This window comes from Phyllobates terribilis, unplaced genomic scaffold (assembly GCF_046119375.1).
Source record: "Phyllobates terribilis strain yellow unplaced genomic scaffold, ASM4611937v1 Scaffold_2__4_contigs__length_985480577, whole genome shotgun sequence".
Classification (NCBI taxonomy): Eukaryota; Metazoa; Chordata; class Amphibia; order Anura; family Dendrobatidae; genus Phyllobates; species Phyllobates terribilis.
The window spans coordinates 380,056,531-380,200,709 of NW_027362762.1; the positions used below are offsets into that span (position 1 = coordinate 380,056,531).

A 144,179-nucleotide genomic window follows, 5' to 3' on the forward strand; every position below is an offset into this window, starting at 1 on the left:
GGATTGCACCAAGATGTGGTAACAACCTCCGGTCTTTGGCTGAGGAATTTGTTGCCTCCACCAATTTGGGTTCCGGTACCCTGCTCTGCCAACCCTTCACCCTGTATCTCCTGGGCATATGGGGTTCCTTCTTTACTCGCATCTCTGGGCCTTGCTTCCTTTCTCCTCTGTTCCAGTTCCTTTCTTACTTTCCTTTCCGTTCTTTCTCCTCTCTCTTTTTGCTGTTTCTGGCCTCCACTCCAGGCCTGCCTCTGGAGCTGGGCCCAGACTGAGCCACAGCTCCCTGTCAGCCCTCTCTGGCTGAACTCCTGACTGAACTCAACTCTCCTCTGAACTGGACTCTGTCCTAAGATGGTGCCCACCTTATATACCTCCCTCTATGTGTGAGCCCAGGTGACTAGCAACCAATGGGCTCCTACCTATGCCCAGAGACCCACCCCTATCTGCTCCTACACCACTGGGTGTGCCTCCCCCTCCCCACTCCAGACAGGGACAGATGCTGTCGTGACTGCACTCTTGTCTCGTGGGAGCACCGTTGACCTGTCCCTCGGAAATGGGGTGTGTGTGGTGCATGCAGCTAACGAGTCCTGGTCCACACTCCATCCTTACCCGGGAGTGGAATATCACACCTCTGGTTTGAGGTGCAATACCCCTGTAGCAGCCGAGCCCACGGGGTGCTACATTCCCCCCTGGTAAATCACAGCACGTCCTCGGGCTGGAAAAGAGCAAAACAGTTTAAAACATACAAATTTTAAAGTGCACTCACATATAAGATATTAACCAAAAACTCATCCCTTTATGGGAGGTACTCTTTTTCCTTTTAACGTTACTGGTATCATTTTCATAAAACATCTTGCTAATGCCACTGGAACTCTTTTATAAAACACTATGTAAAACTTTGGCATCACTATTTTAGCAGCATATTAAACTTTCCAATATAAGACATTTTCAAATAAAACATTTTCTTCAAAAACACATTCTGGAGCTCTGGCCGCTGTGCAACTTGTTACCAGGTAAAGGTGCAACAGTCCAGTTAGTCTTGAGGTAGACGTTGCAGTAATTGTATAGAACCAGTAGGGGGCGCTTTAGGAAGCGCAACTATTTACAAGGGTGGCCGCTCTCAGTCCTCGGCCAGTGGGGATAAGGGAGTGGCTGCTCACAGTCCTCAGCCTGGTTAGGGATTAGGGGCACACTATTAACAGTTTCACAACAGTTCTTGTACCCTGACGGGTAACTATTTACAGTTAATTTTACCGTTTATTCAATAACGGTGTCCTCCTGATGCTCCTTCCTCATAGCCTTCAGATCCGTCCGGACCCTCAGGGTAGTCCATGTCTGGGCGGTACCGCAGTTCTTCCTCTGTTAGACGGTGGACATGGAGGGCATACAGTCCCTTTGCGCCCTTGTGCCTGGTGTAGGTGACCACGTCACCGGGGTACAGGTCAAGGCCGTGATGTCCCTCCGGCAGGTGGCTCTCTACGTCCCTTCTGGTGACAAAGACGTGGGTGTCAGCTTCCGGGTCTCGGATGAAGCCCCAGCCATGCTCTAGCTGGAACTTTACTACGGTCCCGGTGGCTCTGGGACCGCGGATGGCGTGGGCGTCTTGTCGGGCCCTCCTCTTCTGTTCCGTGCTCCTGGCCTGGAGTCGCTCCTCCCTGATGCGCCTCTGCACCCGCTCCCTTTCAAAGGTGGCCAGCTGCTGACGGCAGCAATCCAGGCGCTGGGCTGCTTCCGCCCGGGTCTCCTGGGTGAACCCCATGAGAGTCTCGCCGGTGGGGTCCCATGCAAACTGGGCATCCTCCGGCGGGGGTGGAGCGATGTTGGCAGGCTCCGGGGCCGGGATCAGAGGCTTGCTCAGGGGTTGTCCTCTTCGGAGACGGGGGTTGTCGAACTCCGGTGGCCACTCAAAGGGCAGCCCGTCCGGGCTGGTATGTTGGGCGTACAGGTCCGCACCCAGGGGTGGCACCGCGGGCTTCGGACGGGTGGCAGCGCCCGGGGGCACTCGGCCTTGCGACCAAGCCAGAGGTCGCTGGTTGGTCGCGCCCGGGGGTGGCACCGCCAAGGTAGGGGGCGCTGGTGAGGCAGCGGCGCCCGGGTGTGCTGGGCCTTGCGTCCCAGCCTGTGACGTCTCCCGCTTTACGGCGCCCGGGTTCAGAGGGCACAGCGCGGGGCGTGTCAGCGACGCTTGCAGCCTGAGGCCTAGCTGGCGGCGGTGGAGGCATGATGTCAGGTACGGTCCCCGGGGCTTCGGGTCCCGCAGCGGAGGGTGAGGGCAGGCTGGTGTTCCCAGGGCTTGGGGTGGTGGCGTCCCCATTACCTGCCTCGGTCTCCGTGGCCTCCTCCGCGGCGTCGTCTGCAGCTGCCGGTCCCTCTTCTCCGCACCCAGCGGTAAGCGCGCTGCCGGGTCCCGGCGGGGTCCTCCGCTGGCTGCCTTCGTGCTGCCGGGCCATCTCCTCTCTCCACCCGGCAAACACATCCCGCTGCGCCCGGACCATCCATCTGTTCAGGTCTTCCAGCGCTGCGCGCGCACTGTCCGGGTCCCTGGGCAGCTGAGCTAGCAACTCTGTCAGGCTGCAGGGTGGCTCAGCTTGCAGCAGGCTGCGGGCCAAGGTGCTGGTGGAGTTCTCTGCTCCCTCCATCTCCGGGTGCAGCAGGTCCAGACTGATCCAGGCGGCGCCCGGCCCCACAGTTTTCTTTCCTATCCGCCCCCATGGGGGTTGGTCCTGGGGGCATCTGCTGACAATCACCCTTAGGGGCAGCCCCCCCACGTTGATGGACATCTCCACTGCTGCATTCATGGCTGGTGGGGGCGGGCTCCTTCTTTGGCGCCATTCTGGGACCTGGCCCACGATGGAAGGTGGCTTTCTGCTGTCCTTTGGTGCGCACATAATGGCGTCCGCTCTGCCAGGGCGGGAAAAACGGATGAAGATGGCGGGAATCGGCTCCGGATGGCGGGAAACGACTCCGGACGGCGGGAAACTTCTGGAAATGGCGGGAGACTTCTTTTCAAGGTACATGTACAATCTTCTTCAGGCACGCAATACCCGCTTGTGGCGGGTTGGTACTGATCCTGCCGACTACGCCAAAAATTGACGCGCCCCCTGGGCCTGTGCTGTGCAGGGGATACCCGGAGCCGGATCGCTGGTGGGATGCTGGGGGTTGTAGTCTCCGAGTGACCCGGTCCGTGCCCAGGGCGGTCAAACCAGTGGCAGTCTATTTGTATTGTAATTGTCCGACTAAGCCACCCGTGGTTTGCGGTCAGTGGGGACCGCCGCTGCGCTGCAGACCGCTGAGGCTGATGTTGTTTGCGCAGCCGAGTATGGGATAACTCCCCACGGGAGAAGTATTGCCTCAGGGCAGCTAATGTGGATGATGGGAGTGATGGTGTGAGCGTCCCAGTACTGATGGTGCTGGTGCGGCGATGAAACACAGAGACGTGTGGTGCAGTTTCCAATGCTTTACTCACAGTTCTCATCCAGGTCACTTGTGCACATGAAGGACCGCCTGAGCCGTGCTGCGTTCACCAGGCAAGGGGCTCGACCAACTCCCAGGCAACTCCAGAGCGTGGCACAGGGCTCCCTTCCTTTCCTTTCTCTGGCCGTCCCCACCAGTGACCCACCTTTGTCCAGCTTCCTCGGGCCTTCTGTTGGCGAAACCTATCTCCGGTCTCCCTGACCCTATACGGTATGCCTTCCTGGTGGATGTAGTGAGGGGTTGCACCAAGATGTGGTAACAACCTCCGGTCTTTGGCTGAGGAATTTGTTGCCTCCACCAATTTGGGTTCCGGTACCCTGCTTATCCAACCCTTCACCCTGTATCTCCTGGGCATATGGGGTTCCTTCTTTACTCGCGTCTCTGGGCCTTTCTCTGTGTTCCTTGCTTCCTTTCTCCTCTGTTCCAGTTCCTTTCTTACTTTCCTTTCCGTTCTTTCTCCTCTATCTTTCTGCTGTTTCTGGCCTCCACTCCAGGCCTGCCTATGGAGCTGGGCCCAGACTGAGCCACAGGTCCCTGTCAGCCCTCTCTGGCTGAACTCCTGACTGAACTCAACTCTCCTCTGAACTGGACTCTGTCCTAAGATGGTGCCCACCTTATATACCTCCCTCTATGTGTGAGCCCAGGTGACTAGCAAACAATGGGCTCCTACCTATGCCCAGAGACCCACCCCTATCTGCTCCTACACCACTGGGTGTGCTTCCCCCTGCCCACTCCAGACAGGGACAGATGCTGTCGTGCCTGCACTCTTGTCTCGTGGGAGCACCGTTGACCTGTCCCTCGGAAATGGGGTGTCCTGGTCCACACTCCATCCTTACCCGGGAGTGGAATATCACACCTCTGGTTTGAGGTGCAATACCCCTGTAGCAGCCGAGCCCTCTGGGTGCTACAGAAGCATTTAAGGCTGCTCACAATAGCACGAGTAACATGCGGCCTGATGTCGTCATGTTGAAAAATAGCTCCTGGGATACTTTGGAAAAGCGTCCATGCTACTGGCTCCACGATTGATCCATTCTATACAGCAAGTGAAATTGGACATCACACAGAAAACTTAAGGGATCAACAGTGTCTACTCAAACCAACAGACGGTATTTGCATGACATTGGGCTATGAGACAGACGTCCAATCCAACTGCAGAGGTTCCATTGACATCATGTCCCTTTCTCAAAGGCTATCAAGATGCAGAGCAAGGTGGCAATGTTGGCTGCAATGGAGGTATATCCGCTTCAGCAATGAGTCCCACTTTTGTCTTGGACTAAATGATTGTTGGAGTTTTGTCTGGAGACCACATGGGCAACTCACAAAAGGTTTTCACAAAGAAATATCAGACTGCTTCTATTCTCAGGAATATGATGTGAGGATACATAATGCATGGTAGCCAGATCCCTCTTGTCTTCATTCCAGGTATACTAACAGCTCGGTGTCACATTTATTTGGTCTTGGAACCAGTGGAACAGGCATTTCTCTGAAACTTTCAACACGACAATGCCACATGTTACTTGTGTTAGTGTAAGCAGTCATCATGATCTAATGTGCTGCGATGGTCTTCAGTGTCTTCAGACTTGTCTCCCATCGAGCACATCTGGAAATGTCATTGGTTGGCAATTGCAAAGGGGGATGTCTGCAACGGATTTGGTTGATTTGCATGCCCAAGTGCATTCAGCATGACAGAAGATTCCTGAGACAATCATTAATAGCATCATTGATAGCATGTCAATGTCACGTGGGCACTGTTTAGTCACCTGGCAGCTCCAAAATGTCTACCATGAACACACTTAGTGGAAGTTATTCTGTTTTCCAGACCCCAGGGGTTTCCCTGACCTTCACCCTTTAACTCCTGTACAGAGATCTGGACTTACACAGGGGTCAGTTGGCAAGGGCCACAGAGTCAGCTGCTGTTTGGTAGCGCAAGCTGGCAAGAAGGGTCATCAAGCAGGGTCAAAACCAAGGAGTCACTTCAGGCACAAAATCGTAAAGCAAGTGGGTAGTCAAGAATCAAGCCGAGGTCAAAGAACAAGAGTAATCAGAACAACAAACAAGTTCATTGCTCAGAAGTATTCAGAAGGACAGCAATACTATTGACTGGCAGTGGAGACTGGCTCCCAGGGGTTTATATAGAACAGCTCCACCCAGTGCTGACAGCAGATACAAACCAATTAACAAGATTAACCCTGTAGCTTCGTGGCTGACCATCAAGATGTTTTGAAAATTTTGTTTCCATTCTCTCCATCTGCATATCACTAACATGTTTATTGATCCTTTGATTTTAATAATTTTCACGACTTTTCCTTCTTGGTGTTGCCATTTCAATTTTGACATGTATAGATACAGACTCCACCAGACCCCCTAAATACATGCAGATCCCAAATAAGACCCAGTAAAAAAAATAGACCTCAGACTAAATCCCCCTAATTTGCCAATGAGACTAGAAGCCACAGACCCTACTTTTTACATATCCCAAACCACAATACATCAATATAGATCCCAAGCCAAATACCTTTTAATACAAATCCTTGTCCGACCTTATTAAGAACAGAACCTCCTAATATAGACCTCAGACTGTCACCACTAATTAACTTTTCTGACCTCTAACTTGAGGCCAAGACAGACCCCTTGACTTATTTTAGACATCCCGAGAAAAACATGTCAATTTATTCTTCTGGACCTACTAAGCCACCTTTAACCCCTAAAACCACCGTTCAAGGTGCCTTGTACTGTATATAAACTATGCATCTCATTCTGACGAGCAGGCCATGAAGTCGTATTGAAGACAGGGAATTAGCGATGCAAAAAAGTTTCATAGATGTTGGTCCTGCCTCTGTAATCTGTTGCTACAGCAGTAGAGAACAGGTGACCACAGATCCATTTGGTTATATGAAAATGCTTCAATTGCAATTAACATACAGGACGCATTAGAATACAGGAAGTTAGGCATGCATTAATATCTAATAGATGTGGGCTCCACCACTAGTACCAACACCAACCCTCAAGAAATGCATGGAAGGGGGCTGTTCTCTGTCTGACTTCAATTGGGGAGAATGCAGATTAATATGGTGAGGTGCTAGTGCTTAGAATCTGTGCAGTAATTAGGCAGGGAGCTGGTTTCCTGTCATGAGCCATGGACGGTTGTCTTGAATCCCTACTGGCGGTTCCATAAGGAACTCATTCTTTTTACATTATCCACTGCTTGAATGCGCCCTTGACCATCAAAGTCTATAATATTAAAAATGTGTGTTATTTATTTATTTTTTTATAAACTTATAATACATTTCTAGACTGTACATAAAGGTTGCGCAATGATATATTAAAAATGAGAGCAAATAACATATGCAAATGGATTGTTATAAGGAGGTCAATGTGTAATAATTCTACCAAAAAAAACCCCATTAAATAATATATATGGAAAAAAATAAGAGACCACTGAACAGTTTTCTATTCAAAGGCATGGAAAGACTGGTGGAAAGCATGCCGAGACAAAATGAAAGCTAAGTTAAAACATGAGTAATTTGAGGTCTGAGAGCACTGTTTCTTTTTTAGTATTGTGACGCTTCATCATTTGCTGCAAATAAATACAAAATTTTTAGTTTAGAACTTCGGATACATGTTGTCAGTAGTTTATAGAATAAAACAACAATGTACATTTTACTCAAAAATATACCTATAAAGAGAAAAATCAGAGAAACTGAAAATTTTGCAGTGGTCTCTGCCAGAGCTGTGTAATAATATATATATATATATATATATATATATATATATATATATATATATATATATATACACTGCTCAAAAAAATAAAGGGAACACTTAAACAACAGAATATAACTCCAAGTAAATCAAACTTCTGTGAAATCAAACTGTCCACTCAGGAAGCAACACTGATTGACAATCAATTTCACATGCTGGTGTGCAAATGGAATATACAATAGATGGAAATTATTGGCAATTATCAAGACAAACTCAATAAAGGAGTGGTTCTGCAGGTGGGGACCACAGACCACATCTCAGTACCAATGCTTTCTGGCTGATGTTTTGGTCACTTTTGAATGTTGGTTGTGCTTTCACACTCATGGTAGCATGAGACGGACTCTACAACCCACAGAAGTTGCTCAGGTAGTGCAGCTCATCCAGGATGGCACATCAATGCGAGCTGTGGCAAGAAGGTTTGCTGTGTCTGTCAGCGTAGTGTCCAGAAGTTGGAAGCGCTACCAGGAGACAGGCCAGTACACCAGGAGACGTGGAGGAGGTTGTAGGAGGGCAGCAACCCAGCAGCAGGACCGCTACCTCCGCCTTTGTGCAAGGAGGAACAGGAGGAGCACTGCCAGGGCCCTGCAAAATGACCTCCAGCAGGCCACAAATGTGCATATATCTGCACAAACGGTTAGAAACCGACTCCATGAGGGTGGTATGAGGGCCCGACGTTCACAAATGGGGGTTGTGCTCACAGCCCAACACCGTGCAGGACGCTTGGCATTTGCCACAGAACACCAGGATTGGCAAAGTCGCCACTGGTGCCCTGTGCTCTTCACAGATGAAAGCAGGTTCACACTAAGCACATGTGACAGACGTCACAGAGTTTGGAGACGCCGTGGAGAGCGATCTGCTGCCTGCAACATCCTTCAGCATGACCGGTTGGCAGTGGATCAGTAATGGTGTGGGGTGGCATTTCTTTGGAGGGCCCCCCAGCCCTCCATGTGCTCGCCAGAGGTAGACTGACTGCCATTAGGTACAGAGATGAGATCTTCAGACCCCTTGTGAGACCATATGCTGGAGCGGTTGGGCCTGGGTTCCTGTTAATGCAGGACAATGCCAGACCTCATGTGGCTGGAATGTGTCAGCAGTTCCTGCAAGATGAAGGCATTGAAGCTATGGACTGGCCCGCTCGTTCCCCAGACCTGAATCCGAATGAGCACATCTTGGACATCATGTCTCCCTCCATCCACCAACGTCACGTTGCACCACAGACTGTCCAGGAGTTGGTGGATGCTTTAGTCCAGGTCTGGGAGGAGATCCCACAGGAGACCATCCGCAACCTCATCAGGAGCATATCCAGGCGTTGTAGGGAGGTCATACAGGCACCTGGAGGCCACACACACAATACTGAGCCTCATTTTGACTTGTTTTAAGGACATTACATCAAAGTTGGATCAGCCTGTAGTGTGTTTTTCCACTTTAATATTGGGGGTGACTCTAAATCCAGGCCTCCATTGGTTAATAAATTTAATTTCCATTGGTGATTTTTGTGTGATTTTGTTGTAAGCACATTCAACATTGTACAGAACAAAGTATTCAATATTTCATTCATTCAGATCTAGCATGTGTTATTCGGGTGTTCCCTTTATTTTTTTGAGCAGTGTATATACGGTATACATGTATATATTCACCATAAGAAAGAGACTGGGCAAAAAATTGCATGCATGACAGAGGACCACGAAAACTACTGCAGAGCAAAAAGAACATAAAGGCTTGTCTCAGTTTTGCCAGAAAACATCTTGATGATCACCAAGACTTTTGGGAGAATACTCTGTTACTCTGAATCAGTGTTGCTTCCTAAGTGGACAGTTTGATTTCACAGAAGTTTGATTTACTTGGAGTTATATTCTGTTGTTTAAGTGTTCCCTTTATTTTTTTGAGCAGTGTATATCATAAGGCTCAACCAGTTGGACTGCCATCTATAGCCTGAGCATTATCTTATCAAAGCCACTGAAAAAGTGACTGCACAATATTGGGAAGTAATGTAACCACTACTTTTAATGTAGAATGTGTCTTCCCATATGGCGATGCCTCTACTTGTTCTCAAACTAATGACGCTCGGTATCATTTTATGTCCCTGTGTTTTACATCTTCACGACATTGTATCTGTTGTACCTTGTTACCAGGCATATACTGTAAATCTTTCTACATTAATGTTTAAAAGTGTATATGGACCATTGATCTGGGAAAATTAATGCTGACTGGGAACAGTCTGTAATGTGCTTTTACTATAAATAAATCTTCTGATGGCCAAATAATTAACTTGAACTTTAGTAATGTTAATAAAGCTTTTGAATCGATTCAACTAAAAAGTAGGGCAAACTGTTTAACATATGCAAAACCTACTTCTAAAACAATATTCTGTATGGTACACACATGGAAAACATTATTGGTACCTTTCTGTTAAAGTAAGAAAACCCCACAACGGTCACTGAAATAACTTGAAAGTGACAAAAGTAATTTTCACTTTAAATTTACTGAATATCAACTAATGAAAATCAGACATTGCTTTTGAACTGTGGTTCAAAAAAATAATTTAAAAAAATAAACTTATGAAAATAGCCTTCACATAAATGATGGTACCAGTAGAAAAGATGGAAAATAAATAGACCATATTGACATGTTAAACTAAGGTGTGTTTCTGTAATTAGCATCACTGGTGTCTAAAAACTTGTAATCAGTCAGTCTGACTATATTGAGGGTGAAAAGTAATCAATATACTGTTTGGTATCATGGTCTATACCACCCTGGGCATGGACCTAAAAAAAGCTAAGGAGAGAGATGTCTCAGGAGATTAGAAAGGAAATTATAGGCAAACTTGTTAAAGGTAAAGGCTGTAAAACAATCTCCAAAGAGCTTGTTTTTCCTGTTACTCCAGTTAAACATTTTTCTGAAGCTTAAGGTCTATGGCACTATAGCCAACCTCCCTGGACATGGTGACAAAGAGAAAATTGATACCAAATTGAAGAAAGTAAAAAAAGAGAGATGAAAAAACAGGACAAGCAAAAAAGTTATTCCAGGTGCAAAACCCCTAAATACGTACCAGTCCTATGATATAATCCAAGAAGTATGGAGGCAGCACACAAATAGAGTGAAAAAATATCCAGATTTTAATAGCCCATGTGGCGATGTTTCAGTCCCATAATGAGGACCTTATTCAAGCAGTTAAAAGGTGCATGTGCAGAAGATTTAAGGCAACCAGATTATACAAATAATCAGCAGTAATTATGAAAAAAATCCATAAATCATACCATTTAGGTCAGAATCATTATAAAAGTGCCTATACAGTGTATAGTGATAAAGTGCATGAAATATCATAAATATGAATATACAGGAATATAATCCATAAAAACACATAATCACTTGGACTGATGTTTTTTGAGGACCTATATCAGTCCAGAGTTCACTGACAGGGAAACGTAGAACCGGATGTTTGAATTGCATTAACTGCCCCAATATGTTGAAAGGTAATGTGTTTCAACATCCAGATAGCAGAGAGGTGTTCTAGATAAGCCATTATCTTACATACTCATCAGAATATATTATCTATCTCCTACAATGCCCACATAACCTTTTATATGTTGATGAGATGAGAGTAAATCACCGCAGGTATACAATCAGGAAGAAGAGACTAGACTTACCTGTTTCAAAACATCTATAAAGAGTGGACACTCTGAAAAGCATCTTAGATTTAGGATTATCGATCACGTACCCCCATTGAGAAGAGGTGGTGATAGAGTACGTTGGAATAAGGAGTTGGAATGAATTAGGAGGCTGAATTGAATGTTGATTTTAAACTGAACATTACGCTTTGAAATTGTGGGGGGCCTGAGGTTTTCGCTTGGATTTTTTACTTACATCCTTGGTGTAGTTATTAGGTACCAATAACTTCTCTTTTTCTCGGTTCTTCTTTTAGAGATTGTGTATTTGCTGATGAGAACTTCGGACAACATGATTCATCCCTATTTAATTATTACTTTAGTAGTTTTATGCGTTGCTATATGTATGAAAGAATTTCTATTTTTTATGGATTATATTCCTGTATATTCATATTTATGATATTTCATGCACTTTATCACTATACACTGTATATGCACTTTTATAATGATTCTGACCCAAATGGTATGATTTATGGATTTTTTTCATAATTGGTCCTGATTATTTGTATAATGTGGTTGCCTTAAATATTCTGCACATGCACCTTGTAACTGCTTGAGAAAGGTCCTCATTATGGGACTGAAACGTCGCCACATAGGCTATTAAAATCGGAATATTTTTTCACTCTATTTGTATGCTGGCTCCTTACTTTTTGGATTATACAAATTAAAGAGACAGATAATTCAAATGGTAACCAAAGGGCCCAGAGCAACATCCAAAGAGATTTTAGAGATGAACTCCAAGGTCAAGTTAAATCGATGTCAGATTGCACCGTACGTTGCTGTCTTGGCCAAAGTGTACTTATTGTAAGATAACCGAGGAGGAAACCACTGATGAAATCATAAAAAGTGGAATTTGCCAAAATGCATATTGACAAGCCTCAAAGTTTATGCTTTGGACAGATGAGACAAAACTGGAGATCTTTGGCAAGTCACGTCGGCTCTATGTTCACAGATATAAAAATTAAGCATGTAAAAAAACATTGTACCTATCGTAGACATGGATGAGGCTCGGTTAAGTTTTGGGGCTGATTTTCTGAATCTGGAGGCACAAGGTGTCTTGAATCTGTGCAAGGTACAATGAAATTTCAGAACTATCGCTTTCAAGTTCTCTTTTTCTCTGAAGAAGCAATTTGCATACTAAATTTCCCAGAGGAGCATTGCACGACGAATAAGCCTCCTTACCTTGACGTCCCAGAGCCGGTATGTTACTCTCCACAAGGAGAAACGTTACCCCTTAGACCTCAGTCCAGAGACTCTCATTTAGCCAAATCAGTTCTCATACTTTGCACTGACGAGGGCCAACAGCGCGAAACACCGTGTCTGCAAATTGAGATTCTGATTTGGCTTTAATCCTAAGTCATATTGCACGACTCGTTACAGGGTTGATTGTGACTTGTAGGATTGCTGCTTCCAATAGGTGGCGCTATAGAGTACAAGTCCTCTTTTTCTCTGAAGAGGCAATTTGCATACAGAACTATCAAGGCATTCTGGAGTGAAATGTGCTGCCCAGTGTCAGAAAGCTTGGTCTGAGTTGAAGGTCATGAGTCCTCCCACAGGATAATGATCCAAAACACACAGCTAAAAACATCCAAGAATGGCTAAAAGCAAAGCATTGGACTATTCTGAAGTGTCCTTCTGAGTCCTAATCTAAATCCTATTGAACATCTGTGGAAGGAGCTGAAATCTGCAGTCTAGAGAAGACACCCCTCACACCTGAGACAGCTGGAGCAGTTTACTCGCGAGGAGTGGGCCAAAATAACTGTGGACAGGTGCAGAAGCCTCATAGAAAGTTACAGAAATTGCTTGTTTGCAGTGATTACCTGAAAAGGTTATGCAACAAAATATTAAGTTAAGGATATCATCATTTTTTCCAGGCCATTTTCATTATTATTTTTTTTATTTTTCTGTTGAACCATAATTCAAAAGCAAAGTCTGATTTTCATTAGCTAATTTTGTCAGTTTCCAGTTATTTCAGTGACCATTGTGGTGTTTTCTTCCCTTAACAGAAGAATGTCCATGTGGGATTAGGTTATGTTCACATTTGCATTGAGATTTCTGTTTTTTTTCTGGTAAAGGTTTTTGTCCCATGAATAAAGTATATTTTAATCAATAGATTTTGGAATAAAAATAAATTCCACAATTAGATGTATTAAAAAATGTTCCTGTGCTGAGATAATCTTATAAATGTGCCCCTGCTGTGTACTGTGTAATGTCTGACCGTACAGGAACATAGTCTGATCATACCACAGCTCCTGGTCAGGGGAGGAAGCAAAAGAGTATACAGACAGGACAGCACGGGATCACAGCTGATTCTTTCTGTGAGGGGAAAACATTGCCCTGCCAGTTTAAAAAAAATGTTTTACCCCACAGAAAGAATCAGCTGCGATCCCGTGCTATCCAGTCTGTATACTCTTTTGTTTCCTCCCCTGAAGCGACAACCCCTTTCAACTGACAAAATCTGGGCAAGAAATTCTGATTCCATGCATGTATAATTTACTGGGCTGCTTGTAGTTTTCATAGAATATCTGTTTTGTCTAAAGTAGATATACCGTGGCTTGCATAAGTATTCACCCCCTTGTCATATTCATGTTTTGCTACCTCACAACCTGGAATTTCATTTATTTTGAGGGTTGCATCAGTTCATGTAAAGAACATGCCTACAACTGTATATATTTCAATTACTTTTTTTTGTGAAGCAAACAACAAATAGGACAAAATAACTGAAAACTTCAGTGTGGATAACTAATCACCCCCTAAAGTCAGTACTTTATAGAGCCTCCTTTTGTGGCCATTACAGCTACAAGTCGCTTTGGATAAGTCTATATGAGCTTTCCACATCTTGCCACTGGAATTTTAGTCCATTTCTCAAGACAAAACTGCTCCAGCTCCTTCAAGTTATATGGTTACCTCTTGTGAACAGCAATCTTCAAGTCTGACCACAGATTCTCAATTGGATTAAGGTCTAGGCTTTGACTAGGCCACTCCAAAACATTTACACATTTCCCCTTAAACCACTTGAGTGTTGATTTAACAGTATGCTTTGGGTCATTGTCTTGTTGGAAGGAGAATCTCTGTCCCAGTCTCAAAACACTGACAGAATGAAACAGGTTTTGCTCAAGAATATCTCAGTATTTTGTAACATCCATCTTCCCCTCGACTTGGACCATGCTTCCTTTCCCTGCTGCCAAAAAACATCCCCACAGCGTGATGCTACCACCACCATGTTTCACTGTGGGGATGGTGTTCTTGGGGTGATGACCTGTGTTAGTTTGGCACTAGACATAGTGTTTACCTTGGTGGCCAAAAAGTTCAGTTTTGGTCTCATCTGACCACAGACCTTCCTCCTCCGGCCCCGTTTGGAATTGCGATCCACCCGCGGCTGTTAGCCATTTAAATGAAGCTGTCATCTCTTACAGTGGCATTTAACTCGCGCTTCCGGGAAGCGCGTCACTAACTCCGCCCATCGGTGACCCCGTCACGTGATTGCGGGTCACCGATGGGTCGAAATGACAACCCGGGGTCTGGAGCAGACCCCTGTGGTTGTCATGTCTAGACTGCTATGAGCGCCACCCAGTGGTCGGCGCTCATAGCAAGTGAGCATTTCTGCTACATACAGGCGATCTGCTCATCACCTCTATGTAGCAGAGGCGATCAGATAACCGCTGCTTCTTGTCTCCCATAGAGACTATTAAAGCAAGCAGAAAGTGTAAAAAAAAATGTTTTTAAAAATATTAAAAAAAATAAAAAAATATAAAAGTTGAAATCACCCCCTTTTATCCCCCATTCAAAATAAAACAATAAAAAAAAAACACATACACATATTTGGTATCGCCGCATTCAGAATATCTATCAATATAAAAAAAAAATTAATCCAATTGGTAAACAGCATAACGAAAAAAAAAATCTAAACGCCAGAATTACGTTTTTTTGTCACTGCAACATTGCAATAAAATGCAATAACGGCCGATCAAAACATCGGATCTACCCCAAAATGGTATCAATAAAAACTTCAGCTCGGCGCGCAAAAAATAAGCCCTCACCAAGCCCCAGATCCCTGAAAAATGGAGACACTACAGGTCTCGGGAAATGGCAATTTTTTTTTTTGTTACCAAAGTTTGGATTTTTTTTCACCACTTAAATAAAAAAGAACCTTTACATGTTTGATGTCTACGAACTCGTAATGACCTGGAGAATAAGAATGGCAGGTCAGTTTTAGCATTCAGTGAATGTGGTAAAAAAAAAAAAAAAAAAAAAAAAGAACCGTGGTATTGCATTTTTTTTGCAATTTCACCGCATTTTGGAATTTTTTCCCCATTTTCCAATACACGATGTGGTAAAATCAGTGATGTCGTTCAAATGTACAACTCATCCCGCAAAAAATAAGCCCTCATACGGCCATATTGAGGGAAAAATAAAAAAGTTATGGCTATGGGAACAAGGGGAGCAAAAAACGAAAACGCAAAAACTGAAAATGCTCCGGTCATTAAGGGGTTAAAAAAGAGAATATTGGTGTCCCAATATTGTTGTCCATATGGTGTAGTTACTATATTACTGTACTGCAGATTACAAACATTGGTATACTGTAATATACTGATACATTACAATAAATAAGAGCTAGAACATTTCTGTACTCCCCTTCAAATTCTGCTACAATTCTTTTAGTTTATTTTTATTAGTCCAGGACACTTTATCTGAACTGTGGAATTTAAAGGAAAGGAAAGAGTTAATGACTTTAGGGAAACTATTGGCAGCAGCACAGACTACAAGAGCTGAAGCTGCTGGGAAATCACTGTACAAACTCGTTTTGGGATGTCGAAATCTTCAATGTCTCCTCCTCCCCTGCAGGAAGGAAAGGATCTCTGCCTACCGGACATGTAGACAGCGTGCTGGATGGGAGAAGGAGCATTGGGACACCCTGGCAGGACTGCTAGCAGTGCCAGGGACCCACACTGCAGGGCACATACTCAGGTACCTTTCTACTTCTTTCCATAGCTGTCATAACACCAGTGTCTGCCTGTGGTTGTGCAATGCTGCCTCTCACTGTGAGCAGGACACAGGCTCAGGTCTAAGATCACAAGTGACTTTTCTAGTCTTTCCTGTGTAGGGCATAATGGACACTATGCCTGGCACACTGAGCTTTGTGATCACCATAGCTGGTAACTTTAGGATGTGACACATTGTACAGCGACCGATACCTGGGAAGTGTTTGGAGCCATGCAGCTGCCCCTGGAAAGAGATGGGATATATATATATTACACACTATATACTGTGTTTACAACTTTGTGCTTTATTCTATCTATAGAAGGCACTCAGCTAATGTGACTGTATGTATTCTGTAGTTCTTCATGGTACATGCTTTATCCCATACATGGATAGATCAAAAGAAAACAGATCTTTATAAATTTGGCAAATTTGAGTATTTCTTGCAGAACATGGTGAGCACAAGATGCAGGTGGGTGAACTGTTCAAAGGACAACAGTGATGAGTATGCCCAGAGGGCCAGTTTACGTTTATTATTTAAGTCACTTTTTTTTTACTAATTTTTTCTGTAATATTCGTTGATTTATTTTTTTTTTGGTGCCAAATTCAAAATAGGGCACACGGTGCATACATTTTGTGCAAAATCAAAAATTCTTATTGTTTTGACTTCCACTCTTTTTGCGCCTTTTTAAAGAAAAAATTTGCAATTTCCACTAACAATGTAACAAAATTTGGGCAAAATTTCCAGGCGTGCATAAACTCTTTCCGGAGATGGATGTCGTGGAAAGTGGAGTACATGTGTACAAAAAGTTAGCGGATTGTTAAAAGTCATAATTGATGAATCAGATGAAAACATCTGGATATCCTAAACCCTGCTCACAATGGCAAACATTACAAAAAAAATCACAAGCAAACACAAATAAGATAGACTCTAAAAAGGTGCAAATTAAAAGAATTAAGTGCAAATGAAAAGCAGGCAAAAAATACCAAAAACTGCACAAAAAAAACGCTGCAAATGCAATAATGAGTTTGGCCCATAGTTCTGTGTCCACATACAGTACCTTGTCTGCAAAGATATACATATATATGTATACATATACATATATATTTTTTATATTGCACTTATATTATTACTGCCCATCCTACAGTCACGATTTGCTGGCTTTTTGGTTTTAGGATACTGTATGTTCCCACACTGCAAATACACAGTGGATTTTCCCCTGCAGATTTGCGTGTGGAATATCTGCTGCATAGTACGGAGAAAGGCACATATTTATCAAGACTGGTATTTTGCAGGCACTGGAGTGAGATGTGTCAAATACATTAAAAGGACCCTTTCAGCTGCTCAGGCCCCCAAAGCAAAGCTATGTATTTATTGAGCACTTTTTGCACTTTCTTATGGTTCATAGATTCTTGAATCTGCATAAAATCAGTGTTATAACTGGATTTATGATATGCTGATGGGTGGGTGATTTGTCATGGGGACATTTTAACCCTGCAGTAATGTTCCCACTCAGAATGTCCCTGTTGGTGTGAGTGACATGATTTGCAAGAGGGGCTTCACCGCCGGCTCTTTGCAAATCTCTGAATCCCTGTGTATGCACTCTGACTTCATCAGCGCACTGCAGATGCCTAGGATAATACCAGCGGTAATGTGCAGCCAACCGCGAGATATGGAGAACCAGTGGTAATGGCTAAGTCCTGTGTGACCGCTGCCTCCATGCGCGGTGCAGCGGTGAAGCTGAGGAGCGTACACTTGGTGTACTGCGCATAGTCAGGGAGGCAGAGATTTGCAAACAGCCATTGGTGGAAAACAACACCTCCACAAGTAGTCACCCACAAATGATCATATTGTGAGCTCAGGTATAAAATTGATTTTACTTAGATTTAAAAATAAATATAAACCACAAAAAGGGTTTATTAGGAAATATATAAAAGGTTTAAGAAAGATGTGAAGCTTTGTGAGGCTTGGGAAAGCTGACCCGTTCCCTTTAAGAGGTGGGTGCCTCTTAATGACTTTGGCGCATCTTTCAGCTCCTGCACACCAGAGTAAGAAATCAATACATTTCTGTGGTAATGTACATGCTGATTAATAGGAGAGGCCACACTTACTCCACCACTTTAAAAAAAAACAAAAAAAAACGTGAAATGTTTGTGCAAAATTTCAATCAGAATTGTGATGAAAAATTTTTGAATTGGGGCCAAAATCTGTGGCGTACATCAACCATTTCTGTGGATTTGAAATCCACAGCATGTCATTTAAAGGGGTTTTCTGATTTTGGAATACCTTTTTAACCTCAGCTACAGTTTATTTAAAAAAACAAACTGGCCTCACTCACCTTCCCCGGGTCCAGTTCCAAGTCTCCTCCATTGCTCCTCCGTTGCTCCTGGTGTCTGTTATTGTTTGCAGCGCTGACGTCACCTCCATAGCGCTGCAGCAATTACTGAGCTCAGTGGCTTTCGCCGTCATCTCAAGCACAGCCGCTGAGCTCCGTTATTGGCTGGAGCTTTATCAACGTGACGTCACTGCTGCAGAAAATAACAGACACTAGGAGCAGTGGTGGAGACTCAGCGTTGGATGCGGGAAGATGAGTGAAACAGCTTGTTTTTTTTTAACAAACTGCAGTCGGGGGAAAGAAGTTTTCCGAAACTGAAAAACCCCTTTTAATACTGTGGATGTTTTGGCGTATTGCCATTGCAAAAGGAATATGTGGAAAATCCACACCTTTGCGAACTGAAATCCGCAAAGGTATTTACAGACTTACTGAGGTCCAGTAACTAAAGCTAAGCTGGACTAAACAGAATGTGAGACTTCAGTCAGACCTCCTTTTTTCATGTATATGAAAAATCTGGATCATATTTTCAATGTTTGATCAATGTGTCAGTTTTTACAATCAGTTACTTTCTCATATACCAAAATAAATAAAAATGTCCAAGCTTCTTTTACCCATTAAAGGGAACCTGTCATCAGAAAAAAACGCTATTAACCTGCAGATTAATAGCATTATTAAACTTCCCGGCGCCTGCACGTAGCCGAACGCTGTGGGGAGAAAATTTATTCTCCCTGGCAACATTCGGTTTCAGTCACAGCGGGCCCTACTGTCGCTGTATTCTCAGAGCGGTGACTGAACCAGCATCGGCACCGCCCCGTGACCTGACACCGAATGCTGCCAGAGTTCATTTTCTCCCCACACCGTTAGGCTTTGTGCAGACACCGGGCAGGTTAGTAACGCTGTTGACCTGCAGATTAACCCAATTATGGTCCAAAATTAATATTTATTTTAATCCAAAATGTCTGTCTATTTAATGTAATAATTTTTTCTCGCCTTACAATGCACACTGACAGTGCGCTCTCTTGCCGGCTTGTCACTTCTCATCAGAGCCAATGAGAGAATGCACTGTCACTGTGCATTAGGCCGGGGTCACACAGCCGTCAATTCTCTCATGCAACAGTGACTCGCCCAGGGAGAATATGGGGGGAGACTCGGTACCCGGGCCTTCACCTTCTTGGGATGTCACGGCAGTCGGCTCCCGGGTCCGTATTCTGGGGTCACTCTTTAAAAAGGGGTTTATTAACAGTTTTGTCTCGTGACGCCACCTGTGGTTCCCGTTAATGAGTACCGGCGCTGCTGCAGACCTCCGGGGGTGATGGGATGGCAGCTGGGATGTTTCTGCTCCCCACAGGCGGAGCGGGCCCCCGGGGCAGGGTTGATGAAAGGGATGCAGGTGAGAGGTGACCCGGTCGGGTCAGGGGGAATGACGGACACACACAGAGGGGATTCGCTTCAGTATCTTTACTTGTGTAACGGCAGGTAGGGTCCAGGGTACTTAATAGGAAGGGTGCACTTCAGAACTCTCCCCAGTGAGCGGGTTGTAGGCCTCCTGGTCCGTGTCTTCCTCTCTCTAAGCTTCTGGCCAGCCTGGAACTTGGCCTAGCTTCTATATTGTTTTGCTCTCCCACCTGACTGCTTGGTAGTAGGATTTTTCTCTGGCAACCACTATCCCTGGACGCCGGGGCCTTCGTGGTTCCTAGTCCTGTAATTGATAGCAGCTTCAGGATGACCAGGGGTCTGGAAGCCTCCTGGTATGCTGGTTGTCCCTACTGGGTGTAGAGGACCCTGTAGGCGCGGACCCGGTGTCCGGCTTGTGTTTTGGGGTGAGCTTCAGACGCTCCTCTGCCCCCTTAACTCCTCTCTTCTCTCTCCTTGCCTCGGCCACACTCGGGGCCCTCAGTACAGCAGCAGACGTCCTGCTTCTTCACTGCTCTCAGTGTCAGCACACTGACTCAAAAGACTCACTGCCTAACTCCACCCTCCATTTTATATATCCCTAACAGGGCTCCCTCTGGTGGTCTGAGGTGGAAGGGTGGAGGTGTCTGTTTGTAGCGAGGGCCTCTTGTGGAGAAGTCCATCCATGCACCCTTTTAGGTCCTGTGGTATCTGTGGTAGCAGGGTGCTGCAACAGAATCGGGACAGATTATGCAAATACTCTCGAATCAAACTCTATCAGAGCTTGATCTGAGCGTCAATGCTTTGTGCTCCAATCCTCTCGCATGCCCCTATTCGGCCGTGTTATACGCCAATGTGAGCGAGCCGTTAAAAAGAATATTGCACAGTGACAAGACCCTACTGAGCATACGTCAGCATTGACAAAAGACGCATTCTCCGTAAAGCAGAGACTAGCCTAGCCCTGAAAAAATAGAATGGATGACAAAACACATAAGTCAAAATTGGAATGTTTTTCAGTTGATACAATTGTGCAAAAAAGTAGCAACTTGCTCGGAATGGTCCCAAGATATGTCTTAGGGCCCTTTCACACTCCGTTCTTCGTCACGTTCGTGAGTCCCGTCGGGACTTATGTCTGAATCTCCTGCAAAACAGGATTCCGACATATGAGCCGAAGGGGACATTGACTATAATGGTGCCAATGGAGTCAACGTGTGCTCTGTCGTGCATCATTTACTGGAGGTGGACAGTCTGACATAGGACAAAGCGCAGTGTGAAAGCACCCTTACATGTGTGTTAAGTGGAGGCCTTAAACATGATGTAAACAGAGCCCAAGTTGAAGTTTGTGCTTCAGAGGTAGACCTCAGTAAGGGGTTTAGTTAGACACATTCATGGGTATAATAAAGATGCTATTGATAAAACCTAGGATGCCACGTAAATTACATACATTTTTCTACATCTTTACTGTAAAACTTACAGCATATTTTGATTCCCAGAAACAACCCCACCTCCCTCCCAAAAATAAGTGCAGTCTCATCTTTAAAAATAGCAAACTCTGCACTGCAGCATCACAGATCTCATTTGAGGTGAATCATGGAAGAAATAAAAGCTGCTGCTTTTGTGTTTCTTAGCAGTAGAGAAGATTAATCACCCATAATTAGGATGTTTCAGTTGAGGAAAGCTCCCCTAGATGGAAGGGACATTCATGTGATAGGTGAATGACATTTTCTTTTTCTTGGACTTGTCATGTCATGAGGTTTAACAGTTTGGTATTTATTTTGTAATTTGTTTCCATTTTTTTTCTTATTATCCTTTCCCGTCTTTTGTTAGACAGTGGAGCATTATTAGTCCTTCTCTACATAGGTGCCACCCAGGGACACACACTTCTCCCATCTCTTTAAGCAACTGTAAATACCTCACTTGTAGAAGTCGACTGGTTGCTCCAAAAGCCACGTTGTGACTTCGGAAATCAGAGTCTCATCATCTGTAAAATGGTTTCCCTTCTAAAAACTTCATTTTTGGAAAGAGGTGGAAGTCCGATGGTGTGAGGTCGGGTGAATAAGGGGGATGCAGTAGCATTTCAATGCCACAGGAGCATGCTTCCATTTGGGCAACATGTGAGTTGTGAACTGGTGCATTGACTTGCAGAAGGTGGACACCTTTGGTGAGCATGCCACGTCTCTTGGTTTTGATGGCCTCCCGAACTTTCCGCAGCAGTGAAGCATAGCATGCCCCATACTATGATCATACTATGATTTTATGATCATGGTACCCTTTGCTAGGAAATCCATCAAAACTACTCCGCACTGGTCCCAAAATACTGTGAGCATGACCTTGCCTGCTGAGGGTTGGGCACTTGCCTTCTTTGGAGGCGGTGAGTCATGATGATTCCATTGCATCGACTGGACTTTAGTCTCAGGCTCATAGCGATGAACTCAGCTTTCATCCTGTGTGATCAGTCTGTTGAAAAAGTTCTCCTACTTTCCATGACACATCGTCAATAGAGCCTGAGAGCATTAGACTCGTTCCTGCTTCTGGAAAGGTGTGAGCAGCCAGGGAACCCAGAGAGCGGATACCTTATGCATGTGAAGATGGTCTTGGATGATTTTTTCCACGGACCCCACACTAATCTTGATATTTTGGGCTAGGTGGCAAATGAATGTGCAGCGATTTTCCAAAATGGCGACCTCCGCTTGCTGGATGGTGTGTTCATCAATAGCAGAGTGGGGTCGCCCTGGAATTGGAGCTGTTTGCACCGAAGTCTGCCCACATCTCAATTGACGATGCCATCATATGATGGGGAATCATCACCATAAACCTCTTTCATCTCATCGAACGTCTCCTTTGGTGTGCGGCCTTTCAAGTAAAGGAACGTGATGACTGCTCTGTATTCCACTAGGTCCATTATCAAACCTCACACCACTTCAGCACCTGTAAAATCAAAACCATTATCAGTTCTGAGTTGCAAATTGGCCAGCAGCACAACAATGCCACTGGACCAAACTGTCAATCAATTCCCTGCTCAACCCCACCCCCCACATACACAGTGATGACAGCCACTGTTCCTGGTGGTGACATGACATTGTGTCATTTGCCAGATGCAGATAACAAGCGACTGCTATTTGACAAAAGACTGCCGCTGATAGGCGGCCGCTCATTGGCTGCAGCCAGTTTGTGACATATGTGACACAATATTGTCACGTCACAGCCAGGAACAGCGGCACATACATTGCTGGAGCTATGCTAATGCAGGAGGTGAGTACTTTATATATTACTATTGTGAGTCCTGAATTGAATAAGATAAGGTTGTTCAATAGAGGATAACCCCTTTAATTATCCAAATAAGTGGGTATTCCAGAAGTCAGACCCCACTGTTTATAAAGTACTTACATATCCTATTGATATGGGATGGGAAAACCCCTTAAAGATAAAAGCATTATCTATTACAAAAACAGGGAAGAGGATACAGATTGCTGAAACTATCCTAAATTCAGCACTTTTTAAAAGGGTTGAATGGTTTCGATAACTCGTATATCAGATTTTGAGTACGCCAGAGTAAGGCTGGGTGCACACAACGTTTTGCCACATTTTTCTTTTCCTTTTTTTTCCCCGTTAAACTGTTTGTTAAGTGGTAACATATTATAGGGTTTATCCACTATTCAGACAAACCCTTCTCAATCAATATGTTTCCACCAAATAAAATAATGACACCTATACTCACTGCCAGTGCTGCTCCAGTGGTGTCAGCACTGGCTCTCCTGGGACTTATGCGACATTGTTATGTCATGCGATCCCTGCAGCCAATCAAAAGCCACTTCACTTTCCCATTCTTCAAACATAGCTGAATACGGAGAAGAGCTGCGGCTGTTCTCTCACTTCCTCTGAATGCCTGATTTGTCCAAAGATGAGGATAGTCAACAGGCCGCTGATTGGCTGCAGGGCTCGCATGACATTGTTACTTTGGAGATCCAGTGCCGACACCGCTGGAACGGCACTATCTCCATCGGTGAGTATAGGTGTTTTATTTTACTTGGGGGAAACATAGTGATTGGAACGGGTTGTCTGAGTAGTGGTCAACCCCTTTAATGACCTTTCTATAGGATAGTAATCAATATCATATTGTTCGTGGTCTGACATCTAACAGCTGTTATTTGCTCAAAATAGGGGTCTTTCTGCAATACTCAGGTGATATAACAGCTAATACGTAAAGTGGGTGCCATCAATATGTTGTAATCAGAAAAGTCCTTTAAATACACTATAAATAAAAAGTAACGCTTAATCCATAAAGCAAACAAAGCATTTGGATAAACTTAGGGATGTCACAGAATGTAGTCATTGTGAAATCAGTTGTGACACACATGCACAATAGCAAAATCATTGCTCTAAATTGTGTGTACCATTGTGAAGTAATAAGGCGTTTTGAATGTTAGCCAATATTCTGCTTATTTTAAATAAGTAGAAAATAGTTGTATCAGTTACCTTACTGATGGTGCATTGTATGTATGGTAGACCCAAGTCAATCCCAATAGATTCTGGAGAAGCAACGACCAGGATAATAATGGTGGGAATAAAGATCAGAGCCTTTGAATGGTGATAGGTGCGGAAGGACAGGAAGAGAGCGTGGCGGTTGAAGAGAGGTGGAGAAGTAGTGTGTGCCTAAACCCAAAAGTAGCATAAAAATATGCCTGTTTTCTACTTGGCAATAGACATTCATCCTCATTTTGACTGATGGGTTCTTGTATGACACTTCACTTTCTTACCTAAAGGGTGAAGAGAAAGAGTGGAGAAGCAATTTCCTCTGCATCATTACACATGAAAAAGGAAATTGCTACCCACTAATTCTTCTCACTTTTGACTGTAGTACCAAACACAATTACTTAAAGGGGTATTCCCATCTCCAAGATCCTATCCCAATATGTAGTAGGTGTAATAAAAATAATATTAGCAAATACCTCCAATTAGAAATGTAGTATAGTATTTTTGATTCGCTATGTCTATTTCCTCATGTGCAGGCATTGCAGGACCTTAGGTACCCATGGTTACATCCACCGATAAAGTGTCAGATAGTTAGCTAGATGCTAGTGGTCGTAACCATGGATACCTAAGGTCCTGCGATGCCTGCACATGAGGAAATAGAAATAGCGAATCAAAAATACTATACTACATTTCTAATTGGAGATATTTGCTAATATTATTTTTATTACACCTACTACATATTGGGATAGGATCTTGGAGATGGGACTACCCCTTTAAATTCCTGATCAAAACACATTGCAAATTTGAGTACGATGTGCCAAGCTGGGCTATTCCTAATCTGCTACATTTTTATATGGCATACTTACCAATATTTGAATGAGTGACATTGGGCTCCACCTCTCTTCCTTCCAGTAATACTTTAACCCCTTTAAAGCCCATGACGTACTAATACGCGTCTGTGCCCTGGGACTTAAGAGCCTTACCCGTATTAGTACGTCAACGCGATCGCGCGCGCACACAGTCCTGCACCGCTCCCGGCACATTAACCCCCGCAATGCTGCGATCGAAGTCGATCGCAGCATTGAGGTGGCTAAGGGGAGGTGATCGGGATACTCACCTCCTCTTCCGGCCTCCAGCGCTGTCTGCCGTGGCTTCCCGGGTGTTGCCATGACGACCCGATGTCGTCATGACAACATCCGGGTCACCAGACAGCAGGAAGATTGTTTGGTCATGCGCATGATACATGGTGCATACCTGAGTACCCGATGCAAACTCAAGTAGTGAGCACTTGCGCTCAAGACTAATGACAACTTATTCAATATGATGACCTAATGTCATCAAATTCTGTGTCGTACCTCTGGGTTCAAAATGTTCACTATACCCCTTGATAAAATCCTTGAGGGGTGTAGTTTCCAAAATGGGGTCACTTGTTGGGGGTTTCTACTATTTAGGCACATCAGGGGCTCTCCAAACGCGACATGGCGTCCGCTCTCGATTCCAGACGATTTTGCGTTCAAAAAGTCACACAGTGCTCCTTCCCATCTGAACTCTGCCGTGCGCCCAAACACTGTATTTTCCCCACATATGAGGTATTGGCGTACTCAGGAGAAATTGCACAAAAGTTTTTGGGGTCCATTTTCTCCTCTTACCCTTGTGAAAATAAAAAAAATGTGGCTAAAACATCATTTTTGTGGAAAAAGTTAGATTTTTTTATTTTCACGGCTCCATGTTATAAACTTCTGTAAAGGACTTGGGGGTTCAAGGTGCTCACCACACATCTAGATAAGTTCCCTGAGGGGTCTAGTTTCCAAAATGGTGTCACTTGTGGGGGGTTTCCACTGTTTAAGGCACATCAGGGGCACATCCGCTAATCATTCAAGCAAATTTTACAATCAAAAAGTCAAATGGCGCTCCTTCCCTTCCAAACCCTGCCGCGCGCCCAAACAGTGGTTTTCCCCCACATATGGGGTATCTGCTTACTCAGGAGAAATTGCACAACAAACTGCATGGTGCAATTTCTCCTGTTACCCTTATGAAAATGCAAAACTGGGGGCTGAAAAACATTTTTGTGGGAAAAATGTGAAAATTTTATTTTTATGGCTCAATATTATAAACTTCTGTGAAGCACCTGGGAGTTCAAGGTGCTCACCACACATCTAGATAAGTTCCCTGAGGGGTCTAGTTTCCAAAATGGTGTCACTTGTGGGGGGTTTCCACTGTTTAGGCACATCAGGGGCTCCCCAAATGCCACATGGCGTCTGCTAATTATTCAAGCAAATTTTACATTCAAAAAGTCAAATGGCACTCCTTCCCTTCCGAACCCTGCAGTGCGCCCAAACAGTGGTTTTCCCCCACATATGGGGTATCAGCTTACTCAGGAGAAACTGCACAACAAATTTTGTGGTCCATTTTTCCTGTTACCCCTGCGAAAATAAAAAAAAATGGGTCTAAAGTAACATTTTTGTGAAAAAAGTTAAATGTTAATTTTTTTCTTCCATATTCCAAAAAATTCCTGTGAAGCACCTGAAGGGTTAATAAAGTTCTTGAATGTGGTTTTGAGCACCTTGAGGGGTGCAGTTTTTAGAATGGTGTCACTTTTGGGTATTTTCTGTCATAAAGACCGCTCAAAGTGACTTTAAATATGATGTGGTCCCTAAAAAAATGGTTTTGTAAATTTTGTTGGAAAAATGAGAAATCGCTGGTCAACTTTTAACCCTTATAGCTCCCCAATAAAAAAAAATGTTGGTTCCAAAATTGTGCTGATGTAAAGTAGACATGTGGGAAATGTTATTTATTAACTATTTTGTGTGACATATCTCTCTGATTTAAGGGCATAAAAATTAAAATTTAGAAAATTGCAAAATTTTCAAAATTTTCGCCAAATTTCTGTTTTTTTCACAAATAAACTCAAGTGATATCGAAGAAATTTTACCACTATCATGAAGTACAATATGTCACGAAAAAACAGTCTCAGAATCAGGGGGATCCGTTGAAGCGTTCCAGAGTAATTACCTCATAAAGTGACAGTGGTCAGAATTGTAAAAATTGGCCTGGTCATTAACGTGCAAACCACCTTGGGTTGTAAAGGGGTTAAAAACAATACTTTTGTAGTCCAGTTAAAGGGGTTCTCTGGGAATAGAAAATAAATAACTAAGTCAAATGTCATTATGAATTCCTAAATATTTTCTTTATCTAATCACAATCATTTTGTCTAGGGAGGTAATCATGTTAGAATTAAAATGGCTGCCAGCTTGTTACACAGACAAAAACCTGTCCTAGAATGTAAAAAGGACAGGTGCCAGTGAGCATGTGCAACAGGAGGCTCCACTATAGTAAATACCTATGCCACTATCAGACACAGACAGAAGAGGGCCCCTTTACAAGAACAGTACATGAGCTCTTTCCAGTCCAATAGCTCATCATAATGCATAATTCCAACTTCTTTGTAGGTTAAAATGGAGTCCCTTATCTCTTGGGCCCTTGTGCCGCTACACATATTGCACCAATGATATGTCTGCCGCTGCCTATACTATGTACTGTCATTCAGAAAGACAAGATGGACAGCAATATGAGCAGGCTTTTCTTACCTCAGCACACCTGGTATCTCCAGTATTAGATCAAAAATACAAGGCAGGCAGCAGTGTGAGCAGCCTCTTTTTACCTCAGCACCCCTGGTATCTCCGGTATTAGATCAGAAATACAAAGCGGGCAGCAGTGTGAGCAGCCTCTTCTTACCTCAGCACACTTAGAATCTCCAGTATTAGATCAGAAATACCGGGTTGATAGCAGTGTGAGCAGCCTCTTCTTACCTCAGCACCCCTGGTATTTCCAGTATTATATCAGAAATACAAGGCGGACAGCAGTGTGAGCAGCCTCTTCTTACCTCGGCACCCCTGGTATCTCCGGTATTAGAGTAGAATATTCAATGGCAGCTCATCTTTCTATGCATGAAGGGAGGGGGCCGGGCTCACTACTGCACATGCTCACAGGCATTTGCCCTAACATTTTAGGACACGTTTTATATTACAGTCATGGCCAAAAGTATTGAGAATGAGACAAATAGTAATTTTTCCAAAGTTTACTGCTTCATTTTTTGTAATGGCAATTTGCATATATGCCTGAATGTCAAAGAGTGATCAGCTTAACAGCAATTACTGTACTTGCAAAGTCAATATTTGCCCAGAAAATGAACTTTAACCCCCAAAACACATTTCAACATCATTGCAGTCCTGCCTTAAAAGGAGCAGCTAACATCGTTTTAGTGATTGATCCATTAACACAGGTGTGGGTGTTGATGAGGACAGGGCTGGCGATCAATCAGTCATGATTAAGTAAGAATGACATCACTGGACACTTTAAAAGGAGGCTGGTTCTTGGTATCATTGTTTCTCTTCAGTTAACCATGGTTATCTCTAAAGAAACACGTGCAGCCATCATTGCACTGCACAAAAATGGCCTAACAGGGAAGAGTATCGCAGCTACAAAGATTGCACCTCAGTCAACAATCTATCGCATCATCAAGAACTTCAAGGAGAGAGCTTCCATTGTTGTCAAAAAGGCTCCAGGGCGCCCAAGAAAGACCAGCAAGCGCCAGGACCGTATCTTAAAACTGTTTCAGCTGCGGGATCAGACTACCAGCAGTGCCGAGCTTGCTCAGGAATGGCAGCAGGCTGGTGTCAGTGCTTCTGCACGCACTGTGAGGCGGAGACTCTTTGAGCAAGGGCTGGTTTCAAGGAGGGCAGCAAAGAAGCCACTTCTCTCCAGAAAAAACATCAGGGACTGACTGATATTGTGGATTCTGGATCTCCTGGACAATTGCTGAGTAAATGGAGACTGTGTATCACATGCAACAATTTTTTTTTCTTTGATAATTTCACATCCTGTGAAGATTACTAATTTCTAAAAAATTTACACTATTCCAGGCATGGTCATTACTAAAGCAACAATTTTGGAAAATACGATAAGAACCAGACGGTTAATCATAATTGCAGCTTCACTGTATATTTTATTGTTCCTCGTACTGATTGTAGACATAGACGTGTATGAACTTATTGATATGAGTTACAAATCACATTAAAAAGAATCTGTCATTGGGATCAAGAGAAAGATTCAGAGAATCTTTTAACATATAAATGAGCTGTTAAGATCTATGGGCCGGACATAGATCTCTCCAAAAATCTGCCTCCAGGACTTATATTTAATCAAGGGAGGCGTTACCAGTGTGACATGTAAAGACTGACAGCCTGCTCTCCTGATCTACATACTTCACACTGGTAACACCCCCTTTCATAAAAAATAAACTCTGGAGGCGGATTCTCAGAGAGATCTGTGTCCGGCCCAAAGATCTTAAAGGGGTTTTCTGGTCTAAAATGAAAAGTCTGCAGTCACTCTGTGTGGCTGCAGACTTATGAAACCTCCCAGCACACGCACTGAATTGAGCGAGGCTGTGCCTACTAGATGGGTTCTCCCGGGAATATGCATATCACATACTTGACCGTCGTTCCCGGCAGGGTTGTGGAGTCGGTAAGCCAAACCTCTGACTCCTCAATTTCCATGACTCCGACTCCCTCATACATGGCTCATGTTTAAGTGATAAATTTACTGTAGCACAGATTCATCTCAGCTAAAAGTCTAGACCCTTAGATCAGGAATAGGACAGACATTTATAGGACATGTCATAACTTTCCCAAATTCTTATGAGAAAATATTCCCCACAAACTGCATTGAACTACTGTACCCAATTTATTATATATTTTAGGAGTCGGAGTCGTCCATTTTATACCAACTCCACGACTCCGACTCCACAGCCCTGGTTCCCGGAGCTGACAACAGCGAATCCTCGCAGTGCACAGTGTGTGTGCTGGTAGGATTCACAAGTCTGCAGCCACACAGAGTGACTGCAGACTTTTTATTTTGGACCAGACAACCCCTTTTTAGTAAACTTTCTATGACCTGTATGCCCATGTATACGGTTTAGGAGGATCGAACCTACTTACACATTCCTCTTAATAAAGCTCTTCCATGAACATTTTTTTTTTCTAATTTGTGTATATGGGCATGTAGTGTAGCGCGTGTGTTAATATACTCACCTAATGCCGTCTTCTCCGGGATGCAACGCTGTGACGTCACCGCACTTCAGACTAGCCGGCCCACACTATGTTCTATGCATGAGCCGGAAGTCTCTTTTACAATGTAAGCCTATGGAACCTCGTTCTGACGCTTACATGGCAAAAGCCACTTCTGGTTTGTAAACCTGCCTGAAGAAGGAGTCTCTCTGCTCTGAAATCTTGCAAATATATATTTTTTCTGGTTAGACAATAAAGGTATAACTCCAAGAATACTGTTTGTCATTTTTGGGCATAAAAGTATTAACATAGATCTTAGTCATGATTCACTTGAGAAAGGTTGCTGATGTTTCAGTATCATTTTCATTGGAAACCATGTAATTTCTGAGGGTAATCCCTTTCTTTTTATTCTAAATGACTGGTATTTGTATTACAGGTATCATACAGGGCTTCTCAGTGCTTTAGAGCTAAAGATGAAGAGCTATTGAACACTTCCTTCCCACGGTGAGTCCAAAAACTGTGCATTGCGGCAACTGGAAAATAGCAGGGCTTTCAGTTTATTCTAGGGTAAGAATGGTGTATTCTTGATTTATAGGGGTTGATCGGTGAAAAAAAGTTATAGTTGGTTTGTTGGATCTGTAAACTGGCACAAAGTATTTGTGAAACATTTCTCTGTTAGTTTACCTGAAATAACAGAAATGGACTATGGAGACAAAAATAGTGAGGTCATTTATTTGCATGATCCTTGGTAAGTGGGTGCAGTGTCCACATAAAATACGGGTACTTTAGGGGTTTTGGTAACACCCTTAGGATTCTGAAAGGTGTAATTAAAAATGTGTAATCCCAGCCTAATAGAAATATGTTTTCTGGCTTTTCACTATTAGCTTTGGTCAGTGTATACATATAGTTATAGTATAGTGTATATTTAATATATATAATGCTGGAAGGACACATGCCCTGTAAGTCAAATTGGTTTTGTTCTTGGGTTGAAGGCGCCTATTCGGGACTCTTCTCTCCAGATAAACTGAATTCTTAGCAAACAAGAGGGTAAGAATGTGGTCCGGAAGTATGAAAACTGTGGAGAAGGAGCTTATTTTTCTACCATCCGGATGAAATCTTTAGTAAAATACACCAATATCACTTAATCTGAGGATAGTAAATTTTTTAAGGGGTTGTCCACTACTCAGACCACCACTTCGCAATCACTATTTCCCCCCCCTTATAAAATTACAGCCGCTATACTCGCCTCTGATGCAGGTGCCGTTCCAGTGTTGTTGGCACTGACTCTCCTGGGCTTGCATGATATAACCCTGCCCATACCACTGATTGATAGCTTCCTGTGAACACTAATTGGCAGCTTTTTGTAGACAGGAAGCTGTCAGTGGTTGAGCGGGGCTATACAGAGCTCATGAATATGGAGGACTACTTGGCAGCAGGTTTACTAGTCCTTAAGTGTTAATCTGCTGCTGGCAAAAGAGTGACTTTATAAAGTCTACACTAAGCAGCCCAGTATGTGACACATTTCTGGAATCAGGGTCTCTGTCTCTGCATTATGCTGCTCTCAGATTAGGTGGCATAAACCTCGTGACATATTCCCTTTAAAATTCAAGTTAGTCAGACATATAATAATGGTTAACACTATTCATTTTCAATAGAATGAATGAGACTTACAGACACTTGTAAATTTCTTTAAAAATCTGCTATAGAATCAGATCCTGGACTTTCTCGTTCTTGGGAATGAGAAGTTGTCCTCATAGGCGTCTTGCCACAAATCTAACAGTCTTAAAATTTATGAATGGCTGACTAACATGCAATAGACTTATTTTTCTCTCTTTATGGAAAAAAAATCTTTTTCGATGTGATATTATTGTTATAGTATATGATACTCAGAAGTGTTTATGAAAAAAACCCTCTAGAAGCTAACTTGTATTGTGGAGGAGTGACTCATTAAAGTTTCAGTATGACTTATTAGACAGAGTAGAGTTTTTGGAGAAAGTTTTTCTCTTTATCCTGCAGCTCTATCAGAAACAATACTTAGTAATTCTGAAACTAATGTACATTTGAATAGCATTTCCTTTCTAAAGAGATTTAGTCCCAGTGATCTCGTAAATATTAATACAAGTCTACACCACATTTTTACAAGCGTTTCTGTTATTGAATTGGTAATATATATTGATACTCTTCATTGTGTCATATACTCTTCAGTACCTGAGCCGGTGGCTCTTAGCATATGGACACATTACAACTCTTCTCATCTTATTGAAGTCATCTCCCATCAGTTGCATGCTTCTCTGGCCAGACATTTACCCTCTTAAAGATCTCTTCTCTTATGACGTCCATATGCTCTATCAGGGATTGTCTTCATGAGCTAACATCTTTAGGTTAGGGATACATGGTGACATGTGACATTGAAATCAGAGTCTTATTGCAACATTAGATGTAACGACCACCTATTGTGTCATAAGATGACCTGACCTTCTGCGACGGTAACACAGGTTCTTGTTTCCAAATGCATTGGATTTTCAGTTGCTGTTCGCACGTTTCATGTGACTCACTTGCCATAGACTTCAATGCAAGTCACATGTGACTACAACTTGTGTGTGACTTTTCTGCGACTTGGCCATTTTTTATTTTTATTTTTTACAGTAAAATCACAGTTCTAAAATAGTAGAGAGTGTGGACACGGCACTCCTGTGATCGGTGCTCAAGTAGGATCCTATCCCCTAAATAATCGTATATAAAACTGGGCACTGAAAACTCTGTATTGATGTAATTTATTAAGTGCAAGCATTCCAAGAAGACCTAAATGTAGACATTTCAGTCAATACATGACCTTCATCAGTAATGTGGATTGCAGCAGTGAAAGATAAAGAGAGTAGCGATGCTGTGGATTGGCAGCACGTGCTGCAGCAGAGAGTAGCGATGCTGTGGATTGGCAGCACGTGCTGCAGCAGAGAGCAGCGATGCTGTGGATTGGCAGCACGTGCTGCAGCAGAGAGTAGCGATGCTGTGGATTGGCAGCACGTGCTGCAGCAGAGAGTAGTGATGCTGTGGATTGGCAGCACGTGCTGCAGCAGAGAGTAGCGATGCTGTGGATTGGCAGCACGTGCTGCAGCAGAGAGTAGCGATGCTGTGGATTGGCAGCACGTGCTGCAGCAGAGAGTAGCGATGCTGTGGATTGGCAGCACATTCTGCAGCAGAGAGTAGCGATGCTGTGGATTGGCAGCACTTGCTGCAGCAGAGAGTAGCGATGCTGTGGATTGGCAGCACGTGCTGCAGCAGAGAGTAGCGATGCTGTGGATTGGCAGCACGTGCTGCAGCAGAGAGTAGCGATGCTGTGGATTGGCAGCACTTGCTGCAGCAGAGAGTAGCCATGCTGTGGATTGGCAGCACGTGCTGCAGCAGAGAGCAGCGATGCTGTGGATTGGCAGCACGTGCTGCAGCAGAGAGTAGCGATGCTGTGGATTGGCAGCACGTGCTGCAGCAGAGAGTAGCGATGCTGTGGATTGGCAGCACGTGCTGCAGCAGAGAGTAGCGATGCTGTGGATTGGCAGCACGTGCTGCAGCAGAGAGTAGCGATGCTGTGGATTGGCAGCACGTGCTGCAGCAGAGAGTAGCGATGCTGTGGATTGGCAGCACATTCTGCAGCAGAGAGTAGCGATGCTGTGGATTGGCAGCACGTGCTGCAGCAGAGAGTAGCGATGCTGTGGATTGGCAGCACGTGCTGCAGCAGAGAGCAGCGATGCTGTGGATTGGCAGCACGTGCTGCAGCAGAGAGTAGCGATGCTGTGGATTGGCAGCACGTGCTGCAGCAGAGAGTAGCGATGCTGTGGATTGGCAGCACGTGCTGCAGCAGAGAGTAGCGATGCTGTGGATTGGCAGCACGTGCTGCAGCAGAGAGTAGCATCACTACTCTCTTTATCTTTCACTGCTGCAATCCACATTACTGATGAAGGTCATGTATTGACTGAAATGTCTACATTTATGTTTTGGATTGCTTGCACTTATTTACATCAATATCGAGTTTTGACAGGCCACAAATGATTTTGTTGCCCAACTTTGTCTGAGAATTGCTGTCGAGTGGCACATATTGTTGTATATTCTTAGCGTTAACCTCTTAGCTTAAAGCTGCGGCGTTTCATTGAAAAACATACTTTTAATATTCGCTGAGTACCAAGCTGCTCTATTGACTAGTCATACAGGCGGGTCCCCGGCGGCTTCTCCCCACCTGCTGCCAGTGACTGACAAGTCTCTGCCTATATGCGCATGCAGGGAGAGGCTTACCAGTCACTGTCAATGGAAGAAGAAGCCGCCGGGGACCCGCCTGTACGACTAGTCAATAGAGCTGCTCGATACCCGCCAGTGGCTATTAAACGTAGATTTTTCTCTGAAATGCTGCAGTGTTTCATAGACAGTGTTTCATAGGGCTGATACATGCTGCCCATATTCTGTATGCCATAAATGCTTAATATGGGAATTCGCCTATTGATGCAGCATATAATTTAACTCTTACTCTGCTACGCCCTCCCCTTGATTCTCTATAGACTTAAAGCAGTTGTAATCTGATCCCTCAGTGAGTTGCCACTCTGTCTTGGATTTTAGCAGCTTCTTCAGTAAGGCGTTCAGATGTGAGTGGAGGAGGTGAAGTGGTTCTTAAGTGGAGAAAAAGTTAGCTTTCTTTTGAAGATATATTATGTTTCTTGTAACATTGCAAATATTGTTGAAACGTCAGTGACAGTTTCAAAAAAATTCAACAATAAAAAATCTATTATCTATATTGTTTAAATAGCATTTGCAGATGGACTTCAGCTTTCAATGTCATTCTAGACTTTAAGAAACCATGTACCATAGACTCATATGATCCTAATTTCTGGCAGGCAGTATAGAATTTCATAGGAATTTAAATCCCTTTACTAGCCCGGTAGTTTCACATTTTGTTATTAACCCTAAGATGTCCACCTCTATGTACAGCGTAGGCCATTTATCCTGATTTGGAAAGCAGCCAGCATTGAAAAGCTCAGCAAAACAGATTTTTATCCCTCACGTTAGGTTGGTTCCCACAGTGAGTAATCATTTTTTTTGATGCTGCTTATTTTCACTGCTCAAAATTAACTTACAGTCAAAGCAAACTAGATGGGATTAATAGAAATCTTATGCCCACCATCTTTTTATTTTTTGTTAACTCTGTGCAATCCGCAATATCAAACATCACAACTCTCCAAGGTGCAAAATAGGGGCAGGTCATGAAGCGCGCACGGCACACCATGGCAAATATTTTGGCCACGCCCTTAACCGAACCCCGGCCACACTCATTTTCAATTTCATTCTTCCCTGGCCACACAGTGAATGTTAGAAAGTGATGAATGAATTCTGTAAGAACAAAACAAAAAAACATGGTGAATGTAAAATTAAAAAACTAATGGGGAGGGAAAAATGCAAACCATAAAAATGAAAATTGGCTGTGGAAGCGACAGGTTAAAGGGGTTGTCCATTCTTGAGATAAAAGTCTGTAGGCCCTCTGTGACTGCAGACTGCTGAATCTTGGCATGCGGTGTGCACGCTGTCACAGTTCCCCAATATTGCCGATATGAGTAGACAGTTATGTGACTACATATATGTGATTTGCATACTAGTGGTCAGAAGCTGACTAGACCCATCCAGCTTCTGTAAATGAACTTCTAGGGAGAGAAGCCAAACTCGTCTAGACAGCACGTGACCACAAGTATGCAAAGCAAGAGAATCGTGACATAGGGTATGTGATATATTTTTTGTCTTTTGTATGTTTTGTAGACTTTTGTCCCAAGCCTGGACAACACCTTTAATCAATGATAAAGTGTATTTCTAAAAAAACAAAGTCTTATTTTTCTCGAGGTAGGAGCACTATACAGACATACGTGTGTGTATATATATATATATATATATATATATACATATATATATATATATATATATATATATATATATATATATATATATATACATATATATTTACATTAATCTTAGTTGTGAGCCAAAGACTGTATTGCCAAGGAGATGAGAATTTTCTGTGGCTACATCTCTTTACTATGTCCTTCTTTATAAGCAAGTTGTACTGGGACTTAGTGATACAGCTCTATATACCAGTACGCCACTATGTAATAAATACATACAGCCTGAGGCTCACAGCTAAGGCTGCTGCCTACCATGCTGGAGACTGTGAGTTCCAATCCTGGGGAGGACCAGACTTCAAGGAAAGCTGAGAATTCATTTATGAACATTTGTAGGGAGCAGAGACAGATGCCGGACCTTCCTCCAAGGAGAAACTGAACAAGAGACATTGTTGTGCAGGATTGACTGATGCTGCACAACAACGTCTCCTTTCCTGAGGACATAGCTGAAGACGGGACTTTACTCTTATGAATACACTGATTTTTAGGTGCGGATTTCCCCATACAGTTGCATTGGATGCGGAAAATTCACAAGTTAAAAAAAATAAGCGACTCCAGTATGGAAATGCATTACAAATTCATGTAGTTAACGCATGACTATTTAAATAAAGTTTTGGCAAAGCCAAATACCAGGAAGCATAAAAACATAGCAGCTTTATTTTAAAAACATGATTTTCTAAAAAGAGATAAAAATGTATGTAAACAAAGCGAACTGAAGAAACACAATGAAAAAAACTCAAGCAACAGAAAACCTCACCAAATACTCATCCTGGGAGCAGGGCCTTACTATGTAGAGTGCTGACAATGTTTTTGAACTTCCAATGAAACAGAGGGAACTAGAAAGAAGGTACCGTAGTTATTTTTTTCTTCCCTGTGGTTTCTAAAGCACAGAGTATTGAGCTACACAAAGTAAAACAGGAAGGCAAAGGTCCTGGAGATGACATTTTTTGTGTATAGACATTGCACTGTGTGTATAAACACAACATAGAAAAACTTTTATTGTCCACTGTACAAAAAAAGTTTTTTACAATTTAATTTCCTGGCAAAAAGAACAGGAACTCATCCATTTTCAACTTATGAGAGTCCAAAGTTGGAACAGTATTTTAAAGAAAAAGTGCTACTATTGTAATTTCTTGTACTTTACCGCTGTTACATTAGGCTATGATATCTACTGTATTCTTTTGTATTTTGTACAGGTCCATAAAATGCCCGGATACCTGCTTGAGGTCACACTTTGCATTCTGACTTTGACACATCTGCCTTTTGGTAAAGCTGGTAAGTGAATAACACAGAATAAAAGTCTGAACTGGATTGTTGTTTTCCGACATGCAGGGGTAGTAGGGCTGGACCATAGGGTGCAGCATAGCTGAGTTTGCCACATTTAACAGCTCACATTTTTTTTTTCATTTTTTTGTCCTTACTATTATCTCAACTTAGTAACCCCGAAATACCAAAAAGCAAAAATATAAATCTGTTACACAGATGCAAGTTTATGCTCTTCAAAGAAATGTGTATTTAGAAAAAAAAGTCTTATGAAAGTTCACACTTTTGAGAAAAAAAAATCATCCATCCATTATAAAAGTCAGATGTGAAGAGAGAGAAAAGTAGCAGTCAGCACCTCAGAATCCTTGCAAAATCAATTTGCATCATAAGTTAAACTGCAAACAATGCAGATCAAAGGTAAAGGGCAACACTGTAGACTAAACAGTAGAAATAAAATTGCAGCTGTTACGAAAGGAGTGGACCTAACCTAATCTCTTGGCTGAAGTACTTTAAAGAGGTTGTCCATTACTTTATCATTGATGACCTATCCTTAGGATAGGTCATCAATGTCTGATCGGTCGGGGTTTGGCACCCGGCACCACCGCCGATCAGCTGTTCTCCTCCGTCAGCCTGAACTGCTCAAATGCGGAGCTGCTCCATCTTCTGGTAGTGGCCGCGGCAGGGTACTGCACATCCACCTCCTATTGATTTGAATCAGGCATTCATGAGCTATCCTAAGAATAAGTCATCAATGAGTAGTGGACAACCTCTCTAAAGGTAAAAAATAGGCTTAGGAGGAATGTGCCCAACACGCTTACAGAGAATTGTAACAAAATGCCACATGTGCCATTATAAATTTGTCTCGTTCATTCATGATCACTTCAACACTATTGACAAATATCCTACTATGTGTCAATCTTCTGATTTCAACTGTACATTATAACGTATATAATTTTTATAACATATTATATTACTAAAAATTCATCTCCGACCCATCAAAACTTTTCCTAATGATCTGTTCTCTCTTAAAGGGAACATGTTACCTAGAGAAATGCTATTGGCATAATTATAGGGTTAATGTGCAAGTAAATTAGCATTAAAACCCTGATTAGCCTGCTGACTGAAAGACTGGTGACAAGCACAAAATGAAGTTGTTGCCTCTTGTACCGCCCCAATGACTGGAAGTGAGCGGCTGCAGGGAGCGGTTACAGTCACCAGTCACTATACATTTAGCACAGCTATAATCACTCCCCGGCACTTTGACAGCCTGTTATTAAAACACATGGTGCACACACACTGCAGAGCAGACTGTCAATCAAAGTGCCAGGGAGTGATTACTGTACCCGCTCCCTGCTCTGCCCCGATGACTGTAAGCTAGCGGCAACAGGGAGAGTAAGCATCATTTTCTCCATTTCACCACTCTTCTGTTCAACCAGCTACTCAGATTTTAAATGCTATTTACCCGCAGATTAATCCTATCTTGAAGAAAAACAGAAAAGGCCGAGGTCGGATGAACATTGAAATTATTGGGCACGCCAAATTGCTGAAGTGATTGGGTCTGTGTGTGTAAAAAATCGGATTGCATTCGGACCAATTTAATCCTATGATGGTGTCCTCAGTGGCGTTTTTTTTTCCAGTGCCAATCGGATTGCATTCGGGCTGGAAAAAAATTGCAGCATGCTGTGATTGCACGCTGGATTAGCATCGCACGCACCCATATAAGCCTATGAGTGCGTGTGAAACATCGCACTGCACTTGGATATTACCTGAATGCAGTGCAATACCCGCCAATGCCAGCAACAGAGGAGATGGAGAAATTATTTTCTCCATCTCCTCTGCAGCTGTGCTGTGATCCTCTCTGTGTGAGAGGATCGGAGCACAAAGCACTGACACTCGGCTCCCGCTCGCATCAGAGCTGGACCCGAGTGTCATTAGCATATCGCATTGGATGCCATACGTAATGGGACCCCGGCCTTAGAGACGAGCGCAGGAGCCGCCTGCCACTACATGCACGTCCTCGTCTGTAAAATGGACCTTGGCTGATATTGGTCAGTGTGCCTTCTTTCTGCTGTTTGACACACAATAACCAAAAACATGGTCACCTGAAGCATGACCTGGGAATTTATCATACAATTTTTAAAATTGTCTTACATTTTTTTTTAAAGTATAAATATATATATATATATATATATATATATATATATATATATATATATATATACTAGCTATTGAACCCGTTCTACGCCCGGGTGTCGAGCATTTTTATTGGTATATGGTCTCCCATGCTGGTATGTGCTGCCCCCCTCCTTGTATTTGTGCTGCCCCCATCCTGTCCCCACCATCCAATCCTGGTATGCGTGGCACCCCTCACCCCCAATCCTGGTATGCGTGGCACCCCTCACCCCCAATCCTGGTATACGTGGCACCCCTCATCCCTATCCTGGTGTGTATGGTATCCCTCATCCTGGTATGCATGGCACCCTATCCCTCACTCCCAATCCCGGTATGCGTGGCACCCCTCATCCCGGTATGCGTGGCTCCCCTCACCCCCAATCACGGTATGCGTGGCACCCCTCACCCCCAATCCCGGTATGCGTGGCACCCCTCATCCTTATCCTGGTATGCATGGCACCCCATCCCTCATTCCCAATCCCGGTATGCGTGGCACCCCTCATCCCCAATCCTGGTATGCATGGCACCCCTCACCCCCAATCCCGGTATGCGTGGCACCCCTCACTCCCAATCCCGGTAAGCGTGGCACCCCTCACCCCCAATCCCAGTATGCGTGGCACCCCTCACCCCCTATCCCGGTATGCGTGGCACCCCTCATCCCTATCCTGGTATGCGTGGCACCCCTCATCACTATCCTGGTGTGTATGGTATCCCTCATACTGGTATGCGTGGTACCCCATCCCTCATCCCGGTATGCGTGGCACCCCATCCCTCATCCCCAATCCTGTCATGCGTGGCACCCCTCATCCCCAATCCCGGCATGCGTGGCACCCCTCATCCCCAATCCCGGCATGCGTGGCACCCCTCATCCCCTATCCCGGCATGCGTGGCACCCCTCATCCCCAATCCCGGCATGCGTGGCACCCCTCACCCCCAATCCTGGTATGCGTGGCACCCCTCACCCCCCAATCCTGGTATGCATGGCTCCCCTCACCCCCCCAATCCCGGAATGCGTGGCACTCCTCATCCCCAATCCCGGAATGCGTGGCACCCCTCATCCCCAATCCCGGTATGCGTGGCACCCCTCATCCCCAATCCCGGCATGCGTGGCACCCCTCATCCCCAATCCCAGCATGCGTGGCACCCCTCATCCCCAATCCCGGCATGCGTGGCACCCCTCATCCCCAATCCCGGTATGCGTGGCACCCCTCCCCCCCCCAATCCTGGTATGTGTGGTACCCCTCACCCCCAATCTTGGTATGCGTGGTACCCCTCACCCCTAATCCTGGTATGTGTGGTACCCCTCACCCCACAATCCTGTTATGTGTGGCCCCCTCATCCCTTTCACACTGTACACACATACAAAAAAAATAAACAGTTATACTCACCTTTCTTCTCTGTGCTCCAGCGCTGCTGCGTCCTCTTCTGCCGGAGGTCGGGGGAGGAGTGCGGCGCTGGAGCACCGCGCTGTCCGGCGCCATTTTGCTGAAGACACACTGTAAATGTGTCTTCAGTAAAATGGCGCCGGATAGCGCAATGCGCACGCGCCGGTCTGACGCCTTCACTCCGCCTCCGGTCTCCAGCGAAGAGAGGCAGCGGCAACGCTCCTCCCGGTCAGGTAAGTATGCAAGTATGGCGCCGGAATCGTGCTATGCGTTCAGTGTCTACGCATACCTTGATCTCCGGCGCCATAAACTCCTCTTACCTGTAACGGCTGGATGCGTGCTTCTCTCTGGAGCCAGACTGCGCGTCACGCATGGGCAGTCTATCGAGGCTTTAGACAGAGAAACGCATCCCACCTTATATTATAAATATATATATATATTTAATATATTTTTTTAATGATATGTGGTGATACCAACTATTTATTTTTGTCATTTCTGTATTTTTAAATGGGGGTTATTCAAATTTTTATTTTTTTTAATTTTTTTTTAATTTTGCTTATGTTTTTTAATGCCTATGCAGAGTTCAGCGGTCAAATCATAACAGCCGCTATACAATGACTGAGCTCTGCTTCAGTTCCACTGAAAAGCAGAGCTCAGTCAATGATCAGTGTGCAGAGTACAGCAGGGTAATGATTTCATTGCTGCGCTCTGAACACTATAGCGGCAAGCAGTGACAGCGGGTCCTGTCACCAGCACAAGATTTCGAGGTTGAGCATCAGGGCTGCAGCAGTGACTTATTCCAGCAGTGGGAAGAGGTCGGTAGTCTGGCATTAGTAGTACAATGGTGCCAGGTTGCCTAATTTGTTCTTTCCACCGCTGCTTTGATGCCCATATTTGCTGTCATTACTCATCACTGAATACTGTAAGTAGCTGTGAGCTGTGGCAGAAGGAAATTGCATGGCGGCTCAGTGGTTAGCATTGTCATTTTGCAGCACTGGGGTCCTGGGTTCATATCTCCCCAAGGAGTTTATTTATTCTACCTGTGTTTTTTATGGATTTTCTCCCACATTCCGAAAGACATACTGGTATGAAATTGTGAGCCCCAAGGGCGATAATGATGATTTTTGTAAAGCACTATGGAAATTAGTGGCGCTGTATAAAGAGGGTATGTGATGGGCTGCAATGAAATAGCACCAGGGTACCCCCACAGCTGTGAACTGTGCATGACAAGGGGTGTGCACAATTCACAGCTGATACGGCCACAGCATAGGAGAAAGACCTACCTCCCTATGGCCTTTTTCTGCCACATTTGCTCTGTGTAATTGCCATGCTCTGACACTTGAACATCAGCAAGTAAAAATGGCAGCTCCCAGTAAACTCCAGTTACTGTTAAACACTTTTTTTAACCATATATGTTCATGTACTAATCGTTAATAATACAAAAAAACAGATATTGATGCCCTATCCCTTGGATCAGCCATTAATAAAAATGCTGGGTAATGATTGAATTGTATCAAAACACACAGTGCATCACATCTGACTATGTAGCAGGGTGCTAGTCAGAGTATTATTTGGTGCCACATAATATAGATGTCTTGTAGAATCTTTGCCTAGACAGGTTTATGTTTTATTGGTGGAACAAAGGGGTCTTACACAATATTAAGAATTGGAAGTTTAAAGTACGAATACATAATTGGATTTGACCCCAAAACCAGCATTATACCATAAATAGAGATACGGGCAACACGGTGGCTCAGTGGTTAGCACTGCAGCCGTGCAGCGCTGGGGTCCTGGGTTCAAATCCCACCAAGGACAACATCTTCAAGGAGTTTGCATGTTCTCCCCGTGTTTGTGTGGGTTTTCTCCGGGTTCCTCCCACACTCCAAAGACATACTGATAGAGAATGAAGATTGTGAGCACCAACGGGGACAGTGGAGATATTGTCTGTGAAGCGCTGTGGAATTAATGGCACTATATAAGTGAGTAAAATAAATAAATAGAGCAACAGAACCAAGCTTATGTTGTATCGAGTGGCAAAACTAACCTCTTTACATATGGTAAATACTGCACTAAAACTTACAATATGTTATAAGCTTGGATCTGCTACTGCATTTATAAGTTCACATAATATAATGTAGCACCAGAACTAACCTCAGTACATAAATACAGCACCAGAACTAACCACAGTACATAAATACAGCACCAGAACTAAGCTCATACGTAAATACAGCACCAGAACTAACCACAGTACATAAATACAGCACCAGAACTAAGCTCATACGTAAATACAGCACCAGACACAAGCCTATAATATAAATATACAGAAGTACAAAGTTCAGTATAAAGATCAGTTGCAATGTCGACTTACTGTGAAAGTTTTTACTGTAGAAAACCTCCTATTATACCCCTATTAATTTGTCTGTATTTACAAACTATAATACTACTACCCTTCACTACTCTGCAGATCATACAAGTGACTATTTTGGCCTGAGGTTATCTTATCAGTACTGTAAAAATAATCACAGGTGACTCCTTCCCTGATTTGGAGTCACTCTGTAATGTCTTCTGGCCACCACTCATCTCTACAGAATTTGCCACACATGTGTCTTTGAGCACATTCCCACACCGTGCTCCTAAAAATAGCAAAGTCATTTATGGGGCCTTTTAAGTAAAACAAATACCACACTGTACCCATATATAAATATATGCTCCTGCTGTGATCCCTAAATAAAACTATTCCCCATACTGTGCTATTAAATAAAATATCCCCCACCCTATGTAGAACAATATAAACAACCCTATGCTATGCTCCTGAGTATAAATATGCATATACACTATGCCCCTAATTAAAAATGACCTACATTGTGCCTCTGAATAAAACTGCTCTACAATGTACCCCTGAATAAATGATTCCTCTCACTGTGACTGAATATAAAATTTGCTGCACATTGTGCTCCTAAATACAGATGTACCCTTAATGGTGCTTCTCTAGATAAAAAAATGTTGTTCAAACTGTACCCAAGTCTCTGTTAAGGAATACTCGCCTAGTATGCACCATATTCTACATCTTATTGTCCATTGAAGTTTAAAGTGTTTTATATTTTATACCCTTCACAGCTTTGCTTTCTGAGAATGGAGGGCACACAAAGTAACTGAGCTTATTCTTCTTATTAATGCCATACTTCTGAATAGCAGATACTTTTGTGATTTCAAGTTTTGCAAAAGTTGTTTAAAAACTAAGCTTTACATTTACTGAAACCAAATGTTTTATGTTTTTAATGATACATTTCTGTTTTATTTATGTTGTAGAATCCTGTATCGATTATGGAGTGGAGTTTGAATTTGAATATGCAAATGTCGGTGAGCCTTTGTATGCCTCCTGCCCACTGTACTTCTTATTTGAAGAATATAACTTCAATGTAACCTGGATAAGAAATGACTCGCTAACAGAAATCACGTCAGACAGACAAGCAAGAGTTCACCAAGATGAAAATTACCTAAAGTTTATTCCTGTGGATCTACAGGATAGTGGCTTCTACCAATGTGTTTTCAGGTGAGAGAGTGTTCACAAGTGATAAAGGATTTAACTCTTGCCTATTCAAAACGTGAGACATTCGTGGAGATTTACACTGTATGATATATACAGGAATAGCAATGGCTTGTTACACACAAATCATAAAGTGCTGAAAACAGGAGTTTAGATGGTAAGGCTAATACAGAATATCAGGAGTCAGGCAGCCCTCTCCGCAATACTGCTAGAAAGTATACTTGCTTTAGCTAACTAATATTAATATGGAAAGTTTAAGTGAAAATGAGCTTTACCAATCTGAGACATGGTGACTGAGTCTGCTTTCCTATTCTCCCTGCAGAGCTGTGTGTAATTACAACAGTACAGCAGAATTAAATTTTGTCTCATTACAAACACATCTACACTTGTAGCTCTCCTCTCATAACACTATGAGCTGAGTTGTACTGCCCCTACCACACTGGCTGCCTATGAGATGGAAGCTGAAGAAGTGTTAGTTGTAATCAGGCAGGCACAGCTGAACTGACAACACTATGAGAGGAGAGTTACAGTACAACGGTAAATGTGTTTGTAATGAGACAAAATTTAGCAATGCTGTACTGTGTTACTAATAATCACACTCAGATCTGCAGTGAGATCGGTAGCAGACAGTCAGTCATTACATGTTTCACACTAATAATGCCCCCTTTCCTTTAAAATAAGCTCTGGAGGCAGATTCTCTGGGAGATCTATGTCCGGCCCAGAGATCTTAACAGCTCATTTACACATTAAGAATAACGTGGATTTCTCTGGAATAAGACATCGGATCGCAGATTTCAAGGTATAATTTTATTCAACTTTCTATGACCTACATGCCTGTATAGACAGCTTCAGGGGGTTGATCCTATTGACAGATTCCCTTTAAACTAGAGCTGAGAAAAGTTATTGAATGGCACGATGTAACATTTTACTTACTCTGCACTGGGAAAGTAGTGGAATAGATCGGTCAGCAACTTCCCTACAAAGAGTTTCTTTTTAACCTACATTTATCATGATCACTTAAATGATTTTTAGAGGGAGAGGGAGTAGGGTTGCTTATCTGTTGTCTTCACTTTGTGCTGGTACTGATTTAATTATTTTTTTCATACAGGAACTCAACATATTGCATGAAGAAGATAAGGAGAATAGAAGTGTTTAAGAATGATGATGGTCTCTGCTATAAATATTCAGTCATGTTTCCACAAGATATAATCTTAGCACCATCACATACAATTGAATGTCCAAATCTAGACATCTATGTCAACTACCGGAGCGTAAAAGTCAAATGGTTTAAGGTACTGTAATATTTTTAGTTTTATTCATATGAAAGTGATTCATCCCCAAAACACAGGCAGCATGAACAAGAGTTTGGCTATGTTATTGCAGTCATATATGTTTTTCAGAGAAAACCTACTTGGAAAAGCCAGCAAGAGCCATAACTTTTTTATTTCCGTCAATATGGTCGTGTGAGAGCTTCTTTTTTGCGGGATGAGTTGTACTTTTGAACGACATCACTGGTTTTACCATATCATGTACTGGAAAACAGGAAGAAAATTCCAAGTGTGGTGAAATTGCAAAAAAAGTGCAATGCCACAATTGATTTTTGGATTTTTTTTTACCATGTTCACTAAATTCTAAAACTGACCTGACAATATGATTCCCCAGATCAATACAAGTTAGCAGACACCAAACATGTATAGGTTGTTTTTTTATTTAAGTGGTGAAAAAAAAATCCAAAGTTTGTAAAAGAAAAATAAAATGGCTCCATTTTCCGAGACCCATAGCATCTCCATTTTTCGGGATCTGGGGCTGGATGAGGGCTTATTTTTTGTGCGCCGAGCTGACATTTTTATTGATATCATTTTAGGGTAGATATGATGTTTTGAACTCCTGTTATTGCATTTTATTGCAATGTTGCAGTGACCAAAAAAACTTAATTCTGTTTTGATTTTCTTTCTCATTACGTTGTTTACGGATCTGAATAATTGTTTTTATATTTTTATAGCTCGGGCGTTTCTGAACGCAGCAATACCAAATATGTGCGTTTTTTATATTTTTTATAGTTTTATTTTGAATGGGGCAAAACGGGAATGAATTGAACTTTTAGGTTTAGGAGACTTGAAAGTGCGATCTTCCGATCGCTTGTGCTACACATAGCAGGGCTGCAGATCTGCTATGTGTAACAGGAATCATCTCTTATGAACGCTGGGCCACGGGCCGGCATTCATAGCAGTTTGACAATGACAACCACAGGGTTCTCCTGCAGACCCCCGGGTTGTCATGCCAACCCATCAGCACCCGGCGATCATGTGACAGGGGCGCCAATGCATTGGGTTTGTGACGCGCTTTCTGTAAGCACGAGTTAAATACCACCGTCATAAGTTGACAGCAGCATTTAACATGTTAACAGATACAGGTGGATCGCGATTTCACCCGCGGCTGTTAGGGGCACATGACAGCTGATCAGATCATGTGCCGGAATGTGCTGGAAAAGATGTGGGCTCAGCATCTAATGCCGGGACACGACCTATGATGTACCTATATGTCGTAGGTCATGAAGGGGTTAAGAATGATTAGCTCTCGGCCGATACACAGTGGCTTGTCCCCACCCCACTACCCTAGACTAACAGGTCTTACTCACGATGCCAACTTGGTACTATCCACAAGAAGAAACTTTACCCCTTATACATTTTGTCAGAGGCCTCTCACTCGGCCAACCTGATTACCTCCTTTACACTGATGAGGGGCAACACATTGAAACATATGTCTGCAAATGTAGTTTCTGGTCTGGCTTCTTATTGTAAGTCATATGTCAAGGCCCAAAAAGGTTTGAAATTGGCTCTAGAGTTATTGTCACTTTTCTCTCTGAGGAGGCTGTTTACATAGAGAGAGACCTATCGGTCAATGAGTTTGCTGCAGGCAGAAGCCACCAGTGACTTGTCCTGAACTGGTCAGCCAAAGGACATACATAGAAATAATGTAAAAAAAAAATATTAAAAACAATAAGTCATACACAAATGGGTAGCAAACACAGCAACTGGAGACAAAAACAGTTCCAGGACTTAAAATATCAAATAATGAGCATGCAGTGTAGTATAAGCCTAGTAAAATTGTATGAGTACAATAATACCAGTCAAAATAACAGTGTATTTATGTAGGATATAAAAATGACATAAACACTATGTAAGCAAAGTATGAAACACACAAAAACAAAATTGTTAGATAATAGGCAGAATAACAATCAACCGATAACAACCAACATATATTTTATCTAACTAGTATCGGAGCAGGAGATGCCCAAAGCTGTGAAATAGGATGAGTAATATATAGAATGGTTAATGAAAGACTATGTAAAGGATCATAGGAATAACTGTCTCATTCTGCTGGAGTGGCTTCAGCTTCGAGCGCAAGCCTTTGTCAGGGAATGGGAGGCCAGATAGTCATTATAGTGAATGATTTTGCCTGAATTTCATGCTTTTGTACATTTAGATGGAAACCTGAGGTACAGTGGCTTGCAAAAGTATTCACCGCCTTCCATTTTTTGTGTTTTGCTACCTCACAACCTGGAATTTCATAGTTTTTTTTACGGTTTGCATCAGTTCATGTAAAGAACATACCTACAACTGTGAACATTTGGTTTTCTTTTTATAGTAAAGCCAACAATAAAAAAGACAGAATAACTTCAATGTGCATAACTATTCACCCCCCTTAAGTCAGTACTTTATAGAGCCTTGGATAAGTCTCTGTGAGCTTTCCACATCTTGTCACTGGGATTTTTGCCCATTCCTCAAGGCAAAACTGCTCCATCTCCTTCAAGTTAGATGGTTTCCTCTGGTGAACAACAATCTTCTAGTTTGACCACAGATTCTCAATTGGATTAAGGTCTGGGCTTTGACTAGGCCACTCTAAGACACTTACACTTTTCCCCTTAAACCACTTGAGTGTTGCTTTAGCAGTATGCTTTGGGTCATTGTATTGTTGGAAGGTGAACCTCCCTTCCTAATCTGAAATCACTGACAGACTGAAATAGGTTTTGCTCAAGAATATCCCTGTATTACGTACCATCCAATTTCCCCTCAACGTGGACCATTTTCCTTGTCCTTACTGATGAAAAACATCCCTACAGCATGATTCTGCCACCACCATGTTTCACTGTGGGGATGGTGTTCTTGGGTTGATGGGCTGTGTTGGTTTGGCACTAGACAAAGCATTTACTTTGGTGGCCAAAAAGTTAAATTTTGGTCTCATCTGACCACAGCACTTTTCTCCATATATTTGGGAAATCTCTGCTTTTTTTCTGCCCAGTCTTCCATAAAGTCCACCACTATGGGGTGTATAGCTTATTGTGGTCGTATGGAAACCTACTCCTGTTTCTGTTTGGGGAACTCTGCAGCTTCTTCAGGGTTACCTTTGGTCTATGTGCTGCCTGTCTGATTAATGCCCTCCTTACCCAGGCTGAGTTTTGGTCGGCGGCCCTCTCTTGGCAGGTTTGTTGTGGTACCATGTTCTTTCCATTTGATGATAATGGATTTGATGGTGCTCCGGGGGACCATCAGAGATTGTGATATGTATTTATAACCCAACCCTGACTTGTACTTCTCAACAACTTTGTCCCTGACTTGTTTGGAGATCTCCTTGGTCTCCATGGTGTTGTTTGGTTAGTGGTGCCTCTTTCTTAATGGTGTTGCAGCCTCTGTGGCCTTTCAGAGAAGGTGTGTACATACTGACAGACCATGTGACACTTAGATTGCACACAGGTGGACTTCATTTCACTAAGCATGTGACTTATGAAGGTAATTGCTTGCACCACACATTTTTTGTTGCTTCATAGCAAAGGGGTGAATACATATATGTACATGCCAATTTTGTAGTTACTTGATCCCATAAATTTAATTTATGCCTATATTTTTCTCACTTCACTTCACCAACTTAGACTATTTAGTGCTGATGCATCACACACAAATCAGATTACAAAAATATTTAAACACAGGTTGTAATGTAACGAAATAGGTAAAAAGCCAAGGAGGTGAATATTTTTGCAAGTCACTGTAATTACTCCTTGTACAGCACAGGATAAATGTGGACCACTAGATTGATCTGATTTAGTCGGTAGACTTGATTTTTTTATGTTTTTCTACTTTTGTACACTAAAACAAACAATATTTTCCCCAAATTTTTTTTTGCATCACCCATCACCATATTCTGAGCGCTTCTGAGGGCGCCGCTCTCAGTCCTCCAGACCATCAGGTCTTAGTCTGAATTGTGCCTTCTCTCATGCAGACCACCTCTTGTGCCATCAACAGATATATATTGTATTTTTACAGCCCGATCATGAATTTCTTCTTGCATAAGTTGTTCCACATGACTGTCACTTCCCAGACAGTTATTACATATATACATATGGGTGAATTTTGCTTTGGTTTTATCTTATCTATTTAATTATTTTGATATGTGACAAACATTACATTTAACAGCTTCTTGCTGCATTGATCCCCCTGTCTATTATACCGTTGCCCTTCTCCTTCATATAAAATAGTTATCATCTCATACATATTGTTATTGACATTATTTTTTACGAACTCGAACATTTTTCTCTATAGTTGTTCTTATACACATTGTGTCTCATTATTTTTGGGTGTTTTCATTGGGTCCACTGTGACCTTATAGCCTGTGGTTGCTCAATTTTTTTGACAAACAGCTCCACCTTGTGGACTCTGACGGTACCATCTTGTATATACTTAAAGTTTTTACTAATTGTTTCTATTTGGTCCATTTTGACCTGGTACTATATTCTTTTCAATGCAGTTATTCCACTTATGATCTTTGGACAAACATCTATCTAGTACCATCCGTCTATGTCCAAGTTCATTACTTGTCTATTGGTGTTGATTTGATTTATTTCATTTACCATTTTGCATTTACAACTGTCTCTTTCCTTTCCTCTGTTTTTGGCATATACTCTTGTCCTGTTTGGTTTGGGGTGTTATATCCTATTATGCACCCTTGTATTTTATGTGTATACTCATATACCAATCTTCTATAGTGCCACCATAAACCATCGTTTGCTAATAAAGGTTTTTTACGTTTACTATCCTGGTTCTGACTTTTTAATGACCACAAGTTTGGTTTTTCTTCTTTGGGTACATATTCTGAGAGCTGTAACATTTTTAGTTTTCTTCTGACATACCAATATGACGGCGCTTTTTTTGCGGGAACCGTTGATGTTTTTAATTCTAACGTTTTTCCTGTACTTGTGATTCATGGTAAATCAAATTTTTATGTAAATTTTAGCAATTTTGGTGAATTTTAAATAAATGTGCTTCGTTCTAATGCCTAGTGCAGGGAAGTATTAAGCAATCACAGCTAGTGTTGCATCAGCACATATACTGGGTTCTAGGGATTGAAATCAAATAGGTAATCAATACAGAAGTCCTGGAAAAACTCTTTAAAATCTTCTTAGTGTATTAGCTGTAAAATCTGAATATTAACACATTGGTGTTCATAACGTAAATAATCCTTAAAAATTATCAAAGCTATTGAAGTAACTGCATTTACAAAGCTTATTTTCAGGAATTGTAATGACAGTCTCATCCTCTGCCTTTTCCGTCTCCTGTTTGTTGCGGAGATTGCATGGAACCACATCCCAGGGGTCTTCATTCACTCAGTGGCCAGGGCACAGCAAATGACATTGTACCTTGAGTGTTCATGGGTTAGGATATCTTTCCTTCCTTTAGCTGCCATTTACTGAGAACAATATGGAGGGAGACATCCAATTAATGATCTTGTCTTTGGTTACAGGAATGCCAGCCATTGCATCTGGATGGTAAGCGCTACTCTGCTATCGAAAACACCTTGAATATAGGAAATTTGTCAATCCATGATAGTGGGAATTATACTTGTGAAGTACCATTTACATACCGAGGTGTAACATATAACCTCTCCCGTGCCATTTCCTGCACTATTGAAGGTAAATATGACCACAACCCAAACTATTACGTGGTTTTCCAATAGTAATTTGTTTTTGTATACAAAACTACAGCAGCGCTTCCACATTAATACATACACAGAGCTGCAGGGAGCGGCACGCTATCTGCCTACCTTGCATGTAAAAATAGACAAAATATCAAATAAAAAGTGCAAACTGCACTACTGTGTAACAGTATGTCTAGTACAAAATGACACATGAAATATGTAAATTTAGGTAACCCCTATTTTTAGTAGTGTCTACCTACGTTTAAGGGGTTGCTCAGTCTAAAACTACAAGTCTGCAGTCACTCTATGTGGTTGCAGACTTGTGATTCCTCACATTGCGCGCACACAGTTTAGTCAGCCACAATCCAACTAGACTGTTTCTGGTTTCACTCAATGCACTTGCATTGAGCAAGGCCGCTCCCATCTAGTCGTATTGTGGCCGGGAAAATGCATATCGCATACTTATGGTCACATGATTGCTGTTTCCAATACCGATAGCGGAGAATCATCGCAGTGTGCTCGATGTAAGGATTCACAAGTCTGCAATTATATAGAGTGACTACAGACTTGTAGTTTTAGACCGGACAACCCCTTTAAACAAAATCCGACGATGTGCGTGTCAAAGACCCGAGCAGTGGAGTCTTGTGCTGAAGCAGGGGAATAACTTTTGGGAATTAATAATTTCTAGGTTTCATGATTTCAAGAAGAGTAAGCCATTGGACCTTTAAAAAAATGTTATTTCTGTTTATGTAGATTTAATTTAGTTTGTATAGTACAAAACATGATTAACATAAACTGTGGGTGCAATCAGCATGGTAGGAGTAATGCACTAAGTGTTACTAAAGTTTGAAGAAGCAATTAAAAGTACCTTATGTTTAAGGGGTTGTTTACTGAAAATAAGTTATGACCTATCTGCTGGATAGGTGATAACTTGCTGATCGGTGAGGGTCTGACTGCTGGGATCTGCACTGTTTGGCACAAGGGGGAATTATTATCTATATTAAATGGAGTGGCAGTGCTCATGTGCAACCTGCCTCTTACTTATTCCTTATGAGGTTGCCCAGTGCTGCTCTCGACTTTCTGTGGCACTCCCATAATTAATGGAGTGGTGGTCAGGTATCCGATCTGCCATTCCATTTTGTAATAGGGATTATAGTTACCTATTCGGTGCAGATCCCAACGGTGGGACACACACTGAACACTTGTGGATATGTGATATTTTGTTTTTACCAGACAACCTCTTTACATTTTTACATTGTTCATGCTAGGATATCTGATGTAAATATGGGAATGCATTATTTGAGCTGTGGATTTATTTCCCGATTAGAGTTAAAGGAGCATTCCCATCTCCGAGATCCTATTCCAATATGTAGTAGATGTAATAATAATATTAGAGAATAATAATAATAATAATAATAATAATATTAGAGAGAGAGGATTCAAAAAGACCTAAATAAACTGGAGCAGTGGGCAGCAACCAACAGAATGGTTTTTAACAGGGAAAAATGCAAAGTACTACATCTGGGCAATAAAAATGAAAAAAGCATATACAGAATGGGAGGAATAGAGCTAAGCAACAGTACATGTGAAAAAGACTTAGGTATACTAATAGATCATAGACTGAACATGAGTCAACAGTGTGATGCAGCAGCAAAAAAGGCAAATACAATTCTGGGATGTATTAACAGAAGCATACAGTCTAGATCACGTGAAGTCATTATCGGTCTTTACTCCTCTTTGGTCAGACCTCATCTGGAATACTGTGTACAGTTTTGGGCACCACATTTTAAAAAAGACATAGACAAACTGGAGCAAGTTCAGAGAAGAGCGACCAGAATGGTGACTGGTCTGCAAACCATGTCCTATGAGGAACGGTTGCAGGATTTGGGAATGTTTAGCTTGCAAAAAAGAAGACTGAGAGGAGACTTAATAGCTGTCTATAAATATCTCAAGGGCTGTCACATTGTAGAAGGATCATCTTTATTCTCATTTGCACAAGGAAAGACTAGAAGCAATGGGATGAAACTAAATGGGAGGAGACACAGATTAGATATTAGAAAAAACTTTTTGACAGTTAGGGTGATTAATGAGTGGAACAGGCTGCCACGAGAGGTGGTGAGTTCCCCTTCAATGGACGTCTTCAAACAGAGGCTGGACAGACATCTGTCTGAGATTATTTAGTGAATCCTGCTTTGAGCAGGGGGTTGGACCAGATGACCCAGGAGGTCCCTTCCAACTCTACCATTCTATTCTTCTATTCTATTCTAAATACTGTACCTCCAATTAGAAATGTAGTTTAGTTTTTCTGATTTCTTTCTTCATGTGCAGGCATTGCAGGACCTTAGGTATCCAGGGTTACGACCACTGATTTAGTGACAGTTAGCTAGTTGCAAGTGGTCCTGCAATGCCTGCACATGAAGAAAGAAATCAGAAAAACGAAACGACATTTCTAATTGGAGGTATTTGCTAATATTATTGTTATTATCACACCTACTACAGATTGCGATAGGATCTAGGAGATGAGAATACCCCTTTAATTTCTTTTATAAGGGGTTTCTGTATAGACATATATACAGTGGGTACAGAAAGTATTCAGACCCCTTTAAATTGTTCACTCTTTGTTTCATTGCAGCCATTTGGTAAATTTTTAAAAGTTAATTTTTTTTTCTCATTAAAGTACACTCTGCACCCCATCTTGACTGAAAAAAACTCAGAAATGTAGAAATTTTTTGCAAATTTGTTAAAAAAGAAAAACTGAAATATCACATCGTCATAAATATTCAGGCCCTTTGCTCAGATACTCATATTTAAGTCACATGCTGTCCATTTCCTTGTGATCCTCCTTGAGATGTTTCTACTCCTTCATTGGAGTCCAGCTGTGTTTAATTAAACTGATAGGACTTGATTTGGAAAGGCACACACCTGTCTATATAAGACCTCACAGCTCACAGTGCATGTCAGACCAAATGAGAATCATGAGCTCAAAGGAACTGCCCAAGGAGCTCAGAGACAGAATTATGGCAAGGCACAGATCTGGCCAAGGTTATAAAAGAATTTCTGCATTACTCAAGGTTCCTAAGAGCACAGTTGCCTCCATAGTCCTTAAATGGATGAAGTTTGGGACCACCAGAAGTCTTCCTAGACCTGGCCGTCCAGCCAAACTGAGCAATCATGGGAAAAGAGCCTTGGTGAGAGAGGTAAAGAAGAACCCCAAGATCACTGTGGCTGAGCTCCAGAGATGCAGTAGGGAGATGGGAGAAAGTTCCACAAAGTCAACTATCACTGCAGCCCTCCACCAGTCGGGCCTTTATGGCAGAGTCGCCCAATGGAAGCCTCTCCTCAGTGCAAGACATACGAAAGCCCACATAGGGTTTGCTCAAAAACACATGAAGGACTCCCAGACTATGAGAAATAAGATTCTCTGGTCTGATGAGATGAAGGTAGAACTTTTTGGTGATAATTCTAAGCGGCATGTGAGGAAAAAACAGGCAATGCTCATCACCTGCCCAATACAATCCCAACAGTGAAACATGGTGGTGGCAGCTTCATGCTATGGGGGTGTTTTTCAGCTGCAGGGACAGGTCGACTGGTTGCAATTGAAGGAAACATGAATGCGGCCAAGTACAGAGATATCCTTGATGAAAACCTCCTCCAGAGTGCTCTGGACCTCAGACTTGGCCAAAGGTTCACCTTCCAACAAGACAATGACCCTAAGCACACAGCTAAAATAACAAAGGAGTGACTTCAGAACAACTCTGTGACCATTCTCGACTGGCCCAGCCAGAGCCCTGACCTAAACCCAATTGAGCATCTCTGGAGAGACCTGAAAATAGCTGTCCACCAACATTCACCATCCAACCTGATGGAACTGGAGAGGATCTGCAAGGAAGAATGGCAGAGGATCCACAAATTCAGGTGTGAAAAACTTGTTGCATCATTCCCAAGAAGACTCATGGCTGTTTTAGCTTAAAAGGGTGCTTCTACTCAATACTGAGCAAAGGGTCTGAATACTTATGACCATGTGATATTTCAGTTTGTTTTTTTTAATAAATTTTCAAAAAAATCTACATTTCTGTTTTTTTCAGTCAAGATGGGGTGCAGAGTGTACATTAAAGAGAAAAAAATGAACTTTTTAGAATTTACCAAATGGCTGCAATGAAACAAAGAGTGAAAAATGTAAAGGGGTCTGAATACTTTCCGTACCCACTGTATGTAGGATTCTTGAATAGAATTATCTGTACTGTATAGATAATAAAATAAATCATACAAAGGGATGATGTAGTCAAAATTGAAATATGCACCACAATTTACACCCTTTCTAAAGCTATTGGGCCTCATTTATCAAAAAATTTAAAATAATTAGTCTTTGTGCCCATAGCAACCCAACAGATTTCACCTTTCATGGCTCTATATTCTATTCTTTAGATACCCCAAAAGAAATAGAACCCGTCATGCTATTCCCGACAAATACCATCATTGATGTGGAATTAGGTGAGTTATCCTTTATTTTTATAGATATAATTTCATTATATGTCACATAGCCATAGGAGTAATGTATTGTATGGAGCCATTAAAGGGGTTGTTCCAGAATGTAATAAAATGGCCCCCCGTCATGTAATTAAAATGGGGGCAGATGGGTTACAAAAATCTCTGCCTCTAAGAATCCACAACACACGTGTGGATGGGGTTGTGTTTGCATCATGTGCATAGATTTGTGAATTGTCCATGACCATACCTAGCTGTTGTAGGACCATATTTGATGGATTTTGTCCTTGTTACTGAATGTTCTAACACAAGATTTTAACAGGTGCTGCTATTGAACTTACCTGTAAAGTGTTATATAATAAAAACCTGTTTCTGTTCTGGACTTTCAATGAGACTTTTATGGAATATTATTCTGAAAATGACAGAGTTCAAATAGGAACAACAGAGTAAGTACTTCTTTTTTTATGTTTTGTACAATTATAGTTCTTAAAACTTAAAAAAATGTTTTCACTTGCATTGTAGCGTGTCTTAAAATGAATGTAAAAATTGAAGCTAATAAAAAATAATACAATCTTTAAATAAAAATAATTTAAAAAAAGTATTGGTGTTTTCAGGAATAACTTGGGGAACCTGGATTTGCTGCTTTTTTGTAACACCAGCTGTTACTAAACTACAGCTCTCAGCTGCCCACTCCCACAAGAGTCGTCCTGCCATGCTACAAATAGTATTTTAGTAATAGTTATTGAGCTATATATTTTAAAGTACCAAAATACACTTTTTTTGTGATTTATGGTCTGGATTTATAGTCATTGTTATTCTAAATGTGATTTATTTAATCTTTAATTATATTTACCACCGCCCTACTATAAAATAGTATGTTTTGTGGTGATGACTCCTATTTAAGGAGAACCTGTCAACATGAAAGCGCAGTCCAATCTGCTGGCACCAAGTTATAGAGCAGAGGTAGATGAGTAGATTAATATATAGTTTTGTAAAGATTCAGGATAACTTGTGAATTAGTCATTTAACCACTTCGCGCCAGAGCCTGTTTTTGCCTTCGTGACCGGGCCAATTTTTTCAATTCTGACCACTGTCACTTTATGAGGTAATTACTCTGGAACGCTTCAACGGATTCCACTGATTCTGAGACTGTTTTTTCGTGACATATTGTCCTTCATGATAGTGGTAAAATTTCTTCGATATCACTTGCGTTTATTTGTGAAAAAATCGGAAATTTGGCGAAAATTTTGAAAATTTTGCAATTTTCAAACTTTGAATTTTCATGCCCTTAAATCAGAGAGATATGTTACACAAAATAGTTAATAAATAACATTTCCCACATGTCTACTTTACATCAGCACAATTTTGGAACCAACATTTTTTTCTGTTAGGGAGCTATAAGGGTTAAAATTTGACCAGCGATTTCTCATTTTTCCAACAAAATTTACAAAAACATTTTTTTAGGGACCACATCATATTTGAAGTCACTTTGAGGGGTCTTTATGACAGAAAATACCCAAAAGTGACACCATTCTAAAAACTGCACCCCTCAAGGTGCTCAAAACCACATTGAAGAACTTTATTAACCCTTCAGGTGCTTCACAGGAATTTTTGGAATATGGAAGAAAAAAATTAACATTTAACTTTTTTCACAAAATTGTTACTTTAGACCCAATTTTTTTTATTTTCGCAGGGGTAACAGGAAAAAATGAACCCCAACATTTTTTGTGCAATTTCTCTTGAGCGCGCTGATACCCCATATGTGAGGGAAAACCACTGTTTGGACGCACAGCAGAGTTCGGAAGGGAAGGAGCGCCATTTGACTTTTTGAATGTAAAATTTGCTTGAATAATTAGCGGACGCCATGTTGCGTTTGGGGAGCCCCTGATGCGCCTAAACAGTGGAAACCCCCCCACAAGTGACACCATTTTGTAAACTAGACCCCTCAGGGAACTTATCTAGATGTGTGGTGAGCACCTTGAACCCCCAGGTGCTTCACAGAAGTATGGAACATTGAGCCGTAAAAATAAAATTTTCACATTTTTGCAACAAAATTGTTTTTCAGCCTCCAATTTTGCATTTTCATAAGGGTAACAGGAGAAATTGCACCATGCAATTTTTTGTGCAATTCCTCCTGAGCACACTGATACCCCATATGTGCGGGAAAACCACTGTTTGGGCGCACGGCAGGGCTCGGAAGGGAAGGCGCACCATTTGACTTTTTGAATGTAAAATTTGCTTGAATAATTAGCGGACGCCATGTTGCTTTTGGAGAGCCCCTAATGCGCCTAAACAGTGGAAACCCCCCACAAGTGACCCCATTTTGGAAACTAGACCCCTTAGGGAACTTATCTAGATGTGTGGTGAGCACCTTGCACCCCCAGGTGCTTCACAGAAGTTTATAATATTGAGCCGTAAAAATAAAATTTTCAAATTTTTCCCTCAAAAAAATGTTTTTCATCCCTTAATTTTGCATTATCATAAGGGTAACAGGAGAAATTGCACCATTAAATTTGCTGTGCAATTTCTCCTGAGTATGCCGATACCCCATATGTGGGGGAAAACCACTATTTGGGTACACTGCAGGGTTCGGAAGGGAAGGAGCGCCATTTGACTTTTTGAATGTAAAATTTGTTTGAATAATTAGCGGACGCCATGTTGCATTTGGAGAGCCCCTAATGTGCCTAAACAGTGGAAACCCCCAGAAGTGACACCATTTTGTAAACTAGACCCCTTAGGGAACTTATCTAGATGTGTGGTGAGCACATTGGGAGACATAATAAACAAATCAGTAGCAGGTGAAGAATTGGTTTTATTTATTTTTTACGCCGTTCCTCGTGCGGTATAAGTGATGAGATTACTTTATTCTTCGGGTCGGTGCGATTACAGAGATACCAGATTTATATCGGGTTTTTATGATTGACAGCTGTCACACACTAAAAGACGCTTTTTTTTGCAAAATCTAGTGTTTGCATCGCCATATTTTGAGAGCTATAATTTTTCCATATTTCGGCCAACAGAGTCATGTGATGGCTTGTTTTTTGCGGGACGAGTTGATATTTTTATTGGTACCATTTTTGGGTACGTGACATTTTTTGATCGCTTTCTATTCCGTTTTTTGGGAGGTAAAATTAACAAAAACCAACAATTCAGGAATTGTTTTTTGAGTTTTTTTTTATGCCGTTCTGCATGTGGTAAAAGTGATAAGGCAGCATTATTCTTCGGGTCAGTACGTTTACAGCGATACTACACTTACTGTATATTTTTTTATGTTTTGGCGCTTTTACACAATAAAACAATTTTATAGAAAAAATATTTTTTTTGCATCACTTTATTCTGAGCGCTATAACTTTTTTATTTTTCGGCTGATGGAGCTGTATGGCGGCTTTTTTTTTGCGGAACAAGATGACGTTTTCAGCGGTACCATTTTTATTTCCATTTTGCTTTTTGATCGCATTTTTTTCCACTTTTTGTTTGGCGATATGAGGAAAAAGCATAGTTTTTTGCTCCGTTTTTATTTATTTTTATTACGGTGTGCACAGAAGGAGTTAGTTAGTGTGACAGTTTTATAGCTCGGGTTGTTTCGGACGCGGCGATACTAAATATGTGTACTTTTTTTGTTTTTTTGCATAAATATACGGATTTATCGGTTTAATATTTTATTTATTTATTTAGATTTATTTTGTGATTTTTTTTTAACAGTTTCAAAACATTTTTTTTTACTTTTTTGTTACATTTTTACTTAGTCCCTGTATGGGACATTAATTTTTATTTTTCAGATCACTGATCTCATGTAATGTAATAGACATATATTACATTACATGAGATCTTTGCTGACTGTTTCACAGTCAGTGTCTCCTGCCAGGCTTCAGCTGCAGGCTGACCCTGGCAGGACACCATATGTGGCAGATCTGGAGGCGGTCATGTGACCTCCAGCTGCCATAGCAACGCCAGGTCCTGGAAGCTATCAGGGGTCGTTGGAGAGGTAAGTAAGACGACCCCCTCTCTGTCTATCTTCTATATGCCGCGATCACTATAGATCGCGGCATATAGAAGACAGCAGAGGGTTAACATCACTGGGACCTGATCCAATCAGGTCCCGATGAGGTCCCCTATCAGAGCTATCGCTCTGCACCGCACCCGCAGCAATTGCAGGACCCTCGGGGTCCTGAGCGCTGCGGGACCACCCTCCGTTTTTAAACGTCGGCGCTGCACAGAGCCCAGGCAGTGCCGACGTTTATCTACAGCGGGCCGTGGCGAAGCGGTTAAACCTGTGTTTTTCTGTGTTTTCGGTCCAGTGGGCCGTCCTACCAGTGATTGACAGCTGTCTCTGTATCCACACTTATACAAAGAAAGCTGATAGGACCGCCTACTGGACCAAAAATCCCAGAAAGAGAAGATGATTAAATGATTAATACACAGGTTATACTGAATTTACTCGGCTCCTCTTGCTCTATAACATGGTACCTGCAGATTGGACTGCACTTTCATTGTGGCAGGTTCCCTTTAAGCAAGGGCACTTGTATATCGTGCCAGGATGGTAAGAATCATCGGGGGCCATTTTATTACTTACCATGTCATGTAGCATTTCATGCCAACAACTTTCAACATCTTTGATATCTTATTCTTTAAGTAACCTTTAGGTGATTATTAGTATGTTCTGAATCTCCAGTTTATCACATATATAGAAAATAATAAAATACTTTGTTTTACCTATAGTGAAATATCTACAGAAGATGAGACACAATATTTCAGAACTTTGAACTTTACAAAAGTTATTGAAGAGGACTACAACAGACAATTTTACTGTCACGGCATGTCTTCAAAACTCAACATTTTTTATTATGTTACATTCAAAAAGCCAGGTATGTATTGAGATCTTTTTTTTTACAAGTAAAATACATGGAGGAAGAAGGCAATCTCACCATAAGGGGCTTGAAGTCACCAGATTTCACAATACGAAAGACATTACCTTATTAAAGGGAACCTGTCAGGTCCCCCGTGCCCCCAGAACCACCAGCAGTTGTGTCTACATATGTAACTACCCTGCCTAACAGTCCCTGTATTACATTACACATAAACAGATCTTTAGAAAAAGTATTTCTAATTTCCGTTTATGATATGTAAATGAGGCCTTTGACTAGTCGGCCCACTTAGCATGTTATCACACCCCTGTTTTATTTTTCTAATATATTTATTTTAATAGGGGAAATTCTAATTTTTATGTTGTTAATATTTAAAATATTTTTTAAATGTTTTTATTTTACTTTTTACTTTTTTTTGTAGTCCTTTTAGGGGACTTGAATCTGCAATCATTCAATCATTTATACTATATACTGCAATATGACTGTAATGCAATATGTAATAAAAATCACGGTCTCCTAGGATCAGTGGAGCACTGTAATGATAGGCAGATAGCTGTACACTATAAATGCCTTTGTAAGGCTATGTTCCCACGATGATTATTTGGTGATTTTGTGATGTTGCTGATTTTCTGCACCAATTATGTAAATTATGTTACTTGCATTGTTATTGAGTGCTTTTTTTTACATGCTTTTTTGTCACATTTTTTATGCTTCTGTTTTTGTCTCTTCTTGTTTTGTCATGCTTTAGATGCTTAGTTTTTGACACTTTCTGGTATTTAACTTTGACAAAACTTTACTGATGCACTCATGTGTGACTTACATACTTTTTTAGTGTTACTGCAGCGGAAACGCACTTAAAGCGCATATGCATTTTTTTACCTGTAGATTTTTTGCTTATTATGCAATCCTATGTGCAATCTGCACACAAAACATGTTCTGGATTACAAAGACATGCATCACAGGTCAATTTACACATCATAGGTAAATTGACCTGTGAAGGTTCATAGTCAATAATGGTGAATAATATATATATACAGTACAGACCAAAAGTTTGGACACACCTCATTTAAAGATTTTTCTGTATTTTCATGACTATGAAAATTGTACATTCACACTTGAAGGCATCAAAACTATGAATTAACACATGTGGAATTATATACTTAACAAAAAAGTGTGAAACAGCTGAAAATATGTCTTATATTCTAGATTCTTCAAAGTGGCCACCTTTTGCTTTGATGACTGCTTTGCACACTCTTGGCATTCTCTTGATGAGCTTAAAGTGGCAGTCACCGGAAATGGTCTTCCAACAATCTTGAAGGAGTTCCCAGAGATGCTTAGCACTTGTTGGCCCTTTTGCCTTCACTCTGCGGTCCAGCTCACCCCAAACCATCTCGATTGGGTTCAGGTCTGGTGACTGTGGAGGCCAGGTCATCTGGCATAGCACCCCATCACTCTCCCTCTTGGTCAAATAGCCCTTACACAGCCTGGAGGTGTGTTTGGGATCATTGTCCTGTTGAAAAATAAATGATGGTCCAATTAAACGCAAACCGGATGGAATAGCATGCCGCTGCAAGATGCTGTGGTAGCCATGCTGGTTCAGTATGCCTTCAATTTTGAATAAATCCGCAACAGTGTCACCAGCAAAGCACCCCCACACCATCACACCTCCTCCTCCATGCTTCACGGTGGGAACCAGGCATGTAGAGTCCATCCCTTCACCTTTTCTGCGTCGCACAAAGACACGGTGGTTGGAACCAAAGATCTCAAATTTGGACTCATCAGACCAAAGCACAGATTTCCACTGGTCTAATGTCCATCCTTGTGTTCTTTAGCCCAAACAAGTCTCTTCTGCTTGTTGCCTGTCCTTAGCAGTGGTTTCCTAGCAGCTATTTTACCATGAAGGCCTGCTGCACAAAGTCTCCTCTTAACAGTTGTTGAAGAGATGTGTCCGCTGCTAGAACTCTGTGTGGCATTGACCTGGTCTCTTATCTGAGCTGCTGTTAACCTGCAATTTCTGAGGCTGGTGACTCGGATAAACATCCTCAGAAGCAGAGGTGACTCTTGGTCTTCCTTTCCTGGGGCGGTCCTCATGTGAGTCAGTTTCTTTGTAGCACTTGATGGTTTTTGCAACTGCACTTGGGGGCATTTTCAAAGTTTTCCCAATTTTTTGCACTGACTGACCTTCATTTCTTAAAGTAATGATGGCCACTCGTTTTCCTTTACTTAGCTGCTTTTTTCTTGCCATAATACAAATTCTAACAGTCTATTCAGTAGGACTATCAGCTGTGTATCCACCAGACTTCTGCATAACACAACTGATGGTCCCAACCTCATTTATAAGGCAAAAAAATCCCACTTATTAAACCTGACAGGGCACACCTGTGAAGTGAAAACCATTTCCGGTGACTACCTCTTGAAGCTCATCAAGAGAATGCCAAGAGTGTGCAAAGCAGTCATCAAAGCAAAGGTGGCTACTTTGAAGAACCTAGAATATAAGACATATTTTCAGTTGTTTCACACTTTTTTGTTAAGTATATAATTCCACATGTGTTAATTCATAGTTTTGATGCCTTCAGTGTGAATGTACAATTTTCATAGTCATGAAAATACAGAAAAATCTTTAAATGAGAAGGTGTGTCCAAACTTTTGGTCTGTACTGTATGTGTATGTACATACATATATATTATAACTTTAAAAAAGAACAAAAGCATGCAAGTGCCATTGATAGTTTCATAATGTTTTTACAAATATGCTACTTTTCTAATTTCCTCCTATATTCTTTGTTGATTGCAGATCCGAATTTCCAAGGATTCTTAATTGCTTTTTTTATGTCTGTGTTCTTGGTTATCGTTATAGCTATTATTGCTATAAGAATATTTAAAGTTGACATTGTCCTTTGGTATCGAGGTTCCTGCTTTGCTAAAACAGATCAAAAAGGTATGTTTTATTTATCGGGATGAAAGAGTTTGTCTCCTAAAAATGTCCTCAGTCTCATTTTCCCATTAGGGCTTATGGATGTTATTGGGTTTGCTCTATATGAGCCAGAATGGACAGATGCACTGTAAAAGTGTTGAACACAAGGTGAAACCAGCGTGCTCATATGTTACTTGGATGGTTATTCATATGAATGCATAGCATGTAATGTTACAGTTCTGCTGTAGTGGAAACACGGGGACAGATGCAGTTTCCCCCAGCAATAACAGATCATCATCCATGGATTGGGTTTAAACTTTGGCTTTGTTTTACAAAGGGCTTATCATAGTGCGACAACAATCAGCAAAAGCAATAAGGGATAATGATCACCAGAGAAACAAACATATTAATTCAATAGTACGTTTATTTTCGCATAGTTATTTAATATCTATGCAATTCAGATTCAATCGAAATGCATTCCTTTAAAAGTAAGTTAATTGGGTTTTCCATATAGTATATTCAGTGGTGGACACAGATGGAAGAGGGACCTGTGCTAGGATAGTATATGGGCTCTTTGCAGCACAATATTGTGTCTGTGACAGAAGGAGGTGGAATTGGGCTCCCTTCTCTCTTGGGCCCCTATGTTGCTGCACAGGTTGCGCCATTGGAATGTCTGTCCCTGTCCCTGAATCTATTGTAGTGTTTTTCAGTCCCAATATGTGGATTCCAGAAACTCCACTACTCACGGGGTTGTAAGTTAAAGAGGTTGTCCGACCCAGAAATCCATTTTTTTTAAGCCAATCTGTGCGGTATTGTAATATATAACATCCCTATAAATTTTGTTTTTTGTTTCTCTCTTTCGTTCCTCCTGAATTTCACTTGTATTCCCTGCACCCACTTTTTTTTTTACCTGCGGCTTTACCAAACTTGACAGCTCGCTGTGCTTTATTACTTAACCTCAGGGCCAGAGCTTGCACCGCCGGGCCTCAGCGTCCCACACTGCCCTCTGCCCGCCCTGCCCTCTGCATCTGTCACTGCACTCCACATCACATCCACAGTGGTGATAGAGCTTCACGTCTCCACATCACCCCTGACTTATGAGTACTGTGAAGTGAAAAGTCTCTAGTCATGTGTGTGCAATTGTGTAAATCCGTGTGTGTGTATTTACATATATACCTTCTAATACACTTCATCTGCTGCAGTATCTCAGTCTATAGTGATGTGTGTGCATGAGTGTAAATATGTGTGTATATCTACATATATAACTCATAATACACTTCAGCTGCTGCAGAACCTCATAATACACACCTCAGCTGCTGCAGAACCTTATATTTCACGCCCCAGCTACTGCACAACCTTATAATCCAGATTTCAGCTGCTGCAGAACCTCATTATAGACAACTCAGCTGGTACAGAACTTCACAATACATCTTAGCCCTCCTTCACATGTATGCGTGAAAGTGTGGCAGTGTCCATTTTTACCATCTATGTGTAGGTGTATGTCGTCCATGTGACACGTACCGGAATAAAATGCATTCAAGAAACTACTGATTTTTATGTGTTAAAGATGTGCAAAGTTAGTGATACAAAGAGAGATAGATAATAGATATCTGGCAGATATATAACTTCACAACCACACAAGACATTACAAAATTGCACCCTTTAGTGCAGGGGTCTCAAACTCGCGGCCCGCGGGCCAACTGCGGCCCGCGGGACAATATTTTGCGGCCCCCCGCCTGGAAAAGCACTTAGCCACCTTAGTCCCCTTCCCTCCGGTACTTGAAGAAGATGAAGTCGCCGCTCTGAACGCACTTGGTGCAGGTAAGCCTCCGGCGGTGTTACACAGCGGGCAGCGCTCCACCGCCAAGTACAGTACCTCGGCGTCTCACCAGGGGGAGTAAGTGGCGGTGGAGCGCTGCCCGCTGTGTAACACCGCCGGAGGCTGACCTGCACCAAGTGCGTTCAGAGCGGCGACTTCATCTTCTTCGATGGGAGGGACACGGAGAGGCAAGTACCGGGGGGGGGGGGGGGGGGTAGGAGCTTGGGACCCCTCGGTGCACAGGGCGCGTTCATAGAGAAGACACGTCTCCCAGCTCGGGGCTTCCCTTGCGCTGGGAGACGCCATGACAGCAGCTTCTTCTTTTGTTTTCAATCTAGTGCAGGCTTGGAAGAAAAAAAAAGTGGGGCGTGGAGAGCGTGACTGACAGGCTCTCCAGCCTGTCAGTCACGCTCTCCACGCCCCACTTTTTTTCTTCTTCTTCCCAGTCAGGCGACAGGACGTTCTGCCATTGGAGGCCCTGCATGGGAGGAGGAGACGCAGGGGTTTCTCAATGGGCGTCTCCTTCTCCCTGGCTGTGTTGTGATCCAATCACATCAAAGAGTGTCACAGACAAGGAGTTTTTTTCTTCCTGGCTGTGACTCTCACTGTGATTGGATTGAGGCACATGGAGAAGGAGACGCCCATTGAGAAACCCCGGCGTCTCTTCCTCCTTGATGCTCAGTATTAGCATACAGGGCAAGAAATATACAGGGGGGCACAGCAGAGTGGAGGAGTGCTATTTTTATAAACCAGACCAGGTGCGTGCCCACCCTAAAGGTATTTGGCTACTCCTGTGAGTAAAAATCAGGTCCTCTTTAATGTTGCCGAAGGTCATGCTAGGCAGCTAGGGGGACTGGGAAACTCTATTTCCGCTCATCCAGAGCACCTTGTGCTGAAGTGGGTATCTCAAGGCACCATAGGCCTAAGTTTTTGCTACGCAGCCCCAAATATGTCTTGCTCAAAGCCTGCAGTGAAGAGAAAGGTTGATGATGAGCACAGACAATTTCAGGAAAAGTGGGAAAAGCAATATTTCTTTATTGAGCACAAGGGCATCCCAACTTGTCTTATTTGCACAGAGAAAGTTGCAGTGCCCAAAGAATACAATTTGAAGCGCCATTACACAACTAGACATGCTGAGGAGTATGCAAAGTACCAGGAAGATGAGAGAGCCAACCAGGTTGCTAAACTTAAGACATGTCTGCTGAGGCAACAAGATTTCTTTAAGAAAGCAACCAAAGAGAATGATGCAGCAGTCGAAGCCAGCTACGTAGTTAGTATGATGATTGCTAAAGCAGGAAAGTCATTTAAAGAAGGGGAATTTATAAAAAAGTGCATGTTACAGGCTGCAAGTATTATCTCTCCAGAAAAGAAAGGTCAGTTTAGCAACGTCAGCCTTTCTTCCAACACCGTGGCAGAGCGCATTTCTGACCTTTCAAGTGACATTTATGATCAACTGTGTGAGAAAATAAAATGTTTCAGTGTATACTCAGTCGCTCTTGATGAGACCACAGACATCACCGACACTGCCCAGCTTGCAATCTATGTCCGGGGTGTTGATGACAATTTTGAAGTCACAGAGGAGTTGCTCTCACTAGTTCCAATGCATGGCCAGACCACCGCCCAAGAGATATTTCACCAGCTGTGTGATGCTTTTCAGAATGCTGGTTTGCCTTGGAGGAAGTTTGTCGGAATAACAACTGATGGAGCGCCATCAATGATCGGGAGGAAAAAAGGACTGGTGGCACTTGTTAATAAAAAAAAGGAAGAGGAAGGTTTAGAGGAGGTCATTGCTCTGCACTGCATTATCCATCAGCAGGCCCTTTGCAGCAAATGCCTGAAGTTTGACAACGTGATGTCTTTCGTTGTGAAATGCATCAACCAAATCAGATCCAGGGGCTTAAAACACAGAATGTTTCGTGCTTTTTTAGAGGAAATAGAGTCAGAATATGGGGATGTGCTCTACTTTACCGAGGTGCGTTGGCTCAGCAGGGGAAACGTATTGAAGAGATTTTTTGAGTTGAGAGCGGAATTGAAAGCTTTTATGGAGAAAGATGGGGCTTCTGTTCCTTTGCTAAGTGATCCAAAATGGCTCATGGACTTAGCTTTTTTGGTTGATATCGCACATGAGCTTAATGTACTGAATAAGAGGTTACAAGGCCAGGGGCAACTTGTCAGTGCTGCCTATGACAGCGTGAGAGCGTTCTCTACAAAACTTATATTGTGGAAAGACCAGCTTTCTCAAACAAACCTTTGCCATTTCCCAGCATGCAAGTCACTCATTGATTCAGGCACACTATTCAGTCATGAGGAGTATGTGGATGTCATTTTGAGGCTACAGGAGGAATTTGATCATAGATTTGCAGACTTCAAGAGACACAGAGCCACATTTTAAATTTTTGCAGACCCCTTCTCCTTTGATGTGCAAGATGCCCCTCCAGTGTTTCAAATAGAGCTCATTGACCTGCAGTGTAACTCTGAACTCAAAGCCAAGTTTAGGGATGTGAGTGGAAAAGCAGACAAACTTGGGCAATTTTTAAGAGAATTGCCCCCCAGCTTCCCTGAGCTTTCCCGAATGTTCAAGCAGACCATGTGTCTATTTGGGAGCACATACTTGTGCGAAAAGCTCTTCTCTACCTTGAACTTCAATAAGTCAAAGTACAGGTCTAGAATTACTGATGCTCATCTTCAAGCTGTGCTGAGGGTCTCAACTGCTTCCTCACTTACGCCAAATGTGGCTCGGCTATGCAAGAGTAAGCGCTGTCAGATCTCTAGCAGCAAGAAGTAGGCAGATAAAGCCATGTTCAAACAGTTTATGTCCATTCATGTTCTAAAAGTTAAATGTTAAAGAACTGTTAATAAAGACATTTGAATCTGAATAATGATATTTTGTAAGCGCATTTTTTGTGGAAAACTTGATGCGGCCCAGCCTTACCCAGAATCTACCTCCAGCGGCCCCCAGGTAAATTGAGTTTGAGACCCCTGCTTTAGTGCCTGGTATGTGGAGCTTATTATCCAGCTTTGTATTACCAAATAAATAAATAGATAGAAAAAATTACGTGGGGTCCCCCCTATTTTTGGTAAAGGAGACAGCTGCGGGCATATATTATCAGGCTGGGAAGGTCCATGGATATTAGGCCCTTCCCCGCCTAAAAATACCAGACTGCAGCCGCCCCAGAAGTGGCGCATCACGTTAGATGCACCAATTCTGGCGCTTCACCTCGGCTCTTCCTAATTGTCCTGCTGCTTTGGCAATCGGGGTAATAGTAGTTGGGGTTGGTGTCAGCTGTGGTTTGTCAAAAATCTCAGCTGGCATTAGCCCTTGTGTTAGTAATGGAGACGTGTCTGTAAAACACCCCCATTACTAACCCAGTAACAAAAAGGAAAAACACAAAAATATTTTATTGGAATAAACACTGACACTCCCTCGTTTACTACTTTATTTAAAAAAAGGAAAAAAACATGCAGGATAGACGTAGTCCACCTAATCTGACGTAGTCCAACAAATCCAACAAAGTCAATGGATCCTTGTTCTGACACTCCATAGACTTTGCCAACAGCCACTTCCGGGTCACGCTGCGCTGTGCTACGCTGCACGTGACTCAGCGACTCTAGACCAGATAGATAGGTGGGATAGATGGGTAGATTCATACACAGACCCACACATCATATTTTACTCACTTATGTAAAAGCCTTTTCTTCCTGAGGTTTCAGGAGAGCAGTGGGTGATCCACACCTTCTCATTTCTGTCTTACAGTCACATGAGGCTGTCATGTGACTCAAAGTCCTGGCAAGAACTTCAGACTTTCCTTAGATTGAGTGGTGGAGAAAGAAACCTTCAGCTTTATTCTCCACCATTCAATTCAGCAGTCTGTTTCTGCTAACAGCTGAGTCATTCCCCTGCTGCCTGCACATAATCTACTGCTGCCTGCGCACATTCCACTGCTGCCTCACGCTGCACGGGAAGACTGGAGGGTCTGGCAGAGACTGGGGCGTGGCATCAGTTGTGACATTACGATCAGTCTCTGACAAACAGGAAGACTCTAGTCAAGGGGTGAGCAGCTCCTCGACTCAGGAGAGAGCTGCTCACGTGGACAACATCTGCAAGGAGTTTGTATATTCTCCCCGTGTTTGCGTGGGTTTCCTCTGGGTTCTCCAGTTTCCTCCCACACTCCAAAGACATACTGATAGGGAGGGAATCTAGATTGTGAGCCCCAATAGGGACAGTGCCGATAATATCTGTAAAGCGCTGTGGAATTAAGGGTGCTATATAAGTGAGTAAAATAAATAAAATAAAGTAGGCTAGGTTACCTGCCAGGCTGAGACTGCAGGCAAGGCAAGAACCATACCTGCTTGTGCAACTCTGAAAATGTCCTGCTTGCGCAATCCTATCAGGTCCAATGTCACAGTCCTTCTTGCATGCTGCAAAGGCAAAGCTGCCTCCATTAGCAGCATAGGGGAGTGCACAGTTCGGATCAGCGGTGCTACAATGCTGCTGGTCAGAATTGTCAATCTACAGGAGTGCACTACCACTGGCAAAGCAGGAATCTGGGGGCCGGGAGTGGTGCTCTTCTGAAAATTAGCTTTGAGACAACCCTTTTTTTATATTATATTTGTGACTTAAACCCTCCAAAGTTTCCAGCGTCAAGAGGCATTTTGGACTTAGGTGTGTTTTAGATGAGGTCTTGTATCTAAGAAATAAATATCTTAGAAATCACAGTCAGACGTTTGCAGCCAAATCAAAGATGCATGGAAATGTCTAGTGATTGAATAGACCCTACACTACTGTATGTATTTATCTTAATATTTTTTATATAGATGTTTCAGATTTATGATGCTTAAACAAACAAATGATGATGATCTCAGTTTTTGCAGTTATATTCTACTTGTAGAAATATACAGGACTCTTATATTCCAGTGTAATAGTTTTGTTTTTATCAATGTTGTCACAGATGCAGATGGGAAACAGTATGATGCTTACATAATATATCCCAAAAATTCCACTGGAACCAACTCATGTGAAATGGACATATTTGTGCTGAAAGTGCTCCCGGAAGTTCTGGAGAAACAGTGTGCTTATCGTTTGTTTATAATCGGACGGGATGATCTACCAGGCCAAGGCAAGTATTCCCACAGCTTATATGCCTATAGTGTTCATGAACGGGTACAACAACAACAAGTCAAGCTATACTAAACATGTGAGGCTCTAAATGCTTTAATATATATATAATCTCTCTCGTCACAGATAGTCAGGCGGTCTGTCTCTCTCACTCTCGAAGGTCACACAAGGGAAGTCATGATAAATATAAAAGCATAAACAATGTCACAATTATGTACATGTACTCCTTGCTCTAGGAGATGCACCCCCTGACGATGGGTTAATAGTAGTGTTGAGCATTCCGATACTGAAATATCAGGTATCGGCCGATATTCGCGGTATCGGAATTCCGATACTTAATTCCGATACTTTTACAATATCGAATACCGGAATCGGAAGTTCCCATAATGCCTGCGCTCTGCAGTGTCTCTGAACGATGACAAGCTGGATGGCAGCACTCAGCTGAGATCCAGCCTGTCATCAGAATGCCATCCCAGCGTGGGAGAATTCTCCTGATCGTTTAAAAGCCGGCGGGCGGTAAAAAGCCGCCGGCTTTTAAACAATCACACAGCCCCATACTGCTTCCCCGCAGCCTCCCACCCCGATCCTCCGCTCCCCTCGCCACCTCCCATCCCGATCGTAAGTTAGGACCGGGCGGGGAGCGCAGCACCAAGGAGCGGGGAGCGAAGGACCCGGGCGGGAAAGCCGGCAGTGAAAAGACTTCACCGCCGGCTTTCCCGTTCTGTGCTGCGCTTTCCCGCCGGTTATTTCAAATGAACAGCTGAAGTATCAGGTGATGCTGATCAGCTGTTCATTTGAAGTCGCCGCGGTGCCCTCAGAGGGTTCATGTGAGTTCATGCTTGACTGCATTGCATGAACTCACATGAACTTTCCCAGTCGCACAGGTCAGCCACACCCCCCAGACCATCAGCCCGTCATGATTGGTGTGTGTGGGTGTGTGTGCGTGTGTCTGCGCGATGTCTGCGGGTGTGCGCGGTGTCTGTGCGATGTCTGCGGGTGTGTGCGGTGTCTGTGCGATGTCTGCGGGTGTGCGCGGTGTCTGTGCGATGTCTGCGGGTGTGCGCGGTGTCTGTGCGATGTCTGCGGGTGTGCGCGGTGTCTGTGCGATGTCTGCGGGTGTGTGCGGTGTCTGTGCGATGTCTGCGAGTGTGCGCGGTGTCTGTGCGATGTCTGCGGGTGTGTGCGTGCAGGCAGACATAGGCCGATGTGACACTACTACTCCCATCGGCCTATGTCTGTCCCCCGTCCACTCGTGCCAGCAGGATCAGCTCGATGGGAGCAGTAGTTCCCATCAGCCTGATCCTGCTATTTAAATTGCCCTACTGTGTCCCCAATAAATTTTAAATACATGTCATTGGTGGCCAGTGGTTGCCTACAATAAATTAGTTCATACATTACCTGTCCCCGCCGATCGCCACCTAAAATAAAGTAAAAAATAAAAAACTACACCTATACTCACCTAGACACCTAATTCCCCGAAGCCATCGATCTCCTGTAATAAAATATAAAATAATAAACCACAACCTTATCCTTACCCCTCCGTAGTAGTCCACGAGTGTCCCACGATGATCTCCAGTTCAGAGCAGCCACATAGAATGTGACCGCTCTGAACCACTGCCGCCGCTAGAAGACAGGGCCGTAAAGCAGCCCCGTCATTGCATAAGCGGGTTCGCCGGAGTTCAGGCAGCGCTGCTCCGGTTAGCTCCTTTACGGCCCTGCTGTATCGTGAGAAATTCCCACGGTACAGCAGTGCCGTAAAGGAGGTCTCCGGAGCTGCGCTGCCTGAATGCACTCCGGTGACCTCAGTCAGTGGCTCCCGCTGCCGGGAGCGGACGTGTTCCCGGCAGTGTGAGCTTACAGCAGCCATGCACAGCTGTCACCATCTCCAGATGTGACAGCTGTGCATGGGAGATCAGCGCAGGAACATGGACAGGTAACTATTTTTTTTTAGTAAACTAAGAATTAAATAAAATGGTGTGTTTTATTTCAAATAAATTATTTTTTTTCTGGGTGTAGTGTGTGTTTTTTCTTTTTAACACTTTGTAGGTTAGTAATGGGGGTGTCTTATAGACGCCCATCATTACTAACCTGGGCTTCATGGCAGCTGGCGCTGACATGAACCCCAACCCTATTACCCCCTGCCACCGCACCAGGGCAGCGTGGAAGAGCGAGGCTAAGTGCCAGAATTGGCGCATCCTATGGATGCGCCATTTCTGGGGCGGCTGACGGCTGGTGTTTCTAGCCTGGGAGGGGGCCAATATTCATGGCACCCTTCCTGGGCTATTAATATCAGCCCCCAGCTGTCTGCCTAGCCTTTGCTAGCTATTAAAATAGGGGGGACCCCACGTCATTTTTTTGGGGGGTCCCCCATTTTAATAGCTAGTAAAGGCTAGGTATTCAGCTGGGGGCTGATATTAGTAGTCTGGGAAGCTCCGTGGGTATTACCCCCTTCCCAGGCTTCAAACATCTGCCCCAGCCGTCTGCTTAACCTCCGCTAGAGACTAAAATTATGGGGGATCCCACGCCAATTTTTTTTTTAAATAAATCCTTTATTTTAACACTAAATGACATTTGAGGAGTTAATAAAGATGCAGTCCCTAATTTATTATTTATTTTTTAATTAATTTTTCCCAAAAATGTTGACGTGGGCTTTGCAATATTTTTGTATGCCAGCCAGGTACAGCATCCAGCTTCTATGAACGCGCCATTTTCCGGGGTGGCTGCGGACTGCAATTTGCACCGGGGGGGGGGCAGAAAGCTTGGGCCTCCCTGCGCTGCAGATTCCATCCCCCAGCTGCCTAGTTGTACCTGGCTGGACACAAAAATAGGGAGAAGCCCGACGTATTTTTTTTTTAAATTATTTCATGAAATTCATGAAATAATTAAGAAAAAAAGGGCTTCCCTATATTGTTGTGTCCGGCCAGGTACAAATAGGCAGCTGGTGGTTGGGGGCAGCCCGTTCCTGCCTGCTGTACCTGGCTGGACACAAATATAGGGCGAAGCCCCACGTCAATTTTTTTAAAATTATTTCAGGAAATTCATGAAATAATTAAAAAAAAATTGATGTGGGACTTCGCCCTATATTTGTGTCCAGTCAGGTACAGCAGGCAGGAACGGGCTGCCCCCAACCACCAGCTGCCTATTTGTACCTGGCCGGACACAACAATATAGGGAAGCCCTTTTTTTCTTAATTATTTCATGAATTTCATGAAATAATTAAAAAAAAAATACGTGGGGCTTCGCCCTATTTTTGTGTCCAGCCAGGTACAACTAGGCAGCTGGGGGCTGGAATCCGCAGCGCAGGGAGGCCCAAGCTTTCTGGGCCCCACCCGCTGCAAATTGCAGTCCGCAGCCGCCCCGGAAAATGGCGCGTTCATAGAAGCGCCATCTTCTGGCGCTGTACCCAACTCATCCAGGGCCCTGGTGCGGTGGCTCACTGGGTAATAAAGGGGTTAGGGCCAGCTTGGCATTATCAGCTGGCCCTAAGCCCGAAATTCATGGGGTCACGCCAATATTAGACATGACCACCATGAATTTCTAGTAAAGTATTTAAAAAAAACACAACACCCAGAAAAAGTCCTTTAATTGAAATAAAGACACAATTCTTTATTGTTCTAAATTAAACTATACTTACCATCACGCCCATTCCAGCTGAAGCCAACGATCTCCTGCAATAAAAGAAAAATAATAAACCAACCTCATCCTTACCTTCCCATGGATCCCACGACAGCTTCAGCTCTGCTACATCGAGATGACAGGTTGGACCGCAGCAGAACGCTGCCATCCAGCCTGTCATCCCGCAGACACTGAGAAGCGCAGGCATGCTTGCGCTCCTCAGTGTCTCTCTGTGACGGCATCCAGATGAGCCGACAATGAACTCGGCTCACCTCATGCACGTCACTGACAGCGTGGGAAAATTCTCCTGCACTCAGCGCTTCAGCGTGAGAATTCTCCCACGCTGTCAGTGACGTGCATGAGGTGAGCTGAGTTCATTGGACATGACCTCACCTCATGCACGTCACTGACAGCGTGGGAAAATTCTCACGCTGAAGCGCTGAGTGCAGGAGAATTCTCCCACGCTGTCAGTGACGTGCATGAGGTGAGCCGAGTTCATTGTCGGGTCATCTGGATGCCGTCACAGAGAGACACTGAGGAGCGCAAGCATGCCTGCGCTTCTCAGTGTCTGCGGGATGACAGGCTGGATGGCAGCGTTCTGCTGCGGTCCAGCCTGTCATCTCGATGTTGCAGAGCTGGAGCCATCGTGGGAACCATGGAAAGGTAAGGATGAGGTTGCTTTATTATTTTACTTTTATTGCAGGAGATCGTTGGCTTCAGCTGGAATGGGTGTGACGGTAAGTATGGTTTAATTTAGAACAATAAAGAATTGTGTGTTTATTTCAATTAAAGGACTTTATTCTGGGTGTTGTGTTTTTTTTAACTTTGACTATGGGGTTAGTAATGGAGGTGTCTTATAGACGCCTCTCCATTACTAACCTGGGCTTGATGTCAGCTGGCATTATAAGCTGACATCAACCCCAGCCCTATTACCCCACTGCCACCACTACAGGGCAGTGGGAAGAGCGAGGCTAAGTGCCAGAATTGGGGCATCCTATGGATGCGCCATTTCTGGGGCGGCTGACGGCTGGTGTTTCTAGCCTGGGAGGGGGCCAATATTCATGGCTCCCTTCCTGGGCTATTAATATCAGCCCCCAGCTGTCTGCCTAGCCTTTGCTAGCTATTAAATTAGAGGGGACCCCACGTCATTTTTTTGGGGGGTCCCCCATTTTAATAGCTAGTAAAGGCTAGGTATTCAGCTGGGGGCTCATATTAGTAGCCTGGGAAGCTCCGTGGGTATTACCCCCTTCCCAGGCTTCAAACATCTGCCCCAGCCGTCTGCTTAACCTCCGCTAGAGCCTAAAATTACGGGGAAACCCCACGCCAATTTTTTTTAAAATAAATCCTTTATTTTAACACTAAATGACAAGTACAGTAATCAACACTGTCACTGTACTTCATATATATGTGACTGACATGTTTCTATCTATCTAATCTATATGTGATGCTCTATTCTTTCTATTCTAAATTGTCGGGTACCGCTGCTGAATTGCCGGCCGGCTTTTTTAAAGAGACGGTGCATGAAAACACTATAATTTTTTTTAATAAATCCTTTACACTAAATGACAAGTACAGTAAGCAACACTGTCACTGTACTTCATATATAGGTGACTGACATGTTTCTATCTATCTAATCTATGTGTGGTGTTCTATTCTTTCTGTTATAAATTGTCGGGTACCGGTGTATGCCGCTGCTGAATTGCTGGCTTTTCATGTAATACATTCTACATTATTCTTAGTTGTTTTACTTCATGTAGAATTAACCTAAAAGGAAAGAAAGGGTTTATTTTCATTCCGATATTTCTGTCCCATTGACTTGCATTGGTTTCCGGTATCGGAATCGGCGATATCCGATACTTTTTGAGTATCGGTCCGATCCAATCCGATACGATATTTCCAGATATCGGAAGGTATCGCTCAACACTAGTTAATAGGTGTAAAATCAGTTTCATAAATTATAGAGGGAAAAGTGTCAGCCAGCGCTTGAGGTAAAATACTTAGTAATATTGTAGTCAAAACTTTAGTGGGACAAAACGTACGACTATATATATCCATCTTTAAAAATACATATTTCTGGTTTAATGTTCAAAATGTACCTATTATCTCTGGTAACTTTTTCAAGTAAGCCATCATGTTTCTACTTGATGATTAACACTATTGTATGTTTATATCATGCATTTTTCAACAGTTTCCCCTTCTGCATGCTCTTTCTCTAATTTTTGTTTGTGTCTGTGTTAATGGATGGAGACTAGCTGTTATGGTGTCACATCCATACACTGTTCACACAGACATAAGGGACTTCTGTTACTCTTTCTCTCTGTAGCCATCAGACAGAAGCAACAAAGTGTGGAGGACTTTATACATTAATGAGGAAGACAATATATACAGTTATATGAAAAAGTTTGGGCACCCCTATTAATCTTAAGCTTAATGTTTTATAAAAATTGGTGTTTTTGCAACAGCTATTTCAGTTTGATATATGTAATAACTGTTGGACACAGTAATGTTTCTGCCTTGAAATGAGGTTTATTGTACTAACAGAAAATGTGCAATCTGCATTCAAACAAAATTTGACAGGTGCATAAGTATGGGCACCCTTATCATTTTCTTGTTTTAAATACTCCTACCTACTTTTTACTGACTTACTAAAGCACTTTTTTTGGTTTTGTAACCTCATTGAGCTTTGAACTTCATAGCCAGGTGTATGCAATCATGAGAAAAGCTACTTAAAGTGGCCACTTGCAAGTTGTTCTCCTGTTTGAATCTCCTCTGAAGAGTGGCATCATGGGCTCCTCAAAACAACTGTCAAATGATCTGAAAACAAAGATTATTCAACATAGTTGTTCAGGGGAAGGATACAAAAAGCTGTCTCAGAGATTTAACCTGTCAGTTTCCACTGTGAGGAACATAGTAAGGAAATGGAAGAACACAGGGACAGTTCTTGTTAAGGCCAGAAGTGGCAGGCCAAGAAAAACATCAGAAATGCAGAGAAGAAGAATGGTGAGATCAGTCAAGGACAATCCTCAGACCACCTCCAGAGAGCTGCAGCATCAACTTGCTGCAGATGGTGTCACTGTGCATCGGTCAACTATACAATGCACTTTGCACAAGGAGAAGCTGTATGGGAGAGTGATGCGAAAGAAGCCGTTTCTACAAGTACGCCACAAACAGAGTCGGCTGAGGTATGCAAAAGCACATTTGGAGAAGCCAATTTCTTTTTGTAAGAAGGTCCTGTGGACTGATGAAACCAAGATTGAGTTGTTTGGTCATACAAAAAGGCGTTATGCATGGCGGCAAAAAAACACAGCATTCCAAGAAAAACACTTGCTACCCACAGTAAAATTTGGTGGAGGTTCCATCATGCTTTGGGGCTGTGTGGCCAATGCTGGCACCGGGAATCTTGTTAAAGTTGAGGGACGCATGGATTCCACTCAGTATCAGCAGATTCTTGACAATAATGTTCAAGAATCAGTGATAAAGTTGAAGTTACTCAGGGGATGGATCTTTCAGCAAGACAATGATCCAAAACACCGCTCCAAATCTACTCAGGGATTCATGCAGAGGAACAATTACAATGTTCTGGAATGGCCATCCCAGTCCCCAGACCTGAATATCATTGAACATCTGTGGGATCATTTGAAGAGGGCTGTCCATGCTCGGCGACCATCAAACTTAACTGAACTGGAATTGTTTTGTAAAGAGGAATGGTCAAAAATACCTTCATCCAGGATCCAGGAACTCATTAAAAGCTACAGGAAGCGACTAGAGGCTGTTATTTTTGCAAAAGGAGGATCTACTAAATATTAATGTCACTTTTCTGGTGAGGTGCCCATACTTATGCACCTGTCAAATTTTGATTGTGCAGATTGCACATTTTCTGTTAGTACAATAAACCTCATTTCAAGGCAGAAACATTACTGTGTTCAACAGTTATTACATATATCAAACTGAAATAGCTGTTGCAAAAACACCAATTTTTATAAAACATTAAGCTTAAGATTAATAGGGGTGCCCAAACTTTTTCATATAACTGTAGCAGCACTCAGCAGTGTAGCTGTGACTCCAGCATAGAAATGAGAAAAATCACTTCCTAGAAGATATTTGATGAGTGCCTCTCCCTGCTGCTCCACTCTCAGAGAGCTGGCAGTCCATTTTGCTTTGACCAAGATGGATTTGATATGTTTTTCAGAAAGAACGATAATTTTTGGAGGAAAGTGGCAAAGTGATTGATAAGTAGGGAAAAATAATAATAATAATAATAATAATAATAATAATAATAATAATCAGGTTGCCCTGATAAGACATATCACAAAGTCTCATTCCACCAACTTGGCACTCAAAACAAGGCAAACTTTAATTGTTATATCCCGTGTCAGCTGCCTCTTACCAAGCCAATCACTTCTCCTCCTTCTACACCCCACAGACATCTGTAAATTGAGGTTCTCGTTTGGCCTTTTACCTTAACTAATGTGTCAAAGCTCGTTAAAGCGTCTATACTGACTTTTAGGGGCTGTCTCTGTTATACTGTCTATCACACAAGAATAACTGGCTATGGTTAATGAAAATAAATCAGATCATAGTGTTGCCCCTGTTATTCTCTCTATCACACAAGAATATACTGACTTTTACGACTGCTACTTTCCCTAGGAGTTGCTACAGTTCACATCCTCTTCCTCTATGAGGAAGCTACTTGAAAGTTTCTTATTTTCACTTTTACAATATCTATGATTTCTGCAAAGTTTGCTGACACTACAGTGAACAAGGCAGTATGATATTTGATGGCAGTATTGGCTATAATGAAAACTACATATTATGAAGGATCACGTGGAACTTTTCTTGTGAATAGGAGGCGAAACTTAAATAGCAAAACGGTTTATTTAAAAAAATAATACAATCAATGCATCATATTTTCTTCATATAATCATGTCATATTAGGGTAAAACCCATAATTAGTTTCATAATATATTTTTATAGCATTTGACATTTTGCTTTTCTGACACAGGACTCCAAATCCCCTGCAGGTACATATATAGATTCAAGAGATTGCATGCATATACCTGAAGCTACCACTAAATGGAGCTTATTGCATCCTATCTCACCATTGAGTTCAATGTAAGCCAGAGTGCATTAAAAGGAATGGTCCGAAACACAAATTAATTTTCATTCTAAATCCCTATCTATTTAATGACATAATCTAATCTACTTTCTAATATTCTTCAACTAAAAATTCCATATCCTTCCCTAACTACTCTATCTAATTACTTTGTTTTATTTATTTTTTTACTACTTCCTTTTTAATGACGCTTTGTTTGAGAATCCCAGTTCATGCTGAGATACTCAAACGAAGTTTCATCGGGGTGCAAAGGCTGTGCTCACTGCCGCAATCTCTGCCCCCTCCCTGAAACGAACCATCATCCATGACCTTTGTTTCAGTGGCTGGGCTAGTCCATGATCTACTGAGCTTGCGTCGGTTGTCAATTCCGACAGATGCTCGGTAGATTCGTATCATGGTGCAATTACGTCTCCTGCAGGAGTGGCACTGGTCTCTGCACTCCAGGTAATCCTCTCACAGCGAGCACTGACAGTACGCTCTGTCGCCGGCTCGTTACTTCTTAGCAGAGCTGGGGAGAGAGCGCACTGTCATTGTACACATCACACAGTGAAAAGAATCAATTCCCACCTAAATGACTAAAACAAACTTTAATATAGTTTTACTTTTGAAAATGTAAATATATTTTCATGTGCTTTCAGCCATGGCCGACCTTGTCGATGAGACCATTTCACAAAGCAGAAGAGTAATTATTGTCTTGGGTACCGTATTCTGTGAAAGGCATGGTGAGGACTTTGAACAGAAAATAGCCATGTATGACGCTCTCATTCGGAATAAAGTCAAAGTAATTTTGATTGAAGTAGAAAAAATAACAGACTACACAAACATGCCCGAATCTATAAAATACATCAAGCAGAAGCAAGGTGTTGTGCGATGGAAAGGAGAACTAACAGAAGCAGCTCTCTCACCTAGTACAAGGTTCTGGAAAAATATCCGGTATCAGATGCCTCTGGCTCCACGTCATTCTGAAAAGGAACTGCACTACATTCATTCAGAAGACTGAAAATGAACTGCGTGTTATAGACTTGTACATTCCCGTGCCTTTATCAGACCTTACATGTATTCAAAAACACTAGACACTGGGCTGCTATTGGGGAATTCTGGCGCAACGTGTTGGAAGATGAGTGGCGCAGAAGACATCACATCTACAGATACCTGCTGGGTTGCATTTGATATTGGCAGGTATCACGCCCCTATCATTTTCTAGTGATTACTATAAGGCAGGTGTAGGATACTTCAGACGTGCGTCTGACCCAGCAGATATCTGTAAAGTATCGACTCCTGATGCGGAAGTGAGTCACACCAGAATAGCTCTTAAAATAAAGCACCCGCACTCCTTTCTTCTATTTTATCTACCGATAATGTGACAGCCTTGATCATTCTGTTGATTTCCATGTTGTCACCAATTTAGCTACTACCTCCTTTTACAGTCAGACTGCACTTTCACAGGACTTCTTATTTCTTTTGCTGAACTCAGGTGTGTATAGTCTTCAACAAGACCCTTTTCATTTGGTATTAATTCTAATGCAATGTATTTTGTAGGCTTGACTGCAGACATGAAATATGCTTCATTTGATGGAATATGAAATATATGTGTAGAACTGATGTACTCAACTGTTTACTGTGTTTAGTTCATTAACATAATGGGAGACAAGAGTATTAAATGCATTGCAAGACACGTGTTCCTTATCCTACCTCATTAAAACCTTTAAAGGGAATTTATTGCTAAGTTTTTGCCACCTAATCTGCAGAAAAATAAAGAGACAGATATCCTGATTCCAGTGATGTCACTTACTGGCTGCATGCTGTCATTTTGATAAAATCTCTGTTTTATCAGCAGGAGAAGATCATCAGAGGACTATTAAACCTGTTTCCATGTAGTCCTTCATGTTTCTGAGCTCTTTATAAACCCCCTTACCAAACAACTGACAGCTTTCTGCCTATGCAGTGTACACAGGAAGCTGCCAACCAGTGGTAATCAGCAGCCCAGTAAATCAGCAGCCCCGTAAATGACATATTGCTGAAATCAGGATCTCTGCCTCTTTTTCATGCTGCTCTCATGGGTAGCAAAAGCCTGGCCATAGATACACTTTAAAGGGAATATGTTAGCAGATTTTTCTAATTTAATCTGAAATTAGCATAATATAGGGCAGGTGAGCCCGATTCCAGGGATGTGTCAAATACTAAGCAGTGTGCTGTCGTTTCAATACGATCGGTGTTTTATCAGTAGGAGATTATCACAGCCTGACTAGGTCTCACATGCACAGCAGTCAGGCTAATCTGTGTAACCCCGCCCCCGCAGCTGATTAGCAGCTTGCTGACAATGTACAGTGTACATAGGAAGCTGTCAATCAAAGGTGTGGGTGGGTAAAAAGGTATTCCATCAAAACTACCCCAAGCAGTCTAGTAAGTGATACATTGTTGGAATCAAACTCTCTTGCCCTATGTTATGCTGCTCTCAGGTTACCTAGCAAAAACCTGCTGACAGAGTCTCTTTAAATGCCGATAATGAGACATACACATAACCTCAGATGGGAATTTGTATGTTATTGCAGTATAAAAGAATGACATGCAGTAGGGGAAAATTTACTAGCTAAACATTGCCGAATTCTGTCTCAATTTGTTCCCTCAAAATATGGCATACATGCCATAAACTGCACTTATGTTGTGTTTCAGACATGGCCCCAAACACAACAACTTGTGTGAAATATAGGCACAAAGTAAGCAAAACAATAGGTGGTATAAAGATAGACAAAAATGTTTAGCAAGTTACACTAAATTTATTCTAAAGTGTGAGCGAATGTGATAAATGCAGCATACTTTCACACTGTCTGGTTATGCTGTGTAAATATTACACAAAACTAATAAATCTGCTCCAATGTTTCTTGCTGTGAAATATGTTTTGCAAACCTCCTACTTATCACTTTTACTTGTAGATTGGGTACTAATAGTATGAAAAAAAAGAGCAATAAATATTTTTAGTTACATAGAATTGAATTTAGTTATTCATATTGTTTCTTGGTCATTTTAACATAGGCACATCGAATGATTCCCCTTAAGAGCCTGCATAAACTTTAAGCCACATCCCATGTGTCTGTCCCCCAGAAGTCTCTCATTCCTTTATTTAGTCACAATACCACACATATTACAGAGCACCATGGCGCATCACCCCATGAAGACCTACAAAACAAACAAATGAACTATGCAACAGAACATGCACTATGTGTACAAAGTATTGGGGCACCTACACATCACACCTGAAGGAGCTGTTACAATTTTCCCTTCACCCATGACAGCACACCTGAGAGAGGATCCACCCAACAAGTACAGGAAATCTTCTGAAATATAAGGGCGGTACCTCTCCCCCGCTTCAGTTGGTCTCCTGTCCTTGATGGGAATCCTTGTGGAAGAAAATGGTGGATGATGTGAACTTACCCAGACCTGTCCTGGGGCTGGAAGAACGGGCTGTAAGCCCGTGGCGCCGGCCTTCAGGTACTGGTTGCGTCGTTCACAGGTTCCCCGGGCACCTGCTGCATGTGCGGACTGTGAAGAGGTCCTGGGCTTCTGCAGACAGCCGCGTCGCCCTCCCACTGCCGCACACATGACTGCTCCGAAGCAATGGGATAAGCGGTCGCGCACCTCTGCCTTCACGGCGTGTGGCACGCTGGGTAGGGCGTGCCTCGGTGACGTCCTGCCGCAGCACCCGGAAGAAAGATGACGGCGCCCTGTGCAATACCGGTAGGCATGTGGAAACGCTGGCAGTGGCTGCTGGGGTCAGGGAATGTGAAATAAGCTGGAAGGAGACCGCACGGCACACGGAGGTGGCTGACCCCCTCCCATCTCCCTATATAAAGGAGTATATAGGGGTCAGAGCACTGCTCAACAAGTGATGAAAGGGTAGTTATCCAGCAACTCGTGAAAGTAACTTAACAAATAGCCTTTATTTCGAAAAAATTAAAAACATGAGACCATAGTGCAAATAAAAGCGTACAGAGGCTTACGCGTTTCGGATACGTAGTTCCTTATTCATAGCATAGTACAACTGAGTTTTCTGAGACTCTGGACTCATGTGTAATTGAGCTTCTGAACAGGTGATGTCGGTGGGCGGCTACTTTCTCCATATGCCTTAAAAGTTTTTCCATTTCAACATTTCATTATGCTATTAATAAGGATCTACGTATTCGAAACGCGTACGCCTCTGTACGCTTTTATTTGCACTATGGTCCCATGTTTTTAATTTTTTCAAAATAAAGGCTATTTTTTAAGTTAATTTCACGAGTTGCTGGATAACTACCCTTTCATCACTGCCTAATGTCTCCCAGACGGGGATCTTTACAATCTGAGCACCGTGCCTCATGAGAAAGTGGACCGAGCAGGCTGACCCAGGTGAGCTGAAATATATATATTTTTTACATTACTCACTGCTCAACCAGGTCTGGTCATCATGTCAGAGAGCAGTAGCTGTTACTGCAGCCACAGTCACCACCGCCACCAACATCTGCTCGCCAGTCAAGAGGTAGTTGCTCGACCAGTAAGAGCAGCAGCCATCCCAGTCAAGGGAGCTGAGCTTCTCAGAACTCCGCAGTCTTCAGAAGGGATGCGTCGCGCATCCTGAAACCGACTTCAAATCCGGTATCCTCAGTGGTAGCGGGGTGAGTGATCTTTGTGAATGTCACTTTATATTTTTGCTAATGGGCCTCCTATTGTGTGTTTAAATCTCCAGGAGGAAAGTTACCGCCAAGAAGCGGAACAGGGAATGTGTATTATGCAAAAACCTGCTAGCAGTAGGCTGGTAGAAGGAACTCTGCTCGGACAGCGTTCAGAGAACTATTAGTGAGGTACACCTGATTTTGCAGCTAGCCTCAGGTCTGTGATCAGATCGGAGGTAGAGAGTTCCCTTAGAATGCTATTGAGGAAGAGAAAGAAAATCATAATTCTATCTGAATGTTCTTCTGATCCTTACTCCTCTGCATTGTCGGATGGACAGTGTCATAGTGATGCCTCACCCTCATCCTCCTCGGACAGTGATGGAGGGGGCAGACCATGCTTCCCTATAGAGGATACCGATAGATTGGTAAAAGCCGTCAGAGCTACTATGGGGTTAAAGGAGAATAAGTTAACCAAGTCCCTAGAGGACATAATGTTTGGAGGGTTGGAGGAGAAGAAAAAACACAAATTCCCAGTTAACGCCAAAGTCCAAGCACTCATTAATAGAGATTGGAGGAAGCCAGAGAAAGCAGGGGCCTTGCCATCATCCTCAAAAAGAAAGTATCCCTTCAAGGAAAAAGACTCGGAAAATTGGGATAAGGTACCAAAAATTGATGCAGCTGTATCTAGGTCATCAAAGAGATCAGGACTCCCCTTTTTGGACTCAGGGGTACATATGGACCCCTAAGACAAGACAGCAGATACCTTCTTAAGGCATACTTGGGAATCAGCAGCAGGAAGTCTAAAAACAGTTATTTCAGGAACTTGTACAGCTCGTTCCCTTATGGTGTGGTACAGCAGTTTGAGGATCAGCTGAAAAATAAAAAGACCTCAAGGGAAAAAATTCTGTCCAATCTGCCCCTATTACATGGTGCCGCAGCCTTTCTAGCAGATACTTCTGCCGATTCTAACAGAAAAAACTGATGGCACTTCCAATACAAGAAATAGGTGTGAACAGGTGCTTACTAGGAGAAGCTACCACCATATACAATTAACAAATAAAGTAGCACTCTGCAACGCTAAGTATGTAAATATGAAGTATGAAATATTAATAGCATTACTACTGTAGAAAATACAAATAAATGAGAAATTTTAGCGCATGTAACTATGAAGTATGAAATATGAATAGCATTACTGCTGTAGAAAATAGAAATAAATTAGAAATCTTAGCGCATAAATTGGCCAATTCATGTGTACCTGAGAGCCACGATAAGGCGTTTCTCAATGTCAGGACCCTACCAATGTGAATACCTCTCTAAAGGATATCCGTCTGCTTGTGTGTGGGAAAGTAAGATCCTACTGTAATTAAAACCACCTGTTGCATCAGGGTGGAGTGCTCAGTCAAAGCTTAAACATAGTAACAGAAAAAACTGACGGCACTTCCAATACAAGAAATAGGTGTGAACAGGTGATTACTAGGAGAAGCTACCTCCATATACAATTAACAAATGTGTAAAAAAAATGTTCCCATTAGAAAGGGACGGGTCTCCTATACTTGTAATGCCCATGCACTAAGTGTATGGGCTGACAAACATTTACCCCTGAGGCATGAACATATTGTCTAAAAAAATTTTTTTACGGGCATCATAAACCCCCTTTAAAAAAATTATGTGGGTGTTACATCACGGACCATGGTCACCCTGGTGATATGGTGGTGGAGGATGAGGATGAGGAGAAGGACAAGGACAAGAGCAAATAGTCAAAATCAGGAAGCGCATACCCTTGTGTGGGTGTGAAAAGGTGCATGGGAATATACCTCCCAAAAAAGACACTGGATTTGAGTTTATGTTACGCTGCTATCATTTGGTGGTGTTAAGAAGTCTGGCACAATCCAGCCCTTGTTCATTTTTAGAAGAGTCAGCTTGTCAGCATTTTCAGTTGACAATCGAATGCGCTTATCAGTTATAATTTCACCAGCGGCACTAAAAATCCGCTCTGATAAAACGCTAGCGGCAGGGCAGGCCAGGACCTCAAAGGCATAGAGAGCCAGTTCATTCCACGTATCCAGCTTGGATACCCAATAATTATAAGGCACAGAGGAATCACGGAGGCGTTCGTACGGTCGGCAAGGAACTCCCTCAGCATCTTCCCAAACTTTGCACTCCTTGTGAGAGTGCCCCGCGCATCAGGGCCTCTGCGATGGGAGGGGCTGAGAAAATTCTCCCAGAACTTTGACAGTGTTCCCCTGCCTCTGCTGGATTGAAGTTGTGTCTCTCTCGCCTGTAGTCCTTGATTGTCCAACGAACTGTGACCTCTGCCACCAGCGTTTTCTGATGGGAATTTTTTTAATAGTTCTGCAACAAGGGCCTTCTGGTACTGCCCCATATTTGTAGATCTGTCCGCCTCAGGAATAAGAGATATAAAGTTCTTCTTGTAGCGTGGGTCTAGAAGTGTCACCAACCAGTAATGACTGTCACCCAAAATTTTGAGAACACGAGGGTCATGGGAAAGGCAGCGTAACATAAACTCAGCCATGCGTGCCAGACTGCTAACAGGCAAGACTTCTGTGTCCTCACCAAGAGAACGACAGACCATGCTCTCCTCCTCCTCTCTGTCCTCAGGCCATGCACTCTGAACAGACCTTATGACAGCTGTGCAGGTAGTACCGTCTATAGCGCATGAAACTAGCTCCTGTTCTTCCTCCTCCTCCTCTTCCTTATTGTCACCCAATCCACGTTGTGATGAGATGAGGCTGGGCTGTGTGTGATCACCCTGTATGGTTCCTTGCTCCATCTCATAGTCCTCCGCCTGCAATGCATCCTCTTTGATTGTGAACAGAGAGCGTTTCAGAAGACAGAGAAGCGGGATGGTGATGCTAATTATGGCGTCATCGCCGCTCACCATCTTGGTGGAGTCCTCAAAGTTTTGGAGGATGGTACATAAGTCTGACATCCATGTCCACTCCTGAGGTCTTATGTGTGGAGTCTGAACTGAATACCGATGGCCTTGTTGATGCTGGTAGTCAACAACTGCCCTCTTCTGCTCACAAATCCTTCCCAACATCTGCAGAGTAGATTTCCAATGCTTGGGGACATCACACACCAGTTTGTGAGCCGGAAGCTGCAAACGCTGCTGAAACACAGCAAGGGCGGCGAAAGCTGTAGGTGACTTTCTAAAATGGGCACACAGGCGGCATACTTTAACAATCAGATCCGGCAGCTCCGGGTAGGATTTGAGAAACCACTGAACCACGAGGTTAAGCACATGGGCCAGGCATGGTACGTGTGTGAGCTTGCCTCAGAGCCGCCACCAGGTTCCGGCCATTGTCACACAAGACCATGCTTGGCTGTAGGTTCAGCGGTGTGAGCCACAGATCTGCCTGCTCTTTCAGAGCTGTCCACAACTCTTCAGCATTGTGCGGTTTGTCACCTAAGCATATTATCTTCAGCACAGCCTGTTGCCGCTTGGCCGAGGCAGTGCTGCAGTGCTTCCAGGTTGTGACTGATGTGGTCATTTCAGAGATGAAGGCTGAAGAGGAGGAGGAGGCTGAGGAGGATGAGGTGCAGGAGCTGTAGACTGTGGGGGAAACCCTGATTGACCTAGGGCCCGCAATCCTTGGTGTCGGGAGGACGTGTTCCGTCCCAAGGTCCGACTGGATCTTGGCTTCTACTATGTTAACCCAGTGTGCCATCAGCGAGATGCACCGTCCCTGTCCACAAGCACTTGTCCTCGTGTCTGTGATTAGGTGGACTTTCCCAGTAACTGTGTTGTTGAGGGCACGGCTAATGTTTTGGGACACGTGCTTGTGTAATGCGGGGACGGCACACCGGGAGAAATAGTGGCGGCTGGGGACTGAGTACCAAGTGACAGCTGCCGCCATCAGGTTGCGGAATGCTTCCATCTCTACGAGCCTAAAAGGCAACATTTCGAGCTCAAGCAATCGCGAAATGTGGGAATTTAGTAGTGTGGCATGGGGAGCGTTGGCTGCGTATTTGTGCTTGCATTCCAAGGATTGGGTTATGGACCACTGAATGCTGCGCTTGGACAAGGACGTGGACGTGCTTCCTCATGCTGCTACTTGATAGTGTGCAACGACAGGTGCAGGGCAGGAGGCATCTTCGCATGCATCATGGACAGGGGATTGGCTTGCATGAACAACAGCGGAAGAAGCAGTGGTGCCACCCACAGACACTGTTCCTGGACCCTGGGGCTCGGCCCACAAAGTCGGGTGCTTTGCTGCCATGTGCCTGATCATGCTAGTGGTGGTCAGGCTGGTAGTTTTGACACCCCTGCTGATGCTGGCCTGGCAGGTGGTGCAAATGGCCTTTTTGGGGTTATCGGCAGAGTCTTTAAAAAGCAACCAGACTCGGGAAGACCTAACAGTTGTACTGGCAACTTCCTTTGTGTTGGTGTTACGGGAAACAGTTGCCTGCCTTCTGTCTGCGGCCTCCACACTGCTTCTTCCTGCCTGTTGGGGTGCTCTGTCTCCCTCCCCCTGTGTGCTACCAGGTTGGGTCAGTTACTATATCATCCACCACCTTGTCTTCCACTTCCGCACCCTGGTCTTCCTCTTGACTTTCTGGCAACTGTGTCTCATCATCGTCCACCTCTTGTGACACTTTCCCACCGTCGCCATCGTGTGACCGTGGCTGCTCAAATATTTGGGCATTGCTACATGCGATCTCCTCTTGCCCCGCTTCAAGTGGACCGGGCGAGATGCTCGAATCTATAAATGGAAAAGTGAACAGCTCTTCGGAGTGTCCAAGTGTGGGATCAGTTGTCTCCGGGCACTCGGCATGGTGGGAGGAAAGAAGATCAGGATGAGGAATATGCAGTCCAGACTCACGGCTGCTGAGACTTAAACGTGTTGAAGAAAGGGTGCTGGTGGTGGCAAAGTGACTGGAAGCATTATCCGCTATCCAACCAACAACCTTTTGACACTGCTCTGGGTTCAATAGTGGTGTGCTGCTGTCCCCTAGGAATTGGGACTGGAATATATGGGTGTTTGTTGTGGCACAATTTCAGCTTGCTCACGGCCTTCGCCTCTGCATGCACCATCACCATCACGTCCAGTTCCTCGTCCCTTGCCACGTGCCTTGCCCATTTTAAATGGAGGACAACATCTTCCACGCTCACTACAAATGGCTGAATTTGGAGCAAAGTTATATGTGATCCGTATGACGGAGAAACCACAGTTTTAAATACCTGGCCTGTAGGTAACTATTTTGAACAGCAAACCGGTGTCAAAAACTTCGCTGACCCACTGAATTTTTTTTTTAATGGAGGCCAGAAATGGCAGTATTTTCTGAAAATGTATATGTGATCCGTGTGACGGACAAACCACAGTTTTAAATAGCTGGATTTTTAGCACTGTAATATAGAAAGGACCTGGCTGTATTCTGCACTGCCAGCAAGCAAATGGCGCAGAAAAACAGTGTTCTCTTGATTGCTTTTTAAGCAAATAATGAGGATTAAGATCCAAAAAAAAATTGTTCCTGGCCCCTGAGACCTGGGCCTATGTCTAGAAATGTCTAACAGCAGCAGCAGATACAACTGGAATGGAGCCTCTTGTGCTATATGCACTGCAGTCTGCTATATACACTGCCTGCCTATATACACTGCCTGCCTCATATCTCTGCAGATGGATTAGTCCTCAGAAGGACTGTTTGTTGAGATGGATATGTGTAATATACTTCTGTTCTACATACACTACCTAATAAACAAGCAAATCTCTCCCTAGCTCAGCAGCACTTCTCCCCACACTGTCTGATTGCGGAGTAGACTGACGAGCACAGCGGCGCCAGGTCTGATATAGACCTGATGACGCTGTGCGGCCAGCCAATCACTGTAATGCCACAATCAACATGGCTGAGGTATTACAGTAAGTGGCAGGCAATCCCTGTATGTTTATTAGCTCTGTATAGAGCACCAACCATGCAGGGAGGGGACTCGAGCATCCGCCCGAGCATCTCGCAAGTACTCGGCAAGCTCCGAGCATCTCGAGTACTGAGATGCTCGGGCGAGTACCGAGTACTTGTGAGTATGCTCGCTCATCACTAGTGGCTACCTCCTGGGCAGAGAAGGCGGAGGTATCGAGAGATCAAATCTGTAAGGCCGCTACCTGGTCATCACCATCTACCTTCTTTAAACACTATCTGTTGGATCTAACCTACTTGACTGACTTAACCTTTGGTAGAAGGGTGCTGCAAGCGGTGGTCCCTCCCTAAGGTTTTTCATTTTCTCCAAAAGTCTCTCAGGTGTGCTGTCATGGGTGAAGGGAAAACAACAAGGTTATTTACCAAAGCCGGTTTTTCCAGAACCCATGACAGCACCCGTATATCCCACCCCCCTTTTCTCACCATATGAGTGTGCACTATAGTTGGGTGTTGTGTGATGTGGTGTTGGATTTTATGTTTTACTCTTTCTACGGAGGTCCTCTCAATGCTCTGTAACCAACTGAAGCGGAGAAGAGGTACCGCCATTTTATTGCAGAAGGTTTCCTGTCCTTGGTGGGCAGATTCTCTCTCAGGTATGCTGTAATGGGTTCTGGAAAAACCGGCTAGCAGTAAGTAACCTTGGTGTATTCCATTCTTAATCAATACGCATTAATAAGGAATTGAGCCAAAGAAGCGCATTTGTGAAGTCAAACATGGCTTATGGGGTCAGATCGCCTGGCTTACAATCTCGTATCTAGTTCATACTAAAGTTGTGGTCAGGGCTCTGTAAGTTCTTCCACACCAAACATGACTTCATATACCTTGCCACCTTGTGCACAAGGGCACAGTCATACAGGAACAGAAAAAAGCTCTGCCAAAATACTCCCCTTCTCCTGTGACTGTGTTAACCCCTCTAGTTGCTGGATGCTTCTGGTGCACAACACTTCCTGTCTCCTGTGCTTGTGTTACTTATAATAGTTGCTGAATGCTTTCTTTTAAAGCAACAGCACTACTTCTGCATGTCACACTCTGCAACAGCACTACTTCTGCATGTCACACTCTTCCCTTCTTTTTGAATGTCGTCCTCGACATTCGTCTTAATTGGTCAATCTGACCAATTCTGAGACAGTGGTGAAAGTTGGATAACTTTATTTACAAATTGGCATTGCGAAATTGGTATAACATTTATAAACATTGATAGCAACCTTTTATTATGACCTTTTTCTTGTAGGACTCCTGTAAGAAATAAACAATTAACACAATTAAAACAATCAGCATCTCTTCTGCTGAAGCTTTTCGTACATCTTCAACCAGCTCTCTCTATGCTTTAACAGTTCTTTGTTTCTACAAAGTCTTTTAAGCAAAATCAAAGCATGAAAACAAGTCTTTCCAGTAGGCATCATCTTCCATACTGGCTCTCGGTGGTGAATACCACTCAAGTGGGCTTACCTGGTCCGCAGGCAGAGATACCTGTTTCCAGTCGACAGTCCTTGACACTTGACTCGGTTCACCAAGTGCCTCATGCGTCAGCATCACTGGCCTCCTCACTTCTCGAGTCGACATCCTCCTGGTGGGTTGTTCCTCAGAGAACACGGGTTCTTCGGTCACAGAAGCTTCTTCCGCCGCACTCATTTCCTGTGCTTCCTCAGATGCTCTTGGTGCAGCCTCTGTTCTTCTCCATCGGAACTTTCAAAGTCACTATCTACCTCCGGAGCTTCAGTCTGTGGTGGTCCCTTAGTCGATATTGGACAATGTCGGTCTACTTCTGGGAAGTCTTGTTGTGGTGGGAGATAATCAGTAGTAAATTCCGATGGACTATTCTGGTTTTCTTGTCTCCCGTTTCCAATCGGATTTCATACATTGGGCTGTCATCAGCTTTCCTCTTTACGACCACATACACCTTGTCTTCCCAGTACGAACAAAGTTTTCCTGGACCGCCTTTCTCACGTGCATTCTTGACTAGCATCCGTCTTCCCGGAGCCAATTCTGCTCCATAACATTTTCGATCATAGTACTCCTTACTCTTGCTCTATACTTGCGTAACCACTTTGGACGCTATGTTGTATACCTCTGCCATCCGTTCCTTCCATTTCCGAACGTACTCCGGATACGTTCTGTAAGTTTCTGACACCGGAGTATTGAACATGATATCGATTGGCAGTCTTGGTGATCGTCCATACAATAGACTCGCTCTTTGTACAGTTATAGGCATGTACCCCTTTTGACAGAAAACTCTTCCAGTCTTTCTTCTCATCAGCAATTAAAGTGCGCAACATCGACAATAATGTCCGGTTAAAACGTTCCCCTTGTCCAATACCCTCTGAGTGATAGGGCATTGTGTGGGATCTCTGAATTCTACAGTACTTTCCTAGCTTGGCAAAGAACTGGTTCTCAAATTCTCTTCCTTGGTCGTGGTGCAACCTCGTAGGGAACCCAAACCTCAAGGCAAAATCATTGAAGATCTTCTCTGCCGCTGTTCGAGCCGATTTATTGGTGGTGGCATATGCTTGAGAAAATCGAGTGAAATGGTCCATCACCACCAAGATGTATTCATAACCACCCTTGCACGCCTCGAGATGTAGAAAGTCTATTGAGACCATCTAAAATGGATACGTAGTTTGGATGTTGCCAATAAGTGCCCGGGTAGATGTGTTGGGACGTTTATCTTTCAGACACCCACACTCCCTGGTCACGTACCTCTCAATATCTCTCTGCAGGTACAGCCAGAAGAAAAGTTCACAGATCAAGTTGGTTGTCCTTTCCACTCCCAGGTGTCCCATGTTTTCATGGAGTTCTTTGAAGACAAACCCACGGAATACTCTGGGTAGTACCAACCTCCGGTTTTGTCCTCCTTTACGATACAGGATACATAAAGTAGTATTCTACCAATTATCTGATCTTCCCGTTGTGCTCTACGAACTTTCAATTTTGGTAGTTGTTGAATAGACCGGGGGTGATCTTGTTCTCTTGCTTTTATGGTGGTTTCCACCTTCAACGGACAACACAATGGTGTGTCTTCCTCCTGATAAGCTTGTACTGCTTTTGCAGTGCTCTCAATTGCTTCCAGACTGACTTCCTCCGAACATTCTTGCATGAATTCCTCAGGCTCTAGTACCATTCTCAACAATCCGTCAGCATCCGCATTGCATTTTCCTGGCCTGTACTTGATGCTGAAATTGAAGTCAGCTAGTTCAGCGACCCATCTCTGACCCATTGCATTCAGTTTGGCTGTAGTAAAGACATAGGTCAAAGGGTTGTTGTCAGTGTATACCTCAAACTCTTTGCTGTAGTAGAGATAATCTCTAAATCGCTCACAGATAGCCAATTTCAATGCCAGGAACTGATACAGGGCAGCTCCCAGTCCAACTTGAGAAGCGTCACAATGAAGAACAAATGGTAAATTGAAATCAGGATATCCCAAGATGGCTGGTTTTACCAGGTAGTCTACTAGTTCTTCCAATACCTCCTGGTGGTCTGCTGTCCAGAGAATGGGCTGTTGGGATGAAACGGCGTTGTTTCTTTTAAGCCCGGTCCTACCCGCGTTCTTCTTTTTCTCCGTGGGTGTTGTTGTCTCTGTCATCGTCCCCAAGAGGAGGTATAGTGGGACGGCAATCCTGGAGAAGTTCCGAACGTAAGTACGATAGTAGGAGAGGAATCCTAATATCTGCCTCAACTCTCCGACAGTAGAGGGCCGCTTGTCTTTTAAGGCCAGTACCGGAGTGATTTCTGCTGGGTCCATGGTATATCCTTCTCCGGACACAATTTTCCCTAGGAATTGGACTTGCCTTTTGAACAGTTCACACTTCTTTGGGGTCAACTTAACGCCGTGTTGTTGATACCGCTGGAGTATGGTCCTCACGTGTTCAACATGCTCCCAGAAGGTTTTGCTGTGTACCACATTGTCATCCAAGTACGGCTGGCAGATATCGTCCCTCAATCCTTCTAAACATGTCTCCATGCTCCTCTGGAATTCTGCTGGAGCTGAACTGAGCTCAAACCGTATGCGGATCCACTCATAATCCCCACGGTGTGATGAATGCTGTCAAAGGTCTACTGGACTCTTCAACAAACCCTTGATGGTATGCTTTAACCTGATCGAGGACAAAGAACCAGGTACTTCATGATAGGCTACCCAGCATATCTTGGATCTTTGGTATCGGGTACTGATCAGGTACTGACTTTTGGTTTAGTTCCCGGTAATCACAGCAGAGTCTCAATGTACTGTCCTTCTTCCTAACACAAACAATAGGAGGGGAATAAGATGACTTCGACTTTTGGACTCAACCTTAATTGATTAGGTCTTGTAAATACTCTTTCACTTCACGGTGTAATGGTTTCGGCGCAGACATGTAACTTCTGGTTAATGGGGTTGTGTCGTGTCTTTCAAATTGATTTTCAACTGCAACGATGTTATACAGCCTATATCAGAGTCATCTTTGGAGAATGCATGACACTCTTCTCTCAGCATCTGTTTTGCTACCGCTCGATCTTCAGCACACAAGTGTTCCAGGAGTACTGGGGGATCCCAGGATTCCGAGGTGGGTTGTTCAATTTCTTCCCCTGGGCAACTCCTGTTCCTTGGTGGGGAGACTGAATTCACTGTAGACCCCTGGGCGAGTCTCACACTGGATAGATATACCGTTTTCACGGTTTCAATCTGGCCTAACACAGTATTTGGATCCAGTCAAATTTCGTGTCTCGTAGTATTCATCACCGGTACTGTCACTCGAGCAAACCCACCGGTAGGAATCGTAAGCACAGTCTCACCTTGAACTAGGCCTTCCGGAAGTTCTGTGGAGTCTTTTGGCACGAACTGTCTTTTCTGGACTTTTCTTCCCGGTTCTACCCGGACTCCACACCTCACCCCCACCATTTGGTTTGCAGGGATGATGTTTGGGCGCCAGCCTTCCTTGACTTCTGTTAGGTCCATTGTATTCTGTGCTTTCTTTACTCTATGAATCACATTTTCCACCACGGTGTTGAGTATGACAAGCAATGTGGCAATTGCATCCACCACCAGTGTGCCTGACTTGTGTTTCGTGATGACCTCACTGATTACAATATAACCCAGGATAGGATCTACTGCCGCATTCTGATCACTGATCACGAGAAAAGGTACCAAGAGCTCAATGGTGTTGCTGTTCTTTGCGACCCTCAGTTGGAAAGTCACTTCCATCCAGCCAATAAAAGGGATTTCGATCTGGTTGACAGCTTTGCCTTTGAGTTCCACTGGTCCTAAGAGTTCTTTTAGCGACCGAAGGCAGGTATGGGGCAGCTAGCACTTTCTCCATTCTTCATTTAATAGGCTCGCTTGGGCTACTGTGTCCCACAGTGCTTTTACCTGGAGTCCATCTAGCTGGCATTGTATAAAGCACCTTTCACCGATTACGCTGACGAGGCTATCTTTACTGACCGAGGAATCCTCCTCCCAGTAGAACATTGTTTGACCTCCGCACTGGACATTAAGTAAGTGATGCCCCTGTCGCTCTTGCAGCTGCTGTAGACGGGAACACACTTGGGGATAGTACTGACGCAGCCGTTTTACCTCATGCGCTGTTCTGGGGTTTGGTGAGATTTGGATTTGCTTCTGGGGCCTCCTCTGTGTCACGGTTACCAGTCGCCCCACACTGGCAACGTCCTGTCTTTTAACCCAAATGACTGTGATCATTGGGATTCCTTGGCATAATGTCCTTCCTCACCACATCTTAAAGAGTGGACACACACTGTACTCTGATTTGATGAAAGGCACGCTTCACAAGCCGGGTATCTTCTGTTTTGGAACCCACTCCTGGGTCTGAGGGATACAGGTTCTGGCCTGGATCGAATCAACTTTTTCACCTCAATAAACTCGGCTTGCAGTTCTTCTATTACTTCCTCCCAGTCAGTGCTGGCGGTTCACTCTTTTGTTGGTGATTTAAGGTTCCCTCTTGGAGGTGGCACTGGAGGGTCGCTATGATGATCTTCGGACTGGTCTTCAACTTCAGCTGACTAATTTTGGTGATTTTAGGAGCAGAGCCTTTCTTTAACTTCTGTTCGCTCTTTGACTCCAAACTAGCTGCCTTATTCATTTTTTCAATTAGGACTTCGTCCAGAATGCCATGATCTTCTAGGTACTGTTTCAGCTGCAACTTGATGTCTTTGCTGATTAACCCCGTTCCCAATGATCTCAAGAACTTCTTCTGGACTAGTCCAGCATCAAACTTCTCTTTCGCTTCTACATCTCTGGATGCAAACAACAGTGTATCCTTCAGTTCAATTGCTCTGAACAAGAAACTTTGGGGTGATTCATTATTTTTCTGAGAGATGTTAATGAGTCAGTGGAACAATTCTGAAGTACTCTCGTCTTTATAATGCCCTTTTAAAATCATCTTCAGCTGTTGCAATATCAATTGACTCTTCATTTCTAGCATACTACGGAGGTTCAGTCCTGGGCTGTTCCCTTTCATCACCCCCTCAACTATCTCATTTGGCTGGTAGCCTGTCTGCAAGCCTGCATCGATCTGGTGCAACAAGTTCATTTAAGACAGTCTCTCTTTCTGTTCACACTCTCCAATCTGTCCCAGTATCTTAAATTCTTTTCTTATGGTGATTTGTGGTGTTAGAGAGGACTGTCTCCCTGATTTATCTAACCCGAGCAGGTTAAAGGTCCTGTCTGAGTCTATCACTCGTTCAGAGATTTCGGTAGATGCCTGCAGGCTGTTGTTAGGTCTTTGAATTGTTCTTTCAATTCCTGTAGTTCTGTCTGCAGACAGAGAATCCCGCTTTTGGCAATTGGTGCCGCCCCTCCATCCTCCAACTTCAACCTTGTTAGAAACTGTGTTAGCTCCTGGAGGAATGTCCCCATGACGTCTTCGGCTTCTTTTTCCCCCAGCTCATCAATTTTTGCATTAATGGCAGCTAACAGTTGCCTGCGGGTTTGTGCTTTAGAAATCTGTTCTTCTGACATCTTTATATGTTCTGCTACTGTTCTCAATTCTTCACTGGTTAACTGAAGAAGCAGCTCACTAATTCTGTCCATTTGTATTTCCACATCCATTGCTGCTAGTGAGTTTTCTTTAGGGCTGGTCCCCTTTAACTGGTGTAGCAGAGTTGAGTTGAGGTGCTGTGTTTTTCCAGACACTTTTCCTCTTCTGCCTCTACACGCTAATTCCCGATCAGGTCTCCCCGTACGGGCCACCAATGTTACAAGCACGCTAGGTTCAGATAGGGGCGAGACAGGTTACATGAATTCTTTGGAATCCTGGGGGAACCGTTCCTCAGGGCGACCATAGACCATGTTCTGCAGCTTCTCTCAGGCACACAGGGGTATTGACCCTCAGGCACAGACGCGTAGGTTGTTTCACTTGCTGACCAGGCACACTTGACAAGAGTCCTCATAAACGGTAGAACAGCAGCATTTAATAAGAAGCCGCACAGCCAGTGCAAGTTAAGTCTTATGAGCTCCAGTGACAAACAGTACAGTTTCCTTAGCAGCACAGCAGTTCACAGTATTCCCAGTAGTACAGGACAGCACAGTTCTAATCCAAAGGCACATTAATGAACACAGCATTATTTACAGCACAGTGAGATGGAGGAGAGGGGGGTTTGCTGAGGGAGATGATCCCTGTGACACCATTTCTTCCAGTCCTTATCTTTCTGCCTGACAATACTCTGCACTGCTAGTTCAGGAACTCTCCCTGACCTGTGCTTAGCTTCACTCCTGACTTGAATCCTTTTCACCTGCAAGGACTCTTCTGTAAGATACAGATCATAAGCCACCTTTCTCTTCGGCTCTGGCCAGACAGTAAACAACTTCCCCACAATTCCCTTGGGGCTCTGCCAAAACACTCCCCTTCTCCTATGACTGTGTTAAGCTCTCTAGTTGCTGGATGCTTCTGGAGCAATACACTTCCTGTCTCCTGTGCTTGTGTTACTTCTAATAGTTGCTGAATGCTTTTAAATTAACAGCACTACTTCTGCATGTCACACTCTGCAACAGCACTACTTCTTCATGTCACATATATAATTGAGTAAAATAAATAAATAAATAAATGTTAAGTTCTGTTTTTCTATTGTATCAAATACTTATTTCAAGCAATAAAATGCAAATTAATTGTGTAAAAATCATAAGATGTGATTTTTAGGATTTTTTTTAAGATTTGGTCTCTCATATGTGAAGTGTACGTACGATGAAAATGACAGACCTCTCAATTTTTGTAGGTGGGAAAACTTGCAAATTGGTAATATATTAAATACTTATTTTCCCCACTGTAGGTGGATACACATCCAAAAAGCAATCAAGCGCAATAGATCACTGTATTTGTATAGCATGTACACCACATTTTGTTGGGTAAACAGCCAGTTATATGTTTGAATTTTGGTTAATTTTCTTTAGTATTTTTAAGAATCAATTGTTCCCTGATTAACAGAAAGGATTATTATTATTTATTATTATAGCAAAGGGGTATACATAGCAGGAACACAATAATCTTGAACAAAATGAGTCAGCGACTGGTACAGGAGGAGAGAGGACCCTGCCCGTTAAGGCTCACAATCTACAAGTGATGGGCAAGGATACAGTAGGTAAGGGTAGAGCTGGTCGTGCAGCGGTATGGTGGAGGGGTGGTTACTGCAGGTTGTAGGCTTGTCAGAAGAGGTTGGTCTTCAGGTTCCTTTTGAAGGTTTCCACGGTAGACAAGAGTCTGATATGTTGGGGTAGAGAGTCCCAGATGCATGGGAGAAATCTTATACGCGATTGTGGGAAGAGGAGATAAGAGAGGAGTAGAGAAGGAGATCTTGTGAAGATTGGAGGTTGCGTGTAGGTAGGTACCGGGAGACTAGGTCACAGATGTATGGGGGAGACAGGTTCTGGATGGCTTTGTATGCCAGGGATAGTGCCTTGAACTTGAGTCTCTGGGCAAAGGGGAGCCAGTGAAGGGATTGACAGAGAGGAGTTTAGGATAGATTGGAGGGGTACGAGAGTGTTAGAAGGGAGGCCACAGAGCAGGAGGTTGCAGTAGTCCAGGCGGGAGATAATGAAGGCATGCACTAGTGTTTTTGCAGAGTCTTTGCTGAGGAATGTGCGGATTCGGGAGATATTTTTGAGTTGGAGTAGGCAGGGAGTGGAAAGGGTTTGGAAATGTGGTTTGAAGGAGAGGTCAGAGTCCAGGGTTACCACGAGGCAGCGAGCTTGTGGGACTGGGGAGAGTGGGAAGCCATTAACTTTGATGGGTAAGTCAGATGGGGGGGTTGAGTGAGGTGGGGGAAAGATGATGAATTCAGTTTTATCCATGTAAAGATTTAGAAATCTAGCATAGAAGAAGGATGAAATAGTGGAATGACATGGTGGGATTCTGGTTTGTAAGAAGGTAATATCAGGTCCAGAGAGGTAGATCTGTGTGTCATCAGCATAGAGGTGATACTGAAAGCCATGAAACTCTATGAACTGTCCCTGGTCGAAGGTGTAGATGGAGAAGAGCAGGGGCCCTAGAACTGAGCCTAGGGGGACACCGACAGATAGAGAGGCGAGATGAGGAGGTGGTGTGTGCGTGGGAGGCGCTGAATGTCCGGTCTGTTAGGTATGAAGAGATCCAAGATAGAGCCAAGTCCATGATGCCAAGAGATAAGAGTCTGTAGTAAGAGGGAAAGGATTGAACAAAAATGCTAAAACTAAGTATAATTACACTTCTGTGACAAGCACACTTTCTCTGACTGACTTCAAGTTCAGATATTTTTTATTTGGAAATTGTTGTGTTGGTTTGCTACATGAAAAATTAATATAAGTGTAATTCAAATGAAGCAGGACAAACTGCCAGCCTAGTTACACTACATAATTGACCAATCCCAATGACACTGCTGATGACACCTGTCCTATATCTTTCTCCCCCTATCAATTGAATCTGTATTATTTGCAGACTACTTCAATCATCTTCAGTGTTGCAGTTGTAGAACACAAACTGTCTGGAGTATTTGTGCAATGTTTTAGGGCTTTCGATCCACAGCTCTATTTCTGAGCTTTGATGTAATCTCACTATCCTGAATCACCCTAAAGAGTTGCTGCATTCTCTGCTCCAGTTTTCATATAGGCTCTAATAGTTCTTCCTGATTGGCTGCACTATTCATTGTGAATGCAAGGTATTATGTGGAAACCCATATGGCTGTGCCTGAGGTTAAGGGAGCCTGTAACATCCCTGGCGGCGTGCTGGCATGGCTTACCATCTCCCACTATGCAAGACCGCCAACTTACCTATCAGTCCAGGCTGCAAACTTTGCTCCATTACCTGCTGTGTGCATGTCTCTTGTCTGATTGCTTAGGGCGGCGGCGCGGTTACTGCCTGATTCTTAAAGTTACAGTGTGCGCACTCCTAATGCGTCCCCAGCCTATTGCTCTGAGTCACTGGATACTTAAACCCCCTCCACCCAGTAGGAGGGGCCTGAGCAACACTTTCTTTCAGTGTGTTCTGCGCAACTGAGTTGCCAGGTCCCGTCCTGTATCTTGTCTGTTTCTGTCACCTTGGGGGCTGTATACCCAGGCCTGTTACCTGTATCTGTGACTTCTAGTCTGTTCCGCCATCCTGGGGGCTGTATACCCAGGTCTGTTACCTGTATCTGTGACTTCTAGTCTTTTTCCGCCAACCTGGGGGCTAAGTTCCCAGGCTCGTTCCTGTATCTTGTTCCGGGTTCAGTTCCTGTCTGAACTGTGTCCTAGCCCGTTACCTGTTTGTCTCTATGTCCTATCCTTTACTTTTCCTGCAGTGTCTGAACCTGCACCTAACTCCAACTCGTTATCTCTGTACTTCTCTTTGTGAGGTTTGTGTCCGCTACTTCATTGTAAATACCTTGTGTGTATCTGGTTCTGCTTGTCCCGTTTCCCTGCCTCCGTATCTACCTCCTGTGTTCTAACTATCTTCCTGTGCTTCCCAGTCTGTTCCATGTGAACAGAGCCCTGTCCTGTCTGCCTGCACCTTCTGAGCTGCGGTTTCGCTCTGCTCTGTTCTACTCCGCTTGTTCCTCAGCACCTGCGGTTTCGCTCTGCTCTGTTCTGCCTCGCTTGTCCTCCGCACCGGCGGTTTCGCTCTGCTCTGCTTGTCCACCGCACCTGCGGTTTCGCTCTGCTTGTCCACCGCACCTGCGGTTTCGCTCTGCTTGTCCACCGCACCTGCGGTTTCGCTCTGCTCTGCTTGTCCACCCTACCTGCGGTTTTGCTCTGCTCTGCTTGTCCACTGCACCTGCGGTTTCGCTCTGCTCTGCTTGTCCACCGCACCTGCGGTTTCGCTCGACTCTGCTTGTCCACCGCATCTGCAGTTTCGCTCTGCTCTGCTTGTCCACCGCACCTGTGGTTTCGCTCTGCTCTGCTTGTCCACCGCACCTGCGGTTTCACTCTGCTCTGCTTGTCCTCCACACCTGCGGTTTCGCTCTGCTCTGCTTGTCCTCCGCACCTGTGGTTTCGCTCTGCTCCGCTTGTCCTCCGTGCCTGCAGTTCTGCTCTGCTTGTCCACCGCACCTGCAGCTCTGTTCCTGTATCCCAGTCTGTACTGGTCCCTATCCAGCCTGTATTCCTACCTGCCAGTATCTGCCGGTCTGCATACCAGCCGTGCCTGCCAGTACCTGCCTGTCTGCATACCAGCCGTGCCTGCCAGTACCTGCCTGTCTGCATACCAGCCGTGCCTGACAGTACCCACCTGTCTGCATACCAACCGTGCCTGCCAGTACCCGCCTGTCTGCATACCCGCCGTGCCTGCCAGCACCCACCTGTCTGCATACCAGCCGTGCCTGCCCGTTCCTGCATTCCCCGGTGTGGGTCAACAGCTGTGACCGGGGTCTGACCTGGAGTAGCACCTGGGCCACCTGCCACATCCCTCCTCAGACCATGGAGTCGATTAAGCCGCCGTGTGTTCGTGGTCGGATCTAGTCACGCCCCTCCAGGCACTCGTCGGTTCGTGGTCCAGTGGGACCACTAACCACGCTCACGCCAGTCAGTCTGGGCGTGAGCGCAACAGTTTGCTCAGGCCATGGTCCCCGTTGAGCCCCACGGCCCTTCGCTCTCGGAGACATTTGAATCCTTGTCTGGCGAATACGTGCACCAAGGAAAAATTTTTTATAAAGCTGAGGTCCAGGCGATTTACGCACCAGCCCAAATGGAGCTATCAGCACTCGTTCCTGCGGATCCACCATGGTACTATGGGGATCCAAAACAAAGCCGTGCATTTGTGGAGCAATGCATGCTGCATTTCAAATTCTATGCTCACTATTTTCCCGCTGATCGGGTTAAAGTAGCATTTCTGATGTTTTACCTAGCGGGTGATGCCTTGAATTGGATCACCCCCCCTATGGGAAGCATGGGATCCTATCGTCTCTGACCTGCAGGCCTTCCTGGTGGCCTTTCTAATGGTCTTCAATGACTCTAACCCTGAAGCTTCTGCTAAAGCTTCCCTTCCCAATATCCTGGAGCAGTCCCGATGGGTGATGCTTGTAGGTAGCCCACCAGTTCCCCAGCCTGAAGAGGCTGCTGCCCACACAGAATCCACACAGGATGATAATGCTCCGCAGAATACTTCTCTTCCCAACCTCAAGAGGCAGTCCAGACGTGCAAGGCGTAGAGGTAAACCGTCACGCCAGGTTCTGTCCTCCCAAAGACCTCCTGTTCCCCAGCCTGTAGAGGCAGCTATCCGCACAGAATCCATGAAGGTTGACCATGTTCGTCAGGCAAAGCAGAGGCCGGAACTCAGTCACAAAATCGGATTGCGGTCCCGCTGCGGTTGTTTGGGACACACTGACGGTCTTTGTCCAGTGAAGGTTGGAGAATCCCAAGACATTAGGCCTGTAGGAGAGGCTGCCCTTGGTGTTAGTGTTTCCTCTCCACAGATGACCATGACTGTCTCCGTGGCAAGTGAAGGCCTCGGATTAACTGGAACTTTCGGGCTTAAAGCCTTGAAGAGTCGGTGTCTGATTCCCGTCCGACAACTCCAGAATCTGGTTTGGGCATTGTCAGCGGAAGGACGAGCCCTACTCAGAAACAGTCAAAATATGTCTGTACAATTTAAGCTCTAGATTGGAGCATTACACATGAAGAAGTTCACATTCCAGGTGCTGTCTGGTTTACCCACAGGTCGTCCAGAGCCGAGAGATCTAGTGCCCGCTCTGGTCTGGAGATCCTGCATGGAGTTTCTTGGGGGACTGCTGAGGTACAAGGGGTGTCCAGTCCCCATATCTTCAGGACAGTCAGCAATGTCTTCTTCTTCTTCACCAGATCTGCTAGTCGCTGACTCACTGTGCGCTGAAGTCTCCGAAGGAAGGGAGGCGGAGGCAATGTCCCCACACAGTCTCGACGATTGTACCAATGATCTGGCTTCTGGTACCGCCCCGACTTGCAAACGTGTCATCTCAGAAACCAGACTGAAGATCGTCCCAAAACAAGGATCCTCCATCTCTAATAAATCTGTCAATAAGTCCATCAAGGCAGTGGCTACCTCCAAGTCTCTGCACCCCTCCAACCAGGCGGAGGACCTCCAGTTGTCTCCTGAATCCTCCGGGTGCTACCTGATAACAAATGGAGAGAGACTTTCCTACACCCTGTACCTGGTACTTCACCCACTATATCCAGTAAGCTTGGCAAAGTGTACGTCAAGTGCCTGCTAGTACCCACCTGTCTGCATACCAGCCGTGCCTGCCCGTTCCTGCATTCCCCGGAGTGGGTCAACAGCTGTGACTGGGGTCTGACCTGGAGTAGCACCTGGGCCACCTCCCACGTCCCTCCTCAGACCACGGAGTCGATTAAGCCGCTGTGTGTTTGTGGTCGGATCTGGCGAGGCCCCTAGTCACACCCCTCCAGGCACTCCTCGGTTCGTGGCCCAGTGGGAACACTAACCACGCTCACGCCAGTCAGTCCGGGCGTGAGCGTAACAGAGCCTTCTCTGATTGATGCAATCTTCTGCAATGTGTGAAATGCTGGTGGGTAATTTTTTGGCATGAAAACAATTTGCTTATCCCTAATGTACTTAAAGGGAACCTGTCACCAGGTTTTCCTCATATAAAGTACGGGCACCACCTTTAACCCCTTTATTCCTAGGCCATTTACCATTTTTTGGTTTTTTTTCCTCCCCTCCTTCAAAGAGCCATAACTTTTTTATATTTCCGTCAATATAGCCATATGAGGGCTTGTTTTTTTCTGAGATGAGTTGGACTTTTGAATGGCACCATTGATTTTACCATATAGTGTACTGGAAAACGGGAAACAATTCCAATTGTGAACAAATTGCAAAAAAAGTGCAATTCCACAATTATGTTTTGGATTTTTTACCATGTTCACTGAGGGTAGAATTGACCTGGCAATATGATTCCCAAGGTCAGTCTGAGTACGCAGATATAAAACATATATAGTTTATTTTTTATTTAAGTGGTGGAAAAAAAATCCAAAAGTTGTACGAAAAAAAAGTTTTTGTTTTTGTTGCCATTTTCAGAGACCCGGAACGTTCTCATTTTTCGAGATCTGGGGCTGTGTGATCTGGTGGGCTGAGCTGACATTTTTATTGATACCATTTTGGTGTAGATACGATGTTTCAATCGCCTGTTATTGCATTTTATTGCAATATTGTGGCGACCAAAAAAATGTAATTCTGGCGTAATGATTTTTTTTCTCATTGCGATATTTACCAATTGGATTAATTTATTTTATATTTTGATAGATCAGACATTTCTAAATGCAATACCAAACGTGTATTTTTTTAATTGTTTTCTTTTCAATGGGGCAAAAGGAGGGTGATTTGAAGTTTTGTGGGTTTTTTTTCATATTTTTAAAAACTGTTTTTTTTTCACTTTTTACTTTATTTAATAGTCCCCTTAGGAGACTTGAAGCTGCAATTGCCCAATTGCCTGTGCTGAACATAGCAGTGCAACTGCACTGCTATATATAGCAGAAATGACAATCTCTTATGAACACCGGCATTCACAGGAGTATCGAAATGACATGGCACGGAGCTCTTAAACATACCCTTGGCTGTCATGACAGCCTATCGACCCCCCATGATCACGTCATCAGCATGCCGATGGGAGTGTGGAATGACATTTGCTTCCTCCATCCCTTCCTGGCAACCACGGACAACAAAGGGAGAATCATTATCCTCTTCATCTCCTAACTGTTGCATGTCCATCACCTCTTCCTCCTCCATTTGTTTCTCCCATGGCAACCACCGATGCGACGACAGACCGGAACGTAGAGATATTATTAACCCTTCAGCATCCTCTGCTTCCTCCTCTTCCCCTGGGACCACAACCACCTTCTCCCGCAGACTATTCAAAGTGTGCTCCTGCAAGTAGATGATCAAAATAGTGATGCTGATGCCTCCGGGTATTCATTTTTCTTCCCACACTCCAAAGACATACTGATAGGAAATTTAGATTGTGAGCCCCAATGGGGACAGTGCCACAAAATGTCTGTAAAGTGCTGTGGAATTATTGGCGCTATACAAGTGAGTAAAATAAATAAATAAATAGAAATTGATGCCACTTTAGTGGTATCTGCCATATTTATTGGAAATGTTTGGTCTCCAAGTTGGGTCTCCTTCATTTGTTGCCTCAATTTAGTAGAGCTCTCAGAGCACCAGGCATAAACTTGTCACTCATCCACCAGTTACTGATCAAAGTTTAAGCTAGAAATGCTGCTCCAAGCCCTGTCCAATGCTTAAATGTGGCATGGTTTCAGGACCACGCTATTAGCACAACCAATTTAGATTCTGAAATTTGGACTCCTGGATGAAGCACAACACTAACACAAAATAATTAAAAGCTAAAATATGGCCTGCTTTATGTAGCATGGTAGTATCAGAAAAAATTAAATATTTACTGTGGACGAGCCTTAGATACAGCAGAATACAAGAATACAGATAGAATTACAACCTCAGATGTGGCCTACTTTCTGTAGCATGGTAGTAACATAACAAATTTAAATTTTATAATGTCAACCTCTGTATGGAGAAGAATATCAGAATTAAAAGCTGAAATGTGGCCTGTTTCATGTAGCTTAGAAGTAAGACAACAAATTTAGAATTTATCATGTGAAACACTGGATGGAGCACCGAAGAATTTAAAGCTAAAATGTGGCAGGCTTTATATAGCACAGTAGTAAAACAACAAATTTAGATTTTATTATGTCAACCCCTGTATGGAGAACAGTATCAGCACCAAAGAATTAAATGCTCAAATGTGGCCTAGTTTGTGTAGCACTGTAGTAGCAGCATATATTAACATTAAGTAATGTGAACCCCTGGATGGAGCAGAATATCAGCATCAAAGAATTAAAATAAAAACTCAAATATGGCATGGTTTTTGTAGCACGGTAGTAAGACAACAAAGTTTGATTTTATTTATCATGTGAACCACTGGATAGAGAACAATATTCAGCACCAAAAAATTACAAGCGGCGTTGTGGCCTGCTGTATGTACCACGTTAGTAACAGAAGAAATTTGATTTTTTACTGTGGATGAGGCCTGGATACAGTAGAATATAGGCACCAACAAATTACAAGCTGAGATGTGGCCTCTTGTATGTACCACGTTAGTAACAGAAGAAATTAGATTTGTTTTACTGTGGAAGAGGCATGGATACAGTAGAATATATGCACCAAAAAATTACAAGCTAAGATGTGACTTTCTGTACGTAACACATTAGTAACAGAAGAAATTCAATTTTTTGCTGTGGATGAGGCCTGGATACAGTAGAATATATGCGCCAAAAAATTACAAGCTCAAATGTAGCCTGCTGTATGTACCACGTTACTAACAGAAGAAATTTGATTTTTTACTGTGGATGAGGCCTGGATACAGTAGAATATAGGCACCAAAAAATTACAAGCTGAGATGTGGGCTGTTGTATGTACCACGTTAGTAACAAAAGAAATTAGATTTTTTTTACTGTGCATGAGGCATGGATACAGTAGAATATATGCGCCAAAAAATTACAAGCTCAAATGTGGCCTGCTGTATGTATCACAGTAGTAACAGAAGAAATTAGATTTTTTAATGTGGATGAGGCCTGGATACAGTAGAATATATTCACCAAAAAATTACAAGCTGAGATGTGGGCTGTTGTATGTACCACGTTAGTAACAGAAGAAATTAGATTTTTTTTTTACTGTGGATGAGGCATGTATACAGTAGAATATATGCGCCAAAAAAATTACAAGCTCAGATGTGGCCTGTTGTATATGCCACGTTAGTAACAGAAGAAATTAGCTTTTTTTTTACTGTAGATGAGACATGGATATAGTAGAATATATGCACCAAAAAATTACAAGATAATATGTGGCTTGCTGTATGTACCACATTGGTAACAGAAGAAATTAGATTTTTTAATGTGGATGAGGCCTGGATACAGTAGAATATATGTGCCAAAAAATTACAGGATCAAATGTGGCCTGCTGTATGTATCACGGTAGTAACAGAAGAAATTAGATTTTTTACTGTGGATGAGGCCTGGATACAGTAGAATATAGCACCAAAAATTACAAGCTGAGATGTGGGTTGTTGTATGTACCACGTTAGTAACAGAAGAAATTAGATTTTTTTTTACTGTGGATGAGGCCTGGATACAGTAGAATATATGCGCCAAAAACTTACAAACTGGGATGTGGCCTGCTGTATGTATCATGTTAGTAACAGAAGAAATTCGATTTTTTACTGTGGACGAGCCTTGGATACAGCAGAATCTCAGCACAAAAGGATTACAGCCTCAGATGTAGCCTACTTTTTGCAGCATGGTAGCAGAACAAATTTAGATTTTATCATGTTAAACCCTGTATGTAGAAAGTGGAGTTTTCACATTTCAAAAAATTATGGGCAATCACCACCAAAGTTGCATCAATTTCACCAGTGTATACAGTGTATAGTATAATGGAGACCGACACTCCTTCCACTACAGCCAACCCACCAGAGGGAGACCCAATCAGGAGTCTCCACATTTCAAAAAATTATTGTTAATATCAGCAACAGCAACAGCAGGCACAGAGGCCACAACAAAGATATCACAGACTGCAATTACGCGAGATCAATGCAGCACACTAAAAATGACACCATCACCTAGTTTGCACAGTCTGTGATTGGGGTGCAAAAGTCCTTGGAGATCCATGACATATTAGTCTTGATGAAAGTTAGGCGATCTACACTTTCAGGGGACAGCCAGATGCGCTTATCCATCAGGAAACCACCATCAACGCTGAAGACACATTCTGAGAGAACGCTGGTTGCCAGGCATGATAAAACTTCCAAGGCCTGACAGGTGAGCTCAGGCAACTCTGCTATTTTTGAAGACTAAAATGTAAAAGCGTCCAAACCCTCCATGATGGTATTGATATTGAGCTCGAGATACTCCTGCACCATTCTCTCCAGTCATTCACCACATGTCAGAATTGTACTCTGTGGTGCTGGTGCTGGTCTAAAAAATGTGTGAAAGGACTCACAAAAATTGCTTCAGTGCTGTCTTGGGTAAAACTTCTCTTAAGATTGTGTAAAAGCATGTTTCGATACTCCAGTATGCGCTGGTCCCTTTCCAGGACGGGAAGCATCTGGCAAAATTTACTCTTGTTATAACGTAGATCTAACAGAGTGGCAACCCAGTAGTCAGCACTATTTTGAATCCTAACTATACGGGGATCATGTTGCAGCAAAAGGCGCTCATGTGTCGGGCTCTTCCATGAGGTCCAAGTCCATGGTGTGTTGGTGGTTGGGTAACACTGATTCTTGTTTCCTTTGTCCCCTCCTGCCAACCATGAACAACAGAGAGGGGATAATTATCCTCTTCATCTCCTGACTGTTGCTCGCCCATCACCTCTTCCTCCTCCATTTGTTCCTCGGCTCCTGCACCTTCACTAACAGTTTGTCTGGTACCACCAGCCCCCCTCAATCACTGTAATCCACCCTCCCTTGGCACCCACCTGTGTGACGACAGTCTGAAACTTTGATACATTGTTATCCCTTCCGCATCCTCCTCTGCTTCCTCCTCTTGCCCTGGGACCACCACCTCCTTCTGCAAACTATTCAAAGAGTGCTCCAGAATGTAGATGACCAGAATAGTGATGCTGATAATGGCATCGTCAGAGCTAACCATCTTAGTAGCCATTTCAAAACTGTGCAGAAGGATGCAGAGGTCCTTAATCTGTACCCACTCTGTAAGTGTTATTTGCACCACATGCATACTGCATTGGCCCAGGCTATGCAACATGAGATACTGGGTCAGGGTTCGTCGCTGCTGCCACGGTCACTGCAACATGTGCAGAGTGGAATTCCAACGTGTCGGCACATCGCATATCAACGGTTAACTGGCATGGACAAAGACCTCTGCATCGATGCAAGTCTATGACCTGCGGGGTGCAAATGGCGTAAGTGAGCACACAGCGACCGTGCTTTCTGCAGCAGCGCATCCAGGACGGGATAGTAGCGGAGAAATTGCTGTACCACCAGGATGAGGATGCGAGCCATGCAAGGCACGTGTGAACTTACCCCGGTGTAGGGCCGCCACCAGGTTCGCAACATTATCGCACACAGCCTTCCCTGGCTCCAGGTTCAGCGGCGACAGCCATTGCTCAAACTCAGCCTGGATAGCTGTCTACAACTCTTCAGCTGTATGATTGTGATCTCCAAGGCATATTAATTTTAACACTGCCTTATTGCGGTAAACCTTAGTTGCACAGTATGGAGGTGGTGGGGATTCGCTCTACATTGTTGTAACGTGTGTCTCATTAAGGCAGAGGTTGAGGGTGCAGATGGAGGCCCTAGAGGAGGTGGAGGCGGCAGAAGCAGTGGAGTAAGTGTTAGATATGGAAGTTTGTCCTGCAAGCCTTGGGGATTCCAAGAATTGTGGAACAGCCCCTTCCTTTCCTGCCCCCACAGCCACCAGAGTCACCCAGTGCCCAGTCAGCGAGATGTAATACCCCAGACCATGCTTACTCGCCCAGGTGTCAGTGGTGAAATGCACCCTGGCAGACATAAATTTATTCAAGGAATGGGTGATGATGTCTGCAACATGCTGGTGTAGCGCAGGAACAGCTTTCTTATAGAAGTAATGGCGACTGGGCAACTGGTACTGGGGGACTGCGACGGCCATCAGTTTTCGGAAACCATCTGTATCCACTAGGCGGAAAGGCAGAATTTCCGTGGCCAACAAATTGGAGATGGTGGAGTTCAACCTCTGAGCTTTTTCATGTGTAGGAGGAAACAATATTTTACGTGACCACAACTTCAGGACCGAGGGCAGGCTGCTGTCCTGAGAAAGGGCGTAGTAGGGTGAACACGCCAAACTGCTGGACCATGAGTGAGGTACAGGCGGAGATGTTACGATGGATTGAGAAAAATGTGGTGTGATCGGTGAAGCAAAAACAGCAGGCATGTCCACTTCCGTTACAACTGATGGGCTCTCACTCATCCTGACTGGAGGAAGCAGCAAATGCGATTGATGGGGCGGCCAATGGTTAGTACGGCCCGCTGGTCCACATTTTATAGCAGTGAGATTGCCAGAGTAACGCATGTTGATCGCACATGTGACGGTTCATGCATGTAGTAGTCAAATTCTTGCAATTTTTCCCTCTACTGAGTCTTTTTTTGCAAAGTTGGCAGATAACGTGAGTTGGCTCATCCTCTGCGGTGTCAAAAAAGGCCCAAGCTAGGCAATCCTTGTCACCCCTGCACGTTGCAGAACCGCGACTGCTGTTGGCCACAGCCACAGTTGTGGCTAAGGATGCAGTGATCGTCGTGGTTGCATCACTCCGTGTCGGTGCAGCAGGCTGAAATCTAACCTTCTCGTCTTCCTCCTCCACCTCCTCAGATGAGCTACTCATCTGTGTGCCTCTGGGTTCACACCAAGTGGGATCTACAACCTCATCATCCTCTCAGTTCTCCCATTCCTCGTCTTGAAAATCACCCCCCTCCTCTTCCAGCCCTGACAGCACAGTACAGTCTGCATGCGCCTCAGGTATTTGAGTCTCATCAGGATCAACTGACCCAACGGTGGTTAACGTCTGGTTACGAGGGTCAGGATTCTGCTCGGACCCTACTTTGTCCTGCCCCAGATACAACCTGAAAAGTTTTTGGTCGTCAGTGCAGATGCTCCTCTTGAGTCTGTGAATCTTTGGAGCAGACCTCTGATGCCCATGGCATAGAATGTTGAACAGCTCTGCAGACTCACCCATCTCTGGTTTCCTACAGTCAGTTGGGCGGTTAGAGAGTTTTGACGTGGGGGGAAACAAGGGTAATTGGGGTGCCACCTCTGATGACTGTACTGTGTGTGATGTTGAGGTGGAGGAAGAGGAGGGGAGTCCACTTGATCCAGTGCTTGCCATGCACTGGAGCATATGCTCTTTCTGGCCCTCATCTACAAGGTGTACTGCTGTGCAGCTGCCAAAGAAAGGGAGTGGAGTAGCCCATCCAGTAACAGAAGTTGTCAGTTATATTTGGATAGGACATGACGGTGTTGGTTCACTAGAGCTTTCACTAACATTACCACCTACCCCACGCACACCTTGAACACCAAGCCTATTCCCCCTTCCACCACGACCTCGCTTTTTCCCACTCATGTTGCTCAGATAGTGTGGTTGGAGCACGCTATTAGCATAAAAAAATTAGATTTTTTACTGTGGATGAGGACTGGATACAGTAGAATATATACACCAAAAAATTACAAGCTCAGATGTGACCTGCTGTATCACATTAGTAACAGAAGAAATTAGTTTTTCTTACTGTGGATGAGGCCTGGATACAGCAGAATATATTCACCAAAAAATTACAAGCTCAGATGTGACCTGCTGTATCACGTTAGTAACAGAAGAAATTAGATTTTTTACTGTGGATGAGGCCTGAATACAGTAGAATATATTCACCAAAAAATTACAAGCTGAGATGTGGCCTGCTGTATCAAGTTAGTTAGAAAAAAAAATAGATTTTTTACTGTGGACAAGGCCTGTATACACCAGAATATATGCGGCAAAAAAATTAAAGCTGAGATGTGGCCTGCTGTATCACATTAGTAAAAGAAGAAATTAGTTTTTTTATATTGTGGAAGAGGCCTGTATACAGCAGAAAATATGCCCCCAAAAATTTCAAGCTGAGATGTGGCCTGCTGTATCACGTTAGTAACAGAAGAAATTAGATTTTTTACTCTGGACAAGACCTGTGTAAAGCAGAATATATGCGCCACTCTATAGCGCCACCTGTTGGAAACAGCAATCCTACAAGTCACAATCGACCCTTTAACGAATCTTGCAATATGACTTAGGATTTATAGGGGCTGCATCCCCCACAAGGCTATGTGTGTAATTTATATTGTCAGTTTCGACTGACAGATTCTTTTTAACCTCACTGCCGGCAAAATAGGTTAACTTAAAAATCCTGAGCTTAGCATTTTTACATCCTTCCTCAAAATCATTTCATGTGACAAAAAGACTCTACGAATATTGCAAAAGTCAATTTCAAGTGATTTATCTTTTCCCTGACCACTTTGCAGTAACATATTATTGAAGATTCATTCCTGAAAACTTCTTGCATTTGAGGTCAATCTTCTTCCAACACACTGCAGTAAGTTTACTTTATGTAGTCATTGATTTATCTTGTGTATTTCTAATTGTGGCACTAAGATCATGATTTTTTGCCTTCAGTAACCATGTTTGTATGCTCCCTGTATAAACCATTGGACATGCCAGAGAGTGTTTAGTAGACAAAATAAAAAAATAGCACAATTACAAGTTATTACCAAACATGGCTGAAGAGTGGAAAAACGCATTCACTTTTCCATAAAAAATTATTCTTCTGCATAACCTATAAAGTTGTGAACAACACTTTTACAAAATGTATGTTCTTGAATGTTTCAAAATAAAATATTTTTATGTTTAATGTATAGAATATTATACAGTTTTCCAAATTTTAATAAACTATAAGTTTAAACATGACACCAGAAAATGAATTATCACCCTGGAACAATGGAGAAACTCACACTAATAATAAACAGGTCGAGCGGCTAAAGATTGCAGTCGCTGCTACATCGCAAATGACTGTGACCGCATTGCAATCCAGAAGGTACAGCGACCACAATATTGGATATTTTTTGCAACTTGCATTATCACAGTCGTGGTACCCTTGGGGCCACAATGCGACTTCATTCTCTTATATTGTGCTGCAATGTAGCAACGACACCTAGCAATCTTTTCCGTGCAACCAAAGTCGCCGTGTAGCCCAGCCTTACAGTTCACTAATATATAGCTAATATTATATTTTAGCAGAACTCTTCAGATCTTTGAAATGCAGACCGCAAGTCTCCATCTAGTCCAGCTCTAGCTGGGCTCTTAAAATCTGTATATTGCAGCTAATCAGACATAGATTTAAACAGTAGGTAAACCAGCCTCATTGTAAAATCTGGAGGCATATCTATTTTAACATTTTACAATTCTGACTATTGTCACTTAATAAGGTAAAACTCTGGAACGCTTCAACGGATTCCACTGATTCTGAGATTGTTTTTTCATGACATACTATAGTTCATAATAGTGGTAAAATTTTCAAATTTTAATTTTTATGCCATTAAATCACAGAGTTCGGTTACACAAACTAGTTAATAAGTAACATTTCCCAAATTTCTACTTTACATCAGCACAATTCTTGAAACATATTTTTTTTTTGTTAGTAAGTTATAAGGGTTAAAAGTTGAACAGTGATTTCTAATTTTTCCAACAAAATTGTGCCCATTTTTAGAATGGTGTCATTTTTGTTTATTTTCTGTCATATAGACCCCTCAAAGTCTCTTCAAATGTGATGTGGTCCCTAAAAAAATGGTTTTGTAATTTTTTTTCTAAAAATGAGAAATCACTGGTCAACTTTTAACCCTTATAACTTACTAACAAAAAAAAAAATAGGTTTCCAAAATTGTGCTGATGTAAAGTAGATATGAGAGAAATGTTATTTATTAACTATTTTGTGTGATATGACTCTCTGATTTAAGGGCATGAAAATTAAGTTTGAAAATTGCAAATTTTTTTAAAAAAATTCTCCAGGTTATTTCACAAATAAACGTAAGTTATCAAATAAATGTTACCATTATCGAGAAGTACAATATGTCACAAAAAACAAGTCTCAGAATCAGTTGGATCCGTTGAAGCGTTCCAGAGTTATTACCTCATAAAGTGATAGTGGTCAGAATTAAATAAATTGGCCTGGTCAGGAAGGTGAAAACCGGCTTTGGGGTGAAAGGGTTAAATATGTTTGAAAATGTTGGCTAATTGCACATTATTCTCTTTGTTTTCTAGGGCAGAGATATGATGAGGATGTGTGCATTGTGTGTTTTGTACACTTGGATTAGTTTAGATTTCAGAGATGCAGGTAAATGTAGTTTGCCACTTATATGTATTTATTTTGGTGTGTTAAAAATAACCCATTTTTTAGAATTAATCCATTTCTGATTCATTAAAAGTCAGAATTTATTAAACAGGCAGTGCAAGAGTGCAGCCAGACGGCTGTATAACAAGGACGACAATCGCATCGCAATGCTCGGACTGGCCGTCTGCTTTTCTGACTCAAGCATGACAACAGCACAGAAATACATGCTGTCACGCTCGGGTCAGGAGAGCCGCCGGCCAGTCCGAGTACTGTCATCGGTCGTCTGACTGCTCCCTAAGGGAGATTCACAAGGTGGTTGAAAAACATCTTTTGAACACACTGCATAAATAAGCCTATAATTCTTTTTTGCACAAATTTACAGAAAAAACCCACATTGAATGAACCTAGAAGAAGGCCTTATTCATAAGCTGCAATATGTGTCGGTGATACCCTAATTATTGGTGGGGGTCCAAATGTTGGGACCCAGAGAGATCGGCAGAATGGAGCACTTTTATCCCTGTTAGAATGGAGTGTCAATGCATATACTCCACTGCAGCTCCATTCATTCAATTTGGGGCTACCAAGTACTGCATTCAACTTTTTCCTGCAACCCCACAGAGAATGAATGCAGTGTCTGTCAAGCTTCTAACCAGTCACTCTATCTTTTAACAGGGATAGAAGTGCCTCCTACTCATCAAAATTCTCAGTTCTTCCGATCAATAAATTGTCACCTGTCTTTTTAAGTTGTTTTCACCGATAAGTCTTTTAATTTAGGAAAAAACAGGATTGACTGGATAAAAAAGAGAACAAGAAAGCCAGAAAGGTGAAAATTAAATTTAACCAAAATATATTTGGTTTAATAACCAGGCCTCATCTGAATGAGGAGTGAAAAGGAAACCAGGCATAGCATGCAATTAAAACCTTTTATGGGAAACATGGGTGGTTAAGGGTGTTAAGCCCTTGGGGGGGGGGGCATTATGTATGACAAAAAAAGAAGAAATAGGGCTTAGCACTCTAATCCAGCCATCCTCCCCATACAAGATTTTAATTGCGAGCTATGCCTGATTTCCTTTTCACTCCCCATTCAGATAAGGCCCTGTTTGGCACATGGTGAGGTAGCACATATAGTGGTTAGGGAACATCCTTATTTAAAGGTCACCTTGACATGGTTGGATGGCTTTTGCGCTCTTTGATCAAAAAACGTTAAGTATCTTACGTTTTCAACCTTTACAGCTATAGTGGAGATCATGTATTAATTAATCGCAGTGCTCTGACACATAGTGTATGTATATTTCTGTATATTATCCGCATATTGTATTTGTGCACTTGTACATGCTAAAGGTGTGCGGGCCTTATTTTTTCTTTTTCATTTTTGAACATTTGCTTGGTTTTCTTGGCCTAATTGATAATTTGATTCTTACTCTTTTCTCTTAAGCAAGCAGAAATATGGCTCCTAGGATCATAGAACCCCTTAAAAATGTGATTTTGCATGTGAAAGAAGGTAAGAATTCTTATAGCCATATATTTTCCTACTTAGAATAGGTAAAATGCCTATAGGTCCCTTTTAGAAAAGATTGCCTATAGGTCCCTTATAGTTACTAGTTGATATAGCCTCATTAACATTGAAATTGCAACATCAAGTAGGACAAGCTGTAAAGTTATACAAATTGAAGAAGTAGCAGCCGTCGCTAAGATGCACTTCAAGCACCTCGCTCCAAACTGTGGCATTAAAGTCAAATTGAATGTAAATTTTTTTTAGTCACTTGAAACCTCAAAAATCGGATCATGTCTTGTGAGAGTATTGTGCAATGCCTCCTGTTCGTCGCCAAGACAGCCATTTATCACACACTAAGGAGACCTTAGTTTATCACACTAGCGAATCGCAACGCACGTAGGCTGAAAAATCAGCACTGGAATGTCAGCAAGAGGTGCACAGAGTTGAATATCTGCACAGGGTGATCATCAGATGAAATGGCACGTAGGTATCCATTCTACACTGCAAGTGAAATTGCACATCACATTCCAAGCATAAGGCTTCACACACACAAACACAAACCATCAGAAGATGTCTGTGTGACATTGGGCTACAAGCCAGACGTTCAGCTCTCGGTTTTCAATTGGCCTCAGGTCACCGCTCTCAAAGGCTATAATTGTGTAGAGCAAGACTGCTATGGAGGTTGGAATAGAGGTCTATCGTCTTCAGTGATGAGTCGAACTTTTGTCTTGCATGCAGTGATAGCTGGAGATTGGTCTGGACATCACATAGGCAACGCCATGAAGAGTTCTTCACATTACATTGGTCCTACTCCTGGGTTTATGGTGTAGGATGGCATAATGTACAGTAGCAGGACCACTCTAGTCCAGGTACACTAAGAGCTCAGTGTTACATTGATTTGGTCATGGAACCAGTGATTTAGCTGTTCCTCTAAAGTGTCTTGGGAGCCGTTTTTCGACACAACGTCAAGCCACGTGTTACTGGTGCTACTATGAGCAGCCTCTGTGAGCTAAATGTGCTACCATGGCCTGCAGCGTCTCTGGACTTGTTTCCCCATCGAGCCCATCTTGGATGTCATTGGTCTGCAAATATAATGGGAGCTACCAATAGTGGATCTTCATTATCTGCTTACACAAATGCATTTGGAGTGGAAGAACATTCCTCAGACCACCATTATTAATCTGATTAATAGCGTGTCATGATTTTAAATTGAATTAAAAGTAGGGCAAGTTGTGAAATAAACAACATTTTTTTTGTACTCAGTAGGTATTCTCCCTGCTTCTCTGAGTGCTGTTGTTGTACTGTACACAGCACAGTTATTGGCATCTGCAGTGATGCCCACACAAGACTGTGTATTCAGGAGCCTGAAAAACAGGTAGAAGTGTAAGAGGGTGACCAGGATCTGGTCATGCACCTTGTCTGTATGTGTACATATAATGTCATGTCCTGTTTGCAATATGAAAAGGATTTATGATTAATTGCCCTACATGTTAGTAGAGGGTAGTGTAGGAAAGGGTTAAGGAGTTTGGGAGCTGCTGAGTGTGGGAGGAGCAGACTCAGTGGATCAGAGAGCAGTTTCCTGGTTGCAGTCAGTTCCTGGGAGAAAGAGAAAGATGTAAGACAAGTACAGTTGGTGGTCCAGGGGGCACCTTTGGCACAAGTTGTCCAGCAGAGAAGAACCTGTACTCAGATAATCTGAATAGACATTTCCGTACGTTCGGGACCTACGGTCCATAGGATTCACAGTGAGTTGTGTCTCCACAAGCCTTCAGAGAAGGGGAAGCCGGACGGGAAACAGTCCGTACAGGGATTCTTACTACTGCAAGGGTCTTATAGACCAGGAGTGTTCACTATGAAAGGGACAACTCGGGACAAATGGACACTGAACATCTCTACGTGCGGTCTGTCGAACGGTGACCCTGGTGGAGTCGGTATGCAATGTAATGTGCTGTATGAAGATATTTACCAATGTTCTAGTAAAGCTCTTTTTTATAAAATGGAACAGAACTCCTTAAATGTGTGTGCGGCCGTTCCTGAGATGAGAAGACTGAAGACGGCAGAGATCTATGATCCCGATGTGAGTGTTCTGCACCACACACACAACATGGGAAAATGTGTACTTTTATCTTTGTCATGGGACCAGGGTATAGGAACACATCAGCCTCTGGCCATAACTACCACCCTGAGTCCCTTACAAAATTGGCGTAGTCGGCAGGATGTGAGTACCTCGCATGAAGAGAGCGGGGTGGAGAAGACCCGCGGCGCAGATGAGGCACCTGAAGATAAATGCAGCGGAGAGAATTGAAGAATGTACGAAATCAGATTGCGGATGAACATGGCGATGCCAAGATGGTGGCCGGTAACGTGAGTCCAAAGATGGCGGAGGATGGCGCGGAGATTGGTGAAGGTCCCGCCCATCGTGGGCGTCCTGAGCACAAAACGGCGCGGAAAGCGGTATGGTATGGACGCCGGCCCAGATGGAGATTACAGCCCCCTGTGAGCGGTATCCGCCCACAGTGGGCGCGGCGAAGGAAGAAGTTCCGCCTACCACTGAAGATCCCAGAGACAGAGTGGGCAGATTTGCCGAAGGCAGCCCCGCCCATGGAGGGGCGGAGTCTTGAAAGAGGATCTCGTGTGGTGAGCAGTGCGGCGCCATTGCTGGGAGAGACAGTGAAGCTGGAGCAGCAGAACAAGATGGCTCATCGTGGCGGCTGCGGGGGGATGGAGTGGAGCCGGCGCAGGGAGCGTGAAGAGAAGGAGGGACGCCCAGGAGGTCGCTGGGGGGTCTTTGACCTCCATGACTATCCCGTAGAGAGCGGCTTACCATTCGTACCAGGCTGATACCCCTTCCACGATCCGCGTGAGGATGCCGTCTCCCTTGCAAAGGCCTTGAAGGGGCTCATGGTCGCAAGCCCCAGAGAGAAACAGGAAGCGGTCCAGGAGGAAGTGGCCGGAGAAGCGACGACCGCGGAGGTGCCATCAAGTGACGGCGAGCCAGCCCCGATGACCGTGGTAGCGGTGAGTCCCGATGCGGGCCCTGTCCCCAGCCCCCAACCCCCTTCTTACCAGGAAGTAGTAAGAGCCCCTGGGGAAGAGGAGACCCTGTGGATCGCCGGGGTAATCGCGCAGAAAAAGAGCCGGGAGCTCCGCATCCGCGAAGAGCTGTGGAGGTCGGGGGGAGGAGCAATGTCCGGCCGGATGACTAGCGGCATCGTGCTGCATTTCAATTCGTCCCGCGGCTACGGGTTCATACAGGAAGTGGGGACCGGCGAGAAGGTCTACGTCAACCAAGGGTCTGTTGACACCCCCGGTCTCTTGTTTATCGGTAACCGGGTTGGGTTCATTAAAGAACGTGGGCCCCGAGGCCCGTATGCAGTGGCCGTCACCGTTCTGTCTGACAGGGAAGAACAGGCGATGGATCGGTCTGTACGGCCGACGGTAGTGGCCGCAGTACTGCTGGCTGTGGGCCAGAGTGACAGAGTAAACTCCAGAGGGGGATCCCCTGCGCTGGAGTCAGTGGGGGCAACGGCCGGTTCACAGGGAAGCATGCAGTCGGGAGCCTCGAGCATGTCAGCATCGGAGACAAGGAGCCGGAGCAGCAGCGGAGGATCGGTCTCCAGTGATTCGTCCTCTGGGACCACCATCATCTATATCCAGGGTCAGGGAGTGGCCCACTACGGTGGTCTCAGGGGAATCCCTGAGTGAGCGTCTGCTTTAAAAAGAAAAAAAAAAGGAAGGAAAGCATCTGGTTGTGCTCGTTGCACGGAGGAAGATAAGGAACTGTTCTGCGTTCCTAGGGGCAGGAGCCCCTGTTCAGCCTGGTGATGACCAGAGGTGGCCCAGGATGCGGTCACTAAAGAGAGACTGTTCCGCGTCTCTTAAAGGGCAACCAGCCCTTATAGCACCATGGAGCAATGGTGCTGGCCGGACGGCCAGAAGATAATTTTTTTATGTGTGTGTTTTTCCCCCTCCAAGTTCTGTTGCGCACGTTTGCGCATTCCCCTGCTGGATTACGGGACTGAACCCTAGCAGGGTTAACAAAGGACTGTGCGCAACTGCTTCATGGACTGTGTCCTAGTAAAGAACTGTCGAGCGGTTCATGGTCTTCAACGGGACCGTACCCAGTAAAAGGAGGGAGGGGGAGAAACTGTCAGGACGACCTGAGGATCGAGCCGGGTCACTGCTCCAGGACTGTCGGAGCAGGATTTGTTGGCCAGCGGGCCTGTGGTGGACAAAATTTTTTTGTGCTTATTTGTTTTTGGTCCTAGGAGCAAGGGGACCGGAGTCCGACGGACTCATATCCAAAAGAAGTTGAACTCTGTGTTCCAGGGTCCCAACCGAGTGGGACCGAGGTCAAGATTGACCACCAAGAAGACAAGAAAAAGTGAATTAATATATTGTGTGTTTTAATATAAATATATGTGTCGAATGTTTTAAATGTGCATTGTGTTTTTACAGGTGCTGTCATGGTCGGGACGACCATGTTTAAGGAGGGAGGAAATGTAAGAAGGTGACCAGGATCTGGTCATGCACCTTGTCTGTATGTGTACATATAATGTCATGTCCTGTTTGCAATATGAAAAGGTTTTATGATTAATTGCCCTACATGTTAGTAGAGGGTAGTGTAGGAAAGGGTTAAGGAGTTTGTGAGCTGCTGAGTGTGGGAGGAGCAGACTCAGTGGATCAGAGAGCAGTTTCCTGGTTGCAGTCAGTTCCTGGGAGAAAGAGAAAGATGTAAGACAAGTACAGTTGGTGGTCCAGGGGGCACCTTTGGCACAAGTTGTCCAGCAGAGAAGAACCTGTACTCAGATAATCTGAATAGACATTTCCGTACGTTCGGGACCTACGGTCCATAGGATTCACAGTGAGTTGTGTCTCCACAAGCCTTCAGAGAAGGGGAAGCCGGACGGGAAACAGTCCGTACAGGGATTCTTACTACTGCAAGGGTCTTATAGACCAGGAGTGTTCACTATGAAAGGGACAACTCGGGACAAATGGACACTGAACATCTCTACGTGCGGTGTGTCGAACGGTGACCCTGGTGGAGTCGGTATGCAATGTAATGTGCTGTATGAAGATATTTACCAATGTTCTAGTAAAGCTCTTTTTTATAAAATGGAACAGAACTCCTTAAATGTGTGTGCGGCCGTTCCTGAGATGAGAAGACTGAAGACGGCAGAGATCTAGGATCCAGATGTGAGTGTTCTGCACCACACACACAACATGGGAAAATGTGTACTTTTATCTTTGTCATGGGACCAGGGTATGGGAACACATCAGCCTTTGGCCATAACTACCACCCTGAGTCCCTTACAGAAGCACCAGAGTGATGGCTGTAGAGCAGCAGGGGAATTCCCAGGTGTGTATGCTGTGGCGGACTATGGAGTTCCATACCGCAAAAGGAAGTAATGGCAGACACTCTGTGCACCCTGGCATCACAAACTACAATTTCTTTTACTTTTATTCCTGCCTTAGTGAAGTGATAACACTAGCACCCCACATAGTGTGTGATCTATGGCAGAGTAGTGCAACAATTCATTACAATATCAATCTTTTGGGCATGGATAAGCTATTGATAAGTTTTACTTCTTGCAAACAAACACAGGTAAATCCAGACAGACGATTCAGCAGAGTTTATACAGTATTTCAATGCAGCAAGCAGTTACTTTCCAGTATGGTAATGCAGATACATAAGGTGCAGTGATTCCTGAGTCCTAGCTTCTGCTTATCTGCACAGTCCTTATCACACAGCTGATTGCAGCTGAGACTGTGGGCTCTCACACACCAGAGATCGGAGTTTCCATACCTGTTCCTGTACTGTGTTAGCCAGTAGATAGAAAAATATTAGAAAAAAATGTCGCTGTCCAATTGTGCACGTTTCTTCAGAAGTGGTTTAAGTTCCATGAAGATGCGGTACATTCTGGTATCCTCCATTTTGATATAGGGAAAATATATATTCTTGTACCGTGTTAGCCAGTAGATAGAAAAATATTCATACCTGTTCCTCAGCTTATCACAGGTAAGACCAGACACCACACCATGTCTCCTCTTCTCTCCTTCTCCCTGAGCACACACTGCACTAAGCTCAGGACCTTGGTCAAGTGGTATAACCATGTGACCTTATTGCCATATATGGAAAGCAGGTCCAATTCATTAACTCTTGGTAATCTGATATTGTATTCTGCTAAGTACATCACTCTCTGCATATATAAAACATTCTGTACTTTATCTGCAAAGAGAATATGACCATTGTGCAAACATAATGAGGTAGCTGCTGGCTCTGCTACATCTTAAAGGTACATACACATACAACGTTGGGGCATTACAACTGTATCACTTATACTTAACCCCTTCACGACATTCCCCATACATGTACAGCGTTGCGAGAACTGCGTTCATGCAAACTGCCGGGAGCGTAAGTTATAGCCGAACTCCGACTGTTGCGGCCATGAGCGGTGCCTGCCATTTAACTCCCTAAATGCTGCGATCGATAGCGATCGCAGCTTTTAGAAGGCTGGGAGAGGGAGGGTGCTCCCTTCTCTGTTGATGCTCCCTCTTCCATCATCATTGCTCGCACTGGGACCCCCTCCAGCCGACAGTACGAGCAATGATGATAGAGGAGGGAGCGTCAGAATTCACTTCCACCCCCATCATTCTGTGCGGGTAGGCGGGTATCTGGGTAGTGTGGGTGCTGACGGGTGGAGCCAGGGCCCGATACGGGAACAGCCCTTATGCCAATTAGAGAGTATAGCTGATACCTGCCATTGTCAGTCAGTGTCAGAGTTACTATTAAGCAAGAAGTGTTTATTCCATGTCACTATTTATAGAGATAATTATGTGCTGGATCTATGTGTCTTTCATGACCTACAGCACTATTATCATCTGATGTATTACTTTGGCCATACCTCTTGCTGTATTAAAGTTCTGACACAGTTTGACAATAATGCAGTGTTAAGCATATCTGGGCTGTTTATTGTCAGAATAATCAAGCCGAAATGCCATGTTAAAAAAAATTTTTTGTACCTGTAATGGACTGAGCATTGTATTATCCTTATTGTATATCTACTTGGTGTCAATCAAGTTCATTTTTTGAATATATGAATCAATTTTGAAGTATTAAAGTTATGGCAGCTGACAAGTGAAACACATTTTGTGTGTAAAAAGCCTTATAGCTTCACCTCTTTGTCTCTGAATATAAAAAGGTTCCACTTTGTCTTCCTTTGTATTGGTACCTTTTCCTATTTTTATTCTTATTTTTATCATGTTTAAAAATAAAATATTTATTTTAACACAATTTTGTTACTTCCATTTTTTTGCGTGGTGACTATCGTGCACCGTGTAAAAGTCCTGTATGTAAATTGATATTGGGAGTATTATTATTTTTTTGTTATATGTATGGACCGTATGTGTGAAATAAACTACAGAAAGGCCCATATTAGTGCTGAATTACTGCAAATACTTAAATTATGCCAGCAGTGAAGGAATCCGTTTTGTGGTTCTAGTGTAATGAGTGTTTAAAGTTGTGCTGTAATCATGTCTTCATGCACCGGGACAGGACTATGGGGCGGGACTATTGGCAGTCTTTTTTCTTGTTGCTTTGGCCCCTCCGTCTGCCTTCTGTTTGAATGACAGGTCACTGATCCGTCAGTGACTTGTTTCCTATTTTAAATGTTGTGCCTGTGCAATACTTTATGTTGTGTCCAAAAAAAATTACATCGTCCACAAAATGGCATGCATCCACGGTCACATCTAAAAGTCTAATTCTCAATCTGCACATGTGCCACCCAACGTGCAGAGAGGACCAAAGTTTAAGGTCCTCCCATCTGAGCGGTCTCCTCTTTTGAATGCTCCCGCGCTGGTCCTCTGGGTACGGTGGGCAGTGCATGCGCAGATTGAGAATTAGTATAGACATTTAGATGCGACTGCGCATGCGCCTCCGTCAGCACCATTTTGTGGGAGTCCTAATATTTTTGGGACACAAAATAAAGTACAGCGCAGGGACAATATTTAAAATAGGAGGCAGGTCACTGACGGATCAGTGACCTGTTGTAAGCAGGTTACTTGGATGCAGCAAAGCAGATAATGAGGAGACAGTGGTACTTAGTCAACACTATCTATTTGACTAACACAGGAAGAAAAGGTCTTTCAGTATATATATTTATATGTACAAGTAAGCACTATATTGGGGGTAACAGTAGCAAGGTCAATACAGTATGTTATGACTCCATCAGGACACTGCGATGAGACTAGGTACAATATCTATGCAACATTTAATTATATTCACTGTTCTGATAGTTCTTATTATCTGGCAGTTAAACAGCTATCAATGCCTTTATGTCTCAGCTTAACGGGCTTCACTCTCAGTACTAGGCCCGTTCCCGTCTTAGTGTCTGTAAGCTCCTCTGATCTATACACTGGGTCACCGGTATTTCCCACTAGGCAGCAAAATCCTAGATATGCGAGTCACTGGGTATACAGTGTGATATTCGTACTGGCCTTCTCTGTTCCCTGAAGCACAGCCCCAGCCTACACCCTGTACCGTATGTCTGCGCTGGAAGTAACGGCCCACAGGAACGGTCGTCTCCTGGGTCTGGTTCGGGTCTGGTCACAGTCTTCTACTGGCGCTGCTCATGGATCTTCTATTGGTGCAGGGTATGAATCTTCTACTGGTGCTGCTTACTGATCTTCTACTGGCACTGGGTGCGAATCTTCTACTGGTGCTGCTTACGGATCTTCTACTGGCGCTGCTTATGGATCTTCTACTGGCACTACTTATGGATCTTCTACTGTCGCGGTATGCAAATCTTCTTCACAGTTCAGGCCTTCTCCAGCATCTTATCGCTCTTGGACCCCTTTGTGGCAGCGGTGGCTGTAATTCCTCCCAGCAGCCACATGACCTGTCCTGGTACAGATTCTGGCCAGGCCTTTTATAATTAGTAACTGCGACACAGCGGTCTCCTGACCTGATGTCATCTTCATACTCTTCCTGTGGGAACATGGGTTCCCACTATTAGATTTCTACAGCTGAAATTCTTCCTTTACGTTCACTTTCACCTTTGACCAACAGATGGCAGTGTTTGCTTACATTTACTCAGCTAGGCATCAACTCTACTCATCTTTTGGGATGAGCGAACCCGTGGAAGTTCGGGTTTGGCGGGTTCGGCTGAACTTGGGTCCAAAGTTATGTTCAGGTACCCGAACTTGATCCCATATAAGTCAATGGAGACCCAAACTTTGCTGGTGTAAAATGTTTTTAATAAGGGCTAGGGGGCTGCAGAAGGAAGCAAAATGGGGGTAAGAGCAGGACAATTGCCCTGCAAACAAATGTGGATAGGAAAATGACTTAAAATAATAATAATAGAATAAAAAAAATAATCTTGAACCAGGAGGAGGATGTCCAAGTGGAGGAGTCTAGCAGTGCCTTATGTGTGTATTTTACTGTACTTGTTAATAAATAAATAAATTAAAAAAAAATGACGTAGGGTCCCCCTATTTTTAATAGCCAGCCAAGGTTAAAGCAGACAACTGTGAGCTGGTCTTATTGTGCTGACAAGGGGCCAATATCCATGGACCTTCCCAGACTATTAATATCAGCCCCAAGCTGTCTGCTTTGCCTTTGCTGGTCATTAAAAACGAGAGGATGCTAAAAAAAATGTTGTGGGGTCCCCCCTATTTTTAATAACCAGTAAATATATTATATTAATATGCTGGGAAGGTCCATGGATATTGGCCCCTTCCCAGCCTAATAAGATCTGTCCTCAGCCGCCCCAGAAATGATGCATCCATTAGAAGTGCTAATTATGGTGCTTAGCCTCGGCTCTTCCCGATTTCCCTTGTTGCGGTGGCAATTGGGGTAATAATTTTGGAGTTGATATCAGCTGTGTAATGTCCGCTGATATCAAGCTCAGGGGTTAGTATTGGAGAGGTGTCTATCAGACACCCTCATTACTAACTTCATAGTCTAAAGAAAGAAACACACACACAGAAAATTCCTTTATTTGTAAAAAAAACACACAATTTCCCTCTTTTCCCCATTTATTGCCATAGAAAAAAAATCCACAGGGTTCAGAATAATCCAAATGGAGGTCCCACAACGATACCCGTCTTCTTCATACCGTGTATGGAGCTCTGTTCAGAGAACAAAGCTCCATAGACTGGAGCAGCAGCCACTGCCAGGTCTCAAGTTGTAGTCGGCCGCTGTTGACTGAGGTGACATCAATAAGGTCACTTCAGTTCACAGTGGCTGGTTCTCACAAGAGCAGAGTGAGAGCCCGAGTTGATGAGCGATGATGTTTACAGTAAGAAGCCCGGTATTCTGGTACAAACCCCGATCTTTACAGTTTGGGTTCGCTGATCCCTACTCATCTTCTTTCTTTTCCACTTTCTTACACTGTCATTGCAGGAGAATAACAGCAGAATGAAAAAGTTGCTTATTCAATGCAAACTTGCTTATTTTCATGCTGTCCAACTAATTAAAGCAGTTTAATAACTTGAGAATACCCTTTTAAGGTCAAAATTGACTCCACTAGCAAGTTGTTTAATATCATACTAACTTTATTGCACAGGATCATGGCATGTGCAATACCAAAACTCTTTTTAGTACTTTTGCAAAATAAATAAAAGAAAAACATTTTATTTGTGATTTTTTTCATTAACATTTTTAGCCTTTAATTTATTTCTTACGGTTACTAGAGGATGGTACAGTGTGATCACTTATATAATCCTTAGATATATACTGCAAATCGAAGTGTTATTGCATATTAGTTGAAAACCGATAATAATCTACTGGGCTTCTCTTCTGCCATTGTAGTAGCTTTACTATGCAATTTGGATTATAGGGGGGAGAACCAATCTACAATGTTCCTCTGTAGCTGCTTCTGAAAATGTATAAGTAAATTGAGAATTACCATTTCCTTTGTCAATAAGGTATTTCACTAAACACTCTGACACTTATTCTGTTTATTATTTTTCACTATATCATTATTATCATTTATTTGTGCACAGGCTCAAAAATTGATTTACGTTGCTGCGCTTGGCTTGGATCTAACAGTTCTGTTGAATTAATGAATATTTATTGGCTTATTAATGGAACTTTCGTCCAAAATAACAGTTGTGTTAAAGAAGATCTTTCTAGGTAAGTACTTGATTATGTGCTATTGTTGCACTTTAAAGCTGGCCATACATGGTAGATAGCTGTTGGCCAAACAATTCTTTGGCCAATACCCATCTCAGCCAACTCTCCCATACACAGTAGCGCTTGTTCGGCTAATCATTCCTGCGTTCTCTATGAGAAAGCCACAGGTTTACACGTTAGCCAGCGGTTTATCTCTCGGAGAACAAAGGGATCGGCAGTCTGAAATTAAAGATGTGATCAACATCTCTCTCAATGATCAGTCATCTGGTGTCCCCATACACATATTGGTGTTGGCTGAACCCATTGACATTGGCTGGTTTGACCAATGTTAGTCTAATAACTGGCATGATTATCCACATTGGCTGTCATCAGCTTTGCTGTTCTATGGAGAGGCCTTGACTGTAGTATATAGTATAATAGGAAATATACAAGGAAAGTCAAGCAATCGCAATCACAGCCTAAGGGGCACATGGCTCATAGATGTGCTTCTGATCTATGAATAAGTGATACGTTTTGATTATTGGGCAACTCTTTAAAGAAGTACTTATATTAACTTTTTTCTCCTAGGAGTGTGTACACGGTGCCTTAAAAAATATTCATACCCTGTGAAATTTTCCATATTTTTTCGCATTACACCCACAAACGTTATTTTACTTTTTTGTGAAATTCTAACACAAAGTAGAAAGTACTGTATTTGTGAAATGTAAAGGAAATAATACATGGTTTTCTAATTATTTTAAAAATAGAAATCTGACAATTGTGATGTGCATTTGTACTCAGCCCCCTGAGGCAACACTTTGCAGAGCCACTGGGGATTTTGGGGTATGTCTCTACCAGCTTTGCACATCTAGAGGCTGAAATTTTTGCAAATTCTTCCTTGCAGACTAGCTCTAGCTCAGTGATATTGGATTGTGAACGCCTGTGAACAACAATTTTCATGTCTTGCAACAGATTCTCTATGGGATTTAGGTCTGGACTTTGACTGGGCCATTCACACACATAAATATGCTTTCATCTAAACTATTTCAGTGTAAATCTGGCATGTGTTGGTACGTATATCACATAAAATCTAAACCAAAAACATTTACGTTTATGCGTGTAACTTGAAAAAATGTGGAAAAGTTCACCAGATACTGTATGTTTATGTAGTATAATGTCAGTATATTAACATATTCACCTATCACCATCTTCTCAGGTATCCAGTGACGTTCTGCTCCTCTACTGAGTCATGTGACAGCAATTCAGATTATCCAGATCACTCTATGCTCTATGTCTGAGCCTGAGGTCTCTTTTACCATGTAAGCCTATGGAGCCTTGTTGTGATGACCATAGGTCTATACTGTAAAAGGAAATTCTGGGTCACACGGAGAGGGAAAAGTTACATTTGGTGGATGTTTAGATCCCATTTTTTATTCATGTCAGCGTTTTTAGCAAAATTATGAGTGGACCCATCATGGATGTGTGGCACCCCAGGGGTCTGGTTTTCCACAGTAATGTAATGTTATGTCTGAGAGCAGGTGGGAGGTCCTTTGGTCAGGGATCCTGTGCATGCCACACCTCCTGCCCAGTTTTGGGAGGGGAAGAACTTCCCCTGTATAAACCCTGGGCTGAGGCAGGGTTAGTGAGTCAAGGAGAGTAGAAACAGCAGAAGCTCAGTGGGAGCAATATTACTACGAGTCAGGGGCTGGCAGCTGCAGAGCTCGCCCTGACTGAGAAGCTTTCTTACCGGACCCGGCGTCCGAGGCTGTGGGGACTAACTCTTACCCAGCAGCAGAAGCCGACCGGCAGGGGATTTCAGGTCCTCAGGCCCAGAAACCCGAAGGCACGGTCACACGCGTGGGACCAGCACCGCCATCATGAAGCGGAAGCCATTAGAAGGCCCCGAGTCACCGGCCATACGGGTGAGCACCACACGGTACACTCAGGGACGTGGGCTACTTATATCCGCTTCTAGCAAGGTAGCCAGAAGAGTACAGTCAGTTTGGGAGGCCTACAACTCCGCCTGGCCAGGGGAGATCCCATCTGCTCAAGGACTGACCAGGCCCCGTTCACTAGCAAGTACTCCGGGAGGGTCTATCGTTGTTACCAGTAAAGACCCTGAATTACACCGCACCGTCTCTGAGTGGTTCCTGCTACCCCCATCATCCACATCTGCTGCCCTGAGGCCATACCCCTCCCGTTGGGGGTTATACCATCTACGCTGCACCATCCATCCACCGGCCTCAGCGGACTGTCCTGCAGCGGCAGCTCCATAGCTGCATTCAACGGGTGGCGTAGTCGTCCTGCATCTACCGCTGTTACATCGCCGCTCAGTTTGACTCCCTGGGCACGGACCGGGTCACCGCCACGAGACTACAACCCTCAAGAGATCTGGCTCCGGGTAAGCTCCCGCGTGCGCAACGCAGCGCGACACAGGCCCAGGGGCGCGTCAACTTTGGCGTAGTCGGCAGGATTTCGTGCCCGCAACCACCGGGTACTGCGTGCCTGAAAAAGAGACTTTTCAAACTTACCTGTGGTGAAGATTCCCGCCATCCGGCGCCATCTTCAGCCTTCTTCCCGCCATCGGTGAAGTTTCCCGCCATCCGGCGCCATCTTCTGCCTTCTTCCCGCCATCCGTGGAGTTTTCCCGCCATTGGACGCCATCTTGAGGACGCCGCGCGGGAAGAAGAGGGGCGTGGACTCCGAAAGCGCGCGAGAACTGAAGCCCCGCCTCACGTCCGGACGTTGCGTAAGGTCCTGGAAGGAGCCCAGCAGACGCCGACGTCACAAGAGCGCGACGGAAGGTCCTCAACCCTGACGATCCACTGCGGAGCCGCGGCCTACGGAACAGGATCATCGCAAGGTAGGCCACGGTCCACTAGGGGGAGGAAGATGTCGGATACGGAGGAGAGCTTCACTGCCTCAACCCCCGCCAGCGCTACCGCTGCTGCAGTTATGCCCTTCACCATGCCCTATATCCCGGGAGCAGCTTGGCTACCCCAGTACTCAGGGGAGTCACATACCCTGCATGACTTTAGAGAAAAGCTGGATAGCCTCTTCCAGGTGTACCCCCTCACAGAAGAGCAAAAAGTGAGCATCCTGGTGGCCCAACTAACCGGGGCAGCCAAAAGGGAAGTAAAATCCTGGCCACCTGGGAGGAAGACTGTCGCAGGGATACTAACCCGGCTGAAGGACACCTTTGATACCCGCACCTCAGCCGAGATTAAGCTTAGATTCTACGGGTGCAAGCAGCGAGCGCATGAGAGTATAAGGGACTATGCACTAAACCTACAAGAGGCCCTGAGGGCCATTAAGCAGACCGACCCTGATGGAGTGGGAAACGAGGACAGGCTGTTGACCGAACAGTTTATAGAGGGACTGTATTGTAATACCCACCGAACCCAGTTGCGGGCAATGGCCTTACAGGATCCCCATCTGGGCTTTGCACAGTTCAAGGACAGAGCCATCCGGGTGCTCCGAGAACCGGCACCGGGTGGCGTTGTGACCCACAGGCGCCCAGCTAGCACTTACCACCAGGAGGCGGCGCCCTTCTCGGCAGGGCCTGTGGGAGCTGATGCGCAGGCTTTGGACAATGACCCGGCTCCAGACCTACACCATCAGGTCCAAGAGCTAGCTAAGAGCGTTGCTGCGCTAACCCGAACTGTGCAGTCTTTACAGGTTTCCACCCCAGGAAAGATCCAGCTGGCATCCGGACCGGAGGACATCCCGTGGCGTCGACCAAGGAGGACCCCACCGGCCAGAGGAAGACCCAGTGACCGATACAGCGAGGACGGACGACCCATCTGCCGCCGCTGCAATCAACCTGGACATATGGCAAGGTACTGTTCTTTAAACGGGCACAACCTGGGGTAGAGGGCCAACCCCCAGGAAAAAGATCACCAGGCCCATCGAACTGGCGCGACAGATATGTGGGAGGACGTCCAGTCTTGCCTGTGGTACTGGATGGCATTCCCATGAGTGCCCTACTGGACACCGGGTCACAGGTCACCACCATCCCGTACGTGCTCTTTAAGCAGTACTGGAATGACTCGGATATTACCCGCTACCCTGACGACGACTTGAGTATCATCGCCAGCAATGGCCAGCCCGTGCCACAGATCGGATTTAAAGAGGTGACCATCAAAATCGGTAGAGTCGAACTGGCAGCACAGGGACTGATCATTGTAGATATTGACAAGCATGAGAGTCACCCAAAAATAACTCTAGGAACTAATGTAATTGAAAATTGTCTTGCAGAGGTGATTTTCCTTTTACAGCAGGTTGCCAAGAACGCCAGCTCCGGCGAGCAGCGGGTGCTCCAGAAAGAGATCCGGGCACTGATGCGACGGCAACAGGTGGAACTCTCCGGCGGTGAGATTGGTAGCGTAAGAATGTGTGACCCTTTTCCTATTGCCATGCCCCCAAAAAGTGAAATGATGATTTGGTGCCGGGCAGCTATTGGTCTGAGAGGTAGAGATTACCAGGCAATGGTAGAACCAGTTTACTCGGACAGTAGGCCCACCATTTTGACAGCACGGGGGGTGGTTGATGTACGCCATGGGAGGGTGCCCGTTCGCATAATAAATATCGGGGAGAGGGAAGTGTACCTGCCCCGGTATGCCACGCTAGCCAAATTATATACCATTAACCAAAATTCTATACAATCTGTGGAACCCTTGCCTCCATCTCACCCGGAGGAAGGTAACGGCTCTAAGAAAAACATGGAGGACTGGTGTCAGCAACTACATCTGGGTACTGACTCCACTCCCGCACACCAGAAACAAGGAGTCTATCGGGTGGTTCAGGAGTACGAGAGAGTGTTCAGTAAACACCCGTTAGACTTCGGGCGAGTCAAGGGGGTAGAACACCACATCCCCACGGGAGACCATCCTCCTATAAAAGAGAGGTATCGACCCGTACCCCCTGCCCACTACCAACACGCCAAGGGGATGCTTAGAGACATGAAGGAGGCTGGGGTGATCAGGGATAGCTGTAGCCCCTGGGCAGCTCCACTAGTCTTAGTCCGAAAGAAAGACAACACCATGAGGATGTGTGCAGATTACCGGAAAATCAATCGTATCACACACAAGGATGCGTACCCCTTACCAAGGATAGAGGAGTCATTGGCTGCTTTAAGATCTGCTAACTTCTTCTCTACCTTGGATCTCACTAGCGGGTACTGGCAGCTTCCTGTAGCAGAGGCGGACCGGGAGAAGACCGCATTCACCACCCCGATGGGACTTAGCGAGTTCACCTGCATGCCGTTCGGACTCTGCAACGCACCAGGAACCTTCCAACGACTAATGGAGTGTTGTCTGGGCCACAGAAACTTCGAGACGGTCCTGTTGTACCTGGACGATGTCATCGTATATTCCAAGACGTATGAGGACCACCTGAAACACCTGGCGGAAGTGTTCGAGGCTCTGGCGAGTTACGGCCTAAAGGTGAAACCCTCCAAGTGTCACCTCCTGAAACCAAAGGTGCAGTACCTGGGACACGTGGTGAGCGCTGACGGAGTGGCTCCCGACCCTGATAAGATCACCGCAATTAAGGAATGGCCAAGCCCCTCCAGCGTAAAAGAAGTGCGGCAGTTCCTCGGGTTGGTAGGCTACTACCGAAGGTTTATTCCCGGTTTCACCAAAAAGGCAGCACCTATGCAGGACCTCCTGATAGGCCAGTCCCGGAAGGCCAAGAACCAGAAGCCGCCCTTCAAATGGGAGGAGCTGGAAGAAGAGTCCTTCCGCCAGTTGAAGATGGCCCTCACGGGGGACGAAATCCTGGCGTACCCGGATTATAGCCAGCCCTTTATCCTCTACACCGACGCCAGTAACATCGGGCTAGGAGCCGTACTGTCCCAGATCCAGCAGGGGAAGGAACGAGTAATCGCCTACGCCAGCCGAAAACTGCGACCCACCGAAAGGAACCCCGAGAATTACAGCTCATTTAAGTTAGAGTTCCTGGCCGTAGTATGGGCAGTCACCGAGCGCTTTAAGCATTACCTCGCTTCTTCCCGGTTCACCGTGTACACGGATAACAACCCGTTGACACACCTGGACACGGCAAGACTCGGTGCCCTGGAGCAGAGGTGGATGGCCCGTCTGTCCAACTACGAGTTCACAATCAAATACCGGGCAGGACGCTCCAATACCAACGCGGACGCCCTGTCCAGGATGCCCAACCTGCCGGACGGAGGAGAAGATCCGGAGGGACTGGAAGAAGTTGAACTCCCTGCGTTCCACCGTCATGGGACTATCCAGTATTCCCACCGGGTAAGGAGTAAGCAGGCTGCTACGTTGAACCCCTTACCCCACTACAACTGGGCGGAAATGCAAGACAGCGACCCTGCCGTCCGACTGGTGAAGGAGATGCTGACTCGGCCGGAGGCTCGCCTTGAACCAGACGCTCCGGAGGAAGCCAAACAACTATGGGCAGAGAAGAGTCGACTGTTCCTTTACAAAGGGAAGTTGTGCCGCAGAATGGTTAACTCCCGGACGCATGAATTACTCTGGCAAGTAGTGGTGCCACGAAGAGACGCAGCCATGGTGATGGAGGCATACCACGACGGAGCTGGACACTTCGGGTGGAAGAAGCTGGAGTTCCTGCTGCGCGAGCGGTTCCACTGGGTAGGCATGAGGGGAACCATCGAGAAGTGGTGCAGAGACTGTGGCCCGTGCAACCTGAGGAGGAAGGACCGTGCCAGCCAGAAGACTCCCCTGCAGTCCATCGTCACCCGGCAACCGTTGGAACTGGTAGCCTTGGATCATGTAAAACTGACCCCAAGCAGAAGTGGCTACGTCTACGCGTTAACCATCGTGGATCATTACTCCCGGTTTCTGGTTGTCGTCCCCGTCAAGGACTTAACGGCTCAAACAGCAGCTAGAGCCTTCCAGCAGCACTTTTGCCGTCCACACGGGTACCCGGACCAAGTGCTGACGGACCAGGGACCTGCCTTTGAAGCGGAGGTCTTCCAGGAATTCTGCAATCTGTATGGCTGCCGGAAGATAAGGACGACACCCTACCATCCGCAAACTAATGGACTTTGTGATAAAATGAACCAGGTGGTAATGGATCTTCTAAAAACGTTGCCCCTGGAAGAACGCAGTCTGTGGCCTGAGAAGTTGCCCGATCTGGTGGACCTATACAACCACATCCCGGTAGGTTCCACCAACTGTACCCCGGCTTACCTAATGAGGGCAAGACCTGGTAAGTTACCTGTTGACCTGGAAATGGGAGTCCTGACACCCGAGGACACTTCACCAGAAACAGACTGGGACACAGAGAGGCAGCAGCAGTACCGGAGAGTACAGGAGAGCGTGGAGCGAAGTCTCTGTCAGGCTAGGGAAAGACAAGAGAAAACTTACAACCAGCATGCTCCCGCTGTTCCCCTGGTACCCGGAGAGCAGGTCTTGAAGAGGAAGAGACGGCTCCACAAGTTGGATGACCAGTGGGAGAAGGACCCGTACACCGTACTGCCCTCAAGCCACGAGAACCCGAAGGTTTGTACCATCAGTAAAGACGGAGGGGAAACCACAGCCATTGTATCCCGGGACCACCTGAAGAAGTGTCCCGAACAACTGAGGAACCCTGAAGAGGAACAAGAAGACCATCGACCCGTAGAGGAAAGGGAAGATATGGTTAGTACTGTGCTTGGGGACTTCCCTCGGTCTTGGACTCAGGTCAATGGTGCAGTTGTGGTACCCGTACTCACCTTCCTCCAACCAGCATCCCAAGCACCTACGGAGCAACAGGTAGAGCTGGAAGAACAGCCGGTCCAGGAGGCAGAAGACTCCACACAAGCAGAACAGGAGGATCAACCCTCTGCTTATAGTGAGCCTGCCGTACCCCTAGTGAGACAAAGAGCCGGTAGACAGCTGCCCAGTTTACCCTTGACAGCTCCTACACCCTGTAGTTCAGGGCTAGACAGTCAGCTCCGTAGGTCCACTAGGGCCACTAGAGGCCAGTTACCCGCACGCTGGAGGATTTGAAGTGTATAAATTGTTTTATTTATGTTTATCTGTGTATTGTTGCTTGTGTATAATTTTGTGTTTCCAGTTATTTTTAGGAATCCTTGGTGGATTTACCGGGAATCCTTGTACATAGTTGGAGCGTAACCCAGGATGGACTAGAGACTGTTAAGGACTCGGGGTAGGACAGACCCCTACCTGGTTACGTCTCCCTGTTTTGGTGAAATGGACACCTTGCTTTCTTCAAAGACTGCACCCGGTTACGGACACGCCGTGACCAGCTTTATGTGTTTCCTTATTGTAATGTTATTGTTTATACTTTGTTATGTTACAAAAATATGTTTAGTCCCGGAGTACTAAATTTCACTAGGGGGGAATGTGGCACCCCAGGGGTCTGGTTTTCCACAGTAATGTAATGTTATGTCTGAGAGCAGGTGGGAGGTCCTTTGGTCAGGGATCCTGTGCATGCCACACCTCCTGCCCAGTCTTGGGAGGGGAAGAACTTCCCCTGTATAAACCCTGGGCTGAGGCAGGGTTAGTGAGTCAAGGAGAGTAGAAACAGCAGAAGCTCAGTGGGAGCAATATTACTACGAGTCAGGGGCTGGCAGCTGCAGAGCTCGCCCTGACTGAGAAGCTTTCTTACCGGACCCGGCGTCCGAGGCTGTGGGGACTAACTCTTACCCAGCAGCAGAAGCCGACCGGCAGGGGATTTCAGGTCCTCAGGCCCAGAAACCCGAAGGCACGGTCACACGCGTGGGACCAGCACCGCCATCGTGGAGCGGAAGCCATTAGAAGGCCCCGAGTCACCGGCCATACGGGTGAGCACCACACGGTACACTCAGGGACGTGGGCTACTTATATCCGCTTCTAGCAAGGTAGCCAGAAGAGTACAGTCAGTTTGGGAGGCCTACAACTCCGCCTGGCCAGGGGAGATCCCATCTGCTCAAGGACTGACCAGGCCCCGTTCACTAGCAAGTACTCCGGGAGGGTCTATCGTTGTTACCAGTAAAGACCCTGAATTACACCGCACCGTCTCTGAGTGGTTCCTGCTACCCCCATCATCCACATCTGCTGCCCTGAGGCCATACCCCTCCCGTTGGGGGTTATACCATCTACGCTGCACCATCCATCCACCGGCCTCAGCGGACTGTCCTGCAGCGGCAGCTCCATAGCTGCATTCAGCGGGTGGCGTAGTCGTCCTGCATCTACCGCTGTTACATCGCCGCTCAGTTTGACTCCCTGGGCACGGACCGGGTCACCGCCACGAGACTACAACCCTCAAGAGATCCGGCTCCGGGTAAGCTCCCGCGTGCGCAACGCAGCGCGACACAGGCCCAGGGGCGCGTCAGATGAAAAGTAACCCATGAATGGTCTCATGTTTTACTGTTAGCATGAATCATGGTAGCGCTCACCTTTTCTTCTCCGGACAATCATTCTTCCAGATATCCTCCCAAACAGTCTGAAGCCGGCTTCTTCAGACAAAACAACTTTATCCCAGTCCTCTGCCATCCGATTCCTGTGCATCATACAACATCTGTGCATCATACATTTTCTATGATGACGCCCATGGCTACGAATCTCCCCAGATCTCAATTCCATTGAGAATCGGTGCTCAATGCTCAAAAAGTGGGAAGACAAAGACAGACAAATAATGATAAACTCCAACCTCTGATTAAACAAGAATGTATTGCCATGTGTCTGGATTTGGACCAAGATCTGACATCCAGCATGGCAGCAAGAATGACATAAGTTCTCAGAAATAAGAAACAACACTTAAAAATGTTAAGTCTCTGTATAAACTTGATGCAATTGTCAATAAAAGTATAAAACATCTGACTAAGGCCGACTAACACTTTCGGTATTTGCTATCACGTTGCAAAGTGAAAGGAGGAGTTGGGAAGGCAATGGGAGTCGGTACATGTGGCATTGGCTGTATCAGGACAATAGGCGTATAGGCTACAGTGAATTTCCCTAAAATGAATATTGCTTATCAACATAAAAACGTTGCATATTCTGTTATCCTTTTATATGTTGCTTTACAGGCTATCTATCAAAGGAGATCAAACTTATATTAACATTACGCTTCATATAAATTGTGTTGTCCCAGAAATCTACAACATTCCTATTACATGTACAGTAGACAGCCCATGGGGGACAGACAATTCAACACTTTATCTGAGAGCCTTCAATACAGGTCTGTATACCTTTATTAGATGTACATAGAGTATCCTGTAATACCTAATTAGGGAAGTCATGCCAAATGTGTTATTGTAATAATATACATATTAATAATAGTAAAACTGTACGTATTGCCTGATATCTATTATTCTCAAAAGTACAAAGATTCTATATCTGAATCACATTTTGCAATTCCTACCCAAAGTATTACCTGCTAACAATATCATGGTATAAGTTTTCATTTTTTTGCTTTATTGTCGTTAATTTCTATAGGAAAGGTGATAACTTTCTGATCGGTGTGGTGTGGAACACTAGGACCCCCACCAGGGGCTTACATAGAAATCATGCGCCTAATAGCAGAAGTTTTAATTGGGGCCCCCTAAAAAAAAAAAATTATATTCGGCGGAGTCAAACAGGAGCATGCAATCATGGCCAAAAGTGTTGGCACCCTTGAAATTGTTCCAGAAATTTAAGTATTTCTCCCAGAAAATTATTGCAATTATACATGTTTTGTTATATACATGTTTATTTCTTTTGTGTATATTGGATCAACACAAAAAGAGGAACACAAGGCAAATTGGGCATAGTTTCACACAAAACCCCCAAAATGGGCCAGACAAAATTGTTGGCACCTTTCCAAAAATATGGGTAAACTACTTTGTTTCAAGCACCATTCCAGTGTTTTTTTTTTGAACGAGAGTGGCGCTTTAAATTTAAGCTCCCTGCTCCTGGTCATATACTCACCCTTCGGCGTCTTCACCGTTTTTCGGCGCTGTCCAGTCCTACGGCACCATCTTGTGACTGCAGCTTCTGATTGGCCAGAAGTCAGAAGCTACGTCACAGGCTCTCATTGCAACTCTATGAGAGCCAGAGACGAGGTTCTCATAGACTTGTATTGACAAGTGACCTCCGTACAACTCCATGAAACATTGGAGCTGCCAGTAGGTCACTTTTCTCTGGAGACCGATGTTAGCGGCGCTGGAAAACGATGAAGACTGTAAGACGGTGGCAGGTGAGTATAAGACAGGGGGCAGGGGACTAACATTTAAAATATCACTACAGCGGTGCAATAAAAAAAAAAAAGCTGGAGTGGTTTTCAAGCATGTGATGCTCGTTCAAACTCATCTGTGGCAAGTAAGAAGTGTGGGCAATATGAAAATCACACCTGAAACCAGATATAAAGGGGAGAAGTTGACTCAATCTTTGCATTGTGTGTGTGTGTGTGTGCCACACTAAGCATGGAGAACAAAACGAAGAGAAAAGAACTGTCTGAGGACTTAAGAACCAAAATTGTTGAAAAATATCAACAATTTCAAGGTTACAAGTCCATCACCAGAGATCTTGATGTTCCTTTGTCCACGGTGTGTAACATAATCAACCCATGGCACTGTAGCTAATCTCCCTGTACGTGGATGATAGAGAAAAATTGATGAAAGGTTGCAACGCAGGATAGTACGGACGGCAGATAAGCAGCCCCAATCAAGTTTCAAAGAAATTCAAGTTGTCTTGCTACACAGAGACGTAAAAAAGAGAGACTGCAGTCTGATCAGTGTGGTGTGGAACACTAGGACTCCCACCAGGCATATGCGAGTAAGGCAAAATCCTTCTGGGAAAGAGTCTTGTGGATAGATGATACCAAGACAGAGCTTTTTGGTAAAGCACATCATTCTACTCTTTACCGAAAATGGAATGAAGCCTACAAAGAACAGAACATAGTACCTACAGTCAAATATGGTGGAGGTTCAAAGATGTTTTGGGGTTATTTTGTTACCTCTGGCACTGGGTGCTTTGACTGTGTGCAAGGCATCATGAAATCTGAAGATCACCAAAGGATTTGGGTTGAAATGTAGTGCCCGGTGTCAGAAAGCTGGGTTTGCTTCCTTGGTCATGGGTTTTCCAGCAGGACAATGACCCCAAACATACTTCAAGAAGCACCCAGAAATGGATGTAAACAAAGTACTGCAGAGTTCTGAAGTGGCCAGCAATGAGTCCCAAATCCCTAAATCCCATTGAACACCTGTGGAGAGATCTTAAATTTGCTGTTGGGATAAGGCACCCTTCAAATGAGAGACCTGGGCAGTTTGCAAAAGTAGAGTGGACCAAAATTCCAGTTGAGAGGTGTACGAAGCTTGCTGATGGTTATAGGAAGCGATTGCTTGCAGTTATTTATTCCAAAGAGTGTGCAACCAAATATTAAGTTGAGGGTGCCAACAATTTTGTCCAGCCCACTTTTGGGGTTTTGTGTGAAATTATGTCCAATTTGCCTTCCTCTGTTTTAATGTGTTGTTCCAATATACACAAATAAATAAGCAAGTGTATAACAAATTGCTGTTGGGAGAAGGCACCTTTCAAATATAAGAGACCTGGATCAGTTTGCAAAAGAAGAGTGGTCCAAAATTCCAGTTGAGAGGTGTAAGAAGCTTGTTGATGGTTATAGGAAGCGCTTGATTGCAGTTATTTATTCCAAAGGTGTCATGCATGCTGGTGGTGCATGTGGTTCATGGACCCACTGTGCCATAGGGCCAGGCTTACCTAGGAGGTGCGTAACTAAGTGGCTACCTGGTTTTCACCGGAGCTCCTGATAGTGAAGTCAGGCTTGAGTTGAAGTTAGCCGCTCCTAGGCAATCCCCGACATGGACTAGACTCAAAGTCATAGACAGGGCTGGATACAGAACCTGTTCAGACAGCACGATTTGGACTCATTGGACAGTTACAACTTTAGGGTACACACACCAACAGGGTGGCTTCAGATTTTAGGTACTGCCGGTGTGGCTTAAGGGTTCAGGTACCGCCGGTGCAGGTAAGGTACCGCCAGAGCGGCTTCGGGTACCTCCGGAGTAGCATCAGGGTTCAGAAACAGCTGGAGCGGCTTCAGGGTTCAGGTACCACCAGTACGGCTTCAGGGTAACGTAAACACTATGCAGAAATACGGGAACTGGTTATGGCTAATGAAATAACTTCAAGATTGGGAGGGGGATCTGGAAACATACAGTTGCACACACAAGAGTTGTAGGGAATCTATAGGGGTTGCTCAGGCACCTCCTAACTGGGTAGGGTGCCTTTTATACTAGATGCCTCCCAGCTATTGGCTGGGGGCATTTTCAAAGTGCGCTTGCTGCCCCTTTAAGAACAGGGGTGCGCGCGCACACACTAGGCGCGCTGCCTAGAAGCTTGTGCGGCGTGCACAGGAAGCAAAGCAGAAGACTGGAAGCTCGACGCACAGCCGGGGCAGTGAGTATAATGTCGTCCCTGCATGGAGGGGAAGAGGGACCATGCAGGGGTTCCGGCATTAGTGTTACAAAAGGGTGTGCAATCAAATATTAAGTTTTAGTGTGCCAAATATTTTGACTGGCCCATATTTGGGATTTTGTGTGAAATTAGGTCCAATTTGCCTTTTTTTCCTCTGTTTTTTTGTGCTATTCCAATAAACACAAAGAAAATAAACATGTGTATAACAAAACATGTATAATTGCAATAATTTTTGGGGAAATTACTTCATTTTCCGGAACAATTTGAAGGGTGCCAAAACTTTAGGCCATCACAACTTTGCAGCTTTTACAAGGTAATTATCCTCCTATACACAGTATGATGACCCTACTGTATCCCCCCACCCAACCCCTCGACTCAGTATGGTGAACCCAATAAAGTATGATGCCCTAACTTTGATCCTCACACAGCCCTCCATTAAGTATTATGGGCCTCTATACATTATAATGGCCCCCACATCCCTCCACACAGTATGATAACCCCAACAAAACCCTCCATACTGTATTACGGCCCTTATAAGCCCTTCAAAGAGTATCTTGGCCCCCACACAGCCCTTTAAACAGCATAATGCCCCCCCACAGTATGATGGACCCCACACAAACCTTCACACTGTATAATTGATCGCATACAGTATAATGATACCCACATAGCCCCCCAAATAGTATAATGGCCCCTCCAAAGCCTTGAAAACAGTATAATAGTCCCCTACATAGACCTGCAAACAGTATAATGGCCCCCACATGGCCTTGCAAACAGAATAATGGCTCCCACATAGCCCTCCAAACAGTAACAATGCCTCACATAGCCCTCTATAGTGTATAAAGGCTCCCAAATAGCCCTCCATATTGAATAATGGCCCCCATATAGCCCTCCAAATAGTATAAAGGACCCCATAGCCCTTCAAATTATTTAATTGCCCCCACATAGCCCTCCAAATAGCATCATAGCCACACATAGCCCAACAAATAGTATAATGGTCCCCACATAGTCCTCCATACAGTCTAATGGGCCCCACATTGCCTTACATACAGTATAATAGGCCCCACATAGTCATCCATAGAGTAGAATGACTCCCAGATTGCCTTCTATACAGTATAATGGACCCCACATAGTCCTCCATACAGTAGAATGGGCCCCACATAGTCCTCCCTACAGTATAATGGGCCCACATAGTTCTCTGTCAGGGAGATATTAAGAAAATATGAACCATTTCTCCCAAACCCCTCCCTTAGCTACCATCTACTCTATCACAAGAGAAGAGCTGACAGTCCAGCATCTGTCTCTCTTCAAATTATCACCTACAGCAGAAGTGACTTGTAAGGCCATGTGCCCACGTAGCGTTTTTGAAACGTTTTTGCGGCATTTTTATGGCCGTGAAAACGCCGCGAAAACGCTTGTAAAACCATCTGCCATGCAAAGCAATGTGAATTTGGATGTGCTGTGCACATGATGCGCTAATTAGCGCGCCAAATTCGCATTGCGTTGCAAAACGCAGCATGACCATTTCTACCGCGATTACGCTGCAAATTGCCATTGAGGAACATTGAAACGCAGCAAACCCGCAGGTATATATGGATTTGTTGCGTTTCAATTAAATTCAATGGCCGCGAATTTGCAGCGTAATCGTTGTGCGTGTGGTACCCAGGATGAAGAGGAGACTACAACTCCTCTTCATCCCAGCTACCACGCAGTGAAAAAAAGAAATTAAAAAGTTAAAAATAGAAAAAAACCTGTATACTCACCTCTCCGGCGGCCCCCGGTCTGCTCCTGGCCACGTCCTCCATCCTTGGCGTGTACTTGCAGGACCTACGGTGACGTCATTTAGTCAGCTGATGGTCACGCGACCACTGACATCAGCGGCCAGGTGATGGTCGTGTGACCATCAGCTGACTAAATGACGTCACCGCAGGTCCTGCAAGTACACTGCGGGACGCCGAGGAGAGAGGATCGCCGCCGGGAGGAGACTGGAGAGGTGTGTATACAGGTTTTTTTTATTTTTAACTTTTTAATTCTTTTTTTTTTTTTACTATAGATGCAGCATTTAAAACATCTAAGTTGGTCACACAATATAAATCCATGCCGGTTGCATGGATTTATATTGTGTGACCAACTTGTCAAGCACTTTTCCAAGTGATGCTCAAAATCGCTTGGAAAAGTGCTTGAAAAAGTGCGTGTAAAAACGCTGAAAAAACGCTTCTCTCTGGCAGAAAAAACGCATGTAAATCTGCATGCGTTTTTTTCTGTCAGAGAGAGGCAAAAACGCTCTGCATCAAATCTGCTACGTGGGTACATAGCCTAAAGCTGTAACATAATTAAAATGTGAGGGTCTTTCTCTGTGGCAGCAGCAGGGGATGATTAGGCACCAGTTTTCAATCAATTTACATGTAGCTGTTCAAGCTTGCTTCCCAGAATGAAAAATGGAATTTAATAGAGGGTCCCAGGACGCCCGGCACCAATATGAAATATGGAATAGCTCAAGTTCCATAATTCTGATAATAATGGGACCCATATTTTTAGTGACAGGGTCAGTCAACGAACAAGATGCTTATTTTTTTGTAGCCGTAAGCCCCTCCGGGGAGATGTAGTGCACCAGAATAACGGATCGCAGCTATGCCATGTTTGGTCTCTAAATGAAGGTAAAATCATAATAGAAAATATGGTATCACTTTTGAGCTTCTGGGATCAACCAGTGATCAGTTATCCCAAAAACCAGATCTCTTAATAAAAATGTGCAGGCTGGAGACCAGCCTCGTGATGTCAGCACAGGGGTTGTGTGGGCAGATCTTCCCTCAGGCATAAAAGAGTCCACGGAGGATAGATGAGCATTCTTTGCCAGGAGGTATAGATACTATAAGCAATGGATTGCGTTCGATAACGCTCAAATCAAATCCGGGAGCCCCTCCTCCAGCTATACTGATTCGTCCCTGCGAACTCTATAGTAAGTTTCTTCTGTAATCCCGTTTATTTTATGTAACTGTCTATTCTGTACTGTAAATCCCCTTTTGTAAAATCTTGTATATGTTTTCTAAACACTGCCTCCCTTTTGGATTAAATATAAAATTTAATAGTTCTTTTTCTTTTGCTCTGTAATCGTTCCCTTCCCCGAAGCCATACTCTACCAGAACCTAGGCATCCAGCAAGGCCTGTATTATATTTCAAACGCAGCCTGTGGTAGCAGCGATTGGGCTATCGTGAAGCCGGCAGTAACCGTACGGGGCGTGTACACATATTCCATGCGTTGGAATCCGGAGGTGTGATGCCATATGCTTTCTGCTCGCTTGCCGATAGCTGCGCCGTGAGTAGTCTGGATCGTGTACTCGCGAATCCCTGACAAAATCCTGACAGAGTGATGGCAGCAGCGAGATATTGTGTGATCTCCCCGGTGTCGCCCCTGTCGCTGTGAAACCTTGACATCCTCCATATAGTATAATGGCTCCTCATAGTCCTCCATACAGTCTAATGGGCCCCACATAGTGCTCCATACAGTATAATTGGACACAAATAGTCCTCCATACAGTATAATGGGCCCCACATAGTTATCCATATAGTATAATGGCTCCACATCGTCCTCCATACAGTATAAATGGACCCACATTGCCTTTCATACAGTATAATGGGCCCCACATACTTCTCCATATAGTATAAGAGGCCCCCCATTGCCTTCCATATAGTATAATGAGCTCCACATAGTCCTCCATATAGTATAATGACCCCCACATTGACTTCCATACAGTATAATGGGCCCCACATAGTCTACCATATAGAATGATGGGCCCCACATAGTCCATACATACATATGGTATACTGACCCCACATAATCCTCCATACAGTATAATAAGCCCCACATAGTCATCCATACAGTAGAATGACCTCCACATTGCCTTCCATATAGTATAATGGGCCCACATAGTCCTCCCTA

General features: G+C 44.1%; 1 protein-coding gene across 2 annotated transcripts; it reads left to right on the forward strand.

Moving 5' to 3' along the window:
• The first annotated feature begins 15,677 nt into the window (after positions 1–15,677).
• IL1R1 (interleukin 1 receptor type 1) lies at positions 15,678–82,325 on the forward strand. 2 transcript variants are annotated; one of them, XM_073664785.1, is made up of 12 exons: positions 15,678–15,869; positions 30,584–30,651; positions 37,271–37,349; positions 44,204–44,447; positions 45,550–45,733; positions 51,237–51,405; positions 55,836–55,901; positions 56,218–56,341; positions 60,615–60,760; positions 63,554–63,697; positions 70,442–70,609; positions 79,975–82,325. In XM_073664785.1, exons 3-12 carry the CDS (start codon positions 37,280–37,282, stop codon positions 80,334–80,336), a joined length of 1,677 nt encoding a protein of 558 aa, XP_073520886.1. In that variant the 5' UTR covers positions 15,678–15,869; positions 30,584–30,651; positions 37,271–37,279; the 3' UTR covers positions 80,337–82,325. The 2 variants fall into 2 exon arrangements, with proteins under 2 accessions (XP_073520886.1, XP_073520887.1); XM_073664786.1 differs by lacking the exons at positions 15,678–15,869; positions 30,584–30,651; positions 37,271–37,349; positions 44,204–44,447 and adding an exon at positions 45,117–45,240.
• Positions 82,326–144,179: the final 61,854 nt, after the last annotated feature.

Bases quoted from the DNA above. Each gene is read 5' to 3' on its own strand.
- IL1R1 (XM_073664785.1), top strand. From the start codon at position 37,280: ATGCCCGGATACCTGCTTGAGGTCACACTTTGCATTCTGACTTTGACA. The intron at 44,448-45,549 runs GTGAGAGAGTGT...TTTTTCATACAG, and splicing joins TTCTACCAATGTGTTTTCAG to GAACTCAACATATTGCATGA. The intron at 55,902-56,217 runs GTGAGTTATCCT...AGATTTTAACAG, and splicing joins CATCATTGATGTGGAATTAG to GTGCTGCTATTGAACTTACC.